Source organism: Mesoplodon mirus (genome assembly GCF_964341445.2).
Source record: "Mesoplodon mirus genome assembly, chromosome: 4".
Taxonomy (NCBI): Eukaryota; Metazoa; Chordata; class Mammalia; order Artiodactyla; family Ziphiidae; genus Mesoplodon; species Mesoplodon mirus.
In genome coordinates, this window is record NC_138979.1 from 144757431 (window position 1) to 144901609 (window position 144179).

Sequence of the window (144179 nt, forward strand, 5' to 3'; positions counted from 1 at the left end):
TTCTGCACATTAGAATCACCTGCTAGCTTTAAAAAATCCTGAGACCTAGGTCAAACCTAGATCAGTGCCCCTAGGGGTGGGAGCCCATGGCATCAATGTGTTAGTTCTAAAAATACCACAGAAATGTGTTGCCAGTGAACTCAGGTTATTTTTTAAAACTGCCCCGGGGTGAGTGCAAAGAAAAGTCAACTTTGTGAACCACTGAACTTTATCTGTTAATCCAATTAGCACATCCACATCAGAGCCCCTTCCTCCTCAGACCTGGCTGGAAATAAATCCTTATTCCCTTTTTGTCTGCCATCCTGCTTAGGAGGGTTCAGGGTAAGGAAAGTTTATATTTATATGTCAAAGTCTTTACATACTTTGTTTCATCAGTTCTGGACATGGGCTGCACATCCCAATCCACAGTGCTGAGCTTCCTAAAAATACATATGTCAACTACAACTCCTTGGGTCTCCTTAATCAGAAACTCTGAGATTGGGTGCTAGGAATCTGAAGACTTTTAAACCTCTTCAAATGCGTTGATTCAAAACTAACTAGGGTTGAGAATCGCTGAGCCATGGAGATCAACCTGGAACTTGTGACATCTTTTGGCACTTTTCATAATAATATCTCTCTTTATACAGAGTCAGATTATGGAGTGGACCAACCAGACCAATGTCTGTGGCACCAATATATTAGAAGTGCTAAAAATACCACAAAATGTGTTGCCAGTGAACTGGGGTCTCTATACATGCCTCCTAACGTAAAGGGCAAAATGTAACATGGTCCCATTTCTACTGAAATACATAAGCTTTTAGAGGAAATTGAAAGGGGGAAAAGGAAGCATTCTTGCCAGTGTTGACCCCTCCCCACTAAACAAATCTTGAACAAGTATATTCGACATCCACGGTGCTCACATATATCAATCCAGCCCTAATTTAAAGTCAGATTTACACTGATGCTATTTGGGTTGTTTGCTTCCACATAGAACATATGAAAAAATAAAGCCAATGGCACTGCCATTTCTTGAGCATTTACTACACACCTGATGCTAAGTCTCACTTCAACTTCTTACTTGCTTCTCACCAAAACTTCTCACATGTAAGGAGAGTACCCATTCATTTATTCATTGATTCATTCGACAAGTATTGACTGCCTGCTGCAGAAAAAGGTAGTATTTGATATTGGTAAGTACACAGGCTTTGGAATGAGACAGCATGAATTTGAGTCCCCTCCCCATGAGATATTGGCTGTATGCCTTTGGATAAGTGATTTATTCCTTCTAAGCCTCAGAGTTTCCTCCTCTGTAGAATAAGGGTAATAATATCACCATAAAAGAGTAATTCATTAAAGGACTGAACACAAAATCTGATAACTATTCAGTAAGAGTCATAGCATCAGAAACTATTATCACTACTATGCATGCTAACTGTGCTGCTAGGCTGGGTGCTAGACACCTTTATCTCATGAGTAAAGTCACTCATCCATTTGTTTATTCATCTATTTAGTAAGTCAATGCATCAACAAATCATTTTTTAATGCTGTGCTAGGCTGTGGGAGCTCACGGGTAAGAAGGAGACAGATAGTAAATAAATGGTGGAAATCGGAGGTGATGAGAGTTGCAGTGGAGGTTTGTGTGTGTGTGAAGGGCCCTGTCAGTGTGGAGGGAGGTGCCAGGAACCTTGCCAGGGACAGGAGACAAAGGTTTCATGGCACAGGAGACATCGGAGCAGCATCTCCAAGGAAGAGTGCAGCCAGTAACGTGAGGGTGTGAGGGAGGGAGGGGAATACCATGCCGGAGAGAGGGAAAACCATGTGACAGGATAGGTTGCTCGCATGATGGCCATCGCTGACTGGAGAGGAAGGTCCTTGACTTTTCCCCAGGTTTGGCATTCTGAGGGGTTGGGATTTAATTTTTGAGCCTGTAGACTTAGGTCTACCCATTATACTTCTCAGGAAATCCTCATTAAGATTTGATGAGTTAACCTATGCAATTCTTATGAATAAATTGAGCAAAGCTGTAGGCAAGTAGTGTTTTCATCTTTGCAATCACTCAATCATTTACTGGCAAGAAACTGAAGGTCCAAAGACAAAAAGGAAATTTGGGTTTAATAACTGTTTGCAATGGATATTCCAGTATGATTTTCATACTATATTTCTATTACTTGGATTTATTTTATTAGCCTTTAAATATCAAACACATGATTCTGCAGCAAAAATGGGCTTTTGAAATGTTAACAGAAAGAAGTATTATCAACATTCACTTATTAGGTTAGAATATATTCTAAACACAAAGGTTCCCATCACTGGGGTTTCTATAGGAAGAAAGCACTGCTATTAGCGCAGCTACAAAACACAGACCAAACCTGTAGCACTTTGTGTCATTTACCCCAGATCCAGAAGCTGCAAGGGACCCTTTCTGAACACTTCTGCACGCTCCCAGCAGCCAGAATGTCTCCTGGGAGGTATATTTTATACTTAAATCTGGATTAAACTAAGATAAGGGGAAAAAACTGACTTTACAAGACAGTGATTGTCTCTGAATATTGGAGTTGAGGGTAATATTTATTTTCTTTTTATACTCTTTTGTATTTTCCAATTTTCTGTAATGAATGTGTTTTACTTCTTAAAAATTTCCCCCAAATTACATAATTAAAAACATCATAATGAGAACACAGGTCAAACACTAAATCACTTGGGCTTCACATATAGCTCTCTCTTCCCTTAAGCCCATTTTGCTTTGTTTAATTCAATTGTGATGGAGACATTAACATTAGTGATTAAGTGCCTGAATAAAAACCACATTTATTGCTACTGTTGTCAAATTCATCTGTTAAATTTCATTTCTGTTCATTTCCTTTTCTTAGCTGTATCATGTTTTGGAATTTATTACTTAATTATATTTTAGTAATGTGTGTTTTTAAATCAATTTATTGTCACAAATGATAAAACAATAGGAATACAATGGCTGAACACTGATCTTTTTCTTACGAAAGCTTCCCTAGAAACCTTGTAATAGGCGCAGTAGACTTGGAGGTAATTCACTAAAATTTCTCCCAAGAACTTATAACAAACCACACAAAGCCAGTAATGACAACATTTTAATCATTTGGAAATAGCAATGGCTAATATTATACTTTAAGAATCAAATCAGGATTATAATATAATCTTATAGACTGCTTCTTTTCTCAAGAAATTAAATTATAGGGAAAAAACGTCATCTCCTGGTCATAGTCTTACACAGCAAGAAACATTTTAATTGTAAATGTGTCGTTTAGAGCCTTTAAATTTCAAAAAGATGATGATGAGGATGGATCCTGTGTACTTACTAATCTGTAAATAGAGTACCAGGCCAGGAATCAATTCTGAAATGCAGCATCAATTGCATAGGCTTCCACTTAGTTTTAGTTGAATAAAAGCCCTACTAGATACGCAAATAACATCAAACTTGCCAGATTAAAGAGAGGCTCCTCATACTCTAAATCATGATTGTCAATCATCACCCAGGATTAAGGGATATATTTTAAAAACCTAAAAGCAAGCGCTTCCTTTTAACTTCTGCCTACTGCGCATTTTGGATTATCGCCCAGAAATAGTATTACTTGAAACAAGACTGCCTCCCTCCTACCATCTATGAGAAGTGCATTGTTACCATCTGCTGTTGTCTATTTGGAATAAAACTCAGCAAGGCATGCAGCTTAATGTTCAGAGCCCTTCAGCAGACTCTGCTGTGTTTAGAACGCAGCTTCACATTTAAATGGAGCTGATTTTCGGTTTAGTCAGTGTTTTCTCCACATTGCTATCCTCCCCACCAGAAAGAAGCAAATTAGTCTAAGGACTAAGACGACCACAACATATCCACATTGTAAAGTGGAAACTTCCTTTAAACCCTGCAGTGACCGGTGAAGCCTTACTTGTAAACTCTCCAGGTTTATTCAGGTGAATAAGTTTTCCCATTTTGTATTTTCTCATTAGCATTATCCTCTCCAGACATATTACTTTCATTATTAGAAAATATTTTCTTTTAAAAGGCATGTGTTCTTAGAAAATAATACCCCAAAGATGTGATCATCAAAGGGCCTTGAATATAAATATAATAGGGAACTTTTTAAAAGAGTTATAATAGGTCTAACAAACAACAGATTTTGTGAATTTGTATGAAAGAGATGTGCAAATAATATCTCTAAAGTATACACAAGAAAGTAATAACAGGTTTCTTTAGTTAGGGGTAGCAGGGAGACAGAGTCTGAAGTGGGAAAGACATTTACTTGTCTATACTATTTTGTGCTTTTTATTTTTAACATAGAAATGTATTAAATATTTTTAGAAATAACCAATAATGCAGTTATTTAAAATTGTGAAAAAGAAAAAATATATACTGGTTCTTTAAATTTAAAACAAAATCACATTCCAGGACTAACCTTATCAAGAAACAACCTTTTAATAAGATTATTAAAACAAAGTGTTAATTTATGGAAAGTTCAACATTCTATTAAATTGCTAACAAAACACTGAATTACAACCCAACAGGTTGCTTCATTGAATTCATTCATCTACTCCTGGCAAAGACATTCCAAATTTGAACTTAATTAATATTCCTTCTTCTGGTTTCCATAGTTTCTTTTTAAACATGAGTACCAGTAGAAACTGGCAGTAACTTCACCCATGTTCTCAATAATAACCCCCTCTGGCTGTCAATATGTATGAAAAGGAAATTTTTTTCCATACCGAGAAGAGCCCGTATTTTCATGTCTATTGTTTAAAAATATGCTGGTAACATTTTTTTCTCCCTCTTTTTTATTTTGTGTATGTAGTTTGACATACTTAACTCTTTCCCTGCCTGTGGTTCTCACAATGCTCAGCTGAAAAATGAATGTTCAAGAGTAGTGTTGCAATACTGGATCCTAATAATAGCCTCCCATTCTGCCTTCCAGGAACCTCAAAAGAGCAGTGGTTGATGAAACTGGGGCCTGACAATTAACTGTTCTGGTAGAAACCAATATCATGGCTTATTGGTTTCTAAATGTAGCTGGGTGTAAAAGATCTTGTTTCTGTTCTAACACCTAAATGAAGATCTCTCTTGGCCACTGTAAATGGCCTTTATCCTAAGGCCAGGTATTTTCCTATAGCCCAAAGCAAACAGAAGCTGTCTCAGACCTAGTCTGGTACCTCTTCTCTCTGCCTCATTTCCTCTTGGGTCCATGCTTGTCCTTGCTGGGCTGATTGCCCTCCATGAGTCACAATGTCTGTGTCCACTTTAGTCTAGAATGTTCACCTCTTTCTGCCATGATGCTGTTGCTACTTTTAAGATTTTGCTCTTATTTTTCATCTAGCTGCTCCATCTCTGTGCATTTGCACATCCTACACTGCTGGTGAAAATATTTCTGCGACTAAATGGGTCTGTTGAGGTTTACAATAACATTTACAGCCTTCTTGATCTGGGATGAGCTTCATTTTCCTTTGTTTGCACAAATCAGACCTGGCCACACATCACATCAGCCCCTGTGGTCCCTGCTTGTGCTGCTCTTTGCATTTAGTCCTCAGTGGCCAGTGGTGTCAAAGGTACATATGTAGACCCCACCCAAGAGGCCATGGGGTCACTGACCTCTCTGGCTACTTCTCTTTGGTCTTGCTGACAGCCATGGTTATCCCAACAAGTAACCACACAGAGCAGTCTGTTCTCATGGCCAGTACAGGCTTTGTCTTATCCACTACTACTCTAACTTTGAGACTCGCTGATCCCTGTATTTTCCCCGCAAAAGGATTATTTATCCAATTTCAATGGGTCTGAAGGAGAAGAATAAACTTGCAAGCAAAGGATGGCCAGAAATACAACATGCCAGGAAACAAAAAGACTATTTTATTCCTAGTTGTGTTTTTCTCCAGAACTTTCTCCCTTCTCCTATGATTTTAAATATGAAAAAAATGTGCCTTGCATCAAAACTGCTGTCCCCCCAGAAAAGGCCCAGGAATAAATTAAAATAGAATTTAAATAAAAAAGAAATGTGCTGGCCCTAAATAGAAAATATCTATATAATATCACCAGAGGACATAAAAACAGATAGAAAAGCATACCATCATCTTCTTGAATGGAAAGAACTTAAAAATCTAAAAATGCCAAATTAATATACCAATGTAATGCAGTTTTCAATTAGAATCTCAACAGACATGGCAGACATGCAAATTGTGCATACCTCCTCTGCTTATACACATACTCCATTGTCCCATCAGACTTCACTTAAAAAACATAAGTTCAGGGGCTTTCCTGGTGACACAGTGGTTAGGAATCTGCCTGCCAATGCAGGGGACACGGGTTTGAGCCCTGGACAGGCAAGATCCCACATGCTGCGAAGAAACTAAGCCCATGCACCACAACTACTAAGCCTGTGCTCTAGAGCCTGTGAGCCACAACTACTGAGCCCGCGTGCCACAACTACTGAAGCCCATGCGCCTGGAGCCTGTGCTCTGCAACAGAGAAGCCACCGCAACGAGAAGCCCGTATACCGCAACAAAGAGTAGCCCCCTCTCACCACAACTAGAGAAAGCCCAAGAGCAGCAAGGAAGATCCAGAGCAGCCAAAACCAAATAAATAAATTTATTTAAAAAACCCAACATATAAGTTCAAAGACAAAATTATTAAGAATTTCAAGATGATGTCAGCAGAGCTTTAAACCAATTGCAATCCCTTCTGAGTATGGGCCTTGTGTAACTGCACAGACTGCACACATATAAAGCTGATCCTACCATATTGAAAAGAGAAGCTCTTCCCTGCCAACTCTTTTTCTTTATACCCTGATCTGTTTTTTTTTCCCCAAAGCACTTATCGCTTTCTAATGTACTGCAGAATTTACTTACTAATTGTATTGTTTCGCTTCTGCTGCTAAAAGGTAAGCTCAACAACGTCTGGGACTTTGTTCACTGATGTATCCCATGTGCCTAGACCAATGCCTAGCACATAGGTGCTCAGTAAATATTGAATTGAGTGAATGATAAACCCTTGAGTGCTGATAGGGCCTTTATCCTAGGCTAATAAGACTCTGTGAGGTAGAGTTGTGCGGTGATTCATTACTGGAAACATGCCACGTTGACTTCTGAACTTTGGGCACCCTTCCATGAAGAGCAAAGGAGACACTGAGGCCTCTCCACTCAACACACTTGTATTGCTGCTCTTTTGCAGGTTTGTAAATTGGGTCAGAGTTATCTTAAAATGAGTTCAAGTCATTTTTATTGCCCATCTTTGAACGTGGATCAGGCTTTGGGTCTGGCCTAGCCCAACACTTAGGCAACATGATTACTAACTGGCCTATGAATTCTCACCCACTGGCTCTAAATAACAAAGGAAAGCCTTGCTCCCTAAACTCTTCATGTTGGTTCAGGTATTTTCATCCTCTGCTAGTGCTATGAAGGGTCACATCAATGTTCAACTTGCTGCATATTTAAATGTGAAAGGTATGGATTTCTTTGAGTAAGAACAAGTTTGAGAAGCTACCCAAATAAAAATTCATAACATGTCTACTAACAGAGTTGAGCACTGAGCAGGATTACAGGGATTTTCCACTTTTTAAATGTACTGGTTTGTTTTGTGAAATGATCTGGCTTTGGGGAGTTGCTGGATAGTTTGGGTTCCTGGTAGTAGATAAATCCATTATATTCTGAGATGTACCCTTTGTTTGGGGAAAATTATTCAGGATAGTCTCTTGTTACATGAAAGTAACAGTTCATCAGTTAACCTTGGAGAAACAGGTGAAGTCGTCAGAAGACCAAAGCCAGATGTTATCATCTGAGCAGCTTATTTTCCAAGAAATGTAACATGGTGGTGGTTAGGAGTACAGGTACCAATTGCTGACTGCCCATGTTCAATCCTGGTTCTAACTTCCCCTACCTGGGTGAACTTGCTTTAGGCTTCTCCACGCCTCCACTCTTTTAACCATAAAATAATGACAATATTAGTATCTACCTCATAGAGTTTTTGTGTAGATTGAATATAAAGTCATTAAAATAACATCTGACATAAAGTAAATGTTCCATTGAGTGTTAGCTATCATCATGAGTTCTGTTTAGCAACCAGATGTGGTGTTGGCCGTGCTGGACTCTTGAAGCACTGGAGAAATGCTTTCCTATATGTATATTTAGATAGGACTCTCAGTGTTCCTCTGTAGTGTTATTAAAATGAACTAACTTGGGTTTTGAGAAATCCACTCTACTGTGACTTACCATCTAGTCCCTCTCTCAATCATTTTAAAGCAGAAAAATGAACGGGCCTTGGAATCAGGAGTGTGGGCGTGGGGCAGACAGAGCCTCTTTGAGTCTGGATTTGGCAAATGAAAGTTCTTGGAGAGTTTTGTTGATGGGTGTTAAATTAGCCTCAACATCTGGGAGCCTGATAGAAAGTCCATGGGGTCCCTGATACTGAATTCAGGGCATGTGAACCTGAGAAAAATCACTGCCAATGGCAGAGTAAATCACTTTTGCTGCTATTCTTTGGTTATCCCCCAAGCATGCAGTAAAGCTTTATTAACCTCTACAACCTTAAGTTTGGGGGAATTCTAGGTGTTGGATTGGAATTCTTAGAATTTTAGTATTTTTAAAAAACTGACCTTTTGTAGACCAAGCCAATAAAGCAGGGGTACACTACCTACCTATTTCTGGTTATACTGCATTGTATACTTCTGTAATGTCTGGAGCATTTAGAGCATGTATATATTACTTTAGAATGAGAAAAAATATTATATATACACACATGGGTTTTAATCCACCTACACAGGAATTACTCTAGTAGGTCTTATCCTCTGAGGTCATATGATCTAAATTATTCAACAAACAGCACAAGCCAGGAGGTGTATTATACCCAGAAAGTTCTAGAAAATGTGCCTCTAGATTTTACATTATTTTTAATAGCACCATTAATGGCTATGAATGCAAAACCAAAGTAGTTCTGTTTCAATTACTTTAAATAACCTCTTAATTAGAATATAACTTAAATTCAGAAAAGTGCCCAAACTGTAAATGTACTTTTCTATGAATTATTACAAAGTGAACACACTCATGTAACCATCCCCTGATCAAGAAATAAAACAATACCCCAGGACCTAAGCTCTTGAGCCACCTCCTCGGACACTACCTCTCCTTCCCTTCAAAGGAAAGAGTGGAATTGCTGGGTATGCATATGCAGTAGAAAATAGCAAAGTTATCCAAATAGCAATATATCTGTTCCTACCAGAAATGTATACAAATCCCATTTGCTTCACATTTGCCAATACATGGAATTGTCAAGGCTTCGTAATTTTTGCCATTCTGTGGAATGTGTAATAGTATCTCATTGTGGTTTTAATTTGGAATTCCCTGATAACCAATGAGGTTGAGAATCTTTATATCTATTGGGTGCTGAATATCCTTTGTGTACTGTGATTCAAATCTTTTTCCAATTTTTCTACTGAAATGTCCTTAATGATTTATAGAAGTTATTCATATGTTTTGGACAATAATCTTTTGTCAATTATGCATATTGCAAATATTTTCCCTACTCTTTGGTCTTTTCAACTTCTTAACTCCCACCAACAAATTTCTTCAAGAATCTTCATGCTTTTAAATCCAGTTCCCCAATCTCTAGCCTCCAGAGATTCAGAGGCTCTTTCTGTCCTGACCCTCTCACTCCTGATTGCAAAGTCTATTCATTTTCTGCCTTAGCATGACTGGGAGTTCCTAATTTATATGTAATTCAAGTTAGAGTTACTTCTGTCACTTTCAAAGATAGTTTTTCCTATTCTATTACAAATATATTTGCCTGTCATTTTTCAGAAGCTTTATTGTTTTATCTTTCACATTTGGGTGCATAAACCACCAAGAATTTGTGTATGGTATTAAGCAGGGAGGAGGGATGGAGATTCATAAATATACTACTCCTCAGCACCAATTTTATCATAAATCAAGTATCCATGTATGTGTCAGTCTATTTCTGGACCTTTTATTCTGCTCTATTGGTCTATTTTTCTATCCTTTTGTCAATATCACAGTCTTAATTACTGTAACTTTTTAATAAGTGTTGGTACCTAGTGGTAAAAGTTCTCCAAATTTTTCTTCTCTAAGAATATCTTGGCTATTGTTGGACCTTTGCATTTCCGTATGAATTTCAGAGTCATTCTGTCAATTTCCACAACAAATGAGCTGGGATTTTGATTAGGATTTTATTAAATCTATAGATCACTTTGTGGAGAACTGATTTATAACGTTGAGTTCTGATCAATAAACATCGCCTTTCACTCCTTTTAATTTCTCTCTATAATGTTTTAGAGAGAGTCTTATGCATAGAGGTCTTACATGTCTTTCACTAGTTTCATTCTTAGGTATTTGATGTTTTTGTAACAGATAACATTTCAAAATTATCTTCAAACTGTTTACTGGTATAAAGAATAATTTCTATAGTTAATCTGTAGTATACAGATTTTGTAACCTTGCTAAATTCACTTATGATAACTTATCTGTACTCTGTGACTTTCTATGTACATAATCACAATATTGGCCAATAATGAGTCTTATTTCTTCCCTTCTGCCTTATACACACACACACACACACACACACACACACACACACACACACACATATATATAATTATTTTTTTGCATTACTGTATTGGCTAAGATCTCCACTGATGTTAAACAGAAGTGGTGATAGCAAGCATTTACTGATCTCAGGAAGATAGCTTTCAAAACTATTTTACCATTACTAATCAAGGAAGTCACCTAAGCCTGCTTTCTTCACAGAAAGTCTTTAGTTAAAGACTAGTTTAGTTAAAGTCTTTAGTTAAAGAATAGCTATTTTTAATAGATATAGAATTGTTAATATTTTCTATTTTATCTTGTATCAGTGTTTTTAAAATTTTTTGAAGGATAACCTTAATCTATTTTTTAAAGTTTATTAGCAAAGAGTTGGTATTATTCTTTTTGTTGTTGTTGTTAAGTTTTTTTGGCTGCGTTGGGTCTTAGTTGCTGCACATGGGATCTTTGTTGCAGTGCGTGGGCTTCTTTCTAGTTGCGGCGTGAGGGTTTTCTCTCTCTAGTTGTGGCATGTGGGCTCCAGGGCGTGTGGGCTCTCTAGTTGTGGCGTGAAAGCTCAGTAGTTGTGGCACACGGGCTTAGTTGCCCTGCGGCATGTGGGATCTTAGTTCCCTGACCAGGGATCGAACCTGCATCCCTTGCATTAGAAGGCGGATTCTTTACCACAGGACCACAGGGGAAGTCCCGCTTTAGTTTTCTTTTTAATGTCTGCAGAAATGTACAGAAGTTTCCCTCTTCTTTCCTGAGATAATATTCGTGCTCTTTTTTAACTTGATCAGTCTTGCAGAGGTTTGTTTCATTAGTCTTTACAATAAAGCCAATTTTTGTTTTTATTGATCCTCTGTTTTATATTTTATTTTCTGTTATTTTCCTTCCTACTTTCCTATGTGTTTGATGCTTTATTCTAACTTTTTGAAATAGATTTAAATAGTTGTTTTCTGCTTTTCTTCTTTTAAATACATTCATATTTAAGGCTTTAAATGTTTCTCTATGCACTGCTTTGGCTGCATCTCACAAGTTTTGATAAGTTGTATTTTTACCAGTCAGTTCAAATATTTTCTAATTTCCAGTGTAATTTTTTTTGACTCCTGAGTTTAGAAATTGTTTATTTTCCAAGTGTATGAAAATTTAGTAAACTTTTATTTCTAACCTTATTCCACTATAGTCACAAAACATACTCTGAATAATTTCAAATTTTTGAAAATTGTTAGGACATTATAGACCTAGCACATAGGTCATTTTGTAAATTTCCATGTGCACTTGAAATGAATATGTATTCTGTGGTTATGTATGACTATCATTTACTTTTTTATAATCTCCTTTACAAAAAAATCAAAACATTACAATCTATTTTAAAAACACATTTCTCTGTACTGATGAAAGTTAAATATGTATTAAAATTATTTACTAAATATAATCACAAAATTTTAATGAAATTTGTACCCACAATTTTCTTAGTTAACAAAAATATTCAATACTTTGTAAATGATCTCTTGATCAAAGCCATTAGTAATCACAATGAAAATAATTTTATTTCATTGTGTTAAAAAATTGCTAAAGCAGAGTAAAAGGCATCGGATAAAAGGATGACAATGTGGGCCTCCCTGGTGGCGCAGTGGTTGAGAGTCCGCCTGCCGATGCAGGGGATACGGGTTCGTGCCCCGGTCTGGGAGGATCCCATATGCCGCGGAGCGGCTGGGCCCGTGAGCCGTGGCCGCTGGGCCTGTGCGTCCGGAGCCTGTGCTCCGCAGGGGGAGAGGCCACAGCAGTGAGAGGCCCGCGTACAGCAAAAAAAAAAAAAAAAAAAAAAAAAAAAAAAAAAAAGGATGACAATGTGTGAGTTTTGGGTTTTCTTAAAATCAGGTTCAGAAATAAATTACCTCTAAAGGATTTTGCTAATCCTTTGGTTAACTATTACCCTGCTTAAGACAACTCAGTTATGTCAAACTTCCAAAAGATCCAAAAATATGCCTTCAAAACATGTCTGAAATCCATCAAATACAATTAATTTGTGGTATATCCATAATTTGTCATTATACTTTCCACATACTATTGCCAAGGAGTCATTTGTGAACCTTAATGAGATAAACATGCTTTCTTTGGGATTACAGTTAAATATGATGGCTGAGAACTGTGTTATAGATCTGCAATGTCTTCCCATAAGAAGATACTTGACATCCTCAAGGTTAAAGGTTAAAATTCTGGTTCAGAATCGGGAAGCATTCTTAGCATATAAACAGTCCAACTATAGGAAGTCATACTTCCCAGCTTAAATTTTCTAGAGGACTGGTGTCATTCCATTTGAGTCTACCCATTATATCCATACACTAAAATGCTAGAAAGCTTTCTTTTTTGCTTTAAGTAAAAAACAAAAACTCAACAACTATACATTATCAAAGTATTATTCAAATTTCAAAATCACTCCTCTGTTTCAAAGCCATAGAGAAAGAAGGGATGTTTTTCTTCTCCCACCATTTCTAGTATTTCTAAAAAGATGGTGATTAAAAAGTTTAAAAAATTTTACATGACCTTAACCAAGTTCTCTTGGTGAGAAAATAGATGTTCTTCCAGCACTCATTGACATTCCCCCTAAACCTACTTTTGCTAATGTATATAATGTAAGTAAGTACTGTTGGTATTCAACAAGATATGTAAGCTAAGAATCTTGGAATCTTCTTTTTTTTTTTGCGGTGTGCGGGCCTCTCACCGTTGTGGCCTCTCTAGTTGTGGAGCACAGGCTCCGGACGTGCAGGCTCAGCGGCCATGGCTCACGGGCCCAGCCGCTCCGCGGCATGTGCGATCTTCCCGGACCGGGGCACAAACCCGTGTCCCCTGCATCGACAGGCAGACTCTCAACCACTGCGCCACCAGGGAAGCCCTCGGAATCATTTTTGATTCCCTCTCTTCCTTGCCCTCCACATCCAATAATCAACGATAAGCCCCATTGGTTTAATCTTCAAAGCGTTTCCTGAGTCCATCACTTCCTCTTCATTCCTGTGCTACTCCCCCAGTTCAGGCCCTCAGCATCCAGATGAATGCAGTAGCCTAGCTTCTGCTCTCTTCTACCCTCTCACCCACGGCACACATTCCTATCAGCCACCTTTTTAAAGAGTTGTTCATGTCATTCACCAAGTTAATCATTAATGGTTGGTTCTCTATTATTTTTATGATAAAGCCTGAACAATTAGCAAATTAGCATAGCAAATATTCCAGGCTTTACTTGCCTTTCTGACAGACCACATACCCTAAGCTCTACTCACATTCAGTGAATACACCAGTGACTCATGCACCACACCTTTCCAAGTGTGAGTCACGTCTACCTGGAATGCCCCTCTACCTGTTCCATTTCTTGAAATGCTCCTTGACTTTTAAAAGTCTAGTGTGAAATCTTCTTGGAGGTAACAGAACGAAGTGGTTAAAGCACTGGCTCTGGAAGCCTGTGGTTATAGTTTGAATTCTGACTCTGTTATTTCTTAGATATTTAACCTCTGTCAAGTTATCTAACTTCTCTGTGCCTCAGTTCCCTCATTTGTAAAATGGGGATAAAGACAGTACCTACCTCCCACTGTATTAAGCACAGTAACAAATGTATTATTAGCAAGGTGTCTGACACATAATAGGTGTTTAATAAAAGGTAACTTTAATAGTTTTAATTACCTACCCCCCCACCAGCCCACAAATTTAGTAACAGCTCCCTGTGGATCCTCACAGTACTTGGTTCCATGCTACTGTTATGGCACTTATTATAGAATACTACTATTGGTGCATACATTAACTTTCTCACTAGGCTACACTCTTGAGGGCAGGAGCTTATTACTTAATCTTAATATCCCTAACTTCTAATACAGTACCGGACAAAGGACATTTCAATAAATGTTGGTCAGATGAAAAATGAGCCAATGAGGTGATCCCACATAGGACTGGAAATACCTTCAAAAAGCTGACAGAAGTGGTGAGGATGAAAACCACAAATGTCTTTTCTCCTCACTTTACAACACTCGCACAAGGTCACATAATTAGCAAGTGACAAAGCCAAGATGCACATCTGCCATTTGTCTGATTCAAGAGCCTTAGCTCTTAATCAAAGTGGTATACGGTCACTGCAAGCTGGCAGCACTGGAGGAGGATCTAGCTCTCAGATACTCTCAGTTGGGCTCAGACATGACTTCTTAAGCTAATCCATTTCTGACATCACTATACACTCTCAACAGAATGCCTGCATTTGGAATTACGGAATTTTAGCCTTAGCAGTGATCATAGAGCACTAACAAGGAAACTGAGGATTAAGTATTTTGCCCATATATAGACTCCTATTTCAAATGAAGTTTAAGATGTATTAAATCCAGTCTAGATACAGACTCCTTTCTCATATAAAGTTGATCTTACTTAAATATATTTTTATTTGCTGGCCTACAAAACAATTTTATGATAATTTTTCCTTTGAATTTTATTAGTAATAAAATACCAATATCCTATTGGTATTTAGTCCTTAATGGTCAGATTTCCTTTCTCAGAAACAGTTTCTCTGATGTACTTTATTAATTAACAACTACTCATAGTAGCAAGGACACATATTATAGAAAAACATATGATATGATTTCAAATTTAATTCCTTAAAATGTAAGCCTCGTGTTTTTGGCATAAACACTTTACCCTTCTCAATTTAGCTTTATTAATTTGACTACAATAAAAGAAAATACACCAAAAATAGTTGTTTCTGAATGATGAAATTATGAGTAATTTTTATTTAGAATTTTTAAATCTTTACATGTTTTCTGTAATGACGGTTTTCATTCCCCCAACCTGTCCTAAAGCCAAAGCCTCAGAGGCTGAGTGGAGTGAGGAAGTCCCTCCTCCTGCATGGGGGAAGAAAGAAATACAGTATGTGGTACTGGAGCTCAAATAAGGTGAAAAGGGTGTCACACAGGAAAGTGTATGTGTATGTAAATTTAAAACATATACACGTATATACACACATAAAGCCCTAGAGCACCATCCACTGAGGAGTGTGGCACCGGTATCTCAATTATAAGCACATCTCATGCACAAATTGTAGTTTCTAAATACCAATGTCCACTAAAAGGCAGAGAAACAGCTGATTCCAAAGATGGGGCAGGCAAGTACAAAGTAAGTTTGGAGAAACCTGTGTGCCCAAATGTAAGAAAGTACTTAAAAAATGATGGCAACTTGTCAAAGGACACAGGAGCCAACTTGAAAGGGCTCCCATTGACCAAATGTGGGATGATTTGAGATTCAAAGTAAGTAACAGATTATAATCCACTGACTAGAAAACTGTGAATTCATACTGATATTAATAACCTGAAATTTTGATTAGGAGCAGGATATATACATAGCTTCAAACTACCTCCTCACAAAATACTTACAAAGGGAGGAAGTAACTTTACAGTGAAGAAGCCTGATAGGTAGTACCTTAAGCAAGTGATCAAAATGAGTATCATCAGAAATAGTGCACTGAAATTGTGCACTACCTCACAGGATGCAATGAGAACACAGAATTGCTTTTGTAATACCCCTGCCAAAAAAGCACAACTGGAATCTATTCACTAGGAAACAGATAAATCAAATTTAGGGACATTTTACATAATAATTGGCTTATAATCTACAAAAGTGCCAAGGGTAGTAGAAGTCAAGGAAAGACCGAGGAACCATTCCAGAGTGAAAGAAACTAGAGACACTATAACCTAAGACAACACATGATTTTGAAGTGGATCCTTATAAAACATTATTGGGACAACTGGTGAAACCTGAATGGGGTCTTAGGATTAGATGGGAGTAATATATCAATGTTAATTTCCTGATTTTGATGGTTGTATTGTGGCTATATAGGAGAATTTCTTCTCTTTGGAAATACAAAAGTATTGCAGGGTGATGGGGCATCACGACAGCAACTTACTCTCAAAGTGGAAAAATTTTATTTGTACCATATTTACAACCTTTCTGTAAGTTAGAGATTGTTTCAAAAATTTTTCTTTAAAAAGCAGAAAGCAAAAAAATGAATCAATAGATTCTTATTAAAGAGCTGATAAAGGAATTCAATGATTAAAAAGACAATTTTAATGACGAAGTCTGTCCAGGTCCTGGGTCCACTGTGCACATATATGTTCTTCAAAACTGTTTTAGTTTTGTGTCATTAATTCACCCAGAAATTCTTCTCACACGACTTTCAGAATCTTAAACATACACACATACTCACACACTCTTCCTGTTAGTTAGGATAGCGACATGTTCATAGGTGCTGTTCAGTAGAGAGAAGCTATGTGAGTTCTATTTTTATCAAACAAAAATGTTTTTAAGTATTACTATAAAAATAACTTCTCCCCCTTGTGGCAAAAATTGAAAATACATTCTACTGAAGAATCCTAATATAGAGGCACTTAGTATTATTCCTTATAAAGTATTTTCACATAATTTTATGTGAATCCTCTAGCACACAGCATTTGCAAACAATATACTTAAGAGGTAGTTTCACAGTTTTCTTTAGTTCAGCATTGTCCAGATTCTATTTGGGTAATATTCTCTATAGCAAAAAGCTGCAGGTTTGATAGACTACCACAACAAGATGCCAGAGTTCAAAGAAACCAAATTTACCCACAGTATAAAGATTAAAATGACAGGCAGGTAAAAAGGGATGGCTCCATTCCAAGGCACCTGCCTATTTAAGATTACAGGGGCATCAAGAAGGCTTCCTACCTCTCAAAGTTTAATCTAAAATATCTGAAAGTCCACCACTGGAGATTAATTCCTTGGAGTTGGTTCCATCCAATCTTCAAACTTAGTTTATTAATATGAAGATACTCTGGAAGAAAGACATTTTCCTTCATTTAAGACTGCCAATGGTGAGAACAAAAGGAAGTCACTCATCTGAGTATAAATGAAACTTAATTTAACTCATTCCAGATTCTTATCCTTATTCTTAACCCTCCATACTTCTTCCTATTAAGTGACCAGTCACTGATAATTCTATGTTTTATTGACCTTCCCGTGATTATAAAGTAATTTAAGTGGTTTTTGAAAGTAAACTTAATTCCAGTTTCAGACTTTTAAATTAAAAGTGGCTCAGTTGGATACTGTCTCTTCAACACAGTAATACAAATATTAGTATCTCGGCTAAAATGAATTATTGACAATTTTAATATATGTTTCACAGTACATATTAATATAGGAAAATACATGTTAGCAGCAGCATAATGTTGACCATGTTCTAATCCATTCCACCTGCTCAAATATTAGTAAAAATAATTATATATTTGTAATGCATCACTGCTGTCTAGTGCAAATCTATGCCTTCTGAATAAATGACTTTCCTCTGAGCTTGTTTGCTGTTTGGAGTATGATTGTTATATATTCATATTTAAATTAGCTTTGTATGGTGAGGCAGACTGCAACCTTCTAAACCACTTAGAAAATGAGCAAGTATGGTTAATTACTTGTCTCTCCCCCACAAAAGTGTTATTAATCACAAGAACTGAAGTTTAGTGTTACCTCCCAGATAACAATGTTAAAGTATACAGGGCCTAGTTTAAAAATATCAATCTTGTTAAGCCCAGGGTTATCAACCCAGCTGCTTCAAATCACCAATTAAAATTCTTACTCTCTAATGTGTCAGGTTTCTCTCCTATATACACTTGAGAGTTGTTTCTCCCCTAAATTTGGAAAGAGAAAGATTGATCAGTGGTAAGAATAAAAGTTAAGAGTTAAGGCAATTTTAAAAAGATTAAATATGCAATATTTGATTACATAAAAATGACTGCCTATTGCTAATACATTGAGTACATTTTTCTCCATGTTTTCCCTCCAGCATTAGCCATTTAAAAACTACCAATGCACTAAATAAACAACAGAATTGGCAAGCTTGTTACATTAAAACAGTCTGTTTTTGAAGGTAGAAATACTGATTTCTTCATATCTTTCAAGGTAGAGTTTTCATTCACTCCCATGTTACAAAATATGGTACAAAATACCTGAAGTCTTTCTGTTGCAAAAATTATTACTCAGTATTATGATTATGCAAAATAACTCACTAAAGAACTTTTTGATGGAAAGATTTCTAGTAGGTACACACTTAATATTCAATTAAAATTTCATGACCACTTATAAAATTTTAAAAACCAAATTTTATAAAAGTATGACCACACACCGGACACATTACGAAAAAGTCTAACAGTAAATTAGATATTAGCCCTGTATCTCAACTTCATAATCTAAACACTACAATGAGAACCAAACATTGGATGAAAAGAAAATTAGACTAAGCAAAACTGAGCCTATCAAACAATATTTTATGTTGCATAAGGAGAATAGTGTATAGAAGATAAAGTGTGAGAAACATTCAGGTTTCTATCTGAGTCTTTTACTTAGCTGTAGACCTTGAGCAGATCTACTTAAAACTTTCTGTGCACGGGGTCTGTCAAATGGAGATAATAGTACCCTACTCCTAGGGCTCCTTTGAAACCAAATGAGATAATGTATGTAAAGGGCTGAGCACAGTGCATGGGTCAATAAATATAGCTATACTTTATTATGCATCAGAATTTTTTAAATGCTATTTTTACTTTATGTAGAATTATTTACAGTAACAATATGGACTGGTCTTTTCCTCCAAAGTACACAACATGTTTCAGGACAGACTTCTTCAAGCAGAGAGAAGTACTACAGGGACTGAAATATAGTTAAGCTAATTGGATGAAAGCTCAGAATGCTTCATATGTCAAATTCTCCACTAGAAATCACTATGCTTCTAGAAAATATGTCATACTTCTGAGTCAATGGGCAATAAATGGTAATACATAGAATATTTTCGTATAAAAAAAAAAGTTAAACTCCCAGATCTGAGCTTTTAAAGTCACTAACAAATTATGCACCCAGGGAACCTTACTTACTCTCATGTGCAGTTCAAGCATGCCTTAAGCACTACTTCATAAACATGACCACCTTAATGGGTTTTGTGGCATTTCAAGAACAAAAATCTCTTTATCTAGATAGGTGTAAATATTTCACCATCATAGATGAGAAAAAGGCATTTTAAGGAAGCAGTAAATTCTCCACTTTGAGTCGATCTACTGGCTAATTATTTTATGGTGAGTGAGAAGGCTGATATTCAACGAGTGATATATTTAAAGTGAAAGGAAAGGGATGGTCTAAGATATACCATGAATTAACTTACTTAGAAGCTCTTTTTAAAACAAGAAAGGTGCTAGGGATTTGCAAACATTGGGATACTCAAAATGAGGCTACTAATAACTGTCTTGAAATAGTTAGATAACCAACTGTCTAAAGATACATCCAGCCATTATTTAACAATTCCTCATAAGAAGTATTCAGCTACTTTGGTTAGCTGTCATTTTCAATATCATAACTTATAGAAGCTAGACTTCCTTCTTAAACCTGTGTTCTGTATTTCACTTTCTGTGTTATGAAAACATAATACACTCAAGCTTTTTATCGAGTGTTTCTGCATTTTCTAAAAATGCAGTGTTTAAGAGTCTATTTTCAATTTCAAAACATTATCTAAACATTGCATGTTAGCTCATGTGAAACTAGGGAAAATTATAAAGATTCTCCTTATTCAAATGTTGACTAAAGTTACTGATATACAAAGTTCCATTATCGCTACCTAAAATTTTACCATGTGCATATGAAAAACATTTTACTTATTGACCATCTCTTTTGAGCCATATATTTTGAGAATTTTGTAGTGTCCATTAATATGAAAAATACTTCCAAAATGAAATCCAACGAATGCAAAGAATGCATACTGCTTTATACATCAAATTTTTTTTCCTTTGAGAAAGACAATCTGTTTCTAATTTTGATTATATAGTCAAGTATTTTTCTGCTTAAAAAGGAAGACCTATGCTATGAAAAATAAGAAACATCTTAAAAAGTTAAATAAAAAATAATTTATAAAATTCAGTATGGATGTCCTCAAAATGTAAAAATGGAGTGAAATAAAAAAAAACAATTGCAGGGAATTTGTTTATTGAGCATTAATGTTAACACTTCTAAATTAAGTAGTCACTTATGAGTTTTCTTTGTTACTGTCCTGTCAATGGACATAATGGAAAATATCGCACAGAACTCAAACATGGAAATAATAATTAACGAAATATCTAAGCAACAAATATATGTTTTACATTTAAAAAATTAATCCAAACAAAATAGTTTGAAGCACTTTTCTGATTTGGAAGTCTTAAAGTGTTCTCTCATGTTTTATTTGATATTTTTTTCCCTTTTTAATTTTTTTACAAATTGACACTGTGTACAAAGAGTTCAAGTGGCCAGTAAAACTACTGCTTTAAAATTGTTGGCTTTAAGTAACAGAGGTATAATTTGAATTCACATCAGAGCTTTCTAAAATGGCAATAGTACAAGCATATGACTTTCTCTAGTATCCAAAACCTGTTCTGGCTTTCCTTTGGCTAAGGAATAGAAAATTAGACAGCCTTCTAAAGCTGCCACAATTTCCTAAAATGCTTTGACAAAAGTTGGCATACTTCATTTCTCTTGCTTACCCTGATAACACTGGGCTAAACAGAAAATGAAGAAAATTCAGTCAATAGTAACTTAAACGGTAGCTAGCTCGCTCTGGACCTGGAAGTTTGGGTAAAGTTGATGAACATTCAGAAACATATTCTTAAAATTAGTTTTCCAAAATTAGGCCAAAAAGCCTACATTAAAGGAAAAAGAAAAGTCAAGAATGAGTTGAACATTAAAGTTTATCTGTTCCTGAAGACTACGAAAAATACAATGAAAGCTGAAACACTACATATAGCTAAGAATGCATTCTCACAGAGCAAGTTTACAGTTTTTAGAGCAAAGATCTTTCTAAATTTCTTCTTGATGTTTAAAATTTTATAAGTGATTTATTATACCACCATATTAAGCCAATTCAATTAACTACATTCAGTAGGAATCGCTTCAGAAATGCCCTGAAAAAGGTAATGACAGAAACTATATATTTAAAAAGCAACTAGTCCTTGCAAAGTTTATCTCGAGACTTAGAATATAATGCTAACTATCAATTTCCAATTCCTCTTAAAATAGAAGACTACCTGCATGTTTAGCCATTCCATCTTATTCCAGTTTTGCATAAAGGTAGAAATCTTATAGGACTGCATTGTTGCTAAACACTGTCAATACTTCTCATATGCACCATTTAGACCATACCTCATTTTTTTACTTCCCTTATAATATTAAAATAATGAATAAATATGGTCCTTTAATTAAGATCCTACACCTTATCTTAAGCGAAATATAAAATAAGGTAATTTTATTAATTTCTTGCTAGCATTGGCTTAAAAATCTGTTTACCAAATAAGAAATTGTAAACATTTAAGTTTTTTTTTTACCCAGAAAGCAGATGTATTCTGATCCACTGCTAATACCTACATAAAACATTTCATCATTTTAGTTTTGTTTATAACATTTTTCTTGGAATAGTATTATTGTTGTACCTCAGAAAAATCCAATCAACCAACTACAAAAATTATGCCCAATTGTTAATTAACCTTCTGAAAGAAGCAAAAAATTCTCTAGGAAAACCTAAAATAACCTGATTCACTATTACCAGTGCTGAAAAGGTCATTGAAAATTGATAAATAACAAATGTAGTTTTGCTGGATTTTACGCATCTTTAGTGCAAAACAGGATGGTGAAATTTCCCAATGGATATGTTAAAGAACATGAACCAGAACACTGGTAACATCTCATTTGCCTTCTGACACTAACATTTTCCAGGATGAAAACAATGACATATAGCTTTACAGAGTTTGAAATTTATAAGTTCAAAAACGGAATTAAAATCCAACTTAAGGGAAAACAGCAAAATATGCTTAGTAGTGTCCAAATTTCAAATAAAATCTCAAGGGTAAGTATGGCTGCTGTTTTTCTAAACAGTCATTTTTCAATAAAATGTTGGCTGTGTCATAAGAAACCGCCTGTGCTTTCTATCAACCAAGGCCCGCTGAAGTACAACACACTGCCCTGTAAATTCAACCTCAGCTGAAATGTCGAGCAAGGCGGGCAGATCTATAGTCAGCACGAAGTTGTACGAAGGAGTGAAGAATGTTCTTGTCCAGATTAGCAAGTTGTTCTCCTGAGCAGACTTGCTTTAAATTATCTGGGTTTACTACCAGAAGATTGCAAAGTGCATGCAGAGTATCAAAAAGCTGTAATACCAGAGGAATCTGAATTGAGATAAGAGAAGGAAAAAAATAACATTGAAACAAAATAATGTTTAGTTTTACAATCAGTTTGTTAATTCTTCTCACTTATGTACTATTATTCAGGACTTAACTAATGTTGGAGAGTTCAATGTTAGAATTTTTTAAAGTTCCTGAAGTGTTAAAACTCAAAATACTTCAGACATTATAAAACTCACTGTAATCTTTTTGAAAAGATTCATATTATGCCAATTTTCTTAAATAGTAATAATAATCATTTATACTTTTGTAAACTAGAATTAGTTATTGTTGATTTAGCAGGTTTCTTAAGTAATTTAAACATTAAGGGAAACTGATTTCAGAGAGATGTACATGAAGAAAGAACATATTTTCCTGATATCTGATATATGCAGCATTAGTCATGGGCATTATTTAATAAGGTCATTCGGACTATGGAACTGAAATATGGCCTTGTCTAAACTAAAGCTCAAAGAAAAATGTGTTAATATTGAAAATATGACTGCAACAATACTTTTTGAGTTAGGAAATGTTAGATCTGTCTCACTACAATGTCAACAAAAGTTATAAACTTTTCACTAATGATTATAAGTCAGTACACATTTTTTATGATCTGACTTATGTTCTTGAACCTATTTACAAGTTTGATATTTGTGAATACATACCTTGAAGTCTTTGGCACACTTCCTATATTCAGCAACATCACAAATTGCTAACATGCCACCCATACAACTATAGGAATATTGTTGAAGATGCTCATAAATAAGTCGATGAAAACGTACTCCAAGTTCCATCAAAACTGTATCCACATTCTTCCCATCCATGGAATTTTTAATCTTCTCCACTTGTTTTCTTACATAAGCACAGACTTTAACACAGGCCTGTAAAAATTTTTTCTATACTTATTACATAGAAATGTGTATCAGCTTAGCTAAGGAGAAAATACATATAGTTTCTCATTAATCTCTAAGTATAAAATAAAAAAACTTGGAGCATAATAAGATACATCAATGAAATGTTAACAAAAGTATAAACAAAGCAAATATTCTTAGTAGCATACTGAATCATTTTACTCACATTAGTATACTGAATCAAAACATTGTTTTCATCTTCTGGCTTAAAATCTGTTTTCTTTTGTTCTGCAGTCAAGATATGCTTCATTTGTCCAATCATACAATTTAATGTCCTAGAGAATTGAGAACACCATGTATTTGATCATTTTAATTTACTTTATATTTACTTTTATTTATATTATTTATAATAAATTAAATTTAAATTATTTAATTTCATGTCACCATTAGACTTTTACTATGGGTATACTTCAGATTTTAAAAAAGTAAATTCTAGGTCATGATATCAAAGACCTCTTAGTTTTATTAGCTTTCTGCTCAAAACACAGGGCAAAGATTCATTTGCCCATTACTCTATTTAAGGAAATCTTAAAGATCTTAGAAGACTGTCACTAATTTGTTTCCTTAACAACTATATTTGGAGAATGCTTAGGAAGGTAGTAAGATAGAGGGGCTTATGAAGGATGGCCAAAGTTTAGAAGAACAGGTGAGAAGAACCCGAGTTTCACAGTCTAAGGACAAGCAGGAGGCTGAACAAGTGATACTGAAGACCCAGTTGAGAAATGAGAGTATGTGTTTGTAATGGCACAAATAATGTTTGAGTAATGTGGTATTCTCCAACAGCAATCAGCCATCCGGTTATGGGAATAAAAGAGTCTGCATTAATCCAGATTTTAGGATCTGTAAGATAATTATGGTTAAAGGAAATAAATTTTAGGGTAATTACAAGGGAGTAATTAAAGAGATGGACCAAGCAATCTAAGCACAACAATGAATGAAATAAAGCTGGGAAAGGATAATAGATTGGCAAAAGACAAAGATATTAAGGGCTAGAGTTCCTGTAACTAACTTATATTCAAATATGTTTTCTTGAATAGAAGAGAAAGGAGAATTACAGTAAATAAAAATATGCCCAAACCTAGTAGCATGGGCTTTAGAATTTGAGTCCCAAATATCCAGCATTATGATCTTGAGCAAACTACCTCATTTCTTTAAGCTTTCATTTCCTCACCTGTAAAATGGGAATAGTATTTCCTACTTAATAAATGAAATTATACAGGTAAAGATCCTTGTACTGTGCCCGGCACATAGCAAATTCTTGATAAATACTGAGTTGGCCAAAAAGTTCGTTCAGGTTTTTCATGGTACAAAAACCCGAACGAACTTTCTGGCCAAGCCAAATAGTAGCTATTATCATCATCGATAAATAAATGCCCACCATCATCTCAAAAGACAGAGATCCACTGCTCCATATTATGAACAGGTAATTAACTACAATAAACATTACAAAATTTTTTTGGGGCTTCCCTGGTGGCGCAGTGGTTGAGAGTCAGCCTGCCGATGCAGGGGACACGGGTTCGTGTCCCGGTCTGGGAAGATCCCCCATGCCACGGAGAGGCTAGGCCCATGAGCCATGGCCGCTGAGCCTGCATGTCTGGAGCCTGTGCTCCGCAATGGGAGAGGCCACAAGAGTGAGAGGCCTGCGTACCGCAAAAAAAAAAAAAAAAAAAAAAAAAAAAATTTTTTTGGAACGTAGAGTCTGCATTCACTTAATGGAAGTTACTTTTAGAAAATCAGTATATTTATTTAAAGCATTTCAGATATTAGCCTGACAGTTCTAACTGAAAATAAAACCCTCTATGTTACATACCATTTTTTTTTTTTTGGCAGTACGCGGGCCTCTCACTGTTGTGGCCCCTCCTGTTGCGGAGCACAGGCTCCGGACGCGCAGGCTCCGTGGCATGTGGGATCTTCCCGGACCGGGGCACGAACCCGTGTCCCCTGCATCGGCAGGCGGACTCTCAAGTGCATGTGTGTGTGTGTGTGTGTGTGTGTGTGTGTGTGTGTGTAGGATCTGCTTTAAAAGTAAGTCTAAACATACTGACTTCCATAAATAATAAACCTGGAAGCCAATAAAAACAACATTCTAATACAGATGAAAGCAATATGTAAAATTAAAATCAAACGTTATAGCAGGATGGTGGAATTAAAATAGACTTTTTTCTTCTCTGAAAATCATTTTCATGTTGTTACAATGGTGTTTTTACAATTGCAAGAGATAGCACAGGGAGATCAGCTCAGTGCTTTGTGACCACCTAGAGGGGTGGGATATGGAGGGTGGGAGGGAGGTACAAGAGGGAGAGGATATGGGGATATATGTATACATATAACTGATTTACTTTGTTATACAGTAGAAACTAACACAACATTGTAAAGCAATTACAGTCCAATAAAGATGTTAAAAAATTTAAAAATAAAAAAATAAACACAACAACAAAAATGCAAGAGAAATAGTAAAACTAACAACTTGCCTATCAATGCCAGTATCTAATTTCATCTCCATCTGTTCAATTATTTCTTTTTTCTTCTGAAGGCATTCAGATAACTTAGGAGAAGAGCTATTGAATGTTTAAAGGGGGAAAAAGATCACATTAGTAGCCTTACAATTCTAACAGTTTTTCATAGGCATATATGTATTGCTATATACCTACACACACACACACACACACACACACATTATTTTAATTTGCTCCCCAATCCAAGAAGCATATAAATAGTAAAGTAATTATTTAGTATTCACTATGCCCAATTCATTACAATAGTCACGCTAGGAAAAACTAACCCGTTAAAAGAGACGGAAGAGGAGGATTTAGATTTATTACTTTCATCTGTGAGGAGACATCCCTTTAGAATATAAACATGTGATTTTGAAATTCTGAAATTATTTGGTTTCCTTTTTAATTAAATTTCTGGTATATCAGTAAGAAAAATCACAAAGTCTTGAGAATATAGCAAATTATATTAATTAAAATTTGCAGACTAAACTAACACCCAATTCAATTGTATTTAGCTTTCTTATATTAAAAAAAATGAAAAAGAAAAGCAACTTGGTAGCCATATTTACCTTCTGAATATTACCTAAATGTCAAAAAACACCCAAAATATTAAAGAATATGCAACCCTAATAATTACATGAATTCTTTGTTATGTGACATTAGAGCTCTTTAAAAAGTAAATTTCCTTTCAAAATGTGATTCAGGGATCACAAGTAATCTTTATCTTTGAGATTGTTTCTAGACTAATTATTTCTTGGCATATCAACATTTATACAAAATGTCTAGAATTTTATTTTCTATATGAATATTCTTCCCCTTTAATTATAGTACTACACATACAATTTTAAAAAGCATGTTCACATATATACTACCTTATTTAATCCTCACATGCTTTAAAAGTTCACATAAATTGATAGGAAGATATAAACAAAACCTTATTTAATGCCTCATCAAAACCTGTCCTATTGATCTCATAAAATTGTTATTGTACATCTTTTTATTATAATAAGTGGGAACAAGCTAGAAGTTGTCTTTCATATCAGATTTAGGTTTATGACACATTCAGTAAACCAAAATTAATACCACAGAAGGAAAATAGGAAGGCAAGGAAGAGGAAAAGGGCTTTTACTTATTCCACACCCTCTTGTTCCTGTTTGATGTCTTAACGAACATCTATTACTTTTAAATTTTAACAAGAAGTAGAATATTATAATATTAATTGAAACACCAATGAAAATCGGACAATTTGACTAACCTTATTAGTGGCATAAGGTGATCATTAAACTGCTTGTCAAAAAGATGAAAAATAGTATTGGCCTGGTGCACAACATCCAAAAAATAGAGATTTGCATTCTTAGAATCTGAAGAAGGAATTCCTAAAGTTGGAAGGCATGTATATGTTAGAATCATATTAAAGAAATTCATGTAAGCAACAGAAAAAAGAATGTGGTTTTATATATACAACATGCATAAAAGTAACTGCTGTTTCATTAAATCAGCAATAATTTTTGTGGACAGAAGAGTAAAATTAAGCTTGTTAATAATTTAATAAAATTCATCCAAAGTTTTTACGTCCAAATTTTCACTATCTACTCAAGTCTTCATTATTTGCGGAGATAAATAATAAATAAATAAATAAATAAATGAATCATCTTGAACTATACCTTCTCCTTCCCTTTCCTGCCCTCCTATGCCCAACGATTCATGAGCCATGAATACACTTCTACCATTTTTCTTATAACCAGGCCTCATTACCACTGATAACAGTTAAAATAATTTTCTTATTAGTATCCTGGTTCAAATCTCCTTATCTTTTATGCTATATATTGTTGCCATAATAATATATTTAACATATTTCACTCACCATGTTCTCTACTATTTCCTCAAAAATAATTCAAAGTCTCCTCACTGTCAACATAATAAATTCCAGATTTTCAGCACTGTATTCAAGCCACTTCACATTCTGACCCCAAAACAGACAGCTAATCTCTCCAGATTTCAGTTTCCTCTTTTGTAAGAGAGTAATAGTTAAACTCTAAGGTCCCTACTAACCACAGACATTTATGTTTCTAGCTAAAGTTCAAAGACATAAGGAGCTAGGAAAAATACTCACAGAAAATGAGAAAACAAAAGTTTAATACCTAGAGTTCTTTACAGGAGGAGGATTTTTTTTCAAAGTTTTAAAAATGGAAAATAAAGGTGTTTTATTTTCCCATAAACGACAAAATCACCAATTGATAAGAAAATTAAAGGCTCCAACACAAATTTACAAGAGAAAAAAATAAAGTCAATACACATGTAGAAAATACTAATCCTTGCTATTAATGAAAGACATGAAAAGGCAATAGTGATGTACGTTTTTAACCATTAAATTATTAAAGTTTTTAAAGAATATTCAGTGTTGTGCAGAAAAGCTGGTATAATCATACATGCCAGCAGCAGTATAGATTAGTGGGAAAAAAACCCTTAGGAAAATAGTTTATACGTATAAAATTTTTTTTAAATTTGCAATACACTTTGATCTGTTAATTTCACTTCCAGAATTTTATCCAAAGAAAATAATTCAAAATAAGGAAAACACTTTAAGCTCTACAATGTTCATTGTAGCATTATTTATACTACTAAATTGCTGAAAAGGGGCTTCCCTGGTGGTGCAGTTTTTGAGAGTCCGCCTGCCAATGCAGGGGACACGGGTTCGTGCCCCGGTCCGGAAAGATCCCGCGTGACGCGGAGCGGCTAGGCCCGTGAGCCATGGCCGCTGAGCCTGCGTGTCCGGAGCCTGTGCTCCACAACGGGAGAGGCCACAACAGTGAGAGGCCCGCGTACCGCAAAAAAAAAATTGCTGAAAAGATCCAAGATGTCTAATAATAGGGGGTGGTTAACTTTATAATATATATGCATGACAGAATTTTATAAAATCATTAGAAATAATAGCAGTATGTACTAACTAAATAGCTGCATGAAAAATGTTTATAAGGGACATTCTCATCCTACCAGAAAATTTTCTAAGCCCTTCCAAATTATGAATACTGCTATTAAAATGAAGAAGCTAGGCTTCCATACTAGCTAAAGAACAACTCCTTCATACCATATAGAATCAAATTCATGTTACTTTTTTATTATCTTCTTTAATCTTCACATCTTTGAGGTGGATATGATTATCCCAATACAAATTACCACATTAGCTTATTTGTAAATGGCAAATGTTAAATACTTGATGTCAAGTTTCTGCTGCATGGGGTGGAGGAGGGGGGGAAGCAGGCTACAAATGCTTATCTACGTCCTGCAGGTTAAAAAAAAAAAAGGGTAAGAATAAACCACAAGGTCACTGAATTATGGGTAATTTTGCTTCAACCTTAGAAACTTTATGGAATGATGTTATATACAGTCAAACATTTTTGAGCACGTGCTATGTGCTTTCTAGGTGCTAGCCTATAATGGCAATTAAGACAGATAAGATTCCTAAGACAGGTAAGATTCCCATGAAGTTCACTATTCAAGAGAACTTACATGCTGTTCTCTCTACTTAAAATACTCTTTCTCCAAATATTCAATTTACTCCTTCACTTCATTCAGCTCTCTGGATCATGTCTCCTCAGAGAGGCCTTTTCTGACCAGCCTTTCTAAAAAAGCCCTCTGCCCCTGAATTCCCCATCCTACCTCCCATTACTATTCTCTATTCCTTACTCAATTTTATTTTTATTCATTGAACTTACTAGTCATTTGTCTATCTTTTCCACAAGAATGTAAGCTGCATGAGTACAAGGGTAAGGACTTAAGCATGTGTTCAATGAATGAATTCTGGTGAGTGAGGCAGATATTAACAAATGAAAATTTCATTGTAACAAGTGTTATGAAAAAAATTAATTCAATGATGAAATAATGCGTAACTAGGCTGGGAAAGGGGTATCACTTTAGCTAGGTCGATCAGCAAAGGCCTCTCTAAGAAGGTAGCACCTTAGCTAAGATCAGAAGGGTGAAAAGCCAGACATGACAAGAGCTGAAGGAAAAGGATTGGGGGGTAGGGAGATACCAAGTGCAAAGAACCTGAGTGAGGAAAATGAATGAAGGCCAAAGGGGCTGGGGTAGTGAGGGGAAATGCAATATGAGATGAAGATGAATATATAAGAGGAGGCCAGATCAAAAGCTATACTTTCTTTTTTTTTTTTTATTAGTTTCTGTTTTATAACAAAGTGAATCAGTCATACATATACATCTGTTCCCACATCCCTTCCCTCATGCATCTCCCTCCCTCCCACCCTCCCCATCCCACCCCTCCAGGCGGTCACAAAGCACTGAGCTGATCTCCCTGTGCTCTGCGGCTGCTTCCCACTATCTATCTACCTTACGTTTGGTAGTGTATATATGTCCATGCCTCTCTTTCGAAAAGCTATACTTTCATAAAGAGTTTCTTCTTGTTTTTCCCCTAAGAGTAACAGGAAACCACTAAAGGGTCTTAAGCAAGAAATTTTAAGACCCTTGAATTTATAACATAAATGTTACATGGAGTCAGTTATTTGGAAAGGTAAGAATGTACACAAAGAGACCAGTTAGGAATGGATAGAGATGATGATCTTTAAATCAGGGTGGCATCAGCGGAAATGGAGAAAAGTAGACGAATTTGAGTTATGTTTGGCAGTATACAGACAGGATTTGCTGACAGATTGGCTCTCAGGTTTGATGAAAAGAAGAATTATGATAACTCCGGGGTCTGGGCCTTGAGCAAACAGTAAATAGTAATGCCTTTTAAAGACATGGAAAAGAAGGGGAAAGGAAAAAGTTTAGGTGGAAGATAAAGAGTTTCATTTGGGATATATTAAATTTGAGATGCACACAGAACAGGTAAGAGAGGTCAAGGAGGCAACTGAATTAATGGGACTGGAATTTAGGGAAGAAGTCATTATTATCCTATTAATACCAGTAAACCCAGAAGACCAAAAATAAAAGAAAAAATTTTATATGAATCTATTCCTCTCCAGGCTTATTTTGAAAAGGCTCACTTTCCTTTCTAAATCTTACTTTACTCAACTGTCTCAACCAGAATTGCTGTCACTTCCATTTCTGCTCCTTTGGCATTTCATAGCTTACAGCATTGTATTACATTCTTCCATTCACTGTAGTGACTCATGTAGCCCTGGTCAATGTAAGCAATATGAGAACTGTGTCTTTCTATAGCTTCTAGCATCTGACAAACCCTTGTTACAGAAGCTCAAAAAGCATTTCATCGCACTGAACTGCTTTTGACAGACAGAGTTGAATATATATAAAACATTATGCATACAGTTTAACCAAATAGGATCAAAGGAATTTAACACGAAGTATAACACAAATAAATATACTTACCAGCAAGTCCTGTTTCCAAGGCATAATCAATATGTTCAATACATAAAAATTCCACAAGAATGGTAAAAATTCTAAAGGCATTCCTTGGTAAATCAGAAGGATCAGAGAGCTTTAAAAACAAAAACCAAATACATCATTCCTCAAGTTTACCTTTAAAAAAAGGCAATTTTTTTTTTTTTAGCAATCAACTTTGTATAAGACATAGTCAGTATTCAGGTATCAAAATGATAACTTAAAACTCTTCCTGCCCACCCAAAATGCCTTTCTCATATACATACAGTTTCAAAGCCCCGTGTCTGTCTACAACTCTCCTGGCTTAGACTAGATCAATGTTTTTCTGACCTGGATTGTAACCCATTAGTGGACTGTGACAAGAAAGAAAGAGAAAAGAAGAGAGAACCAAGAGAAAATAATGTCTAAAGTACACATTAAAACCAAATTATGTTTTAATGAAATAAACACATACAAACATAACATACACACACACATAAATACATATAATAAATGTACACTCAACTGCCATGTAAAGTGCCTTTCTTATTGTGAGTCACAGTAAAAGAATTTTGAGAGCCACCAAATGAACAAATGCTATTCTAGTAAAACTCAGAACAAAAAGGATTCTTTATTTTATTGGAGGGTGGGGATGGGAAATCAATAACAGACACACTATAAAATACGACAGGCTCAAATCCCACTTTCATCACTTCCTGGTTGAGTGAAGCCTTGAGATGTTATTTAACCCCACCAAGCCTCAATTTCTTCATCTGTAAGGTAGGAATAATATTAATAGTACTTATATCCTAGCCTTGAGGTGAAAATAAAGTATGAAAATGCATGTAAGGTATTTTTAGCTCAGTGTTTGGCATATAATAGGTTCACAATAATAAATTTTCATTTTGATGTTGATGTTGCTGCTGCTGATTAACTACTTAGTAAAGGAATTATTAGTAATTATGCTGAGAAAATTAAATCCCTCTTTAAAAGTTAGAAAATTACCTCTCAACTTCTTATAGCTGTTTCCTATATTATTTATCAATTGATTGTTGCCTATTTGTAGTCTCCATTTGTGATCCACTCTCAGAGTAATGGGCACTGAAGTGCATAACCCACTTTAAATTCCCTAAATCTCTACTGATTATAAATACTAATTTGGTATTACTCAATTCCCTTCCTGGTCTTCTTAATACAATCCTAACCTTTACCCTTCATCAGTCTCTCTAGCACAACCCTCACCTCCCTTCTTTGCTCACTGATGCTTAACAAATGCCCTTAGCAAGCCACAAAGAATAAATTTAATTTTTCACATTCCTCCTCTCTACATCCGTACATTCATGCATAACTCATTGAAGAGGTAGACTGAATATGTGTAAGGATATAGAAGACATAAACAACATTGTTAATCAACTGGACCTAACTGACATTCATAGAATACGCTATCCAACAACATCAGGATGTACATTTTCTTTAAGTATTCATAAACACTTTCCAAGATGGATCATATTCTGGGCTAAAAAACAAGTCTCGATAAATTTAAAATGGATTCATATCACACAAAGTATGTCCTCTAACCACAATGGAATCAAATTTAAATCAATAACAGAAAGACATCTAAAAAATCCCCTAATATCTGGAAATGAAATAACACACTTCTAACCCACTCTTGGGCCAAAAGAAATCAAATGGGAAATTTAAAAGTATTTTGAACTGAATGAAAATAAATACAACAAATTAAAATTTGTGGTATGCAGCTAAAGCAGTACCTTAAAGGGAAATTTATAAGACTAAATGCCTATATTAGAAAATAAGAAAGGTCTCTAATCAATGTCTCACTTCCACCTTAAAAAACTAGAAAAAGAAGGGGAAATGAAACCCAAGTAAGCAGAAGGAAAAGAAGTAATAAAGAGTGGAAATCAATGAAATACAAAACAGAAAACAGAAAAATCAATGATACCAAAAACTGATTCTCTGGGGAAACCAATAAAACTGATAAACCTCTAGCCAGAATGATCACACACAAAAAAATACCAATCTTCAAAAATGAATAGGAGACATCGCTAAAGATTCTACAAACGTTAAAAAGATAATAAGCTACTACATATAAAATAAACAACAAGGTCCTACTGTAAAGCAGAGGGAACTATATTCAATATCTTGTAATAACCTATATTGAAAAAGAATATATATATTATGTATATATAACTGAATCACTTTGCTATACACCAGAAACTTAACACAACACTGTAAACAAATTATACTTCAATTAAAAATCACACACACAGACACACACACAAAATCAATTGACCATAAAAAAGATAATAAGGCAATACCATGAACATCTTAATCCCAATAAATTCAACAATTTGTGTGAAATATACAAATCTTAAAAGACACAAACTACCAAAGCTCACTTTAAAAGAAACAGGTAACTAAAATAGCTCCATATCTATTAGAGAAGTTAATTTGTAGTTTAAAACCCTCACAGGGCTTCCCTGGTGGCGCAGTGGTTGAGAGTCCGCCTGCCGATGCAGGGGACACGGGTTCGTGCCCCTATCCCGGAAGATCCCACATGCCGCGCAGCGGCTGGGCCCGCGAGCCATGGCCGCGGAGCCTGTGTGTCCGGAGCCTGTGCTCCGCAACGGGAGAGGCCACAGCAGTGAGAGGCCCGCGTACAGCAAAAAAAAAAAAAAAAAAAAAAAAAAAAAAAACCCTCACAAAGTTAAAAACTGCAGGCCCAAATGACTTCACTGGTGAGTTCTACCAAATATTTAAGGAAAATATAACACCAATTTTACATAAACTCTTCCAGAATATTGAAGAGGAAGGAACATTTTCCAACTTATTCTATGAGACAAACATTACCCTGATACCAAAACTACACAAAGACATTACGAGAAAAAAATATGTATACGTCAATATCCCTCTTGAAGGCAAACACAAAAATTCTTAACAAAAGTTTAGCAAACCTAATCCAACCCTACATAAATAGGATAATAAATGATGACCAATGGGGTTTATCAAAGGAATGCAAGGTTAACATTTGGAAATCAATGTAATCCAACCACATTAACAGAACAACAATAAAAAAAGCATTTGACAAAGTCTAACATCTAATCCTTATAAAAACACCCAGAAAACTAGGAATAAAAGAATTTCATCAATCTGATAAACAGCATCTATGAAAAACAAATGGGACCTAATTAAACTTAAAAGATTTTGCACAGCAAAGGAAACCATAAGCAAAACTAAAAGACAATCTACAGAATTGGAGAAAACATTTACAAATGATGCGACTGACAAGGGATTAATTTCCAAAATATACAAACAGCTCATAAAGCTCAATAACAAAAAAAACAAATAACCTAATCAAAACATGGGCAGATGACCTAAATGGACATTTCTCCAAAGAAGACATACAGATGGCCAAGAGGCACATGAAAAGATGCTCGACACTGTTAATTATTAGAGAAAGGCAAATCAAAACTACAATGAGGTATCACCTCACACCAGTCAGAATGGCCATCATCAAAAAGTCTATACATAATAAATGCTGGAGAGGGTGTGGAGAAAAGGAAACCCTCCTACACTGTTGGTGGGAATGTAAATTGGTAAATGTAAATTGCAGCCACTATGGAGAACAGTATGGAGGTTCCTTAAAAAACTAAAAATAGAATTACCATATGATCCAGCAATCCCACTATTGGGCATATATCCAGATAAAACTATAATTCAAAAAATTACATGCACCCTTATGTACATAGCAGCAATATTTACAATAGCAAGACATGGAAACAACCTAAATGTCCATTGACAGATAAATGGATAAAGATGTGGTGTGTGTATGTATAAATTTATATATATATATATATAATGGAATATTACTTAGCCATAAAAAAGAAGGAAATAATGCCATTTGCAACATGTATGGACCTAGAGACTATCATAGTAAGTGAAGTAAGCCAGACAGAGAAAGACAAATCTCATATGATATACCTTATATGTGGAATCTAAGAGAAAAAGAAATGACACAAATGAACTTATTTCCAAAACAGAAAGAGACTCACAGACACAGAAAACAAACTTATGGTTACCAAAGGGGAAAGCGGGATGTGAGAGGGATAAATTAGGAGGCTGGGATTAACATATACACACTACTATGTATAAAACAGATAACCAACAAGGACCTACTGTATAGCACAGGAAACTATACTCAATATTATGTAATAACCTATAAGGTTACATATTTATATGTATACATATATATATATACATATCGCTGTGCTGTACACCTGAAAGTTACATGATATTGTAAATCAACTATATGTCAATAGGGGCTTCCAAGGTGGTGCAGTGGTCAAGAATCTGCCTGCCAGTGCAAGGGACAGGGTTCAAGCCCTGGTCTGGGAAGATCCCACATGCCACAGAGCAACTAAGCCCATGCACCACAACTACTGAGCCTGAGCTCTAGAGCCCTCGAGCCACAACTACTGAAGCCCACGCACCTAGAGCCCATGCTCCACAACAAGAGAAGCCACCACAATGAGAAGCCTGTGCACCTCAACAAAGAGTAGCCCCTGCTCGCCACAACTAGAGAAAGCCCGTGCGCAGCAACGAAGACCCAACACAGCCATAAATAAATAAATAAATAAATAAATAAATAAATAAATAAAAAATTTAAAAACCTATACATCAATAAAAAGATTTTTTTAAAGAAAAACCTACAGTTAGTATCATATTAATGATAAAGACAAGAATAATGCAGTGTATAGGGAGGGTGGGAGGGAGAAGCAAGAGGGAGGGGATATGTGGATATATGTATACGTATAGCTGATTCACTTTGTTATACGGCAGAAACTAACACACCAGTGTAAAGCAGTTATACTCCAATAAAGATGTTTAAAAAAAGATTAAAAAACAAACAAACAAACAAAAAGAATAATGCAAGGTGTATGCTCTCGCCACTTATAGTCAGCATTGTATTGGAGGTCCTCACCAGGGCAATAAGGCAAGAGACAAAACAACAGGCATCTACATTGGAAGGAATAAGTAAAACTGACTTTATTGGCAGAAAACATTATATTCTATACAGAAAATCCTGTGGAATCTACAAAAAATGCTATTAGAATAAGTGAGTTTAGTCAGGTTGCAGGTACAAAATCAACATATAAAAATCAACTGTATTTGAGAACTCAATATTGCTAAGACGTCAATTCTCCACAAACAGAACTATAGATTCAAAGCAATTCCTGTCAAAACCCCAAACTTTTTTTTCCCCAGAAACTGACAAATTGATTATCAGACTTATACGAAAACGCTTTCTATGGTAATGTTAGAGGACTCACACTACCCGATTCAAGATTTATAGTTACAGTGATCAAAACAGTGTAGTATTAAACTTCCAGAAGAAAACATAGGCAGTACATAGGTCTTAGCGATATTCTTTTGGATCTGTCTCCTCAGGAAAGGGAAACAAAAGCAAAAATAAACAAATGGGACACAGTCAAACTTAAGAGCTTTTGCACAACGAAGGAAACCATCAACAAAACAAAAAGGCAACATATTGAATGGGAAAAGATATTTGCAAATGATATGCAAGGGATTAATATCCAAAATATATAAAAAACTCATACAACTCGATATAAAAAAAACCTGATTAAAAAATGGGCAGAGAATCTGAACAGACATTTTTCCAAAGGAGACAAACAGATGGCCAACAGGCAGATGAAAAGATGCTCAACATCACTGATCATCAGAGAAATGCAAATCAAAACCACAATGAGATACCACGTCACACCTCATACAGAATGGCTATCAAGTCTACAAACAACAAATGTTGGCAAGGATGTGAAGAAAAAGAACCCTGTACAATGTTAGTAGGAATGTAAACATTCCTACTGGCACAGCCACTATGAAAAACAGTATGGAGGTTCCTCAAAAAACTGAAAATAGAACTACCATATGACCCAGCAATTCCATACCTGGGTATATATCCGAAAAAAAACAAAAACATTAATTCCAAAAGATACGTGCACCCCAATATTCAGAGCAGCATTATTTACAATTGCCAAGATACAGAAGCAACCTAAGTGTCCATCAGCAGATGAATGGATAAAGAAGATGTGGTATATATATACAAGGGAATACTACTCAGCCATTAAAAAATGAAATTTTGCCATTTGCAGCAACATGGATGGACTCGGAGGGCATTATGCTAAGTGAAATTAATCATACAGAAAAAGACAAATACTGTATGATATCACTTATATGTGGAATCTAAAAAAATGCAACAAACTAGTGAATACAACAAAAAAGAAGCAGACTCACAGATGCAGAGAACAAACTAGTGGTTACAGAGCAGGGGGGGCAGGGGGCAATGTAAGGGTTGGAGAGTGGCAGGTAGAAACCACTGGGTGTAAGATAGGCTCAAGGTATTGTACAATGTGGGGAATATAGCCAATATTTTGTAGTAACTGTAAATGGAAAGTAACCTTTCAAAATTGTTGAAAAATTTTTAAAAATGTATTTTTTTAAAAAGAAAGAAAACTTAAGGAAACAAACAAAAGAAAGAAAATATAAGAGGAATCTTTGTGACCTTAGGTTAGGCAAAGATTCCTTAAATATGATACCAAAAATACCTCCCATAACAGAAAAGTGTTAAATTGGATATCATCAAAATTAATAACTTCTATTCTTTGAAATACTCTTTAGATATGAAAAAGACAAGCCACAGACTGAAAGAAAACATTTGTAAATCATATATCAAATAAATGAATTTTAACCAGATATACAACTGTCAAAAAATAAGAAAACAGACAACCCAATTTTGAAAAACGCATGCAAAATACACCAAATAATATACATGAATGGCAAATAAATGCAAGAAAAGATGCTCATTTTTAGTCATTAGGAAAATGCAAACTAAAACCATAATAAGGTATCATTATATACCTTATTAGACTCTAAAATAAAGACTGATCATACCAAATGTTGGAAATCATGTAGAACAAATGCAACTCTCTCATATACTGCTGGAAAGAATGTCAAACGAAACAACTTTGAAAAACAGTTTGGCAGTTTCGTAAAAAGAATTACCATATCACATCATATAGCTACTCAGGAGAAATGAAAGCATATGTCTGCATAAAGACATATGCATGAATATTCATAGCAACTTCATTTGTAATAGTCAAACACTGGAGCCAATCTAAACTGCCATTAATAGGTAAATGGATAAACAAATTGTGGCATATTCATTAAATACTACTCAGCAATAGAAGAACATACTAATTAATATGCACAACATGAATGAATTTCAAAACATTTATGCTGAGTTGAAGAATCCAGAAACACATGTATACACTATAATACTATAATCCCATATATTAAAAATTCTAGAAAATTAATCAACTTCTTGAAAAATCCTATTTAGCTTTCAAGACTCAGTACCGAAGCATCCCCTTCTTTTTGAAAACTAATCTACAGTGAAGCAGATCAGCAGTTGCCCAAGGACAGAAATGGAGGCGAAAGGGAGATTTTAAAAGGGCAGAAGAAACTTTTGGAGGTGGTGGATCTGTTCATTATCTTGACTGCGTTATAGTTTCACAAATGTACACATAATTTACCAAAGTTATCAAATTGTACAGTTCAAATACATGCAGTTTATTGAATGTCAATTATATCTCAAAGTTACTAAGTTTTTTAAAAAGAAAGGAAAAAAACACCAATCTGCTCATTACACTGCCCTTTTTAATATCCTTTAAAGCTTCCATCATCACCTAACAAGGTCAAGTCCAAATTTCTAAGTATGGTATACAAAGAGTTTTTGTCTACATTTTCAACCTCCTGACTTATTACTCTCCCCATATCCTTTTTTAGTTCAAGCATTTCATACTGCTTGACTGATATCTGTATGTCTTTGTGTACGTAATTTTCTCTAGTCCTGAAACAGCCTGCCAGAATCATCCTCTTGAAGATATCCTATTTAGCTTTCAAGATCTAGACCCCAAATGTCTCCTCCATTTTAAAATCTTTCCTGATACTCTTTCTCAATTCCTTAACCAGGCAGAGCTCATTGTTTCCTCTTTGGTCCCAGCAGTGTTTACCTACCTTGCACTAATTCTTTATATGTCTACCTCTTTCCTCCACACTATTCAAAAGTAATGTAAATGTCCTGTATTTATAACCTCAATGCCTAACATGGCAGATGGTACAAAGTAAACACAAAATAATGTTTGCTGGATCAGACTGCAATGAATTAAACTGATTTTCAATCTCATGACTTTCCAGACAGAGGTCATGATTTAGACCTAGTTGCTGTGATTCAAATAAATATGTTGACAGCTTCATGTTTGATAATCCAATGCTTTAGAAACATTTTAATATATTTCCAGTATTCAGAAAAGTACAGATATTACTGTACCAAATATGCCCATCACCTGCCCAGATGTGTCATATCTTAACATTTCTCCAAATGTACTTCAGATTTTCTTCCTTTTGGGGGGCAGGAGTTATCCAACATTATACATATAGATAACATCCCTTGGGTATTCCTCCCAAGGCAACCACTACTCTGAAGTTGTTTATCACACCCATGCTTATGTATGCTCCTGAGTAATATAAAGTATTGTTTTACTTTTTAAAATTTTATGTTGTGGTATACTGAATATATATTTTCCCCATTTTGCTCTTTTCACTAAACATTGCATTTTTGAGATTTATTCATGCTGATGATACATATAACTCTAGTTTAGTCATTTAAATTGGTATATAGTTTTCTAGTATATGAACAATGTCAGTTTATCAGTCCTCTTTACAGCACACTTTTGTTTGTTTCTAATTTTTCACCATGACAAACATAGCTTATGATGTTAGACATGTCATGTGCACCTACAAATTTCTCTAAGGAATTAACAAATTACTCTCCAAAGTATACCAATGTTTACTTCCATTGGCAGTGTATGAGAACTTCTATTGCTCCACACCCTTACCAATACTTAGTATCAACAGACTTTTTACTTTTTGCCAACCTATCGAGAATGATATAGTATTTTCCCTGTTTTAAGTTTCATTTCCCCACTAGTGAGACTGAATATCTTATTGATAATTTATATTTTCTGTATTTATGTGTAGCCTTTGACTTGTTTTCTATTGATTTATATTTATATGTATAATTTATATTGATTTACTATCTATCAATATAAGTATATAGACAATATACATCAATGCAAATAAAAAATTAAGACTGCCTGAACTCTCAACTTCATACTTAAGAAGTATGTACCTCAGTTTCTTCCTCTGTAAAACAGGAATAATAACCTCACAGAAATGTTACAATGATTAAATGCGTTAATAACATACCTAAAGTGCTTGGAATAGTGCCTGGAACATAGTACGTGGTATACAATTATTAACCACTACTATTTGTTTTATAAATCTTCTGCTAGTAATATTGGTTACAAATACCTTCTCAGAGGCTGTGACTTACCTGTTACTTTGTTAAAGTATGTTTGTGGAAGAAATTCTAAATTTTTTTTTTTTTTTTTTTGGCGGTATGCAGGCCTCCCGCTGTTGTGGCCTCTCCCGTTGCGGAGCACAGGCTCCGGACACGCAGGCTCAGCGGCCATGGCTCACGGGCCCAGCCGCTCCACGGCATGTGGGATCTTCCTGGACCGGGGCACGAACCCGTGTCCCCTGCATCGGCAGGCGGACTCTCAACCACTGCACCACCAGGGAAGCCCAGAAATTCTAAATTTTAATGGAGTCAACTTTTCCATTCCTTTGATATCTGTGTTCTTAAACATCCTTCTCTCCCTAATGCTCTATTTCTTTATAAGACAGGTCTAACTTTCCCTTTCATATCTTGATTTAATATCTCACTAAAGAAAATTTGACACGCTCAACTTTAAAATTATGTTAAAATATACTTCTAAATAATTTAAAAATAATTCTGTTCCCCAAGCAAAAATCCTTTTTATTACAATAAACAATTGTTCCCAACCAGAGAAAAATTAAAATACACAACTATATACAAATAAAATAAATTTACAATTACTCTTACCCTATGACATCTTTCAAAGGCTTGCTTGGTTTCTTGTAAAAGATTAACCACCACTTCTTGGGATAGGAAAGTCTCTCCATGAGTATCGATACTTGGCCCCAGTGGTAAGTTGGTACGCTGTCTAATTCTCTCTTTCAAATCTTGAATACTAGTACATAATACCAACAAATGAAAAAAGAACACTACTATACATAGATTTCAATTTCAAATACTCTCAAACTTAGTATACATGAACTAAGAAAAAGAAAGAAGAATGAAAAATAGACCAACAGCCAGGAGCCCTAAAACTTTTAATTTCAGTAAGTAGTTCTGTAAAGTGAAGCAAGCATTAATCTCTAAACAGAAGACGTTTGTCTGAAAAATGAGTAGATTTGGAGTTATTATCTCTAAAGTCTCTTTCAACTCTACAATTCTGACTCAGTAGCCCAAAACTCCTTGTCTGGTTTCCTTAGGAAGTGGGCTTTTCCAAATAAGTTAATATTCCAGATAACTAAATGGTCCTGCTTAAAACAAACTCTAAAATTTTAAAGATTTTTAAACATATTAACCATTTAAACATATTGTACATTTCTTCATTATTATTAAACATAATTTAGCTTTTCTCAATGACTGAGGGTCATTAAGAACATTTATTACATGATAGTATCTTTAGAAAATTACTTTTTTTTTGGTCCTAGAATATATAGCTCCAGACTGTGAACTAATTTTTCAAAAAATTCTTATGATTGTTTTTTAGGTTTTCTCTTTTACTTGCTACTGCCTTTGAGATGTCACTTCTTATTCCTAATTATAATCTCTCCATGATCACTATTTAATATATGACAAACTGGGAAACAAGAAAATGATTTGGGTGTGCATTATGTGAACTGTCAACTCTGATTATATGGCTCCACAGAGGTCATTCTGATTCATCCTAAAATCAACTCAATTCCAGATAGTTGAGATCTAGATAACTGATTTGCCACCAATTCTTACAGCAAATCATTTAATTTTATTCTAGTAGGTAAGTACATTCACGTTTTAATGTATCACTTAAATAATTTTATGCCCAAGTCATGAAAAAGCTCAGGGTACAAAACTGTGAACTATCTGCATTTTTTTTTTTAACCACACCTGCAATAGCAGCAATAAAACAATGTGCTTCCTAGTCAATAACCTGGAATAATTTACTCAGTCTAAAAAAAGGAAGGCAGGCAGGAAGGGCGCGAGGGAGGGAGGGAGGGAGGAACTCTTTATGGTACTAGTATTCTGCTTTACATTTTAATAATGTTATGTAGGAACATTTCAACATGTGGCTTGAGAGACAGGATTTGATGAATGGTGTAAACAAACTGAATTAAAAAAATTCTTCACAGAAAATTCTAATGACTATCAATATTTCACAAGTTTGTCCAAATATAATAGCTTTTAATATCTTTAGTTTTAACTATAACATTTAACAAAAACACTTACCCTCCTGTGCCAATCGATCTCTTTTGATGGTTTTTTGAATCATAATAGCGCTGTAGGATCATAGCACTTCTGCTTTTCAAATATCCAGTCTCCACTTCAATATAGTTCTCCAAATAGGAAATGAAAATGGACTTGATAAGCTTAGACAAGAAAGTCTGTTTATCAGTACCTAAGTTAAACTCCATCAACTTGCTGGAAAGATTTGTGGTTCTTTTCATGCAAAAGGGAGAAAAAAGATTAATGTATTTTTTAGGTATAGTAACAATATTTAAGAAATACATATTTTTATAATGTGACTTTTTTTTTTAAAAGAAGATGTTGGGGGTAGGAGTTTATTAATTAATTTATTTATTTTTGCTGTGTTGGGTCTTCGTTTCTGTGCAAGGGCGTTCTCTAGTTGTGGCAAGCGGGGGCCACTCTTCATCGCAGTGCGCGGGTCTCTCACTGTCGCGGCCTCTCTTGTTGCAGAGCTCAGGCTCCAGACGCGCAGGCTCAGTAGTTGTGGCTCACGGGCCTAGTTGCTCCGCAGCATGTGGGATCCTCCCAGACCAGGGCTCAAACCCGTGTTCCCTGCATTAGCAGGCAGATTCTCAAACACTGCGCCACCAGGGAAGCCCTATAATGTGACTTTTTAATAACTTATGTTACACCACCATTTCTTAAACCCTGGGAAGTTACTCAGGATGCAGACAGCGACTGTATAGGGTTATATATGTTAAGTAGAATGAATATTACAAACAACATCATGGTTTTGAAAACTACCATAAACTCCTAGAGATGACTCAGGAGAGGAAACTGAGGCAACCAACCAGACTAGAAATGGCAACAGTGGCAGAACGGCTTCAAGTATGTCATTCATGACATGGTATCCAAGTCAAAATACTGAGAAGTCTATGTGCTGTTCATTCTCTTTAGTCTTTGTCCCTGGACTTTCCTCTAATTTTCTGTTTCTCACTGTTGAAGATAGGCTCACAATAGTGCTGTTGCTGAGATGGACTTCCTGATTATAGTTACTTTCGAAAACCCTCTTCTCAAAGCGATGACAATAAAGAAAAGCAATTGAGTTGGAAAAAAACTCCACATGAAGCTTCTACAAAGTATAACACTGCCATTTACAAAAGCACAAGACAAATTTTCACATCAGACTTAAGTCTGAAATTGTCACATAAGAGTTTGTCACTCTGGGGGCTTCCCTGGTGGCGCAGTGGTTAAGAATCCACCTGCCAATGCAGGGGACACGCGTTTGAGCCCTGGTCCGGAAAGATCCCACATGCCGCAAAGCAACTAAGCCCATGCACTACAACTACTGAGCCTGCGCTCTAGAGCCCGTGCTCCACAACTAGAGAAACCACTGCAACGAGAAGCCTGGGCACTGCAACAAAGAATAGCCCCCGTTCGCCGCAACTAGAGAAAGCCTGCACGCAGCAACAAAGACCCAACACAGCCAAAAATAAATAAAAATTAAATAAATAAATTTTAAAAAGTTTGTCACTCCCTTTCTCAACTTTTAAAGTTTTAACTGCAGATAAATATAATTATACTAGTTCTTAAAGAAAAAAATTAAAGAATAATGAACTAGCTTACAATTAAAATCAGAAACAAAATTCTCAAGTCTTAAACAAGGTTTTTATATTTCATTAAAGTACATTAATATAAAGCATAATATCCAATTCCTTAAGTTAACATGCTAAGAATGCTGCTCTTGTACAATACTAGTCTATACAGCCAAGTATTTAATGTAAAACGTATATTGCTATCTGACAAACTGTTATTCAAAAATACCTGAATACTTCCCCATTTTTTATCTGAAAAAAAGAAAATGTGAGATATTACTATTTTCTAATAATTAAAAATATACCTTGTATATAAATCGTAGAGACTTTTGAGATACTGCTCTGCATCAGACTTCCTACATTCTTCTAACTGGTCTTTCACAAAGCTCTAAAAAAAAAAAGTCAACATTCTGTCAATTAAGTAAATATTAAATTATATAGTCAATTTTTTTTTCTCTAGAATTACTCCATATTCTTGAACTGTTCTGACTTAAAGTCCAGTGGAAAAGGCAATGCACAGAAAAGAGACCAATATAAAAAAAATAGGTTTTTAATTTTTACTGCCTCTCATATTTACTCATACATCTTATCAGTGTTGGGAATAAGCATTAAGAATCTCAAATACCTTGTCTTTTGAAATCTGCCTATCCTGCCTCATGAAGTACATTGGGGAAAAAAAAAAAATCCCAAAAAACAAAACCTGACACTATATCAATATAGTCAATTCCTTACAGCAGCTTTTCCCAAACTGTAGTCTAAGTTAACACCAGTGTCCTTTGAGACATTACTATAAAATTGGGAAATGCTGTACATTACATCTCCACTTCTGGAGAATCACAATACATATTAGTATCTTTAAAGGCTATTAAAAGTCCTGAATTGTGTTTTAAAGACAACACTTATTTAATGTTGTTCAATCCATTGGTAAACATAGTTTAGGAAATGTTGCCTTAAAGTATAGAGCTATGGAAGTCAAGGTTGTGAATGAAATTCCTCTGTTTTCTTTTAATCTTAGTACCATATTATAAAAAATTCTACAGATTGAGCTTGTAATTCTTGTTCAATTTCAAAAATGCCATCTATTGGTCAAGGTAAGCAACCAATAAAAATGAAAACTGAGGCTAACCTACCACAACCTGACACATATGTAATTTCAAACACATGCTCTGATGACACTAAGTGATAGCACCTTTTTTCTTGGTGAACAATAAAACATTTTTTTTTTAAAGCATGACACTGTCATTCCTTTCTCCTACACTTAATAAGTGGATTACTATGCCTAAGGATATTATACAAATAAACTAAATTTTAAAAACTTTTAAAACATAGAGGAAAAAAATCACATATTGCCTTAAGTACTTAGTCATTGTTTAAAATTACCTGTAGTTTGATTTCAAATACATTTTGAATAAGTTTAGCCAGTACTGTTTCTGGATTACTAAAGATATCTCCAACTTGTTTGTTCACCCGTTGACAGAGTATTGCTGCATCTTCAAATATATCGTTTCTCAAGTAAGCACCCTAAACAGCAGAGGAATTTTACACTGAATATATAATTTTAAAATGCTTTTTTAAAACACAAATTAGCATAAAATAAAATAAAATCCAATAAAGTGTACTGTTATGTTACCTCCTGGCACTGCTTTATATAAACATCAACACAATGGGAATAACCCTAGGAAGAAGAAAGAAATATACATCACTGTTTTGGTTCAATTATAACAATAATAACAACAATGTCAATAAAAGAGGTATTATATGTAATAAAGCTATGTCTATGCCTCAATAAATGGCCAACGGTAATAGCTACTCTCTGGTTCCTATATTCCAAACTTAAGGTCAGTCTTTCTTGCTTTTGAATTATTTCGTCAAATGTTTGACTGAAAAAAAAAAAAATTAAACACCCAGAAGGCAGACAATATGATTTGCCATGTCAAACTACATAAAAATTCAGTGATAAAATATTAATATTATTGAATATAAGATCCTTATTTAAATAATATTAACTACCTAAAACTTAATATCATTTCTGGAGAAAGATACAAATGTACATTCAAATTATTCCAAATAATGAAAATTATCACTGACTCATACACCTGGGGAAAAACAGAGACTAAAATATATAGAATTCATATAACCTAGTACTCTTTAAGACTAATCTGCAATTTAAATTTTTACTATTTACCTTAAAATGGAGTAAAACGGCTGCTACTTCTCTCATTCTGGATATTTCACTTCTTCTTTGAGCACCGGTAAACTCCTGTATCAGTTGGCATTCTAAATCATGGTATTTACCTAAAAACAGAAAGTCATTCAGCTACAATGAGACAAAGTATCCAAGTTATTTATGAGTATATGGTTTCTTTATAAATATAATGATTAGGAATCTAGCTTTCTTTTAAAAGAATTGCAAAAACTATATGAGATTATAGGTAGTGGATCAAAACCCTATAATATACTGTGGTATATAAATCTGTATTTTCAAAACCAAAAAAACCTTCCCAACTGGTAAAACAGGTGAGCTCCTATAGTCTGACTGCCATTTATCACTGCTACGTAAAAAAGCAGCTGGCTGGCAAATCGTTCTCAATGGTGAAAAGCTGAAACCATTTCCTCTAAGATCAGGAACAAGACAAGGTTGTCCACACTCACCACTATTATTCAACATAGTTTTGGAAGTTTTAGCCACAGCAATCAGAGAAGAAAAAGAAATAAAAGGAATACAAATCAGAAAAGAAGAAGTAAAGCTGTCACTGTTTTCAGATGACATGATACTATACATAGAGAATCCTAAAGATGTTACCAGAAAACTACTAGAGCTAATCAATGAATTTGGTAAAGTAGCAGGATACAAAATTAATGCACAGAAATCTCTAGCATTCCTATACACTAATGATGAAAAATCTGAAAGAGAAATTAAGGAAACATCCCCATTTACCAATGCAACAAAAAGAATAAAATACCTAGGAATAAACCTACCTAGGGAGACAAAAGATCTATATGCAGAAAACTATAAGACACTGATGAAAGAAATTAAAGATGATACAAACAGCTGGAAAGATATACCATGTTCTTGGATTGGAAGAATCAACAATGTGAAAATGACTATACTACCCAAAGCAATCTACAGATTCAATGCAATCCCTATCAAACTACCAGTGGCCTTTTTCACAGAACTAGAACAAAAAATTTCACAATTTGTATGGAAACACAAAAGACCCCGAATAGCAAAAGCAATCTTGAGAAAGAAAAACAGAGCTGGAGGAATCAGGCTCCCAGGCTTCAGACTATGCTACAAAGCTACAGTAATCAAGGCAGTATGGTACTGGCACAAAAACAGAAATATAGATCAATCGAACAGGACAGAAAGCCCAGAGATAAACCCATGCACATATGGTCACCTTATCTTCGATAAAGGAGGCAGGAATGTACAGTGGAGAAAGGACAGCCTCTTCAATAAGTGGTGCTGGGAAAACTGGAGAGCTACATGTAAAAGAATGAAATTAGAATACTCCCTAACATCATACACAAAAATAAACTCAAAATGGATTAAACACCTAAATGTAAGGCCAGAAACTATCAAACTCTTAGAGGAAAACATAGGCAGAACACTCTATGACATAAATCACAGCAAGATCCTTTTGGACCCACCTCCTAGAGAAATGGAAATAAAAACAAAAATAAACAATGGGACCTAATGAAACTTAAAAGCTTTTGCACAGCAAAGGAAACCATAAACAAGACAAAAAGACAACCCTCAGAATGGGAGAAAATATTTGCAAATGAAGCAACTGACAAAGGATTAATCTCCAAAATTTACAAGCAGCTCATGCAGCTCAATATCAAAAAAACAAACAACCCAATCCAAAAATGGGCAGAAGACCTAAATAGACATTTCTCCAAAGAAGATATACAATTTGCCAACAAACACATGAAAGGATGCTCAACATCACTAATCATTAGAGAAATGCAAATCAAAACTACAATGAGGTATCACCTCACACCAGTCAGAATGGCCATCATCAAAAAATCTACAAACAATAAATGCTGGAGAGGGTGTGGAGAAAGGGAACCCTCTTGCACTGTTTGTGGGAATGTGAATTGGTACAGCCACTATGGATAACAGTATGGAGGTTCCTTAAAAATCTAAAAATAGAACTACCATACAACCCAGCAATCCCACTACTGGGTATATACCCTGAGAAAACCATAATTCAAAGAGTCATGTACCACAATGTTCATTGCAGCTCTGTTTACAATAGCCAGGACATGGAAGCAACCTAAGTGTCCATGGACAGATGAGTGGATAAAGATGTGGCACATATATACAATGGAATATTACTCAGCCATAAAAAGAAACGAAATTGAGTTATTTGTAGTGAGGTGGATGGACCCAGAGTCGGTCATACAGAGTGAAGTAAGTCTGAAAGAGAAAAACAAATACTGTACACTAACACATATCTGTGGAATCTAAAAAAAAAATGGTTCTGATGAACCTAGGGGCAGGACAGGAATAAAGACACAGGCATAGAGAATGGACTTGAGGACATGGGGAGGGGCAAGGGTAAGCTGGGATGAAGTGAGAGAGTAACACTGACATATATACAATACCAAATGTAAAACAGATAGCTAGTGGGAAGCAGCTGCATAACACAGGGAGATCAGCTCAGTCCTCTGTGACCACCTAGAGGGGTGGAATAGGGTGGGTGGGAAGGAGACGCAAGAGGGAGGAGATATAGGGATATGTGTATATGTATAGCTGATTCACTTCGTTATAAAGCAGAAACTTAACACACCATTGTAAAGCAATTATACTCCAATAAAGATCTTTAAAAAACAAGCAGCTGCCTGGGAAAAACCTTCTGGATGTCATTTGTGATATCAAGAGACAGGAAAAATCTTAAACCTGAATTTATGGAAAGGGTGAGCAGAATTATAAAACACTTTACTAGAGTTCAGATGCCTTTACTACAAACAATGGCAGATTCAATACCAAGGTACACCTTAAGACAACGTGGTATTTGATTCACTACATTCTTGAGGCTATTATGGTACACTTTTGGGAAAACAGGTGGTCTTTGAACTTCAATGACTTCCCAAAACAGTGACTTAGACTACCATGGGAGCCTGCAATTATAGCATCTTTTCAAGAAATTCAGAATGATCTGCTTAAAATACAATCCAAAGATCAAGAATCAAGCTATCATGTAAGGAGTTAAATAGGTACTGAAATGGTCATTACGAGCTAGCTTTAAAAAAAGAGAACCTACATTAGAACTGTATGTATGAATATAAAAACAATCCCCAAGATACACTGTTAAATTAAAAACACAAGGTATGGAAGCTATTTGTACAGTATGCCAAGAACACAAGGTATGGAAGCTATTTGTATAGCATGCCACCAATTATTTTAAAATAAATGCGGACAGCAGAATTAAATTCTACACATTACATTCATGATTTATGTCTTATGCTTGTATATCCATACAATATTCTGGAAGAATACTCAAGAAATTGATAACAGTTGTTTCAAGGAAGAGGAATCAAACTCAGGGATGGGGTGGGAGGATGACATTGTTCCCACTCTCTTCTTTTACTATTTTCTTTCTTTTATACAAGTAGTTTGATTACCTATCCAAAACAGTTAAATAAATAGAACCCCACTTACTTGCAATTTTGGATTTAACTTCTGAAAATCTGAAAGATAAAAACCAGTGATGAGGTTCATTATTTGTGACAAATGTACCATAGTAATGTAAGATGTTAATAAAAGGGGAAACTGGTTTTGGGGGTACATAGGAACCCTCTATACTAAATGTCGTCAGAAAAAAGGAAGGAAGGTGGGAAGGGAGGGAGGGGAGGGAAAGACAAAGCCAGAGGGGAGAGAGTACTGATAGTAGGAAGCATGCCATGTAACAAAACTGAATTTGGGCAATCCAGATGGGGTCTCTGGTTCTCACTGAAGAAATTCACATTGAATAACCAATTCCCCCACCCCTTTAAAATTTTTTTTCATTTATTTTTTTGATGTGGACCATTTTTTTTAAGTCTTTATTGAACTTGCTATAATATTGCTTCTGTTTTATGTTTTGGTTTTCTGGCCCAGAGCCATGTGGGATCTTTAGCTCCCCAACCAGGGATCAAACCTGCACCCCCTGCATTAGAAGGTGAAGTCTTAACCACTGGACTACCAGGGAAGTCCCACCAATTCCCTTTTAAAGGGAGGAATTCTGCATGAGGCATTAACAACTCAGAAAGCCCCAACAACTGGGTTATTGTCCCTACTCATATTCACTGGCATTTTAAATTCACTTGATATTTGTCTATTTTCCCCTCAGTTGGGATTTCCTCATATGATGTTCCACTATTGTTACTTAAAGAAAAACAACTATAAAATAAGCATACACAAATGAGTTATTTTAAAACTAGAAAAATAAAATAGAAGCCATAAAAAGGACCCAGCAATGTACCTAGCATTCAACCTCTGGAAATTCAAAGACTAAAATATCATACACTACCACACACTAGAACTTTTTTCAAATCATAAGTATCCAGGGGGAATGCACAACATGGAAAATTAATGTTGAGAGATCTTATGTGATTAGTTTGAAGAGACAGGAAAATGGCTGGCAAAAGAGATGCCAAAGACAGATGAAGAAGCTAATAATTTAAAGATCTATACAAAATTGATATCAAAGTCACAGTGGATCACAAAGTATGATAGGCCATGCTGATCTTTGTGAAAAAATTAAACTTGATTAGGCTATATATTCAATTCTAAGTCTTGATAGGCTAAAACAAAACTGTAAGAGAAGCATGTAATTGAGAAGCAGGAGAAGATGAGTATATGCCTCTGTGTTTGTAGGGGTGGGAGACAGATGAAGCCAACAATTATGATGCACTTATTGTGAGGTACACATTTTACCCATTTAAGTAAATGGTTTAACTCTGAAATAAAGTTAAAGAGAGGTTTTTTGTAGGTGACATTAAAAATCATTGTTCATAATGCTGGACAAGTATGAAATTATTAATAATAGCTAAATGATAGATGATTATTACTGCTAATCCTTTATGATGATACAAAGTTCAGAGTAAAATAAGATATATTTGGGGGTAGGGAATTCACTTTCACTCTATGTTTGGGACATAATGGACAAGCTTTAAGTATAGCAATACATTTACATTCTACCTGTACCTCAGGATTTTCAAGCATTACCAAAAGAATAAAATATGTATATTATCTGTTAAAAGGGAAGACATTTTTTCCAGATATTTAAATGGGAGAACCACTGTTAACAAGATTTTATTAGAGTCTGACATTCCATGAACTAAAGGAAATCATGAAAGAATTTCCTTCTCAGTGAAGTTTCTTTTAGGATGAAACCATTAATACCTAACTTAGCAATGGCCCTAGGGCCTTGCATCTACAACAGGACTTCTTAACCTGAAGTCCCTAGGAAGGAGCCTACAGATAGGCTAAAGGGTCTAAAACTCCATGAAATTGTATACAACAGCCTGTGTATCTGAATTTCTTAAGGAAATTTCATAGCTTTCACCAGCTTTTCAAAGGTGTCCAAGACCCCTAAAAGCTTAAGAATTCTCATGTAGACAGAAGAAAAAGGAGCTCAAGAGCCCCATGTTTAAACTTTCTCTGTCCCCTTCTAGTCTATTTATCGAAGTCCAAAAAAAAGAAAAGTTAAAATCTTACTCCAATTTCAAAATTCTCTATCAATTTTTTCAAAAGAAAAATGTAAGATTGAAATTATTTCAAGATATATCATTAAATTTAGTTGTTAAGATACCACATTTTTTTCAATCAGCTATTACATACTGTACCTGTACAAAGGCAGTCCTCAATAAGTTCTTGTTGAATTAATGAGCAAAATCATACAGGAAAAAGTACAATTTTATTCCATACACTACACCATATACCCAAATTAGCTCTTGAGAAATAAACTTGCCTATCAAAAGGTAACTCTTGGGCAATTAGGTGCAGCTTCTGAATGATGTCTGCTGCCTCCTTTATCTATTAAAAAAAAAAGCAATAATTTAAAAAAATCTTTATACATATCAAAAAATAATTCTATATTTAAAAATAGTAATATTCTTCTATGTATGCCCACAGACCCTCACCCAAACAATTTTCTTTAAAAAACACAACAAATAAAATCTTATGAGCAACAGGAATACATCTGGGGTATCACCAATAATGAGTCAATGAAACATAAACATTTGTCATTATTGTACTGAAATCTTGTGATTTTATAATGCCACAATCCCTTCCCCATGAAACCTGCAGTTCAAGTTTACTCCAAATAAATTCAAATCATTGACTGCTGAAAGCAAGTTTAAGTATCTTCTGAGTTTGTGAAACGATAAACAAGATTTATGAAAATAATTCAGATCATACTGCTGTATAAGTCCCATTTTAAGTGAAGAAAATAACAACAAAATGCCTGTCATTTAATGAACATATAAAGTTATAAAACTTGTTATAAAAGCAAAGATTACATTTAATATGAAGTTTCTAAAATGGAATATGGTACAGAAATGTTTGTACTTATTCAAGTTGTGGAACTGAAGGATTTAGGCAAGGGGTCCAGAATTCTTAAAATGCAGACATTTGTGCTTATAAACACTAATGTATAGGGGAGTTATATAATGTTTACTTTTTTAAACAAATTTTAAATAAGTATTGAGTTTTATTTTGGCACACCTTTAAGTAAATGATTTTATGATCATTCACTTTCTTTTACAATAAAAAAAAAAAGAGAGAGAGAGACTCATACAAACGTGAAGGAAGAGCTGAGAACATTAACACAGATCTTTCTAACCGAGTACTCATGTCAAGTCTGGCAAGCAACTGTGGAAAACAAAAGCAGGACCAAACGATATTGTTGTTTTGCCCAACAATAGTAAATATAGATAGCATTTCTGCTTCAGTTATCTCTTCTCTCCTAGTCAGCACGTCACTGTCACTTTCAGTTACCAGATGCTCACTCTATCCTACTGAACATGGGCACAGATATCACTGCGTTATCTCTTTTCACCATGCCATTTGGTTGTACTAGCAATGTCCACCCTTTTCTCCTCACCGATACTCCCTTCAGAAAGGACCTACATACATGTTTTATGTTCCTATCAGGAGTTTGTTCTTGTTGTTTCAAGAGATGGAAGTCCCCATTACGCAGTGTTTGCAAACTTCACTTAATATAGTAAGAAGTATAGCAGAGTAAATAACACTTGATTTTATGGAATTCCCACATGTAATTATTTTATAAAAATTGTTTCAAGCACAAGTAGCTCTTAAGGTCATCCATCAGTTGAAATATACTATAAAAGTACAGAAGCTTTCAAAACCACAATCTAATAACTTGCTTACATCTGCTACTGATGTTAGGGTAAGGTGAGAGACCACCCATGCTAACAGGTTAAAGATAATCAGGGCCATAAGGCATTATCTACATGAAGAACAGTAAGTTGTGATGCTAAGAAGAGAAACAACTAACATACTTTGTAATGACAGAGGTAAGAGGGAATATATACTATAGTCATAAAATGGGTTTTTTTCCCAGAGAAGAAAATTAGAAGATTCTGAGAAGCAAAGATTAAAAAAAAGCAAAAATGACTTTGAGGCAGGAAGAAAAAGGAAAAAGATGTGTTGTTATCTTTTCGCTTTCTAATTCCTTCCACAATCACACACCCCCTAACTACATGGGTGATTTTCCTTTTCTTTCCATTGGGAAGGTGGCTGGCACACAGTGCAGAAATTGAGATACTTAGAAGTTTATCTAATAATTAGCAATCTAATACCATATATGATGTTCCTAAGTGTAGTTAATTGTGATAGTACCAGGCCGAAAGTAATGATTCAACAGTAACCCAAAACTTATGGGAGATATGAGAGAAAAACAAGACAAAAGAGGACTAGAGTATAAGAAAAAAGGAACAAGATGAAAGAAAATGGGATACGGTAGAGAGTGAAGCAAAGGAGAGAAAATAAGAGGTAGCTTAAGCACTGTTAGCTCTACTTGCTCTTCAAAAATTACAGACAGCTAGTGACCAAGTGAATGACGTAGCAAGAATATGAAGATTTTTTCTTCTTCTTTCAATCAAAATCTTAAAAATTAAGAGACAATAGTAATACCACGAACTACACAATTACTTGAGGATAATTAAAATGTTTAAAGAAAAGTGTAAAAAACATAATTTCATTATGCAAAACATTACAAGCAATACAAATCAGGATAAAAATATGTGTAATCAGTCAATTTTAAAATATCTATTTTTCTCTAGATTCTAAATGGCTGCCTTGAGCTGCATCAAATAAACAGACCAACTCACGTTGGTAAAATATTGGCATTTTATTTATAACAAAACCTAAATATACTCTACAATCCAACAGGTATAATCCAAGGTAACCCAAGGTATAAGACTTGAATTATATAAATTATATATATATATATATATATATATATATATAAATTTTTATATGTATAAATATGTACTTTTATAATACATTAGAAATAATGTATGCTTATATTTAGGAAACATAAAATAAAAGCATTCCATAAGCTATCCTGAAAAACAGTTCAGTGTTCAAGCTGTGTGTGTGTGTGTGTGCATATACACTATTATATATAAAAATCACGTGAATATATAAAAGGTAGATATTGCCAGTATTTTACAAGTGTTTAAGTATGATAATGTTCTTGATGTTAATCTTATGAGTTCTACTTTATATTACAAATATAATTCCTGAAACTCATTATTTAAAATACTGCCTTTTCTTTAGAGGAGTTATCTCTACATATGTAACCATTCCTTTCAAAGATCTCTAAAACTTATAAATTCTATACCCCTATATAGTTCCTACTCACAAAAAAATGTGTTGCTTAATTCAAAGTGAACTTCAGTACTACTTAGTTTTTTAAATTCCACTATCTGAGATATCCCATGGAGTACACTCAGAAAAATTCTGGAAGACTGTATTCAACATATTAGTGGACAATGTCACTATGTGCATATACCATCCATAAGAATGTCTATTTTTTCATGCATTTTGATTTTTTCCCCCGAGGGGAAGAAAGTGAGCTAAATAACCTCTTTCAAGATTGTAGAGCAGCCAACACCATGCAACCTTAGACCAGGATTAAGTGACTAGTGCTATGAAAAAGATTAACATGAACAATTAATTCAGATTTTTCTATTCTCTTTGATCCAAACTATGCTTTAATTCTTTGTAAAAGATCTTTATTCAAGTAACAAAAACTAGAAGCTCTGAATTCCTTGCACAGAAAAATACTTCAGCTTGTCAATGATTTAGGTCAGACCACCCCCTCACCCAATGGAATGTGACTATCAAATTCTGTTAATATTATAAGTCAATTATGAGAAAGAAATATTTATTAAAATAGTTACCTCAACATTTCTAAACCATACAAATTTTATAAACAAAAATGCCAGGCAATCCAACTAAAAATTTGAATATATATAGCTGATCAGCAATCTGTAGACAAGTGTACATTTCAGAATAAAGACTTTTAATAAGTCAGCTACTCAGTGATTTGAAGTCTGACTCTGGAAAGAAATAACTGCAGTTCATAATTAGGGCATTGTTATTAATGCTATAATTTGCTTTTATCCTTCTGACAGTGCTCACCTTTTCAGAATTTGTAAAAACATCAGATTTCAATTCTCCATCTAGAAACTCATTAAAGTATTTCATCAATTTCTGAGCCTCTACTGCCCGTTGTCTGGGTGTGTTTACCCCCTCCAACTGGTCTCCAAGGTGACAGACCTTGGTTGCTACATAGCTGATGTGCTCATCTAGTTCTTGGAAATGTTGGAAGGCAACCTAGGAAAAATGTGAACAAGAATAAAGTACAATCAGAGAACCCAGATTAACTACTAATACTATCATTATTACCAAGGGGAATCTGCATTAGAAGTATTTGGAAGCTATCACCTTAATTACTTAAAAACACATTTTCTATCTTATGTAAATTACTGACTTTATTATTTTCTAACAGTTATACATGCTTAAGTGAAGGAATCTAAATATATGAAATCTGAGCAGAAATCAGCTTTCTAACCCCTAACGCTAAAGAACAAACAGCCCCTGGGAGGCAGCAATGCTAAACATGCTCTTCTTTTTTTTTATAAATTTATTTATTTCATTATTTTATTTTATTTATTTATTGTTTCTGGCTGCGTTGGGTCTTTGTTGCTGCTTCGTTGCTTTTCTCTAGTTGCAGCAAGCGGGGGCTACTCTTCGTTGCAGTGTGTGGGCTTCTCATTGCAGTGGCTTCTCTTGTTGTGGAGCATGGGCTCTAGGCCCGCGGGCTTCAGTAGTTATGGCATGTGGGCTCAGTAGTTGTGGCTCGAGGGCGCTAGAGTGCAGGCTCAGTAGTTGTGGCGCACGGGCTTAGTTGCTCCGCGGCATGTGGGATCTTCCCAGACCAGGGCTCGAACCCGTGTCCCCTGCATTGGCAGGCGGATTCTTAACCACTGCGCCACCAGGGAAGCCCTAAACATGCTCTTCTAACTACATTTACAAAGGGCAATCAAGTCCCACATCAGGTCCAGGCTGTGAAAGAGGCTCAGAGGTTCCAGATTAAGTTTAGGGTCTAAGAATGGCTAAGAAGCTTGGCCTACTTACCCCAGAGATCTAGTTTTACTCCCAAATGGACTGAGGAAGAGTTCTGTACATGCTTTTCCCAATTACACCAGCATTCTCATTAGAGTATATACCTCATGACTTCTGTGAAGCTTCCCAGACAGTTTCCTCTAGGGAAAAACTTCATCCAGGCAATAGTTGGTCTGGTATTATTATTTTGCTTTATGATTAAATGAGAATGCAAATAAATACCTAAATATCCAAGCTAATCATGACCCCCTAAAAATACAGGTCTACTGAATTTTCATTCTTAAAAGTTTGCACTGTTAAAGAGGAAGCAAGGACCACACTGTAATGGATACCACCCCATCCTAAGGGAGTACTGTGATCCCAAACCAACACTCAGTAGGCAAGCAAGTGCACCAAGAGTGCCTGATAACAATTTATTAACATTTTATCCCATGAGATGGGAGCAGTATAAAGAAACCTCAACAATTCTGTTGCATTAGATTTTTTTTAAAAACTGAAAACTGAAAGGAAATAAAGATATTAAAGCCTGTATAAACTATTCATTATTTAACTAACTGTTTACCTGATTGCTTTTCTGGAGCTCTTGTACCTTCCTGGCAAACTCCTTAGCTTCTTTCTGACACTGTTGCTCTAGTTTCTCTACTTTCCTTTGAATCCTTTCATCCATCATCTGGAGTTCTTGAATATGATTTACAAATTCTTCTAATAATCTAACAAAGGAAAATCAGAATATGAATCAATCCATCTATAACTGATCACTAGGAAGTGACCAGTTCACTTATAGTTGTAAATAAAGTATTAGTGAGCATTCCTTGAGGTAAGGATGAACATGTTAATTTTCTCTTCAGCATCCTGTTAGGGATTATCTCTGACATAAATGAAAACCTCATAGGGAATCTCCATTAACCCCCAGAATTGAAACCAATTTTATAGAAATAGTTAAAAAGGTAAATCGTACTATATAAAAATAATACTGTGCATTCCAGGGTATGGTGAATTTTTGTTCCCCCAATTTACAACAATACTTAAAACAACATATTCAACATGTTTTATTTTAGAGGTACAGCCAGACATTTCTAATTTATTACTAATTGGAGAAAATATTAAATTCTCATAATGCAATAAAATCCCTTCCCCCATATCACTTAAAGTCCTTCTCTAAAATAAAAGAAACATAAAAGGAAAAAAATAGATCTCAAACTTCTAATGCTTCTTCCTTTTATTGGCCAGTTGTTAACTCCCTTTACATGAATGTTGAAAGGAATTCCAACAGTCACCTCTATTCCAGATACAAATTTGTACTAGATTGAGTCTATGAAAAAAAAATTTTTACTTCACCTTTTAGGATCAAAAGCTTCAGGTCCCCCTCTAGAGCCTCCTCCTGGGGTTCTCCATACAAGACGTTCAATATACTCATCTGCCACAAAAGGCTCCTAGTTTACAAAATAAATGTTCCTTTAAAAAGTTTCACAGGCCATGATTTAATACTACTTACAAAAATGAAACAGTTTATACCATGTGAGAACTTAAAATTAAATTACTAATTAAATACATCTGTATTATTAAAATGTACAGGCTTTTTCAATTTAAAAAAATCTTCAATAAACAAATTACTTAATGAAAATTAGTATATTAAAATATTAAAGAGTATTATGAGCAGGAACATACCAAAGGAAAAATGAGCAAGGGACACAAACAATTTATAGAAGAAATACAAATGGCCAAGAAACATGAAACATATACAGCTTTACTAGTAATCAAATAAGGTCAAGTTATCACTTTTTTTTTCTACTTTTTGCCTCACAAACTGACAAAGTTTTTCTTTTTCCTTAATTATAATATGCCTACAGGAGACAGTAAGCTGAAACTCACTCTCATTATTGTTAGAAATGTTAAAAGGTACAGTATTTTTGGAGGACAGTAGGTAACATTTTGGTAACATCAAAGTATTACAAATGCTCATACCCTTTAACCCAGTAATTCTACTTTTAAAATTCTAAGGGAAAAAGCAGATATGAACACAAAATTTTTGTATTATATATAACACTGAAAAATTATTACACAAATATTCAACAAAATCATTATTGAAAAATTATAGTAAACTTACAGGATAAAACAATTACGTTCCTATTAAAATCATGTTGTAAAAAAATTTAATGAAATGAGAAAAAAATGCTCATGTATAATATCTGATATTAAAAAAGCAGGATAAGACTTCCCTGGTGGCTCCGTGGTTAAGAATCCGCCTGCCAATGCAGGGGACACAGGTTTGAGCCCTGGTCGGGGAACATCCCACATGCCGCAGAACAACTAAGCCCACGCGCCACAACTACTGAGCCTGTGCTCTAGAGCCCGCGAGCCACAACTACTGAAGCCTGCAAGCCTAGAGCCCATGCTCCGCAACGAGAAGCCACCGCAATGAGAAGCCCGCACACCGCAACGAAGAGTAGCCCCCGCTTGCTGCAACTAGAGAAAACCCGCACGTAACAATGAAGACCCAACGCAGCCATAAATAAATAGATAGATAGACAAATATGGAAATTTAAAAAAGATACATGTACCCCAATGTTCACAGCAGCATTATTTATAATTGCCAAGATATCGAAGCAACCTAAGTGTCCATCGACCGATGAATGGATAAAGAAGGTGTAGTATATAAATATGATGGAACACTACTCAGCCATAGAAAAGAATGAAATTTTGCCATTTGCAGCAACATGGATGGACTTGGAGGGCATTATGCTAAGTGAAATAAGTCAGACAGAGAAAGACAAATACTGTATGAAATCACTTATATGTGGAATATAAAAAATACAAGCTAATGACTATTACAAAAAAGAAGCAGACTCAGAGATATAGAGAACGAACTAGTGGTTACCAGTGGGATGGAAGGGGGGCAATATAAGGGTGGGGGAATGGGAGGCAGAAACTACTGGGTGTAAGATAGGCTACAAGGATGTATTGCACAATGCAGGAAATATATACAATAATTTGTAATAACTGTAAAAAAAAATTAAATATTCAGATTTATCCAGGTGCTGACATGTTTGAAGATTAAATCCTAAGGATGAGTTAGATATCCTGCAAGGTAAAAATTTTGGCTCTCTAATATACAATTAATTCATTTAGCGAACATATCATTTATATAATCATACCTGTAGTCTACCTCACTTCTCTTGAGACAAAGAGTTGACATGTCTAACAATTGTTAATTTACATATATAAATTGAGAAACAATGACTCAAAGAAATTTATGTTTAGAGCTACTTAGAACTTTAGAAAGTCTGATAAGCACATGAAATACTTCAGAATTATGATAAGGTGGTGATGACAGCTGATTTTTTTAAGTGTTTACTATGTGCCAGATATGTGCCTAGCATTTTGCAAACTTAATCTCATTTAATACATACTTAACAAGTCCATGAGGTAGGTTCTATTAATGTTGATTCATTTTATACCTGAGAAATTATGTGATACAAAAAGGCTATTTAATCCAAGATCACATATGCTTATCTGATTTCAAAAGTTCAAGCCTTCACTTCTGGTAAAATAAAGAGTTTTTTCTTTAAAAGAGGGTAAATTTGTTTAGGAAGTAGCAGCTCTTCAAAAGTCCACCGTACTAAGGGTAAGCTGGGACAAAGTGAGAGAGTGGCATCGACATATATACACTACCAAATGTAAAATAGATAGCTAGGGGGAAGCAGCTGCATAGCACAGGGATATTAGCTCGGTGCTTTGTGACCACCTAGAGGGGTGGGATACGGAGGGTGGGAGAGAGGGAGACGCAAGAGGGAAGAGATATGGGGATATATGTATATGTATAGCTGATTTACTTTGTTATAAAGCAGAAACTAACACACCATTGTAAAGCAATTATACTCCAATAAATATGTTAAAAAAAGTCCACATTACTTTCATTAAATTATATAGTAATCGTGCTCCTTTTCCCTGTCATTTTTTACGCATAGATACTTGTGTAAATACAGTACTTAATAATCTTAGTTCTCATGTGTGGGGTTTTTTTGTTGTTTTTTTTGGGGGGGGGCCACACCATGTGGCACGCAGGATCTTAGTTTCCCGACCAGGGATCGAACCCATGCCCCCTGCGGTGAAGCACAGAGTCTTAACCACTGGACCGCCAGGGAAGTCCCAGTTCTCATGTGTTATTAATTTCATTTATTAGTTATTGAGAGTAGTTTCAGCTTTCAATTCAACGTTACACTGTTCATTAATCTCAACAAACCAGTTTTATTAAATTATATGTCAAAAAACTTACAAATCAACAAGTATTATTGACAGTGAAAAAAAGCAAGCATTTTTTCATATGAAATATTTTCAAATTTCTCAAAATACAGTATTCCTTCATTCAACAAATATTAATTGAGAGCCTACTACAGGCTACTCACTATTCTAAATATTCTGGAGGGCAGGAGAAAAATCTCTGCTCCACTGGATTTCAGGGAGGAGAGTAACAGACAAATGAGCAGATATATGAAAACGTAGTAAGAATTATGAAGAAAGCTAAACAGGATATAGACGGATGGATAAGAGTGGAATTATTTTTGGTAGAAGTGATCAGGCAATGCCTCTCTAAGAAAGTAAATTTTGGGCTTCCCTGGTGGCACAGTGGTTAAGAATCCACCTGCTAGTGCAAGGGACGTGGATGGGTTCGAGCCTTGGTCCGGGAAGATCCCACATGCCGCGGAGCAACTAAGCCTGTGTGCCACAACTACTGAGCCTGCATCTAGAGCCCGCGAGCCACAACTACTGAAGCCTGTGTGCCACAACTACTGAAGCGCACACGCCTAGAGACCGTGCTCCACAGGAGAAGCCACTGCAATGAGAAGCCCACGCACCACAACAAAGAGTAGCCCCTGCTCACCGCAACTAGAGAAAGCTCGCATGTAGCAATGAAGACCCAAAGCAGCCACAAATAAATAAATATTAAAAGAAAAAAAAGTAAATTCTGAACAAAGAACTAAATGCAGCTAAGGAATAAGTCATCTGAGGAAGGAATGCTCCAAGTACAGGGAACAAACTTAGTATGCAAGTAATGACAAGAGGCCAGTGTGACTAGAACACAGTGAGTGAAGTGGAGAATAGTTGTAGATGAGATCGAGAGGTGGTGAGAATCCACAGCTTGTACTAAGGTCCTGAAGGATGTACTATAACATATTCCCCGTTATCGACTGAAGAAAAGGCCAGGTTCCCAGGAAGAAGGACTCTGCAATATGCTGGCAAATATATGCAGTAATGATTCTACTATTCCTTCCCCCAAAAGCAGTTACAACAATTTACTTGAGTAACTATATACTAGGGAAAGGGGAATACTCAAACTTTTTGAGGTCTGTTGTATACAGGGTCCTAGCTGACATTCTTGATTGACTCAAAGCACCATGGACTCAAGAGACATATGGGTGAAGGACATACGGGAGCCAAGTAATAAACACATTCCTAGCCAAAGTCAAGCTCACCATCAGTCCAATGGGCCATTAGCCCAACTAGTGGCCATTTCCCCAGTTTGCAAACCTTTAATAGGAACAGACAAACTTGATGGCCAATGCAACTTCCACATTGAGTCCTTGATTTACAGAGTAGGAACTATTATGGTGGGGAAGTCCAAGTAAAAGTCTCTGAAATTGCCCCTCCCTACTCAATGTAGTAACCAAGTGGAATGGCAAAAATTAGTGCCACTCTTAAAGCTCTAAAGCAAGGATCAGCAAATTTTTTCATAAAGGACTAGATAGTATTTTAGGCTTGAGAGCCACAGAGTCTTTGTTACAACCATTCAACTCTGCCTATGTAATACAAATGCAACCATAGGCAACACATAAACAAATGGTCTAGCTATGTATCAATAAAACTTTAAAAACAGGCAGGTATCCCATGGGCTGTAAATTTGCCAACCCCCATCTAAAGGATGCAGGGGTAATGTTACCTATCATTTTCTCATTTAATTCATCAGTCTGGGTTTTGCAGAAACCAGACAAATCCTGGAGGATGACTACCTCAATAATCAACCAAAAAGTAGCCCCAGTTACATCTGCCGTGCCACATGCAGTACCTCCCAGCCTCATGCTATATGGCTAATGATTTAGCTGATACGTTCTTTTCTATCCCTACCAGCAAAGAGGATCAGACAGTTCATGGTCACATAGAACTGACAACAGTCTACATTTACTGTTTTTTGCTTCAAGGCTGTGTGAACTCTTACCCTCTATTAAAACATGATCTGTACTGTATGGACATTCTGCAGAACATCTTACTGATTCCTCATATGAACTGACATCATGCTAATTGGGCCAAATGAGCAAGAACTGGCTAGCACACTGGAGAAGCTTGGTAAGACACACGTGATCTGGAGACTGAGATGTATACTCTATAAAGATTCACAGGCACAGTGTATCAATACAATTTTTAAGGTAGACAGGGGAGGCTGGGACAGCGCATCCAAAGTAAAGGACAAACTATGGCACCTTGCACCTCCACCACAAGGAAGGACACATAACACCTGGTAGGCCTTTTCAGCTTCTGGAGTCAACATATTCCACACCCACTCTGGCACATATATCAGGTAACACAAAAACAGAAAAGGGATCTGTGGAAGAGGGGGTCATACAACCTAGCAGACCCAATAGTATTAAAGAAATCAGCATTTACTAAAGTATTAAAGTAATCAGTGCCAAGAAACAATGTCATGTGGAGTTATAGCAAGCTCCAGTGGGATAATCACAACACAGATCCCTGGATTGTGAAGGAAGATCATGCCATTTGCAGCAGAATTACACATCTTTTGAGGAACAACTCCTGGTACGCTTCTGGACCCTGGCAGAGAAGGTACACCTGACCACAGGACACGAAGTGACCATGCATCCAGAATTATAACATGAGGTGTGTTCTAACAGACTCCCCAAGTGGACCTAGGAACTATCCATCATAAGGTGGAAGTAGTAAACCCAGGATCAAACATGAACAGAACCACAAAGCAAACTGCATAAGCAGGTAGCCGAAACTCCCATGTCTTCCACTACTATTGCACTAGCATCCTTCCCTCATTTCACATGTATGGCCTTATGGGAACCTCTTACAACCAGATGATAGAGAAGGAAATAGCATAAGCTTGGTTTATGAAGAGTTGGCTAAGCATGTGGGTGCCAAATGAAAATGGACAGCAGCTCCAATTACAACCTCCCTCAACAGTGGCCTTGAAACTCAGTGGCAAGAAAAAAAAAAATCCTCCCAAAAGGCAAAGCTTTGGGAAATACACCTGGTCATCCTCTTGGGTGGACAGAAAACTGACCTGCAGTTAGAATATATATGGACTCACAGACAATGACAAAGGGCCTGGCTATCAGAGGAAAAAGACTGGAAGAAAGAGAATGGGAAAGTCTGGGGTACAGGCATGTGAATGGATACATGAGACTGGGCATGAAGTATGAAGATCTTAGTACCACATGTTAACATTCACAAGAAGACACCAACCAAGTAGACAAGATGACTCTGCCAGCTGACACCAGCCAGCCTCTGCCCAGCATTAGCATATTGCACACATGAACAGAGAGAACACAGTTCAGAGATATGGCCCCAACAGCATGAGGTCCTACTTAGCAAGGCTGATCCATCTAGTGTCAAAGCCAAAGATCTAGCTTAAGAGTGACAGAGACCAACTCTGAGCTCCTAAAACAACCCCATCCTTCAAGTAGGCTAATCAGCCATGTGGTAGCAAGTTGACTACACTGGGCTCTTTCCATGCTGGAAGAGTAATTCATTCTAACAGGAATAGAAACATTCCAAATTGAGTTTGCCTTTCCTCAGAGGAAATGTTTGTTCTCCTGGCACAGGATCTCATATATCAGACCATGGGACCCATTTAACAGCAAAGGGGGTGACCATAGAATCAACTGGTCATATCATAAACCATACCACCCAGAAGCTGCCAGTCTGATAGAGCACTGAAAGAGCCTGCTGAAGGTATAACTGAACTACCAGTTCAGAGACAATACTCTATAAAGATGGAGCACTATCTGCCAAAATGCAGTATACATTCTGAATTTAAAACCTTTATACGACGCTGTGTCCCCAACAGGAAAAACACATGAGCCTGGGAACAAGGAATAAAATCGGAAGTGGCCCTGCTCATCATGACTCCCAATCTGTTCTTGCTATTCCTGCAATTCTAAGGTCTACAGGGTTAGAGGTCTTAATCTCCAAAGGGGGAATACTTTTGTATGGGAACATAATTAAGAGTCCCAATAAACTAAAACTGCAAGTGCTGCCTGGGCATTTGGCTGCTTTTATCCAGGGAATAAAAAACAAGAAGAGGAGTGACCATCTTTGGCAGGGCAACTGACATCATCAGAGGGAGGCAGGGTGGCTACTATACAGAGGGGGCAGGGAACAATATGTTTGACACACAGATCTCCTTGTAAGGATCTTGTGATACTCCCTTGACCAATTCTGAAAGTACACGGACATGTGCGCAGCCCCGGCCTAAGAAGAGTATGGTAACCAGTTAAGCCACCAAAAGCAGCAGACGTGCTAGCTGAAGGTGAGGGGGAGTTAGAACGGAGAGTAAAAAATGGAAAGTGATATTGGTTGCAACCTGAGACCACATGCAACAGTAGGGGCCATAGTTCATCCCACTAACCACCTTCTAATTTTCCTCCAGGATAAGAACCCCAACTGGAGTCTAGAGGAGCTACCCCCAAATGTATGTGAAGACATGGAGTCTAGCGGCACAGGGGTGGTCTGCGGTGGACAGGTGTCATCCAGATCTCCCTTCAAGAAGGGTCTTGCTCTAGCTGCCAGCAGTGCTGTCAGCACAGAACCTTCACCTGGCAGTATTTTCAGGGATCCACTCAGCTGCACAGAGCCACTTCACTCAATGTCCTACTTTTCTCAGTGTGGTCTATATCCAATGACTAAATAAGATGGGGATATAAAGGCCTGACCACTTTGGTAAAAAGCAGGACAACTCTGATAGGTAATTTTAGTTCCAGATCTTCCCACAGGGATCATCACCATTGTCACTGGGCCAGCATTGTACTGATACTTCTTCTAAGGCCCAATCTTGCTTCGTTACCCTGTCCTTTCACATGTATTTATCCCAAGTGTACTTTCTAATAAATATTCTGCACACTAAACTCTCTCTCAAAGTCTGCTTCTCTGAGAAAACCTGCAAAACTGTACTAGTCAAGAGATGCTAATGACTCAGATGAAAGTGGCAGTAGAGGGGGTACTGTGATGTGGCCCGGTTCATGACACTTTAAAGACTGTACTCATACAAAGTGCTGATGAATTGGATGTGGGAGAAACTTTAAAAAGGAATCATGATTACTCATAGAGGTCTGCAGCCTGAACAACTGTCTGAATGGTAAGTGGTGCTATTTAGTGAGACTGGGGAAAGAGATGGAAAAGGGAGTAGGGATGTAAGAGTTCTATTCTGCATATGATATGCTGAAGATGCCAGTTAGATATACAAGTGAATATGCAGAGCATAGAGTCAGAAAAATAAGTTTGTATTACTGGGAAGAAACTGGCGTTAGATATAATCTTAGAGTTATTTAAAACCTCAGAACAGGATGAGATCATCTAGGAAGAAGAAGGGCATGCCAACATGTGGAGACAGAAGGAGGAAAGGGATCCAACAAAAGACAAAGTAAGGGGGACCAGTAAAGGAGGAGGAAAACTTAGGAGACAATAACATCCTGGAAACAAAGTTCAGGTGTCATCTTCAGAAGCAATCAAATTATCAACAAGAGTTTAAGATAAATCAACTACTGATTCCAATGGAATGGAAGTTCCAAAAAAGCAAAAAACAAAACAAAACCTTTGCTGCTTACAAAGCCAAATAAATCCCAATAATTTACTTTCTAATACTTAGCATTGCTGCAAAGGCATTTACATTGAGAAAAAGATAGTCAAATTAACAAATTCTCCAAGACCTCCAAATGACCAAGTCCTCCTAAGAGGATTCTCAAAGACACCTGTAAACAATTACCCCCAAAATCTTTTAGAATTTCATGAACCTGACAAAGGTATATCTTAATCTCTATTTTTCTGTAGTAATTAAAAGCAAACGGCCAAAACAAAAACAAAAATCTAAGTGTGTACTACAAAGATACTATGATATTAATTTCAACTTTACATAATTGATTACTGTGTTGATCTATTAAACTGATTTCCTATTCTTTACAAATGCTACCAATTGTAATAAAAACCTGGAGTTTGTGGTCGTTTCTATTAAAAATTAAGACCTTAAGCCCTTGGACAGGAACATAAATCCCTAATTTAACATTGTTTCCTTGAACATTTATATTTTCTTATAGTAGCTTTCCCAAAAATAGATCCAATAAAATGTTACAGCCACCCACAAACTCAAAGAATCTATAATATTTTCGCTTGCTTGGATTAAAAAATAAGGCTCAGAGGATTTCAGAAAGAAGTATTTCTGTGTCCTATTAAACCAACTAACAGGTGGGTTCAAGTACTTCCTATATAAGGTGCTTTTCTTAAATTCATTGTGCAGACCACCGCCAAACTAATCTTTAAAACACTATTCCCCTTTTAGTCAGAAACTTCCCTATGCAATTCCTAAACTATGAAGTTTACACTCTTAAGTCTGCCCTTGAAGTTCTTATATTACACTACCTAACCAAATTTCTTTGCACCCCAAAATGAACAGGTACACTACCAGCAGCCTCCTCTAGTATTCTTTTCAAACCCATGCTACTCCTGCTTCCTTACCTGTGACCAGGTAACTCAACCCACAAGGATACTTATGGGGAAAGGGTTCTTTCCCTAGATGATCTCCACTGATTTCTTCACTCTTAACCCCTATGAGGCTTAAAAATTCAAATGCCAACACAAAACAATGTATTACTGCCATTTTGTCATTTATTGTTTTATAGTAACATTTGTATGTTTTTCTCTTCTCCACAATTAAATTGAAAGCAAAGGCAGGATTTGTCATACACTTCTCTTGCTTTCCAGCTGTGGTCAATAGAACAATGTTGAGCAAACCACGGATACACAATAAATCAAACCACTTGTTATCGGGGCCATGGCCAAATCCCCTGCACAGGATCTTGAAAATCAAGACTTGCTTCAGAGATCCAAAACCAAAAAGGCAGGACCACCACCCTCCACTACAGAAATAAAAAATAGGCATTCTACAGTATTATAAATCTAAGATTCTACCAGAAACCAAATATGAACTTTATGCAATTCTGGCACTGGAACTAAATGAATTTTATCACATTTGGCTCTCCTTTTAACCACATTTGATTTGATTATCATGAGACTATGTGTTTCATGGTGGATTTAAATGAATTACATTTATTGAATATTGATTCTTTTGAAAAGCACTACAAACGTTCCGTTTCAGACTAGCAAAATGGGATTCATCCTACCCATGGAAAGGTAGAAAGCAAGCACACACAAGACAACTAAGGGACTAAGTGATAAGCGTACTAGGAGCATCTTCTGTTCCAGTGGTCGTCAACCCTGGCTCCTCACACAGACCTCCTAAAACTCTTGTAATTTCCTGAGTGACAAAAGTGACAGGAGTGGTTTACACAGAACTTCTAAATCCCCTGGAATCTCCTGGGTAATAGGAGCATCTTTTGTCCTACTGAAGCAACTCTTGGTGGGCTCCTGTATGGGGACTGGTCACCAGAAAGATAAGCATGATTAGAAGCCTGAAACTTTCAGCCTCACCCCTTATACTCTGGGAAGGGGAGAAGGGCCAGAGATTGAGTTAATGATTATCCCTACATGATGAGACCTCCATAAAAATCCCTAAAGTGTGGGGTTCAGAGAGCTTCCAGGTTGCTGAACACATCAAGGTGCTGGAAGGGTGGCAGCACCCAAGAGAATGGAAGCGCTGCACTCCTTCCCCATATCTTGTCTTATGTACCTCTTCCATCTGGTTGTTCCTGAGTTTTATCTTTTTATAATAAACCAGTAATCTAGTTAGTAAACTGTTTTCCTGAGTTCTGTGAGCCGTTCTAGCAAATTACTGAATCTCTAAGAGGGGGTCATGAGACCCTCCAATTTATAGCTGTCAGTCAGAAACACACGTGACAACCTGGACTGCAATTGGTATCTGAAGTGGGGGCATTTTTGTGGGACTGAGCCCTTAACTTGTGGGATCTGATGCTAACTCCAGGTAGACAGTATCAGAAATAGAGTGAATTGTAGGACACCCAGTCAGTGTCGACTGGAAAACTGAACTGAATTGTTGTGGAAGAAAATCCCCACACATCTGGTGTCAGAAGTGAAGTAATATTCAGAGTAGTGGTAGAATGTTGAGAGAAGAAAGAGTTCTTTTTTTTTTTTTTGACTCCCCCAACTAGATTTTTAACTCAAACCATCTTTTAACTCCAGTACCTGGAAGGATTTCTGGCCTAGGGTAGGTAAGGTAAGGTAAGCTAAATGTTTACTGAATGAATACATTTTCTCATATACATGATACTGTAATTGGTGGCGAAGTTCCACAAACCCTTGTTTAATAGCTAATATGTCTAAAACAAGTAGCATTTCAGCACCCTGAAGGTAAAGGAGTGGTCCTTACTTGTATATCTCATGTTCATTAAACATATTTAACTAGTTAATTGAACAAGAGAATAAGTCTTTTTCAAGAAGTCTGTTTAAATAGCTTTTGTTACTTAGTTTGTAAATCTAAGAGACATAAATATGTTTTTACACAAACGTGTTCTTAGCTATTCAAATTCTAATCTGGAAGTCAAATAGCCATTGTCACCACAGTCAAATTACATGACCTCAAACACTATTATCAAGGCATTTACGTTTACAAGAAAGAAAAAAACAACCAAATTCCTAATCCTGGCATTTAGGACCTCTACAATTAAACCCCAATTACCTTACATAGCACTCCTTTTCTTCATGCATGCTATTTTTCAGCTAAAATGAACTCTTCCCTTGTCTCTGGGGTCTACAGTTACCTCCCTTTATATCTTGACTTTTATAGTCTTGTCTGCTTTATACATATATATAGTTATACATCTATCTTCTCTCCCCTTATTTAACAGTAAGGGTGAGTCCTATATATAATTCAACATTTTCCAAAGTATGTTCCATAAAATTCACAAAATTAACAGTAGAAAGTAAAACAGTCTCATGGTCAAAAAAGTCTGAGAAATGAACTTCTTAGAATATTTAACATACTACGGTATATTGTAAATCTCTAATGAAACAAAGCATGCCCATACCCAAAATTTCCTTGGGCTCTGAACCATTTGGGTTTTTTGCAGCACATCTCATAGGATTAATATGTATACAGCACACCCTCTGAGACATGCAGCCTCATTAACTTAGTAGGTACTCAACAAATATTTGTTGAATGAATGGGTAACGGACCCTACTTAACAAAGAACTTTCCCATAAAGGTAGCTTGCCCAAGCAGAAGAATAGCCATTGTCTCCAGAAGAATGACAGGAGAGAAAAACAGCAAGTGAGAAGGGAGTACAATATTCTCAGTAGTGCAGTGAAAAGAGAGGAATACTTATGATAACTGAGAAAAAATTTACTATCCCCGCCACTTTTTATATATAGAGGACATAATCCAAACCACATAGGAATTCCTGTTTAGAATGTCCAACCTGAGGTGATCACTTAGAAACACTGCAGACAGAACTTTTAAACCATTTCTGTCAACTGAGGAAATATCCTGGAGTTTGATTTTGTTGTATGAAGGTGTTTATGTTAAAAAAGAAGTCTCACAGGACCAATAAGATTTTAAAAGAAATAGGATTAACACTTATGAAATTTCATGGATTCAAAACATAATTTTGTATTGATTTAACTTGTTTTTCAATGTGAAAAAATTAAAACACAATTCAGTTTATTGGTGCATTAAAGCCAGGATGCAAAAACTAAATATCCTTGACTACATCCTGATCTCTGTTTTCCACAGTTCTCCAGCTGTGACTAAGAAAGGGAAGCAAGAGAAAAAGCACTCCCTGACTTGTCCTACAACCTAGGTCCTAAGGCAAAAGCAACAGGAAATGGCAGTGACAAATGAAGTTTGGTTTTTGTTTTCTTTTTTTCCTTCTCCCTCTAAAGCAAAGAGACCAACTTTTCACTTAGGGATGAAAACTTATTCAAGAGTAGAATCCACTGTAGGGATGAAAAGATAAATACACTTCTTAATCATGACGATTAACCTTTAATTGTAACTATTAAGGTAACATGCTTTAAAATTTTATTTATTTATTTATTTATTTATTTATTTTTGGCTGCCTTGGGTCTTCGTTGCTGCGCGCGGGCTTTCTCTAACTGCGGCGAGCGGGGGCTACTCTTCGTTGCAGTGCAAGGGCTTCTCACTGCGGTGGCTTCTCTTGTTGCGGAGCACAGGCTCTAGGCACGCAGGCTTCAGTAGCTGCGGCGCGCAGGCTCAGTAGTTGTGGCTTGCGGGCTCTAGAGCGCGGGCTCTAGAGCGCAGGCTCAGTAGCTGTGGTGCACGGGCTTAGTTGCTCCACAGCATGTGGGATCTTCCCGGACCAGGGCTTGAACCGGTGTCCCTTGCACTGGCAGGCAGATTCTCAACCACTGCACCACCAGGGAAGTCCCTAAGGTAATATGCTTTTAATTTTGATGAAACAACAAACTACATATGGTCAGGAAAGAGAAAGTCACATGAGTTAAGATCCATAAGCATGTTCAAGGTCGTTCTATGAACACTGTGGACAAAGGACTAGTCTGTCTCTATCATCACTGGTAAGTGAATATTACCTGCTATCATAACTGGAGTCACTGAGTTAACTTAAACCCTAATTTAGTTTAACTACTTTACTAAATGGCAAGACCCTAGAAAGCTAAATATACTACAGATATTTCTCTACCTCCTCTCCTTCCCCCATGGTGGGGGCGGGGGGAACAGAAATCAAATATATTTTCAAGAAAGTATATGTGGACTCATGGGATCAAACATTCAAAGGAAAAAAGACAACTGGGAACGTCTAGCAGGATCCATAAGCCCAAAGGTTAATACCTTCTGAACTGTATGACAAAATAACAGTTTTCTATTAATAGCTGGCTGGTCCCATATTTCATTATATTAAAGGCTTCAAGTTCATAAATTGTTTTCTATCTTTACAAAAATGTGAAAATAAAACAAGGAACTACAGAACTACTTAGTATCTTGCTCAGGAACACACAGTAAAAGCTTGTAGCAAAAAGAATGTCTCCCTGCTCCTGTGTCAATCAATAAACATATGGCACAATTTTGGAGTTAGAGAAATTAATGTAATAATATATCCCTACACTTAAATCTGAGGAAATGTAATTAATATTTCCCAATTCTTTCTTACACTTATATTCCTTCACTCATAAACTACTATTTTATTACAACTTATAAAAATGGCATATACTATTCCTCAATAAATGCATTATCTATCCAAAAGCTGACAGAAACCCAAAACATAGTTAGCTAACAAATGAAAAGTTCCCAGTTGTTGTAGAAACTGTGGCATTCAAATTTTAAGCCAAAAAAAAACAAACAAAAAAACAAAACCTTCTGAATCTCACGCAGAAAAAAGGATCCAATTTTCACTTATGGAGAAATTATCTATTGTCAACTGTAGTCTTCTTAATTATTTCTTACACTTTTATTATTCAATATGAAACACAAGCACACATCAAAAAGGTTCTTCCTTTCCCTTCCTTCACATCTCAGTTTTCATTTCTGTCACAAAAGAAGATCCCCTACACGTTGTTAGGTGGTCTAATTGGAATTTTCCTATTCTATTATCTCAAGCATCACAGCTTCTCACACTGGATTCCCCTAAACTGAATTTTAAGTTTTAGAGACTGAAAACGGTCCAAGAAACACATTAGAATCTCACTGTCTCACGCGTTAAGGATTCTTTTTTTTTTTTTTACATCTTTACTGGAGTATAATTGCTTTACAACGGTGTGTTAGTTGCTGCTGTATAACAAAGTGAATCAGCTATACATATACATATATCCCCATATCCCCTCCCTCTTGCGTCTCCCTCCCACCCTCCCTATCCCACCCCTCTAGGTGGTCACAAAGCATCGAGCTGAGGGGGGTTATAATAGACTTCAATTCCTCAAGACCCGAACACAAATGTTAATTTTAACTTCCTTCAGTCGGAAGGGCTTAGTAGGCCTTTATTGTCGTAAAAAATACTACAGCCTTTTCAAATGGAAGGGTAAACTGGTAGGCAAGTGAGCGCCGCTTCCAACACTGGCTAACGGAGTCATCACTCAACCACGAGAAGCGCCTAGTCGTCCCAATCTCAAGGGAGGGCCCTAGAATATCACGCGGGGATCCAGGCCACAAGACGGGGCTCGCCAGACCTGGGTCAGGCTCCTCTTTCCGCGCCCCAAGTCAGCCCTTCCCACTCTCATCCCGAGTTCATCTTCCAACGCCCAAACCCCGAGGCTCCCTTCCAGCCGTGCGGACAAAACCAACGCTCCTCCGCTGGGACTCCGGGCTTGCTCCCCTGCCCACCTCCCCACCCCGGTCCCCAAGCCACCCCTCCCCCCTTTTACGCTCCGCCCGCGCCTACACGGGAGCCACCACCCCACCCCTTCCCCTTCTCACCTTCCTTCCCCAGGGCTGCTCCCGCAGCCGCGAACGCCCGCTCCTCTGCCCGCCCACCTCGCGGCTCGTACCCCGGGCCCGCCACTCCCTGAAGAGCTGCGGGGACCCACCTCGAAGAGCTCGGCCGTCGTGGCCATCCCGGCCGGCTGAGAGGCTCGCCTCGCACTGGATGCCGTCTCTTCTTCACATGCTGCGCCTCAGCGGCGCCGCGCACAGATCTCCGCTCGGCTCGCCAGCTCCGGCTCCCGGCCGCCGCGGGCCGCCCCGCTTCCCACAGAGCCCAGGCGGGGCGGGAAAGCGGCCATGAAGCGAAGCCGCAGACGCCTGTCAGCTGCCTCCCGGCGCCGCCCGCGCCGCTCCCATTGTCACCGCCTCGTACGCCGGAAGTGGAGCTGCGCGCGCCCGGGTGGCTGTTGGGAGGGGCCGGCGAGGGGGAGAGCAGCAGGCGAACCGCGAAGAGGCTCCCCGCGCGGGCGAGTGAGGAATCATGATCCTTGCGGGCTACCGTCCCGGAAGTGGGCTCGAGAGGAAGAAAGTAGAAGGGTTGGTGGGGATAAATAGATTTCCGGAGGTTTTAAGGGCGGATTCACGGAACTTTTTGTGGCGTGTGTTGTCCAGCGCGGGCTCAGAGGTTTTAGTGACTTCACCTGAAGGAGTTAGTTTCTCTGCTGAGCCCGACCTGTCTGTGGTGGGGCAGAAGGTGGCTCTAGATGCGTGAGCCTCGGGGCTTCTGGTAAAAGAAAACGCCTGAGAAAGCCGGTCTGCGCTCTTCGGTGGCCACCTTAGAGAAGAGCTGATGCCTTAGTGGCTTATCATGGCCCAGCGGGCAGTGTGGCTCATAAGCCACGAACCGGGAACTCCGCTTTGTGGCACCGTCAGATTCTCCAGGTAAACGCAAATCTAAATCCTCAGGCGTGATGGATCGGACAGATGGATGGTGTAGCGTAGTTTTGTGATGCTGTGTATCCCTGGTCCGACACCTGGGCAAGTTACTTAACATTTGTTTCATCTGTTAAGTGGAGATTGTAATAATACTACCTCATAGTATTGTGAGAATTATGAGTTGATGCCTGGCACATTTTAAGTATTATGTATTTTCTTATATTAATGTTACTATATCGTAACTCCACCTACGTAAGATTGATGTGGAGATGACGAAAGGAAAGGAAACTTCCTGAGCAATAATAAACATGTTTCACATTTTTCTACTTTAATAAAAATCATTCAAGGATATCTTAACTTATTTTTATGGAAAGTCCTTGCTGAGCAGTATCAGGCTGTTACTTTCATCTTATAATTATTTTTTGTTCCCAGAAATTCTCAGATAGTTTACTTTAAAGTTCCTAATTGTTGAAGAAAATTGAAAAACTACAAAAAATTAAATTGAATTCACTTTTTAAAAATGGTGTGAGCTGATCTGGTTCCACTTTTAGAATTTGCCACGTTTTATCAAACTAGCTCTGTGAAGAGAATATACAGTAACTCACTGTAAAATATGGGTGGCAATTGAGTGATCTGTTTCTCCTTTTGTTCTCAGTGGCGGACAGTTCTTTCTTGCAAACATTCATTCTTCCCTGAGAAAAGCTCTGTAGTGAAGTAGCTAGTTCTGAATCCAGATTGAGGCTGACAAAGATGAGTGTAATTTTAAGTGAAAAGTGGTAGGCAACGTGGATATGAAAAATTCCCTCTTTCCTACCTTAACAATTTTTGTTACTGAAGGCATCGAGCCTTGGAGTTTACCATTTTCTCTGGGATACCTGGCTTACATTTGTTCTTTTTGTTGTACCTCAGGAGGTTAATAATAATCTTCAATATGGTTCATCAGCCTTATTGGTCCATCCATCCTAGGTACTCCTGCTTTACTTATATATTCCCTTTGGTATCTTTATCCTTTTGTTTGTGTGTTTGTATTTTTCAAATTATACAGTTAAGTGTGCTATAGATGTCATTCCCTTTTCTTACGTTTGTCAGATTTCTCAGCACTATTTTTAGGAAACATCCAGGTTACTTTGTGTTCATCTAGGGCATCACTGTCCAGTAGAATTTTCTTCAGTGATGGAAATGGGAGATGTTCTAAATCTATACTGTCTAATATTGCAGCTACTGGCCACATTTAGTTGTTGAGTTTTTGAAACGTGGTTATTGTAACTCAGGAACTCAGTTTTTAATTTTGTTTCATTTTAAGTTTAAATAGTATGGCTAGCACCTACCATGGTGGATGGTGCAGATCTAGGCCATTGCATCTACTTGCTCTGTAGTACTCCATGGTTTACATCTGCCACATTTTACATCTCCCCTTCCCCTGGTGGTGATCTCCCAGATTGCCCCCAACTCAGCTATCAAAACGGTGCTGCAGTAGATAACCTCAGACAGTTACATGGGGGCATATCTATACTGATTTTGACTAAATATTACCAAGTAATTAGCTCCTCAGAATACTTTGACCAGTCTACACTCTCATCAGCAGTATCTCTATTCTTTCCTAACATTCCACTTTTTGCCAGTACTGGTATAAAGAATATCTTACTTTCATTTGTATTTCTCTGTGTAGCAACAGCCTTTGGGTTTCCTCTTCTGTGAATTGCCTGTATATATCCTTTGTCTGTTTTTTTCTTCAAGAGTTGCTGGTTTTTTCCTGTTAACTTGCGGGAGTTCATTGTGTAATCTTGATATTAGTCCTATGTCATTTTTAGCTATTATAGATATTTTATCTTAACTTATTGTCATTGTCAATTAACTTTTCATTACCCTTGGTTAAACAGAAATCCCTAGTTTTGTTGCAGTCAAAGTAGTTAGCCCTTTGGGGGAATTTGTTGAAGTCTTTTCCTACCTTTATTTCCCAAAGATATCTTACTACATTATTTCCTCTTGACTTTATCATTTTCTCTATTATATTTAGGCCTTTAATCCGTCTGTAGTCCATCTTTGGATGTGGTGTTAAGTAGTATTCTCATTTTGTTTTTCTCTGTGCTGTGGGCCAGTTTTCCTAACATCATCTTCCAAACAGTATGTATTTTCTTCATTGAATTCTGGGGCTGTTGATAGTAGTTTATTATGTCTCCCATATAAACATTAGTCTGTCTTAGTTCTATTACTTTGTTCTTTGCCAGTACCATAGTGTATTTATGTATGTGGCTTTGTAGCTTATTTTAATATCTCGTAGAGGTAAGATTTTTGTACTGTGTACAATAATAAGTTTCTTGAAGAAGTTGTGCTTGTTTTCAGAGTTCTTTCCCACTGTGCTCAGAATATTTCAAAAGAAAAATTCTTTTTTGTTTGGATGGACTTTTCAACATCTCTATGAAGGCAGCAAGTTGGGTTCAGATAATTAACCTGCCACTTATTTATCCTGTATCATTGAATGAATTAGTTAGGTTTTTGGGGGTTTTTTTCTGTTTTCTGACCTCCTGGGGCCAGAGTTAGAGCTAAACAGAATGCACTGGCCTGTTATCCACATATTTGCCAAAGGATAATGGCCATCACTTAAGATTTAAGAATGCAAATGATCTTTCCTCTATCTAGCTACTTTTTCCCCACAACAGAACTTGATTTAGATTCTGGTTTAGAGATTTGCTGTCTGGATAGATAGTAACAGTACCAGCTTAAGTCTAGCTTAGGTTGGTATTGTTCCCTATAGTTGCAGGGCCATTTAAAGTTCAAGTCCTGTTTTAGAAAAGGCCTAGAATAACTCTGAAATGACAGGTTGAGTCATCTGGCAAAGTATTTATTGAACATATATTGAGACATTCTATAAGGTCCCAGATAAACTTATTTTTACAATTTCAATCATGAAATTCTTACACTTAAGAGAACTTTAATTATCCTCTAGAGGATAATAGTCTGGACTAGAGTTCAGTCCAGAGTTTTTAACTATCCTTATCCAAAGACTAAGAGAAAGAAGTGGCATTCACCTGCTAGGCCATTACTGGAGGGCTAGCTAATTCTTCCCTTTCCTCAATCAAGAAAATGCATCAGAATGTAAATGAGTGAGGTTCACTAATACATGGATAACTTTGAATACATTCTTATTTTTCTTTTTTACAATTATTAGTAAACCCCAATATTTTATTAGTAGTATTAGTGAATTAGTAGAAAAACATTATTTGGCTAGGTCTGTTCTTGATTCTTGATGAGAATTGCTTATATGTTCTTTAGCCACTCCCTTATTTTACAAATAAGAAGACAGACTTAGGGAAGTTAGGCAATTTACACAGAAGTTAATAGCAAATAAATGACTTTGTTGTGGACTTTGGAGTGGAGAGATAAGGAATCGGGTAAGTACTTTTTTTTTTTTAATTAAGAAGGTGTGATCTAACATTTTTGTAAATTTGTTTCCCCCCAAAAAAGGATGAATTAGTAACTTACTGTTCAGGATAGAGCATTCAAACCATAAAAGATTATTCATTTTATTCTTTTTGTTACCTCATAGTATCTTCCAGGGCCATAGAGATAAACCACTATTACTAAAATGCTCTTACATGTTTTTGTAGGGGTTAGCAAGAAGACTCAGGGCACCAAGTGTACTCAGGATACTAGTGAATCCACAATGTGGAGGATTAAATTGAACCACTTTTTTCCATCCTACTCTACTAAGATGGAATCAGAAAAAAAGTCCTGTGGTGGGGTGGGAGAAATTTATGAAGAGGGTCAGAAGGTATACTCTTTCAGTTATAAAATAAATAAGTCATAGGGATGTAATGTACAGCATGGTGACTATAGTTGAATTATACTGTATTGCATATTTGGAATTTGCTAAGACAAGAAGCCTTTTTTTAAATTAATTTAATTTACTTATTTTTGGCTGTGTTGGGTCTTCGTTGCTGTGCGCACTTCATTGAGGCTACTCTTCATTGCGGTGCGCGGACTTCTCGTTGTGGTGGCTTCTCTTATTGTGGAGCACGGGCTCTAGGCACGCGGGCGTCAGTATTGTGGCACGTAGGCTCAGTAGTTTTGGCTTGCGGGCTCTAGAGCGCAGGCTCAGTAATTGTGGCACATGGGCTTAGTTGCTCCGCGGCATGTGGGCTCTTCCCAGACCAGGGCTCAAATCTGTGTCCCCTGTATTGGCAGGCAGGTTCTTAACCACTGCGCCACCAAGGAAGCCCCGACAGGAAGTCTTAAAAGTTTTCATCACACACACAAAAAAATTTTGTAACTATGTAAGGTGATAGATGTTAACTAGACTTACTGTGGTGATCATTTTGCAATGTATACAAATATCAAATCATTATGTTACATACCTGAAACTATTGGGTTGGCCAAAAAGTTCCTTAGGTTTTTAAGTAAAAATAAAAGACACATTTTTCATTTTCACCAAGAACTTTATTGAACAAGGTATTCACTGTTTTGTTCCACTACCTTCTGCCATTTTTCAAGCAGCTTCATAATTCCATCTTCCCAAAACTTTTTATCTTTTTGAGCAAAGAACTGTTCCAGGTGCCTTTTACAGTCTTCCAGGGAATTTAAATTTTTTCCATTAAGAGAATTTTGTGAAGACGGAAATAAATGGAAATCCTGGAAATGTCTGGTGAATACGGCGGATGAATCAGAACATCCCAGCCAAGCTGTATCAGTTTTTGCCTTAGTCATCAAAGAAACACGCGGTCTTGTGTTATCCTGATGGAAGATGATGCGTTTTCTGTTGACTAATTCTGGACGCTTTTTGTCGAGTGCTGCTTTCAGTTGGTCTAATTGGGAGCAGTACTTGTTGGAATTAATTGTTTGGTTTTCCGGAAGGAGCTCATAATAGAGGACTCCCTTCCAATCCCACTATATACACCATCACCTTCTTTGCATGAAGACCGGCCTTTGGTGTGGTTGGTGGTGGTTCATTTCAGTTGCCCCATGATCTCTTCCATTCCACATTATTGTACAGTATCCACTTTTCATCACCCATCACAATTTGTTTCAAATACAGAACGTTTTCGATATGTTTCAGTAGAGAATCGCATGCGGAAATACGGTCAAGAAGGTTTTTTTCGCTTAACTTACATGGAACCCAGACACCAAAGCGATTAACATTACCAAGCTGGTACAAATGATTTTCAACACTTGATTTGGATATTTTGAGTATGTTGGCTGTCTCCAGTGTGCTATAACGTTGACTGTTCTCAGTTAATGTCTCGATTTGATTGCTATCCACTTCAACTGGTCTACCCAATGGTGGAGCATCGTCAAGCAGGAAATCTCTAGCATGAAACTTTGCAAACCACTTTTGACACGTTCTGTCAGTCACAGCACCTTCTCCATACACTGCACAAATCTTGTTTTTTTGTGTTTTAATTGTGTTTTTACCTTTCGTGAAATAATAAAGCATAATATGCTGAAAATGTTGCTTTTTCTTTCTTTTTCAGTATTAAAATGGCCACACAAATTCACCAATTTTGATTTTTTTTTAAACAAACACTGATATGACAGCTGTCACAATACAGTCTAACAAAATTGTTTCGAATGAAGTTAAAGACAACTAAGCACTACTAGAGCCACCTTATGGAAAAAAATGAATGAACTTTTGGACCAACCTAATGATATAATGTTATATCTAAATTATACCTCAGTTAGAAAGCGGGGGGGGGGGAGGAAGGGGAAAGGAAAGACAAGACAAGAAAATCTTCTTTGCAGCCTTATCTGTAACAATAAAAGAAGTGATGTTTCTACCAATGGGGGTCCAGGTAGATTGCAGGTCCTTAACCCAATGGAATACCATGCAGCTGTAGCTTTATGTGACCTAACTTGGAAAGTGAAAAAAGTAAGTTTCACTGCAAAATGTATCATTCTGTTTTTTAAAAATGACAGTGTGTTTATGTTTATGCTTTAAAAGCATTGAAAACCCTCTAGAAGGATGAAACAGTAAACCCTTGGCAGTGGTTACTCCTGGAGGTAGGATTGAGTGGGGAGAAAGATGCTCCCTGTGATTAAAAAACAAAGGAAAGGAGGAAATAAAAAGTAAAATTTTTTTTTAAAAATAAGAAAGAAAAAAAAGTCCTTATAGATGCCTAAAATGTATACAGGTATACACGCCTTGCTTAAGTGCGAATCTGAGCAGCCAAAGACTAGGATTTTGAATTAGAACCAGGTACACTACCCATTTAAAAAATCAACTAAATTGAATTTTTTAAAATAATAGATAATGATACTTTATCATTTGAGATATATCAAGTACACAACAGGTAGTTGTTTTAGTTAGAATTTAACATGTAATATTTTTTTTGGTTGTGATTTTTGTTTGTTGGTGTATTTGTTATTGTGTGTTTTGTTGTTATTAGTGTTTGCCTTATGTTTTGTGTTTGTTTTTAAGTTTTGAACTTCCAGTTTTATTTTACTTGCAGGAATTAATTTTGTTTTTGTTTCCATTAATACAGACGGTATCCAACTGTTGAAAAAAGAGCCAAAGTCTTCAATGGAGCAAGTTATGTGCCTGTTCCTGAAGATGGTCCCTTCCTTAAATCACTGCTTTTTGAACTGAGATTATTGGATGATGATAAGGACTTTTCGGAGAGTCGTGATAGCTGTTCACACATCAATAAAACATCCATTTATGCACTCCCGATAGGAGGTGAAGAACTCTGGCCAGTTGTTGCTTTCATGAAGAATGGCATGATATACGCTTGTGTTCCACTGGTTGAACAAACTTTATCCCCTCGTCCACCATTAATTAGCATTAGTGGAATTTCACAAGGCTTTGAACTTCTTTTTGGGGTACAGGGTTTTCTTTATTCAGGTCAAAAAAATGACAGTGAGCTAAATACAAAATTGAGCCAGTTGCCCGACTTGCTTCTACAGGCTTGTCCCTTTGGCACTTTGTTAGATGCCAACTTACAGAATTCATTGGATAGTATTAATTTTGCTTCTGTTACTCATCCACAAAAACAGCCAACCTGGAAAGCTGGAACATACAAAGGAAAACCACAGGTTTCTATTTCTATCACTGAAAAGGTAAAATCCATGCAATATGATAAACAGGATATAGCAGATACATGGCAAGTCATTGGAGTTGTCACTTGCAAGGTGAGATTTTCTCTGGTACTTGTTTTATCATAGCACTTAACATTTATGGAGAAAAGTAAAATTTGCCGACTTTATTTTACATTCATAATGTGACATTCTTGATTCTTATAAACAGCAGTCATTAAATGTTATGTTCACATGAAATTTTATAATGTTATCTTTTTGCATTTCTTACTAATTATACTGGCTATATGCATTTGACCCTTGAACAATACGGATTTGAACTACATGGGTCTACTTATACATGGCTTTTTTTCACTAAATACATACTGCATTCAGTACTATAGTATCTGCAGTTGGCTGAATCTACAGTTGGTTAAATCCACAGATGCAGAACCTTGGACACGGAGTGCTGACTCTAAAGTTATACATAGATTTTGACTGAACAGAGGGTCAGTGCCCCTAACCCTTGCATTGTTCAATGGTCAACTGCATTGCTGTGTAATGAATTGACCTGTTACCACAACCAATAAACATTTATTATACTCATAGTTTCTGTAGGTCAGGACTTCAAGAGCAACTTAGCTGGGAACTTCTAGTGTGGAAGTCTGTCACACTCAAGAGTTCAGCTGGGGCTATAGTCACCTGAAGTTATGACTGGAGCTGGAAGTTCTACTTGCAAGGTGACTCAGTCACATGGCTGGCAAGTTGGTGCTGATTATTGGTAGGAGACCTCAGTTCCTTTCCATGTGGACTTCTGAACAGGCTGCTTAAGAATATTCTCACAACTTGGTGACTGCCTTCCCTTTGATCAAATGATCATACAGACAGACAGCCACATGAGGCACAAGTGAAAGCTATTCTTTTTATTACCTAGGCTGAAAGGTCACATAGTATCACTTCTACCACTTTCTGTTCATCAGAAGCAGGTCACTTTGTCTGGTCCACGTTCAAGGGGAGTGGTATTAGCCTCCATCTTTTGAAAAGAGTAGTGTTAAAAGAATTTGTGAAAATATTTTAAAGTCACCATACCTATTTTCCATTTTTCCTGGAGGGGGGTGAAATTGACAAATCTCTGACTTAATATCTGAAGCCATTTTCAAGGGCTCACGTTTTATTTAAACAAGTCACTAGGTTAATATAGGGGTCTGTGGTTTAAGGTTAGGTAATAGGAAAAGGCAATGAAAATAACAATACAGTTAACAGTGATCAGTGCCACATTCAATAATGATCAAAAACAGAGCCCCTCCAAGAGAATGTCTACAAGTACCTATTCTCAGGTGTCTGTTTTTCTGTTTTCTTCCTTTATTCTCTGCACTTATTAATATAAACTTTTAATACATCATATTAATGTTGAGTAGTTAAGTGCAAATCCAATAGATAAAAGTAGATTTCAAGAACAAAGAATTAGAAGAGTCCTGGCAGACAAATTGGGTCTTTTTTTTTTCCTTTTTAACCTTAAAGTGACCTAAAAATTTATGTGCCTGTTTTAAACTCACTTCTATTATGATCAAAAATACATTCCAGTTACTACTTTTAATAGAAATAATTATCATAAATGTCTCCAAAATTAAGGTGTTCACGGATTATGTCATTCATACCTCTTAAAGCTGTTGAATCTACGTTTCTTGTAAGTTCTGTAAAATATAAGTAGGAAAATTCACCATCTCTGTTTTTCATTCTGTAGTAATGAACAGGGAATATGTTTATATAATTTAATACTAATTAATATTATGCTATTTAAATATCTCAGCTCATTGATAGGCTGACCCTAGTTTATTGCTTCTGGGAATTTTAGATTGGCTCCTATTCTTGGTCTAATACAAATGATTATTATGGGAAACTTTCATCTTTAAAAAACTTTTTTCTAAAAATAAAAATAGTGAGGGTGTACTGAAACTCATGAACTAAATGTTTCTTTAGGGTTGTATGTAAATAGTATAACTGTTAGCCAAACCATTTTTTAAGTATTTAAAGGAGTTTTGTTATGCAGCCTATTGTAAATGGAAATAATCTTCATTTTATCTCAATCCTAGTAGGAGACCTGGTGAACCAAAAGCCAGTGGACTAAAGTTCTAGTCCTCATTCCACCACTAATTTCTCTGTCTCTTTGGAAGAGTTACACAATTTTTTCAATCTTTTCTCATTTTTAAAATTAGATAATTTTATAATTATAAATTTTATAATTTTAAATTAAATTTTAAATTTTAAATTAAATTAAATTTTATAATTAGGAATTTTATAATTCCTAATTAAAAGTCCAGATCTACATATGCCAGATTGGTTTAAAGGGTAGTATACAGATTTCTTCTAGAATGGATGTCTTCATCCCGTAGTGAAGGGCTAGTGCTCTGGTATTTCAGATGCCTAGATAGCAGATAATTTGTTGGTTATTTCCATAATGGTTGCTGTTTCTCTGATTCCTTTAATTATGTTAAAGTGTTAGTGGATAATAAGTATAAACAGAATATTTAAAAATTTTGATACTATTTGCTACTAATATTTGTTCATATATTATCTCCATAAATATCTGCCAAAAAATAAAACTTTTTTCTTTAATTCTTGCTATCCACATATAGAGAGTGAAGTAGCAGATGATTTAAAGTTGAAAATACTAAAATGTTCTTAAGTTTTGTAGTAGTTATTTGGCATTTTTATTATCAAGTGGGATTGACGTTATTCTAACTATCGCTGAAAGACCTTTATAAGTCACTATACATGGTACTGTTCATAATGCTTGCCTGCTCTCTAAATGCTTGCATTATACAGCAGATATATTCATGAATTCACACATATGTCAAGTGGTAGATAAAAAAATAAAACATTTCCTATTAAAATTGCGAACCAAAGGTACGGTTCATAATTATCAAAAGATATCCATTCAGCAAACATTATTGGAGCATCTCTCGCTGCGTTGGGTCTTTGTTGCTGCACATGGGCTTTCTCTTGTTGCAGAGGGCGGGGCCTACTCTTCGTTGCGGTGCGGGGGCTTCTCGTCACGGTGGCTTCTCTTGTTGTGGAGCACGGGCTCTAGGCGTGCAGGCTTCAATAGTTGTGGCACGTGGGCTTCAGTAGTCATGGCTTGTGGGCTTCAGTAGTTGCGTCTCACGAGCTCTAGGGTGCAGGCTCAGTAGTTGTGCCACATGGGCTTAGTTGCTCTGCGGCATGTGGGACCTTCTCAGACCAGGGCTCAAACCCATGTCCCCTGCATTGGCAGGTGGATTCTTAACCCCTCCGCCACCAGGGAAGTCCCTGGAGTATCTCTTATAATTAGCAATGTACTGGGCACTCGAGATACAAAGAAAAATATAATAATTCTTGCTTTCAAGAACTTAAAGCTTAAAGAAGGAAACAAACAGGAGCACAGACATTTGCTCTCACCTCTAGAGAGTGGGCAGTTAATGCATAATGCAGACTATGTATATGATAGTGGAACTAGCTGCTTGCATTTGGAGCTAAGCATTATACCTACTGAGTTCCACCAACTCTTAAAATATTGTACAAGTCTAGCCAAACAAAACTTATCAGTAAGCCTTATATGCCTCAATTGGACAGTTGTAACTGGGTGCTTTAATAGAGGTAAATGTCAAGGTTGAGTTATAAAGGAAGAGCCTGACCGCCCCCCCCCCCCAGCACACACACAAGGGAGGTGTATCAGTCTGGCTGGGTCAGAAAAAGAGCCACTACAGATTTATGGGAGTAAAGGTGTTTAGTATAGGAATGAGGGCTTACTCACGGATAAGAGGAGCTGGGAGAATAAGTCTCTGATCCTCTGACAGTCCCCAATGTGTCTCCAGCATTACTTGCAGGGTAGAAAATGATTAAAGAGATAGATGGGAACCAAACAGCAAAAGGCTTTAAAAGTAATACAAAACTGAGGGGGAACTATTGAGAGGTTTTGATATGGATACAATATAATTAGATTTATGTTTTATTAAGATAGCTCTAGCATTCATGAAGGATGGATTGATTAGAGGAAAGCGAGTCTAGGTACACTTAGAGGGCTATGACAGAAATTGTAAGGGCCTGTACCAGTGTAACAGGAATGAAGAAAAGTTGCTTCTTAGGGGTTTTAAATGTAAGCAGACGGCTCTAGGAAGGCTCTCCTGGTCTCTGGCTTGGTTGTCTGAGAGCATGATAGAATCGTTAACCAGAACACAGAAAGCAATGAGAATAATACCTTGAGAGAAAAGTGAATTAAGTTGTGGAAAGTGACTCAGATAAATTAAGAAAGGCCTCATTCAGAAGATGTATGCTTCAAAGATCTTGGTAATATCTGTTTGTTTGTGTTGCAGTGTGATTTAGAAGGAAGTATGCCAAATGTTACCATCAGCTTGAGTCTCCCCACCAATGGATCTCCACTTCAGGATATTCTGGTTCATCCTTGTGTGACCTCTCTCGACTCTGCCATTCTGACTTCTAGTAGCATTGATGCAGCAGATGATTCTGCATTTAGTGGGCCTTACAAATTTCCACTCACTCCACCTTTAGAGTCTTTCAACTTATGCTACTACACTTCTCAGGTAAACAACCTTGGAGAAGTTGGGACTTTGCTAATCTTCATATTTATGAACTCTGTTGTAAGCAAATCATCCATACTTTTGGTCCAAACAAGAACTTTTCATGAGTTATTTACCAGAAGATTCAGATTGTTTCTCTTCAAACAGTTATTGATGACCCATTAAGCTACTGCTGATCTGGGAGGGTTGAGGAGTCAAGATACAAGCAGGGCAGCAGAAACTGTGGGCGGGTGTCAGTGATCAGTATGTCTAGTGCATGTTCTGTGTTGCAGGTCATAGAGAACCTGGAGGAAGGGAATCTGAACAAGCAGGAGTAGGAAAAAGAATGTATCACACACCTCTGTAAGGCACCTTTCTCACCTCTGGAAATAGGAAGAGATGCAAGAATCCCTGACCTTAGAAGGAATGTAGCTTCATCATCTATTATCAAAATAACGTGAAGTAACCCATTAGTCATTAAAGTCATATCTGTATATAATGACTATATTACTGCAAGGCTCTTTTCTCCATCACCACTGATATTTTAGACCCATTAACCTGAGAATTAGATAAAAATGTGTTTATGTTTGTTTCCAGGTCCCTGTGCCACCAATTTTGGGTTTTTATCAAGTAAAAGAGGAAGAAGTACAACTAAAAATAACAGTTAATTTAAAACTTCATGAAAGTGTGAAAAATAGTTTTGAATTCTGTGAAGCTCGTATACCTTTTTACAACAGGTAGGAATAAAATAACATAATGCCACGATCTCTGCCTTCTTTAGTACATTCCCACTGCCCTATAATAAATTATCTTGGTTTTTACCTTACTTTTAAGGTCTAAAAATTTTATGTTATTTAAATGTATGCTGATTCTTAACCAAAACATTGTCATAAAAATAATCTCTTTATTTTTAAATATCGTCATTTTTCTGGTTAAACTACCAGCTAGTAAATTATAAACTTCAGCCAGTGTAGCTTCTTTTACTACTGGCTTTATTTCTAACAACTTCTCTGTACTCAACATACAGATCAAGCCCAACTAAAAAACCTGGTGAATTAATATCATAAGATTACTTCCTTATCAGTTCTACTTTTAAGTTTGTCCTACAGAATAGTTCTTTTCAAAGGATACATAAATATATAGTAAAATCACAGTTTTAATGTTACGTCAATCTAGGTGCCTGTATTAATACATTCTGCATGACTTTGTAGTTATCTTTAGAATTAATAATGAAATGTATAACATCACCAAAAAAATGTTTATTGTGTTTCAGTGTTTTCTGAGATATAATATTCATTATTTATTCTACTCTATTCTGCAAACTTGAATCAGATCTGCTTTTATGTTGTCCTTGTATTAAGTAACAGTGGCAAGATTTGACTTACATCTCTTAAAACTGTTCTATCTATGATTATTTTTTTCTTTCCATTTTGTCCATTTCTTTTTTAAAGAGGTCCAGTCACACATGTGGAATACAAAGTTAGTTTTGGCCAGCTTGAAGTATTTCGAGAGAAAAGCTTATTGATCTGGATTATTGGTAAACCAGGTTTTGTTTGTTTTTTTTCATTCATTTGCTGTAGAATCTATTTAATTTATAATAGTTGATTGATGTATTCCTGTTTTTAGGACAGAAGTTCCCAAAATCAATGGAAATTAGTCTTTCTGGAACTGTAACTTTTGGAGCCAAGAGCCATGAAAAGGAGCCATTTGACCAGATTTGCATTGGAGGGACAGCATATTTAAAGGTAAATATATTTATATGGCTCACTACATTAGAAACCTTTCCTTTTGTTCCAAATTGCATATAATTGATTTTTAATGTTTCCTAACTTTTTTTTTTTTTTGGAGTTCTGTTCTTTTTGTCTAAGTCCTCTGCTAGATTTTAGTAAGATTCTTTTTGTTTAGTAATCACTTTCTATTTCACTTAATACTTTAAAATTTTTAAGGTGAAAGAATTATGTAAAACCTAAATACCTCAACTTAACCTAGTTCTACACAGCTCTTAGATATCACATTTGAGATTTGGATACAAAGAATGTAAGATATAGTCTTTGCCCTCTAGGGACTTTTCAATGATGCATGTCAGTAACTGATCAGGACTAACTGCTTTTGGTCTTTCAAAAAAAAGACTGAGCACTTCCAACCAAAGTGGTCAAGGAAAGCTTTGTAGTAGAGATGGAGTTTAGGCAAAACTCTGAGGCTCAGGTAAGCATCGATATGAAGCCTTGAATGTTGACTCTCGTTTGTATAGGTGAAGAAATGACTTAATCACAGGAATGAAGGATAACAAGGCATGTTTAGGAACCAGTGCTAGAAACAGTCACACAGAAGTCTGAATAAGTGATTTAGGTCTGGATTGTAGAGGATTTGAATCTGGCTTTCATTGCTTTGTTAGAAAATGTTATACATTTTTTGAGTACGGGAGTGGTCCTTCAGAAAGCGATACTTTATGAGGATCAATCTGAAATGGATGTGAGGAAGGTGAATGAAGAAAAAAACTAGAGACAAAGAAACTATTTTTTAGCTATACTAGTATTCCAGATGAAAGGTAATAATAATGCTGAACTAGTGTAGTGTCACAGAAAGAGAAAGGAAGGGAGAAAAAGGAATAGAGCTGTGATAAAAGTATAGCCTCTAATCTCACTAATTAAGTAGAAAGATAAGAAATAGTTTTAAGTCAAAGATGATGTCATTAAAAAATTGTGACTTAAACCAGACTTGAAGCTCCAGGAGGGCAAAGACCATGTGAATCTCATTCATTCATTGTTTTATTCCCAACATCTAGTTCAGTACCTAGCACATAAATATTTGATGAATGGATGTACATACTTAGAAGAAAGTTCTGTATCTTAGAAGAAATGTGGAGAAAGTTGGGAGGGAGTGGGCTTCATATCACGTATGTTGCTGGTAATAGCAACTTACCCCAGTATAAGTGTCCAGTAGGTGGCTAAAAACCTAAAGCTTGATTCTCAAGAGAAAGCTCAACTGTTTTTAGGATCTAGGAGTTATCCATGGAGAAGAAATAGTTGAGGCAGTAGAAATAAATAAGGTCAGAAAAAGATAAGAGAAAATAGGAGGAAGGTTCAAAAGAATCAATGAGGGAAAGTGGAATGTGATCAGAAAGGTAGCAGGAAAACCTAAATAGAGTAGTATCAAAGAAATCAAAGAGAGATTGAAATCTATATGTAAAAGCAACTAGGGGAAATGGTAATGAAGTCAGAAGTACACTAGTGATATTCATTTCTTCTGTATTGGCTTCAACTATGTCCATGAGCTTTGTTTCAATAATTATTATAGAAATTCCCTCTTCCAGATGTTTTTCAGAAAAAAATGTGAGATGTTACTATACTATATGTTTTTCAAAGGTAGGAATTATGACTCTTCTATTTATTTTCATCACCTAACCAGTTATAGTCGCATCAAAAGTGTGTAGTACGTATTTGTGTTCAATGAATAGATTTATTTTTATAATATCTAGTTGTGTGGGAATCAACCTTGTCATAACTTCCAGCATCCAGAATTATACCAAACAAGCAAGCAAAAGCTCTTTACTATTAGACAATTTGAGTTGCAATAGGGAAGAAATTGCTGAGAAGATCTGAAAATTACATCTATGCCTATGATCAGTTAGTTTGGCAATCAAAAAGAGAAAGATAGGAAAAGAGAGAAATTTGCAGGGAAGGGAGAAGGAAGAAAAAAAGTATAGAAAAGCTATCAGGATATTGCCAAATCAAAAGCTTTTAGCAGCAAAGATGAGAATCACAGCAAAAGGAGGCAGGAGTTCTGTAAGAATAGACCTTTCGTGGTTCATGTGAATATCATTGTGGCTCAGAGACAGCCCAGCACTGTGCCTTCAGAGAAGGTACTAATGGCCCTCTCTATTATAGCCCGATATATTAATTGGCATTTATACTGATATCACCATATTATCAATTAAATCTAGGAACTTACATTCATTCATTACATTTTAGAAAGGTTACTTATGTAAAAGTTAAATTTTAGTTTTCTGAAAAATTAAGTAGAGCATTCCATTCCCTCCAAACACCAGATAAACTGGTGTTTCTGTTTTAGTAATTACTTTATTGTGTTCTGCTAAAAGGTGTATAAAAGAATTATGATCTGAAATCTATCACAGCCACATAGCCTTAGAGATAGAAGAGAAAATACAGAACACCAAACACCATAGGGGAAGGAGCACCAGCTTTTGTAGTCAGTCAAGTCTGAGTTCAAATGCCAGCTCTACTACTTACCTACTGGGATGCTAAGTGTTTCCATCTCTGAACCTCAGTTCCCTCATTTGTAAAATAGGGATACCTTGCAGTGCAGATTAGAGTTTATATTAGTGAAGGGCCTGGTATGTGTTAAGCACTTCATAATGGCAGGCTTACAAAGAAACGACCCTAATGCAAAAGGGAAAGGTGAGTGTATATGTGTGAATGTGTGCACTCGCACACAAATACACACAGTATTATTTGTGATTTTTATTTTGTGAACTCTGTGAAATAAATTCCTAAACTTGTGTCAAGAGAAAAAAATTTGACCATCATTTTTACCAAATAATCACCTTAATTTGGTACATTTCTCTTCTTGTTCTAGCTTCATTTTAGGATCTTAGATTACACACTCACTGGGTGTTATGCGGATCAGCATTCAGTTCAAGTTTTTGCATCAGGAAAACCAAAAATAAGTACATGTAAGTTGTACAGATTCAAACTAACTTAAGGTAATTAAAGTGGTGTTATGTTATTGTTAACTAAGATAAAATTAAAATGTGACAGAAAAAGATCAGAGAATAATACCGATTTATAAAAATTCAGGGGCTTCCCTGGTGGCGCAGTGGTTGAGAGTCCGCCTGCCGATGCAGGGGACACAGGTTCATGTCCCGGTCCGGGAAGATCCCACATGCCGCGGAGCGGCTGGGCCCGTGAGCCATGGCCGCTGAGCCTGCGCGTCCGGAGCCTGTGCTGCGCAACAGGAGAGGCCACAACAGTGAGAGGCCCACGTAACGCAAAAAAAAAAAAAAAAAATTCTGGCCTAATCCATCCTGTGTAACAGTTTATGTATATTGCCCTCTGCCTTCTCCTATTTGTAAAGTGGTCTGGATGAGCAAGGATTGACATAGAGGTGGGCTCTAGTCTAAAGTTGGATTTGCTTTGCTCTGCTTATAATTTACTCTTTTACTCTTGGGCAAGTTAGTGAACTTCTTATTTAGTTTCCTCATATATAAAACAGAATTAGTAGTATTATTTACCTCAGGGTGGTTAGGAGGTTTAAATAAAATCATATCAACCACGCACTTAGCATAATGCTTAGCATGTGGGATGGATTCAATAAATGGATTATTACTTAAAATTTTAAATATTTTTAGCAAATGTTGTAGTCAATGAGCATTATTTAGTACCCTGTTTTACCAAAAGGAGGGCAAGAGAAATGTGTGTGTGTGTGTGTGTGTGTGTATACACACACACACACGCACATAGTACAAATGGAAATATAGGGAGGGGAAACAGCAATTTGTAGATGAATTCAAAATTATCTAATTCAGATCAAATATAGATACGTGGCATAGAACAAAAAAGTAGCTAGAATGAGGTAGAGTTAGCTAAACATAAGCAGCAACATTTTTGCCTCATATATTAAGGGGAATAAAGCTATTTAGGTAAGTATTTCTTAAACTAAGGATTAGGGTCCCTAGGAAGGATAAGACAAGACTTCGTACTTGAAAGTTTCTAAAGAATTACAGAACTCAGAACTACTGAATTCTAAGCAATTACCTGTGAATGGCAATAATAAATTCTATGTAATATAACCAGAATAAGCCATATTCTTTACCTCCATACATCCCGGTGCTTTCTCCTACATCATTTTTTGCTTGCTTTTTAGAGAAATTCATGGATATGGAAGAGTCTTCATAATGCTTTTTTTTTTTTTTTTTTAATGAAGGTACAATACAGTTGCTAGTTTGGACAAACCAGCAGTTTTGTCTAAATGCACACAGAGCAGTATTTTAGGTTGTCTATGGGAAATATGTTGTCTCTTTAGATAATGTTTAAAATATTGTATCTTATTAATATTAACTAAACATGTTTTAGTAATATTCAGAGATTATAATACAGAATGGGATGTTTCAGTAATTCACCTGCTTCTTAATATATGAATGAAAGAGGTCACTTTAAATGCATAATTATGACCAATCTTTTATTTCCTTCTTCTGTTAGTTTCAGAGCATAACTATCACTTTGTGCAACTATGTAAAAGCCTTTATTTTGCCATCATCTTGACAATAAAATCTATATTCATAATATACAACTTAGTTCTGAAAATAGTTTAATAATGCTAATAATGTTAATTTAAATAATAATAGCTGATGTTTATTGCTTACTATGTGCCAGGCACAGTTCTGAGTATGTAATGTGTGCTAACTCATTAATCCTTACAGCGCCCTACGTAAGTGTTGTTATCTCCATTTTACAGATGAGGATGCTGACGGAACAGAGAGAATAGGGTCACATAGCTAGTAAATGGCAGAACTGGACTCAAATCCAAGCAGTCTGTCTCTAGACCCTGACCACTTCACCAGTTATTGCTATGTTGCCTCTCAATGTCTTAACCAATATGCTATGTTGCCTCTCAGTGTTACTAGGTTCTCAAACTGAACAAACAACCAAAAAAAGGCAATGAGGTAATACATCCTACCTCTATCCTTTTCATTATGAAGAAGGTAGAAAAGGCAGAATTGGATACATAGAGATGTATGGAATAAGAACTTACACATGTGTAGCTCCAAATGAGCATTATCGTCTCAGTTTTACATATCAGAAAACTTTAAAGAGGTTTTCATTTGTCCAAAGCTCTTAAAACAGAAACCTTAAATTTGATCAGAACTATAAGAAACCACTGAAGCAACCTTTTTAAAACGTTACTAGAAAGTTGGGTGTGTATTTCCATCTCTGAAATTTTGAATGCATAAAGAATAGCAAGATCAGAATCAGAACTGTGGTGAAGAGGTTACAGAAGGGAAACAATAAAACTATTTTTAATGTTTTTGTAGCTGAAGTAATGGTCTGTAAGAAAATTTAGGGAAGATGTGAGAAAAAAATTAGCAGATTTGGCATGAGGGATTTTGGCATATATAAGCTAAAAGATGGATTATTCATGTACTTAATGAAGCCATATTTTTAAAGTGGTGAAAGTTATAATAATGCCTTGATAAAAATTGAATTGAAATGGATATCTCAAAGTATTGCCTTTCTTGAAATAATTGTGTTCCACAATTTTAAATATCATGACTTTTCTTTCTCATTGAATTTTTAAGATAATATAATCTTACCTTTTTTTTTTTTTAGACCGGAAACTAATTTCTTCTGACTATTACATCTGGAATTCTAAAGCTCCTGCTCCAGTAACATATGGATCATTATTACTGTAATTGTCTCATGTTTAAATGGGATTTATACAATAGTAACATAAATTAAACCACAGTCTTTTATTTTTAAAGTGTATACATATAGCCTATGAGTGAAAATCATTGATTTAATTACAAAATGCTCTTGTTCAATGTTTTTAGTCTGATCTAGTTTGAAAGAACATTTTAAAGACTAATGTATCCAATTTCGTTACCCTTTGATTTTACTCAAGTATGATTTCAGAGCATAAAATGTAGTGATTCACTTTCAGCTTATTGTAGACTAGTCTTGGGTTACCCTGCCATACATGTTTCTTCCTGCCCCTGTGGCAGACATGGCTAATCAGTCACAGCCCTCTTTCTCCACTGAGCCTTCCTGGATATGGGCTTAGGCTCCTCAGTGCAGAGCTGCAGGCAGCTACTCCCAATGGACTGTAGATGACGTGCAAGATAAAAAACTATTTGCTCTTCCAAACCTAAGTGCTAAGTGCTAGTACAATGTGTTGTTACAGAATACCAGAGACCACATTAGAAGCAACTTTGTAGATCTCTTGAGAAAACAGCTGATGAAAATGAAAGAAAATTGTTTAAATAGTAACCTGTTTTTAATCAGAACTATCCTACTGACTAATAAAGAATCTGCATAATTCTATTTTGTTTTTCTCTGTTCTGGAGTTACTTTTCAGGCAAGCTTATTAATCTGCCACAATAACATTTTGTTTAGTAAGCATATTAAGAGGGGTGGGATACCTTCAGAAGATGAGCACAGTGTTTTGTGATTACTGAATATCTGCAGCCAAATTTTTAAATATAAATTTAGATATAATATTGGTCTTTTCCTGTTTTATTATAATTCATTAATGAATGAATTCAGGTAAAAATTCAAAAGCTATTTTATGGGTAGAGTGTATCACTTAAATCTTATTTCAGTTTCATGTAGCACATTTTCTTTAAATTTGTCACCCTTGCTTCCTTATTGGCATGCTCTGGGTTTCTTCAGGAACCATCCAGTCATACTCTTTATTCTCTACCTATCTTTACAATTATTTGTCACGTTCTGTTTTCAAAGTAGTTCATTGTCAAGTTGGACTTTAAATGACCATTCAAGAAAAGATGAAATCTCAAGAACCTCAAAACTTATTCCATGTCAAGTTTCTTTTTACAGAACAGAATTAGAAGAGTTATAAAAAAATACACATTACAGATTAATATTCAATTAAATTATATCTTGGTTTCTTTTTTTTATGAGTCTCTTAAGGAAAAGCTTAGAAAAAGCTGCTAACTTCTTGAAAGAGAGCTATGGTAGTTTGAAAGGAGATGGCATAGAAATTTAGGATTTGAAATGTAATTTTAAAAATTAAGGTCAATCCTACTCATTATAAACTCATTTTCTGCAAGACATTATCGTGGCATAATGTTCTATGTTCAAAATTATCCCAAGTAATGAAGAAAATAGAGTAACTTCCAGACCAGGACTTTAGCTTGTTATTCTAGGTTAATCATAGATAATCAGTAGTAAAAACTTTCCTTTTGAAAAAAGAAAAAAATCATTCCCTTTAAGTTTTTTGATCTCTCTTAAACTCAAGGAAAGCTTAACATTTCACTTATATTAATGGAGCCATTTGTACATCTTGATTGTATAAGTGTTCAGCAAAGTATACTAAAATAGGGAAGAGGCATTTATCTAGTGAGTAGGCTGAGATTCAGTATAATAATCCCCTAGGCAAAACTTTATAAGCAATCATAAAAACCAATGAATCTTTGATCTGACATTTCTAGAAACCTGAGGAAAATCTAAGGAGTACTGGAAAAGTGTAGGGACAATGGGGAACCTGATGCCATCTGTTGCCATTCCATTCTAACATAACGCTACAGAACTAAAACTAACTCATGTTTTCATCCTGTTGAGATCAGCTGGGCACACTGTGATGCTTTGATTTTGTCTAGAAACCTGTCACTTCAGGATAATTTCTGAAGACAAAGTCTGTTTCCCGTTTGGTAGGTGACCTGTTTAATGTTTTCTCTGTGTCTGGGAACTCCTTAGTGTAATTAGCGACCTTTGAACTCCACAACTAATCCTGAGCTATTTTGTATTCCTTACTCATCTTTAAGGCTGGACCTTTCTTTTCTTCAGAGTCCGCTGCCACAATTAAAGAAGAAACAGCTGCATTTCAAAGGGATTCCGATTCCAGAAGCTTAATCGTGATTGACATGTTCTTATTCTAAGCTATAAGACACTCTAAGAGTCCTTTCTTGGGTTAAAACTTCAATCATTTTCTAAAATATTATCTCGCTATGGATTTTATTCATTTTCTTTGATAACTATTCTTTGCATTTTTTAACTTGAAAGATGCTGTGTGTTTGCACTGAATATGAGCACCTACTTCCAGTTAAAGGTTTGGATGGTGTCAGACCGCTAGATGCAAAATTACTAAATTCCCTTTAGTGCCAAAATATGATTATGAAATCTGATGTCTATCATATGGGTAATTATTCTTCAGTAGATCCAAAATGTACAAAAAGTGTTACATTTCTGAAAATGTACTCAAACTTTTTAAAGTCAGCACTACCCTTAACAGTGTAAGACGATCCCCTTATAGTGGTGGGCATTTTTTACCTTTTACTTTTTAAATAATTGATTCAAATGTCAGGTTTGAAGTAAATAACCTTCTCAGGAATTCTTAAATTATTTCTTTTTAATTTTAAATTAAGCATTGGTCTTACAAAATTAATTTTTTCACACCAACTCAATATTTTCAGTAAGTTAAAATTGGTTTTATATATACATTGTATGATTTAAGATATTTCAAAGCACAATTTAACACATAGAAGAACTACTAGTATTTTTCTTCTAGTTTTTATTATAGTATTTCAGAATCCTTTATAGATATTCATGGACTCCTGCACCACCCCTGGGAGGAAGGTAGGTCGAGTTATCATCCAGAGTCTGCAGGGACCGCTGCCACAGCAGAATGGTTGTTTCTAAGACAAAGGTCAGAAAAGGGATGTTAATAAACAGTTCTCAGGTTTAAGGGACTTTTTTAGGATTACATCTTAAATTCCAACAAATCAGATTTAGGAGTTACTGAAAGTGAAATTGATCCATCCCTCATCCAAACTTTGCAATACTTTCCTGTTCTGACATCATTTAGATAGTTAGCTGTATTATCAGATTAGAAACCATTGTACCAGGCTGCTGAAAGGAAAAGGAGGCAAAAAGCTAAACATGGGATGAATTCTGAACCTTTTAACCTGGCTGAAGTACGTAGGTCCCTGTTATGCAAATACCTTCAATCCTCTGCTAAGTTCAGTGGAAATAATTTTCTTGAATGACAGGTTTATTCAGCGAGGATTCAGTTGGTGATTAATCCCCCTTTGATCTAGGGTATTTCACTTAACTACCAGTTACCTCGTTCTGACAAAGTGCAACTGAGATTAGGGAGATCACTAGAACACTACCAGGGTGTGCGTTTATTCTCTATAACCTTTTAAAGCAAGGGCCAAGAATGCAATTTATTTTCAGTATTTGAAGATGTAAAAGTCCTGTCTGCTAAGTTAGAAAGTCAATTGAATACCAAATGAAGTTTAGTTCTTATGTAATAGAACAAACATTTCTTTTTACTTTGCCTAACAATGATTTTAGAAAACATAGGCTTTGAAGAAACAAAGACTACAGTTTAAGTATATCTTCTAGTTTTGTTTCATATACTAGAGTGTATATTTATTGGCCCTGAGATAACCCAAAAATCAAAGCTACAACTTACACTGAGAAAATGCTTCTATTTTATTCAACTGCACAGTTTCTCCCCATCCGCCTCCATTAAAAAATGTCATGGTATGTGGTAAAGAAATCCAATTTGGGAAAACATGTCGCAGTACACAATTATTCATCTTAAGACTTCTGATTTCAAAGCTTTATTTAGCTTTGTCCTTTCTTGAAAAAGAGCTTGTTTCGTTCCCATGATGAATCAAGATTTTTTTCCTAAAAGTACCATTACAAAAATACTTCAACCTGATTATTTTAAGTTATCAAAATAACCATTTTTGACAGTACTGTTTACGATTTTACTGTTTTTTTCTGCCTTTTTCTCATTTAACTGGGTACCCTTCCTCCATAACTTTAAACTTTGAAACATTCTATGAAATTTTGCACAATATTTGAAGAATAAAATGGTAAGATGTGTTTCTTGACTAGTTTTATTATTATACATAGCATTTTTAAAATGCTTTGTAATTGTTCATTCTAGTATCAGTTTGCAAGTTATGTATTTGGATAATTTTCTTATACCTTTTTTTGGCTCAAACTTTTTGTGATCCAATTTCTAAATTGAAACAGTGACTCAAATAAATGCATATCTAACTTATGTTTGTGCCAAACGAACATCTCTAGTTTGAATTTAGTAACCAAAATGTTTCTAAATATCTTTTGATAGCGAGTTACTTAACCATGGTAAAATTGAGGATCAGAAAAAATATAAGATGGAAGGCAGGATCTCCTGGCCATGTTGCTAAGAAACTAGTATTTTTAATAATTAACTTACTCTATGCAGTAAATTCTTAGTTAATAAAATGTTGCAATATATTTTGATATATGCTGTCAGAGAAAGAATATATTTATGTAAAACATAGATGTATGTGTGTACGTATTTATATAATGTTTTATGTTAGTGTGTACAACTTGGTGGGTTTCCCTATGAAATATTTCATTATGTCAGAGGAAGAAGAATATTTAAAGTTAAATATTCAAATGTCTTCTTGCAAACACAATGTTAGTCAGTAGTAATGAAGAGGTGCATAAAATGAATATTACCAAAGAACTCTTGAGATTACTCTTATAAAATGGTTAAAACTCTTATGAGTTGAAAGCTTTTCAACTAGCTTCTAGTTTTTTATTTTCAACAACTGTTTTATGGATATGATAACATTATTGTCTATATATAGCCTGGAGCAATGCAATGCCTTATCTGTATTACTAATTTACTGCTTTGTAAGCAGGTTACTTTGAGGTCCAGGTTGACTCTTCTCAGGCCTTGGCCAATCTGTGTAATTGATGGTAGTGTGGTGTTAATATATGATGCACAGCATTTACATATTGACGGATGCCCTGGGGTGGAAACCACCTGCTGAATTGTTTTTCCAGTAGGACATGAAAATTTGTATATCTTAATAATCCATTAAACATTTAAAATCAAACTATGTTTCCTTTAAATGTCTTCTCTTTAAATGATAGTTTCTGTGAAAAAAAAGTTATTTAGTTAACACACTGCTAATAGATAAAAATGAAAAATTATTATCCCTCTTAAATTTTTTACTTTTTCTTTCAAGTGACTTGAGTGCCCTCTGCAGGTTATATAAAGAGATAACTAATGACTATATTTTTAAACCCTGTGATTTTTCCCTTTTAGAATCAAAGCCTGGTAAGTGTGATCCATTTTATTTATTTTGTTAATTTGCCAGTGATTGAAGTAAGAGTTTCTTTTCTTTGCAGTTTTATAGTTTTGTTTAGTGTGAAGAATGTAATACCATTGAATTTCCCAAATCACTTAGCTGGCACTCTTTAAATGTTAGAACTATAGTAATACACATTCCCTCACAGAAAGCAGATTGGGAAAACATTCAGCTATTTTGAAATTTATTGAAAATGTGGAGAATAACTTGATTATTTCCCATTACATTTTTAGAATATTATACATTGAAATAAAATACACCTTTTCCAGTATGCATCATGTAAATTTTAAAAATTACATGAGTTTTATTTCTTAATCTTGTTGATGAGTGATGATTGTGTTCAAGCTCAAAACACGAGGCTACTTAGAATTTCTTTGAACAAAGTTAAGATTGAACAGATAATGCTTTGGTATTATTGTTGCATAGGTCCACTAACCAGAAAGAGTATTTCTATTTGAAGAACAAAAGGCAAAGGTTTTGTATCTGAGTCACTCATTTCAAAGAACCCATACTTTCTCAATGAGTATAACAGATTTGTTTCTAAAGGATACAGGAATTCATTTTGTATATGAAACTATAGAACTGGAGCACCAGTGGCACTTCTGATTCACTTAAAGCTGCCAGGGAAACTAAATATGACGAGAACAAGAGGAATGACTAGATCAAGTTAATAGAAATAGTTCTGCAAGCCACATAATGATCCTGATCATCAACCTTGAAAAGTAAATTAGAACAAGCAAATTGCTGTTGAAAAATTCTTTCAGCGCTCTGCTGTTGCTACTCAGCTAGTCATGACTCAACCAGAGACAAGGAAAAAATGCACTCAGTTTTGCATTAACAAAGGAAACATTATTAAAGTGAATGTTTACATTCTGTTTATTGAAGTGTTCAAAGAATATTTGTTGCATCTTCAAGCAACCTGCTGTTGTCCCAACTATTACAGTGCATGAGTGATAATAAAAATGAGTCATTTGTACATTTTAGAAAAGTAAATAAATAGCATTTAACTTGTGTTTCTGAGCTATCTTCAAAATATTTAAGTATTAATACTTTTAAAGATTCTTGTCACTAAGAAAATTATCCTATTAAAAAAAAACCCTCATTCATTTGAATACACCTTTGAATTATTTTCAAATGCGTTATGTAACTTTCCTCCCAGAATCTACAATGCATAAGAAATAATCAACTGAAAATAATTTTTTAAATGAAAACAATTGTGAAATTACTTGAGTGTGTAATTGAATATATAATATGTGCATTGGAAAAATACCTTGATAATTATGAGAGCTTTTTTGAGCTACATTTATCTCGAGCTACTTCATAAGAAAAAGTTGAGAATTAAACAAGACAGCAATTAGAAGCAGGCATACCAATCTGACGTTTAAAAATTTAATAAGTATTATATGTACTGCTAAGATTGGGGGAAAGTCAATAATTAAAAATTCAGAATTTTAGCTTTCATCTGTGGAAAATGAACAATCTAAATCACTTTTATATTTTAGAAGTGTAGTGTTTAATAGGGATTTAAATACCATATTTTACTTGGTCCCTTGCAGGTGTTATTGAATACAATTCAGTATTCTGTAATCTCTTATGGACTGAGTAATTTTTGAAGAATTGTCTTCTTAGATTCACCAAGATGACCAGTTGTCAGTCTTCTGTATTTCAGCCTAAAAATCTTTCTATCACACTTAGCAAAGATTATTAGCTTATGCTACAGGCTCTTGAGAACCTCTTTGCCAGATATTTTATTACTTACCATTTCTGTAGTATTTACAGAGCATCATATAAAGTATAGAAATAATTGATAAACATTTAATTTGAGTTAACCTGGATATTTTATATTTAAAATGAATATCTTATTTAACATTTTTCTAAGGAACTTCAGTCTTTGTTCATAATTCTTAAAGTTTTTTTGAATCTAAAATAAAGCAAATGCCAAGCTTCTAACTCCGCTTTTGCTAAGGAAATCACCGGGAGAAGTGGTTAATAATGCTTACAGCTTGTTAACTGGTAGCAGCAAGAGGACTTTTTAACTAATGTGAATATAAGTGGCTTCAGGCCCATAATTAAAGTATTTCCCTCATACTAAAATGGTAAGTCATTTAATTTAATGTTAAAGGCCTAAACAAAGTTGAACATAACATATGATTTGGATTTAAAAACTGCTGAGTAATCCAGTTGAAACTGAGAACGTAGTTTAGTCAATAAAAACTCATAATACTAAACTTTTACTGTGCTCCTATTATATACCATTCCAGAACTAGACAAAAAATAGTACCTGATTTTGAATGGTACATTATAACTCCTGCAATGTGTTAGCACTGTAATATGGAAGACTACTTCTATACATTGTACAGAAATTGTCCAAAGAGGTGTGATGGTTGAAGTTCACCAGGCAGACAAAGGGAAGAAGGGCATCCCAGGGACAATGTCATATCCCTGGAGGTCTATCTCTCCAAAAAGAGAATCCCAGAAACCCAGAAACATCTAATATAGTAAGTATATACATTGCAAGGGAATATTTTTTGCTTCTAGATGTTTGATATTTGGATATTTAGATAAATATAAACTTTAAAGGATTACTATATTTAATTTCCTCCTTAATATACAGGCATACCTAACGCATTCCTAAAGACTCAAATATACACTCACACACTCTGTCTCCCCTCTCTGCCTCCCTTCCTTGCTAATTTTGAATGCATGTTCACATGTGCTCGTATGAGACTTACCTCTGCATTATCAATGAAGAAAATGTAATGATGTATAAATAGGATTATACAGAAAATATGTCAGTGAAGAGCTGTTATATAATTTGTTGATATGCTAATACACGTTATACTCAGTCAGTTGATAAACTAAATTTGATAAACTAAATTTTTTTTAGTACACCCAGATATAATATAACTTCTGTATTTTTGTCATTACCCACTGCAAGTGGGTAATGCAAGAAGTCATGAAACAGAGTTAATGCCAATCTAAAATGCCATGGTCTAAAAAGTCATAGCTTTTTAGCATTTTTATTTTTTATTTTTTAATAGATCTTTATTGGAGTATACTTGCTTCACAATACTGTGTTAGTTTCTGCTGTACAACAGAGTGAATCAGCCATATGCATACAATTATCCCCATATCCCCTTCCTCTTGAGCCTCCCTTCCACCCTCCCTTCCACCCTTCCACCCCTCTAGGTCCTTGGCAAAGCACCAAGCTGATCTCCCTGTGCTATGCTGCTGCTTCCCACTAGCTATCTGTTTTACATTTGGTAGTGTATACATGTGGATGCTACTCTCACTTCACCCCAGCTTCCCCCTCCCACCATGTCCTCAAGTCCATCTATGTCTATGTCTTTATTCCTGCCCTGCCACTAGGTTCATCAGTACCGTTGTTTTTTTTTTAGATTCCATGTATATGTGTTAGCATACGGAATTTGTTTTTCTCTTTCTGACTTACTTCACCCTGTATGACAGACTCTAGGTCCGTCCACCTCACTACAAATAACTCAATTTTATTTCTTTTTATGGCTGAGTAATATTCCATTGTATATATGTGCCACATCTCCTTTATCCATTCATCTGTCAATGGACAGATAAATTAAAAAACTAAAAATTTCAGTTCACATCCAGTAGAACTGTGGAACACATTCTTAGCCTTGTTTCATTTGAGTATATATATACATACATATATACATGACTGTGCATATGCGTGTAAGTAAAGCAAAAATGCAAGCTCTAGAGCACTGCTCTTAAATATTAGTTTGCAAACTTTACCCACCTTCCTCACCAATATTTTGAACTCCTTGAGGACAATGACATTCATCTTTGCATCTTTGTATTCCCAGTGCCACTAGAAACAGAAGCTTGGTCTTGATTCACTAACACAGTGAAATGTTAAATATGAAATAAAGCAGATTGTCCTCCCACCTGAGACAAATCAATGATGTCGAGTGATTATGGTTTTGCATGTGTGTATAAAAAGTCCCTTGGGCAAACAGTAGTTCCATTCACATTCAGCACAGGTGATTTCTACCCTGTGATTGCCATCTCTAACACTATTTGGAGGGTTTGTCACCGTCTGTGACACTGCTCTTCAGACACAGTGTGCAGCGTTTTGGCTCAACCTGTTAGACCAGCAACAGCGGAGGCCTGCAGTTGCTGCCCACCACAGGACACATTCTTTGCAGTTATGCTTCCGTAAACCCTAAAGCATTTGGCACTCTCATCTTAGAAATTCCCTTCTGGAACTCACTCTACAGTGGCTTTGTGAGCTCCCCACTATTCACCGGAGTCAATCCTGGTTTTGTTCAATATAATATGACCTGGTATGCTATGACTCCCCTCACCTCATAAAGTCACAGCTTTCGGTGAGTCTCATATACTGATGAAGTAGAGTTGCCAGTATCCAAGAATTCCAAGTGATTATTTTGAAGATTTCCATTTATCATAAAGGCAGAATGATGTAGAGGAAATATATAATCTTTGAAGTCATAGAGGCCTGATTTCAAATCCCAGCTCTGCCATTTACAAGCTGGATGGTCTTGGATAAATTACTTAATGTCTGTGGTCTTCACTTTCCTCCAAGCTTCATAGGGTATTGTGAGCATTGAATGATACAGAGTTCTAAGTACATAGGTATTTGATTAGCGTTCATTCCCTTCTACATCAAAGATTAAAAATGGCCTTTTCATGCAACTAGTTATTAGACAGTTATGCCTTCAGACTATCAAAATTATATGAATTGTCCATTTGGCCTTGGTTTTGAATGTTCAGCTGTATATTGTATTGCAGGAATGCCTACTCCATTGCTTGAATGGGTCTTTGGGAGTTAATAAAGTGGCCGTAGAACTCAGTGGGTTTAAGTGTTTATATAAAGTTTGCTAAAGTTTAACAATTCATCGTTATTCATGGAAAGGCATTTACGTAAAACTCACATATTATAAGGTGACCTAACAGTCATATTCTGCCAAAAGTGGGATTGAACGAAAATAAAATTCATCCACGGGAACATTGAACAAATGCAGTAATAACCCACAAACTATTAACAGAGCTCAATTAACTTCTGGAAGGCTTTTCTTTATAATGTCCAAGATACAATCTGTACCATTCATAACTAATTGCTATGTGTGGAAGTCATTTCTTCATAAGTTGAACAACTGATTAAACCTGGTAAGGAAATAAATACATTCAGAATATTCTGACACACATTATTTATTATGTAATATACGGTACTAGACTCTAGGGGAAAAAAAAATGTAAAGATTAAACAAAGTGCTTGCTTTCCCAGAATTTACAATCTGAAAGAAAGAAATGCTTTAAGTACCAACTCTTATCTCTCGAATTTTCTTGAAATTTTTTTCCTAAAAATAATAGAAAAAAACCTTTAATTGACAACATAATTTTTTTAAATGGCGATTGCTTGATTTGTTGATTTAATGAAACATTTGAATCGTCAAATTTAGCTTCCTAGAAGTCTGAAGTTTTGGATCAGGGCACTTAAATCTTAGTAATGCTAAAAAGGGTTGAAAATAATTTGTTCTCTTTTAACAGAATAGGAACATTTTGTTTTCTTTTATTCTACCAGCCCTTTTGCCCAAATTAGCTCTATTGAATAAAGTACTCTGAGCTGCAGCTACAGATTTCTAATAGCAGTGGACATATTCCTTCATCTTCTCTAGGCCTGAGTCCCTACCACAACGCGAAGACTGTCTGATATCTGAAAGTGGAAAAGTGAATGGCATGATAAAACCATCGAGGCCTGTATGTGACCCTCAGGAAACTCGTGTTGAGAACCACTCCCCACACCCAGGGAGGGAGGAGCTTCCTAACTTCCCAGTCCTGCACCGGAGGCTTCCCTTGGGATGCCCAGTTGATGGTGCCTGAGAGCTTCCTAGAGGCCACATAAACTCACAGCTATTAATAGTTATTTCTCTTTATGTTTCTATTTCTAGCAAACATGCTGGTTGTACGTTTTTAATAGTAATATAAAGTTTCCTCAAATATATTGATAAATTTTAAATAAATACATATAAAGTAAAATATAGAGTAAATAATAGTTCAGGTAGTATTTGGCAACAGAAAAGTTGAAGCTCAAATGGGTACACAAAAGTTACCTTGAGCCTTTTTGAAAATGAAAGATTGATGCTAAGGGAATCTGAAATCAGGATGAGTCTTCATTGTGCTACTTACATAGTTTTCCAGTAAAGCCCTTGGAGGGGTTAGTAAGCAGTGTGGTCAGTGGAGAATATAGTGTGACTTTCAGGTTAGGCAGACACAGTTCAAATGCCATCTCTGTTTAAGGAAACCTCGGATCCAGCGTCCTCATTTGTAAAATAGGAATCTTACTTCATAAGATTGGTGTAGGAATGAAATGACACAGCACATATAAAGTGAATGGTACACAGGTGCTGGCACACATTCCCCTTGACTCGCCCTCAAATAATGATAGCAGCTGTTTCTATTTTCTTAACGACTTATGAACTGGAAGTAGGTCACTATTATTTACATCCCAAGTATTTTCTTTTTTGTAATGTGCTAGCAAAATAGGGAAAAGCAAAATATTAAATCCTCACATTTACTGCAGGACAAATTTGAAGTTTGTGTTAATGGCAAAGTTAGATTTAGATTTCCATCTAGTTAAAACTAACCAGCCCCACTGCTTCTCCTTACACACACACACATACACACACACACACACGGGTGGGAACAGGGTGGGGAGAGAGAAGAGAAAGAGAATGAACTCATTCACACACATATATATTATTCTTGTAACAGATCATTTTCCTCTGGTCACGAGGAAGCTGAGAGCTTAAATTTTTACCTTTTTTAAAGATGTGCAGAGTTTTTCATATATATTTTTTGTCATCTTTGTATTGAATCATTTTACTATTCTAACTTTCCTTTGCCTCAATTTCTCTATCTTTTTATCCTACTGTATCCCATTGTACTACCCTATCCTATTACATTGAACTTTATTAATATTATACTATTATATCCTTTATTTTTAATTTCCTCAAATCATTTTTGGAATGAGGTTGAGAATAATTACATATGCAAAAGGGTGTCATTGATCCACTACTGATAATGTTCTAAGCAAAATTTAAGAGAAAAAGATCGGAGAAAATTTAATATGATTCTGAAACTGATTATGTCAGTTTCCTGGTGACTTCTAACTTGAAGTATTTCACTCTTGTTCAAACACAGCTAACTTAGTTATGCCACCATCACTGCTTTACATCAAAAACCATTAGAATCCATTTGCCTCTCTTTTAAAAACGGGACTCACATCATCAACAACTCCACCAGTTTCAGGTATTCAAATACATGTTGTCTTTCAGATTAATCTCCTCTAGAGGTGATTCTAGTGAAGCTATCATAGCAAGAAAGATATTTCGGGGACTTCTCTTTGCAAAAGCCTTCAAAGCTAATTTAGAAGCTGCAGAAGGAAAATGAATCTTAAGATTGCCTCATTGTATTAAATAAAAACCATTTTATCTAGCTTAATCAACCATCTTATAGTCATGGGGCTTAAATTTAAGAGATCAAATATTTGGAAGAATATGCCACATGGTTTAAAGGCTATTCACAAAGAAAAAGGAATTCCCAGAAAGATTTGGCACAAAGACAGAATCATGGAATAAGTGTGTAGTTAACCAAAGACTACTTTGAAGCTCAGTTGCAAATTCTGGTGTGTTTGTTTTTAAATGAATCTCAATAATAAGCACACGCCGTATAGCATAATCCTACGTGTTTCTAGCAAGCCAAAATATTTTCAATATCAGGATTTATTTGGGTTCTGTTTGTATAAAGCATAAAGATAAATTTTTAAAATAATCATTTGGGGGTCTTTTATAGCAAAGATCTATTTTGACAGGAAAATTATAGCAATTGTACCTGTAGTATATAGGATTGGGACTGCTTAAAATGAAGGGGAAATAAAAGAGTATTTGCATGTGTTTTCATATTCTAATGTGGGTACTCTCTCAAGAGAAACTAAAAATTGTGTTTTATAGGTCATTCTCATTTTTATGACAATCTTGTGATTCCTTGTATTTAATGTTAAATATTTCCTGACATTTTTACTTCAATTATTTTTAGTTATTCACCCACAAATGCAGTAAGGCTGACATAATTACCCTCTTTAATTCACAAAAGACGTGTATTTACCTCTTTGTTATAAGGCTTTTCAAGCTAGCGTGTTGTTACTGTGACAAGACTACTTTGAACAAACAGTAGGTAAAATCATATTGCACAGCAACCCCAAGAGCTGAATGTTAATTTAACCAGTAAAGACAAAGTAATTACAATAATAAGAATCCTTATCTTTTGATGGAGTTAAAAATGTAACTCAAATTGTTATATAACCCATTGGCTTAGTAATCACTAGAAAAAACAACCAACATGCAAAGTATTATTTGCAAAGTTACAACTAGCTACTAGAGACGCTAGTAGAAGATCTCAGTGTAGTGTCAGTGTGCATATTGGTGGCATACCTGGAGTATTTGACATATGGAGTGGATTATTTTTAACACCTGTCACCTCCATATGACAAAATTATTTTCAGCATACGAAAGGAACAAGAATGATGGCCAGAAAAGGGGTGCAGATAGTAAAAATTGTATTTTATTGAATATATATGTACATATGTGTGTATCTCATATATGTATATATATGCCATATATATAATAATCATGCCAGTAAAAAATACAAAATAAAATATCACAGAACAAACTAAAATGTACTTACTTTTAAATTACATTGATGTATTTTTAAAGGGGGATGAATTTATACCTACATAACAGTTTGTTACAGTAACACAAAACAACATTGCAGTAACTGACTGATAAGTGAGTTTTAATAAAACCAAAACATATGCAAAAGGTACAATTTAGACAACTAAAACATACCACTGATGTAACATTCTATTTTCTTGTTATTTTTTAGTTTAAAACAAGTGATTAACGATGAAAGTATTATTCTAATTGAGTAAAAGATTAGATGGTTGAAACAAAATTTACACTTCCCAAACAGAAACATTATACCTCAGTGCTAGTAGGCTGTTTCACTATTATAATAAAAACTGCCCAGAAAGACCAAATCGAAGCAACCCAAGTTCTATTTCTTCATCCTTCCAATCACTCTGCTAAATTGTTAATTTCAAAAAAAAAAAAAAAGCTGTTTAAACACAGGACTATGTAGTGCCCCAAAGTTTAGAGAGAGAAACTGCTTTCAAAGCAAGCTTTAACAATCTTCAATTGTTATTACTCTGGAAAGGAATGGGTGTAGCTGGGTCCACGTGTGGGGCAAACAGTATAATTGGGAATTCTCCAAATCAATCTACATGTAGGATACAGTGTTTATTAAAGGATAAGTTATCAAAATGTGCTCATTTTATATATTTTAACTCAACAATAACCACAGCAATTGTTTAGAATTTAGACTAAAAGAGAGTTTGGGGGAGGATTATTTCATCACTAACATTATTTAGAATTGTTGGCACATGGCCATGAAAAGCAGACCAACTTTTGATCAGTTTTGTTATTGTGTTTAGCTTCTCTACAGACAATGCATCCCCTTCTTGTGTACATGGAAAGAGGACCACCCTGCCCTCGACACATCACTGCCTACTCTCCTCTCTACCCGCAAAACATGCTTTGTTTTGTGCCACGTACACCAACTGCAGAAAACATCCAGAGATGTATGGTACCCACTGAAGTATTAGGAACCTGTGTGTTCCACCATTCAGAAGATTTGCTTTTCAAATAGGACTGCAGAGTGAGTAAAGCTTGGCACAAAGGCCAGTGGTGCAATTTCTGACCTTGGGGGTGTTCTGTATTTGGAGTTACAGGACCTCCATCCTACCTCTCAAATTACACCACGTCAACCATTCCCTACTCATCCTATTCACGTGGTCCACCCTGATAAATCATTACCTCCAGATTCCAAACGGGGAATTAGGGCTTGCAAGTTTAAGGGGGGGATCTTCTATTCTGATGAGGACAGGTTTTCAAATCCCTTTGGAAAGTCACATGACTTTTCTATCCTAAAACTAAAACAAAAGCCCCCAGATCCAGGCAGTGCTGGTAGCTATGCAATCATGACTACATCATTTACTGTCTGTTTCCTCATCTGAAAAATGTGGGAGCAAGGCAAGATGACTGGGTGATCTCTAAGTCTCTGTCACCTGCTATGCTTCTATTATGCATATAAGACACATTTTATGTAAACCAAATATTGTCGTTTGTAGCCACGTAATTTGGGGAAAATAATTTGGACGACACAAATTATTAGCAATAGGAAACAGTGATGATGAAAATGATGGTAGGGCTCATAGTTAGGAAGGCAAGTTGTGGAGGTATAAAAATCTTTCCCTTACAGAATTTTCTTGGTTGGGTCGCAAACACACACCCATATACAAAGACTTTGGTAAGTTCTACCTACAGTTTTTTCTTTAATTCAACAACTATTTATTGAGCATCTACTATGTTCAGGCATATTAGGCACTGGGAATTCAGCAATGAATAAAACAAACCCCTGCCCTCATGGAGCTTATAGTATATTAAGGAGAGATGGGAAATAAAGACATAAATAAGTGTTGAGGGTTTAGACTACCCTATAACACACATTCCTGCCTTGGCATTCATTTTATGTGGCCTCACTGCCTGCAGGGGCCTTGAACTGACACCATACCTGCAGAGTCACAAGATCCTGATATGACTCCCCCAACTGTGATAAGCACTCTCCCCCATCTCCCAGGGCCTCTCCTTGTGCACCCCTTAGATTACACCAAAACTGTACTCTTTTTGGTTTGAATTGACCAATTCAGCCTTCACCTGGGAATCCCAAAACATGCCACCCGAGGACCCTATTAAGGCATGTGCCCTGGGTCCTGCCACATTCTCTCTACCTGCACCCTGACTCGACCTCTCCTCATGGCTCCTCTCGGTGTGTCATGTACCTCCTCCAGGACCTATGAGTAATAAGTTTCTCTATTTCACTTTCCCTGGTGGTTTTCGTTGAACACCTCGTGGCTCACCAGGGCTCTACTTAACAAATGTTAACAACGTCACAACAATAAGTAAAATATGGAGTATGTCAGTAGTGACAAATTCTCTGGAGTTAAAAAAGGAGGGGGAGGGGGAGGAAGAAAGGTCCAGAGGGTGGTGTAATTTCTACAACATAATGCACAATGGCCACAGAACCTGAGGGTGGAGGTGGCAGGGGGCAAGAGTGAGCCTTCTGGTAATCAGGGAAAGAGCAGCAAGTGCTGTGAAAAGTAGCTACCACACGATTCAGGAAGGGGAGGTGACCACGCTTGTCACAAGGACTGGTGAGGGTGTAATTGGGAAGTACTCTACTTCTCCAACTCAGTATCTTGTTACGAATTAATGATTTTAAAACAACTGGTTATTTCACCAAACACCTAAAGCCTAATTGTAGTCGCAGACTATCTCCTGAAACATGGGCAAAACCCACAGACATTAAGGATAATCACGCTTGAAAGACTGTCTCCTAGGCAATACTGTTTCTCAGTAAGACATAGTCTGCTCTTCAACTTAACATTTTTCTTTTCAGCTTTCTCTCAGTCACTATTATTGGAAGTCAGAGGTTGGAAATTTTTAATCCAGGAAACCCCTCTGAGGGTGTTTCGAGGGTTTAAACTGAGAAGTTGCCCAATTCCTGGAGGTGTCAAATTCAGGGAAGGGTGGGGAGAGAGGGCTCTGGGTTGAACCAGTCCTGACCCAGAGTTACTGAGGCTGACCAGGACGTGGGGTATAAAACAGAAAAAGGCATACTCTGGCCAAAGCTAGCTCCTAGGAAGAGGAATTAGCCTTCATCTAAGATCGGTTTTGTCCTGCTGAGAGAGGCCTCCTTGCAACATGGGTGGGGGCTGTTGGACATTCTTCAGCAGCGACCCTGTGGGGCAATAAGAAGCAATAGCAGTAGTGGACCGGTGTGATGGAGGTCAGTGTCCTGCTTCGTTGATTGGAGCAGTTTTTCCCCTCCTGTGGTCATCTTAGCAGGGGTAACAAGGAAGCTACATTATCACATTGAACAAATCCATATTTTCTCTAATTAGGTTGGTGTAAACATTTCCTGGCTTTAAGCTCTCTTAACCGTCCCTTTTACAAACCACGCCATTCAGCTGATGTGTGTTCTCCAGCAAGCCTGCCAACAATACTTTGCAGTCAACTCTGAAATAAACTTTCATCCTGACTCCCTCTGTTTCCACAAGCAAATGACTCACTCAAATTACATAGGTAAGAGGTGAGAAAAATGTAAATGTGATTCTTTAAATGTCTCCTTTGGGTTCAGGGAATGCACTTTGTAGGGGCTAATTGTCAGAAAGTTTAATTGTTACCCTGCATCTCGTGTAGCTCCATAGGTGCTAATAGTGAGAAAATGTGTGCCTCTGCTGTGCTCTCTTCATTAAGCTAATGGAACATTTTCCTCTCATTTTCTCCCTAGGGTGGCTGTAGGAGTACAACCTTATAATTGTTGCTCTTACTGTAATTGGAAGTAGTAGGAGTATATATAATCATACTGTCTTTCCTATGTGGTGGTCATTTATTTATGACCTATTGATAATAGGTCCCAGCCAGCAGCAGAAGACTGTATTACATTAGCATTTCCTCATAGGAGAGTGACTACTAAACAAAGACTATTGTTAATCAGAAAGAACACATACTAGGGATGGCCCATCATACCAAATACTGCAAATACTTGCATACCAAATACTTGCATCATTACTGCAAAGATTGGCCCCTCTGGGTATCATGGGTGTTTTTTCACTAAAATTAGTGGAGACTTCATCTTACCTTTCTTTAGATATGTGAACTAAGCTTCATGAGTCTTTTGGGGAGGCTCTCGAAGGCCATTGCATACCTTCTTCAAAGTGATGGGGAGTCTTGTTTGGCCACTGAAGTCTTTGGAGTATAATGGGCCTAGAAAAAAACTCACAATTTAGCATCCACCACCCTGATTCAGGGCCGCTGGGCTGCACTGAGTACAGTTTGGGGCCAGCAGGACCCTCCCCAAAAGAGGGAGGCTGAGATGCCCTGGGAACCTGTTAACCCAAATACAGATGAGGAGATCTGCTGAGGCACCAATATCTGTATTGTTACATCTTGACCTCTTACAACATACTTTGATGAAATAACCCTTTTACTATCTTTTACAAGATGTAACATTCTTCAGGACATTGAGTATTCTCTGAAAATTCTCCACAATTTGTGTGCTGCATTTGGTCTTCGGTTAAAGAGTAACTGAAGAGAACTTGCATGTTTACCATTTACTGTTTAAAATAGTTCCATTCAAGGACTGCCCTTTACTTTTGGACAGAAAGTGTCTTCTAAGGTCAGTACACAGAGCTCATAAATGTATAAAATTAGGTTGGCATCCACGAGAACATAGCATTGTGTATTCTGCCCCCACAAAGATACTGATCATCTAAGAATTTAATGCTGGACAGGATGCACAGTTAAATATCTAAATTGCTAAAACTTACAAACTGCAAAGAGGTATTGGTCAAATATCTGCTATGTGGCAAGCACAATGCTAAGAATAGTCACAGATATTGTTTCATTATATACTCCTGTAGCAGGCAGAATAATGACCTCCAAAGATGTCTGTGTTCTAGTCCCTGAATCCTGTAAGTATGTTATCCTATATGGCAAAAAGGACCTTACAGATGTGACTGAGCTAAGGATCATGATATGGGAAGATTACCCTGGATTATCTGGGTGGGCCAGTGTAATCACAAGGATCGTTGTAAGAGGGAGGCAGGAGGGTCAGCATTGGAAAAGAAGATATGACCACAGAAGCAGAAGTTGGAGTGATGTGGCCATGAGCTAAGGAATGTGGGTAGCCTCTAGAACCTAGAAAAGGCAAAAAAAAAAAAAAAAAAAAAAAAACTAGAGACTCCAGAAAGAATACAACCCTGCTGACCCATTTAGGACTCTGACTGCCAGAACTATAGATAATAAGTTTGTGTTGTTTTAAGCCACTAAGTTTGTAGTAATTTGTTATAGCAGCAATAGGGCACAAATACAACTCCCAACAGCTTTGCAAAACAAATTTATCTCCATCTTGCAGATGAGGAAACTGATGTTTAAAGGGATTCGAGAGGCTTAGTTCACCCTGCTTCCTCTCACAATGCATAGTGTGTAGATATTTTTGAGTGTAGCAGCTTTCTCTCTTGAAGCAGGTGGGTTCTCCCAAGGTTCTGAAAAAGCTGCAAGATGCATGAGCTGGTATCCACCCTTTTGTCTTCAATCATCATGTTAGATGATTTCTTAATGAGCTTAGCTGAGTATTTTTTCTTTCTAAAAATTTGGCAGCGTTATGAAGATTAATTCAGCATTTCTGAAATCAGAGCTTCTTGCATTACTCTTTCTTTTGGCAAACATCTTCCTTTGTCTCATCATTTAAGTTTAGACTCTAAAACTATTTATTTCAGGAGTGAATAAACAGTGTGTGAGGGGAAGGGGCTTGATGTGTTTTCCAGTTTGTTATAGCAACTTTAATCAGATAGTGTCTTAGAGAAGGATGTCAACTTCACGCCCACATAAATGGAGAGCAAACTTTTATATGGTGAATGGTCATTTTCCAGGTCCCTAGCATCTTGTGGATCCCTGAGTTCTGCAGTAAGTCTAGATATAAATGCCTGAGCCACAGGGATTTGGATTTGTTCTGGTTTTAAGTACATTTGGCTCTATAGTAGATATGTGTTCACTGCCCATCATGCCAGCCTTGGGGGAATATTCCTCCCCTTTCTGTGTGGTGCAAGTGAGGGCATCCTCACCATTCCCATATGACCTAGGCCTGGCCAATCAGAGTATTCTACCTCCTGACCATAATGATTGGTTCAGGGGTCAAGAAGGATATGTGACCCAATATGGTCTAGACTTAACTGTCAGAGAAGGAAAGATATTTTCTCTTCCTCTTTAGCAAGGTCTCAGGATAATATAAGCCTATGACTCATGCATCTTGTGGCCATTTTTCCTGAACTTTGAGGGTCAGCCATCTGCTGCAAGAGAGAATACAGCCAACACCCAGGAGCTGAGAGTTGAGAGTTAGAGAACAAAAACAAGAAAGTTCTGATTTATCCAGCCATCCCTTACTCTGCCCCCGGACTCTTCCGGTACATAAACCAACAAAACATATTTTTCAAACTTAAGTTAGTTGAATATGGATTTGTGATTAAAATAGAATATATTTTTAAATTTAAATTTTCAGAAAGGTGATAACATAACTAAAGAAAAGGTATATAACAAAAGCCTCCTCTTCAGACTGTCCCATCAGCCCAGTTCCCACCCCATAGGTTCACAGTGGTTATGAAATTTTTACATAACCTATGGATTTATTTCATGTTTATACAATCAACTATAAAAATATATCTCTATTTTCCCCTACTTTACCACAAAAAATGTTATATTAGACATACTGTTCTCCACCTTGGCTTTTCACCTTACGATGTATCTTATCAATCTTTTCCTATCAATGGTGAGGGAGCTTCTCCACTCCTTTATGAGGCTAGATAATATTACAGGATCCATTTTGATCAGAAGGACCTTGGAAAAGCAGGTTGGTTTTGAGGAGTTGGGTCAACTCTATATGAGAAAACTGTGTAGCTCCTTGGCAAGGATTTCTAGGCCCATTTTTTCACATTTCCTTTTTCATATCTTAAGCTTACTATTCCCCAAAGATCAACATCAAACTTTAGGGTTACATTTGCTGTGAAAATTATGAATGACCCTATATAACCTTGAAAAGTGAACCCAGGGCAAATAGAAGACTGTGGCTTAGATTGTAAATTGGAGACCTGCAACTCAATTTGGTTCACAAATATGTTTTCTTTGAACAGTATTTTAAAAAGATTTTTAACTACTTGCTAATGTTTAAAACTTTTTAATTGGGCTATTTCATATTGATATTTTAGTATTTTTTATATTTCATTTTTTGTTCAATTATGGATTCATGGCTATTTATTTTATACTGTGGGTCATACGTCCAATACTACCTTATTTATTTTGTTGCCCACATTGTTCCAGGTTTGTCTGTTAGTAGTTTTTTCAGGTTGCTTTTTATTTCCCTTTGACATGCCTCATTTTTTTTGTTTGTTTCTTTTTGTTTTTTGAGCACTTCCTCACTCTCTGGCACTACAGGATGCTCCAGATTCATGCTGAATATTCTCTGCCTCAGTCCTATAATCAGCCATTTTTCCAAGGAGCCTGGTTCCTTTTATTAGAGAATGTCACATACCCCTAGTTTACTGCTGTGATTCTTCTTTTTTTTTATGACTCCACCCCCCTGTCAACTTAAGAGCTATTTGAAATATCAGGGAAAGAGAAAGATACTGTGAATTTTCCTCAGGATTAATGTAAACTTTATTTTAACATCTGACTCCAGCTTCCTATAAGACAAAGACTGTATTAGTTGTCCCTTATCTTGGAAAAACAGTACTAGAAATTGGAATTTTCAGTCTTCACCTTGTACCCTTAGAAATATTATTTAACATTTTATAATCCATCTGAAGAATGCTAAACAGGTATTCCAAGAATTAGATTAAGTGATATTAAGTATTTTAAGAGCAGGAGCCTCACAAATATATAAGATCGTTAGCATTCTTAGTCTTTGCATTTTTATTAGGAATAGCTAACAGATTTTATAAATCCCATACCCTGAGTTATTCAGTATGTGCATAGCTAGTGTCATTTTTTTTTAACTTATCTTAACGTGGAAAAAAAGATGTTTTTACTCTACACATAAAGTGAATAACCAACACTACAACTAAAAAATTACTTCAGAAAGGGGCAGTTAACTTAGTCTGAAATCTATACTATATAAATGTGAATGCAAAGTTAATTGTATTTTTTTCCAAAAAACTACATTTGTATTCACAGATACAAGGCTCAACTCAACTGTCTGTGTCAAATGACATAATCTGGTTATTAGACTTATGATGGGATTTAAACATTTTAATGAAAGGGAAAAAATAAAATATTCTTTTGTGTAAGTTAAGTTTTGCAATTCAAAGGATTTGTTCATTTGGGTCTCCAAGTTCTTCTTTTCAACATTTGAGAGTCTTGAAGGTAGTATCTTGGCTTCAAAGCCTTTTGCTTTGAATCTAACTTTTACTTTGAAACTAACCAAAAAGAAACTAAGTATATCAGAACCATACCTAATCCCGTAGGAGTCAGCATTGCATCAAGTTTATTAAAATTAAAGACTTCTTTTTTTTTTTTTCTCCTCCCCAAATAGGCATCTGGTAATAAAAGGCAAATCAGCTGGGTTAGGATAAAACAGGCGATGTTTTTCCTTCACTAGTTCATTTGGAAAAGTCGGTTTGCTAACTGAGAAAAATTAATGAATTTTACTTGTATTAAAATAAAGGTGATTGCTTCATGGCAACAGTGTGCTCATTTGAGAAAGTCATTACATTTACTTATTTTGTTTTCATGTAAATACTTTTGCCAAAATGTATTAGCAAGGAATATAATATTATGGTTCATGGTTCATGTAGTATCTGAAAAGAATAATTGTATAACTAATCAGTGAAAACAAAGTAAATGTTCCTCTTGGGTTTGTATAATAAAAATGGAATTAAAATTATTCAGGCTCAAAAATGCAAATATAATGCATCTCTACCAGCAGGAAAATAAAATTTTAAAGGCAAAACTTATATGTGAAGACCAGTGTTTCAACTCTTCTGAACGTCTTAGTTTGATTCTAGAAGTGATCTCATCAAAATTTACTTCATGCATTTTATAAAGTAATCAAATATTTCACTGTTTTAAAAACAATAAAATTATCATTCCTTCTCCTGAACAAGTTCACTGATATTCAGAACACATTCTGGGGAAAATTAATGCTAATCAGTGTAGTGGTAGCAACCAAAATATCACTTTAATGTATTAAACAGTAATATAAGATTAAATTCAGAGTAAACTCAAGAGCAAATAACCAATATCAATTTAAACAGATTAAATCCTGGGAAAGGGCAAAGGTTAGCAATGATTTGAAGTGATAACCAAATTCTATTGAGAACAATAGGCCTTGTATTAGACAACAGCAACCCCTACCGGAAGCTTGACGCTGCCTGGGCAGGCATTCTTGGAGGCTGCAAGGAAGGATGGGTAGGGAGAATGGATTTGTGACGATGCTCAGACCTCCACCTGGCAGGTGGAGCCGCCATGGAATTCATGTGCATCAATCCCAAAATCATTTCTTCTCTAGTACTGCGTAATTACAGCCCTCATGTTCATCACCTAGAATTTTTAAAGAGGAAGAAATTGATTCAGAATGTTTTATTAGTAAATATTTAGAGTGCCCTTTTTTAAAAGAAAGCTAAAATTCTGTGATAAATACCTGACATGAAAAAGCAGTATCTGCTCCGGCAAGGATTTTAATTAGGCTTCCTTGGAATTTCCCCCACAGTGCTCAAAATTGTTCCTGTCCTTAGTAGAGAATGTTTTGGAGGGTGCTTTGATCTGACACCCCAACAAGTATGCATGGTGGCTAAATTTATACATCTGTATACATAAACATACATACACACACACACACACACACACACACACACACACACACCCATATATACAAACAGCATGTTATCTAAGGTTCAAAGTGGAACCGAGAGAAGCCTGGGTAAGATGAAAGGTCTTCACCATCCGTTTGGCCCTTCCTGTTCAGGTTTATGGCTTTTTTTTTTCTTCTCATTATTCTTTGGGTGAGTAACCATCCTTAACAAACACTTCCAAGAAGAAATATGAAAACTTTTAAGAAACGGTAAAAGGCAATAGTTTGACAAACAGACTAGTCATCTATAAGGCATCCTCTTTTTAAAATTAATGTGAAATGCCCAACAGTATTTTGAATTCAGCAATTCAAATAAATCAAATATTTAAACTGGCTTATGTTACATAACTAAAGGAAACCTCCATCAAGCTGACTTGCTAAAACATGTTTAAATGTCACAAGCAATAAGTATAGTGATCAGAGAAGTAAGCTGAAGAAAAATCAGGAGTGATCATTTTAACATGGGGGCAGAGTCATAGAATGGAAGAAAGAAGGAAACAGAAGCAAGGACTCAAAACTAGGCTTGGCTTGAATAGAAGCCTAAATTACTGTGGGAAACGATCATAGAAACAACTCACAGCTTTGCTTTACTTTCTGAACACCCATCCCACCACCTCTAGCACCACATACTTTAGTTTCCTGACTAACTTGTAAATGGTTTTTATAAAAACCTACCAGGGGGGCGCATTACACTACCAAGTGGATCCTGTCTCAGAGACCATGTTCACGTTTCCAGTCAGAGAGGAGAAGCAGACTTTCCTTCCTTAGAATTTTTGAAGTGCTTGGAGGAGGCCAGGGGCAGCTGAATTGGAAGCACTTTGTTTAAACCTCCTACCTGAAATACAGAGTAACATCATTTCAGAAAGGAGTCAGATATCTTCTGGGAGCTGTCTGCAGGTGGGAGCGTTTATTTCCTGAGGCTAGAAGCACTCAACACATTCCTTAAAGAAACAAGATCAAAAGTATTTGAAATTACAAGTGCTTGAGGGAGGCAGCTTAGTAGCTGTAAAAAAAAAACACTGAGTCAGGACAGAGGAGCCCAGGATCCTACCCTAGCTGTGTGCCCTTGAGTGTCATTCAACCTCTCTGTGCCTTAGTTTCCTCATCTGTAAAAACAAAGACATCTGACTATTTTTCCAGCTTTAATGGCAAAAGAAATTTTAATGAGGATATAGGGTTCAGAGACATGATCTAGCAGTGTTTCATAAAACCATCATTGTTCAAGAAGAGAATGGGTCCACAGAATCAAAGAACTAGAATTAGTGATGCATCTTCCCTGCATTCACTCATTTATCTATTCTTCAATAGGTGTTTATTAAGGATAAATTTATTATGTGTCAGACTCCAAACAGGAAATGGAATACAAATTTGCCTAAGACTCAATCTCTTCCCTCAGAGAACTTGCAGCTTAGTGGGGAAGAAAGACAAATTTGTTTTCACAACACAGGGCAGCGAATCCTCTGCTCGCATATGCCACAGTGGTGTAAGAGCATGTCTGGAAGATCTCAACCAGGGAGCCAAGGTTGAAAACTGTCGCCGAAGGATGCCTGGAGCAGCAACACCCAAGTCCCCCCTTAAATCATGAACAGGAGTTAACCACGAAGAAAGGAAAAAGGGACATTTTTGGCAAAGTGAGCAGCCTTTGAACTAAATTCCGGAGCAGGGAGAGAATGTGGTAGGTTCAGGGAACTGCAAGCTGTTCAGTGTGGCTGCAGAGAAGGGGTGTGGCCAGAGAAGGGGCTGCAGAGAGAGCAGGAGTGAGCTGCTGAAGCGCATTCTAGCCAGGGTGAGAGTAGGGGTGGGAATAGGACAGAATAGACAGGGGTTTGTTAAGACTGGTGGCCAGAAGACTAGTTAAGAGCCTGTAATAAAGATCTGTACTAAGGCCACAGCAGTGGAAAGACAGAGAAGGGAAGAAATTTGCAAATCTTTATAAAGTAGAATTAGCAGGGTTTGGGGGTTGCTTGCGTTTGGGCATGAAGAAGAGGAAGATGTTGAGGATGACTTCCAGATGTCTGGCTTGGATGGCTGGTGCCACTGACAGCAATGCAGGATGGAGAACAGTTTGGGTGGGGGGAAATGAAGAATTCTATCGGGGCTCTGGGTTAATGAGGAATTCAGATGGAGATGTTTTTAGGGATTCTAGAGGGTAAAGGAGAGATTAGAGCCAGAGATATCGATTTGGGAGTCACCTGGAGCACTGTTCCAGAATCATATCCTCACAGCTCAGTGCCCAGAGAGGAACTCTCTTCTCCCGTCTTCCACCCACTTCCCCAACCAAGTACTGAAAAGTCCTGTGGAAGAATTCTGCTGGGCTTTCATGATACACCCAACCCTGTGGTCAAGAGAGTAGGTTTCCATGATTGGCAGCCTCTACTAGGACCATTTACTTGGATGGATTATTTCCCAAAGGATATAAGAGTGCTGTGCAAAGCAGCAAACGTCCCCAACACCCCTCTTTCCATCAATCATTATCTTCTGGTAAGAACTCATTCTCATGACCACATCCTGAAAATTTATAATTCTGGAACTCGTCCACACCAGAAATTCCATTCCCCATCATAGCCTTTTCTCATCTCACATCTGTCTCCATCAGCCCCAGTCTCATACTCACACTTTACCTAATCTTCAAGTTCGTCAAGGACTCCAGTCTGCAGTCCTTGCCCATCTCCCCATTATATCATCCTCCTCCCAGCTTTACTTCCTTCCCTATCCAGTTTGGACCACACAGGTCATCATTTTTGGTCTGATTGTAGGTTCATACAGGATCACAAGAAACTCATAGAAGGCACTGACCAGCTTGAGGATGGACCATGACCATCCTGAATTGTCTTTTGGACTCAGACCTGAATGTTCACATACTCCGTGATATGTCCTCCCCCAAACCCCTAGTTCAGATGATGCTCAGCTTATCGGCCCACAACTACCTCTGCATAGCCCCAAACTAAGTTGTTTTAAAGTGTTGTAAAGTGAGGTTGAGTTCTTGGCCAAATCCTCTCCTCTTAGGAAATTCGGAAGCGCCAGTGAAAGTTACCACAATTATAAAATGGCAGCTTCACTGTGCCATTAGAGAAATCCACAGTTCCTGGACTCAATGAGTTACTCGATTTATTTTCTTTTTCATTAAGTAATCAATAAATATCTGTCAAGCAAATATTTCAAGATATATCCATAGCCTTTAAATTTTTTATTCTGTAAGCATTTTAATAAATAGAGGGCCTCCCTGGTGGCGCAGTGGTTGAGAGTCCGCCTGCCGATGCAGGGGATACGGGTTCGTGCCCCGGTCTGGGAGGATCCCATATGCCGCGGAGCGGCTGGGCCCGTGAGCCATGGCCGCTGAGCCTGCGCATCCGGAGCCTGTGGTCCGCAACGGGAGAGGCCACAACAGTGAGAGGCCCGCGTACGGGAAAAAAAAAAAAAAAAAAAAAAATAAATAAATAAATAAATAGACTAAAACCTTTTTATTCTCTCTGCCAAAGTACCCAACCAACAGGGACCATTGATGAATATGGTGATAAAGAAAAATAAGGTTACCCAGTTACCTAGAGTTAAATAGTGATATCCACATAAAATGAACAGCCATCTGAAGAAGTAAACCAAGACTTTGTCTATAAGTGTGTGACTTAAACCCCACAATTAGAAATCCCCACAATTCCAATCAAGGTGATCTGGAAATTGTGTTTACAAAGGGTAAACTTATATAGTGAATTATATGGTACTAAAACTGGAGATAGGCTGTATGAAATGTCCAGGAAAGAGAGTGACCTCTCTGAATAACAAGGCTACATACATCTCATCTGATTCTGTTTGTTAGTAAACTTGTGATTTTCTGTGGGCAGTTGTTGTTTGACTATAAAAGGAGAAAATACTGGTTGTGCAGATGGAAATGCACCATCTCCCTAGCAGTTATATTTCTCATTGCCAATTAAAATTTTGGTATTAATTTAGCCATCTCTACCGTGAGTTTAGTTATGTGAGTTGGCATGTCCAGATGCTGACTGCATAGGTTGTTGCAGATTCTGCAAAGCATCAGGTTTGAAAGTCATGGAGAAGTAAATGCCACCTTGTGGGACCCTCCGGCAGAAGGCTTGCTAATCCCTCCAGTCATACACTTGAACAGGATCCCTACAGGGCACCTTCTGTAGTATTCGAAGAGGAACCCCAGTTGATAAGTCAACAAATAATTATTGACCACACTAAACTTAGGTGTGGTTGTTAGTGAAAATGATAATTCCTATTTGTTGAATGTCTACAATATGCCACAAGTAGCTGTAGGTAATTTATGGAGGTACACAAAAAAAGTATGTAAAATTTTTCCCTTGAAACCTTATTTATAACAGTGTGCTATGGACTGAATATCTGTACTCCTCCAAACTTCAAATGTTGAAGCCCTAACCCCCGGCATTTGGAAGTGGGGCCTTTGGGAGGTGATTAGGTCAGGAGAATGGGGCTCTCATGAATAGGAGTAGTGCCCTTATAAGAAGAGGCAAGAGAGCTTGCCCTCTCTTTCTCTCTACTCTGTGTCACGTAAGGATACAATCAGAAGGTGGCTGTCTGCAAACCAAGGAGACACTGCCTGCTCTCACCAGACACTGAATTTGCTGACACTTTGACCTTGGACTTCCTAACCTCCAGAACTGTGAGAAATAATAAATATTTGTCATATAAGCCACCCACCCTATGGTAATTTGTTATAGAAGCCCAAGCTAAGACAGTGAAAAACTAGAATTAACCTAAATATTCAACATACAAAAATAAAGTACAATCTCAATTGGTAAAAACATATAAATGAAAAGACTGAAAAGCTACACATGAAAACATTAACAGCCCGGATCAGGTGCCCTTTTTTCTTTATCATCTGCTATTTTCGTTTATTTATTTAATTTTTTTTCTGCAGCAAACATGTATTTTATAATTGAGAAGTTTTCATTCACTGTTAAATCACAAAAAGAAACTTTAATATTACTGTGTAAGTCTTCAGAATCTTTTTAGATTTTATTATTTCAAAGGAACGTAGGAGTTCTTATAAAGTTTACATTGAAATTTTAGATGAAATACAGTTGTCTTTTAGGCTTACTGAAGACTTAATTTGTCATTCTGCTTGCTCAGAGTTGGTTTCTCATTCAAAACAAAACCAGTAGAGCAGCATCAGCCCAATTTTGCTTCATTACCATAGCAACATAATAGTGACAAAAGCACGCAGCTCCTTCCCTCCCTCTCACATATGTGCACTGTTACTGTCTCTCTTCCACCTTTCATTCATTGCCATTTTCTTCCATACAGTTTTCTTCATCTTTTTTCATATGTTGGCTTCCTTCCTCACCCCAAAATTTATGTGTGGCAAAGAGTCTATGTGGCTAATCAAAATGCCCTAAATTCTAAATGCCAATTTGTTTGCTCTGTTTTTACTCTTCAGGGATCCTCCTGGTCAACCATGAGTAAGGAATAGTTATAGTTTCCCTGGGAAGCTCGTCTAATTCATACTTCTGAACACTAGTAATTTCAATATTCAGACTTAATTCAAATGAGCCCTTAGGCAGAGGAGAGAATGCATATTGGGGGAGCTACTAACAGTAACTGAGTTTAATTGGACTTTGTTCCATTCCCCTGCTCTCAACTCCCCCCACAGAAATACACAATAAATTCACTATTGATTTTGGTAGTTGAGAAGAGATGGGACTATATAACAGGGGCCATCACAGACAGACATTTCAATTGCACTTAAAATATAATCAAGGACATGGACACTGTTATGCTCTATGCATAGTGTGTACAGGAGACCTTGCCTACCAACTTTACTCTGGGCCCCCCTTTTCCTACACCCCTTCTTCCTTCCTATGAATTCTGACTTCTCTCAGGTGTCTGCCCTCTTCCTGGAAGCCATGTCCTTCAGGAGGAGCTAGCACCACCTCCAAGCCTAGTTGGTGAGTCTTGATTGATATAAGTTAATTATCATGGCACCATTCTTTTGTCAGGTTTGGCCTAGGCATGGGCAAGCAATGCTCTTTTGGCCAATAAAACATAAGGTGAAGTCTGGGACTTCCCTGGCGATCCTGTAGTTAAGACTCCGGGCTTCCACTGCAGGGGGGGGCACGTAGGTTGGATCCCTGGTCAGGGAATCCTGCATACGGCGCGGTGTGATCAAAAGAAAAAAAAAGACATAAGGGGAAGTCTGCTGGTGGCTCTGAGAAAGGTTGCTGAAAGGTACAAGAACATGGCGGTGAAAGCTCCACTCAGTCCATAGGCAAAACATTTTGTAGACACTAAGTACAATTTTTTTAATGTAATTGTTTTTGAAGATATCTCTCTGAACAATTCTTAAACTGGGTATGCATAATATAGCAATGTGTATTCATATATCTGAACTATTTATAAACTTCAAGCATAGTAAACTGAAAATTACCAAAGTTTAAAAAAAATTTATCTTTGGCCTGACACAGTTTGCAAGGTGATAGCTTTTTGCCTAACGTAAATGTAATGGAAAGACCAGAAGCTGTTCACAAATGAATAATAATAAAGGAGAATTTCAGGCACAAATAAAAAGAATGGAATTGTTAAAAACCTTTAACACATTCATGCTGACAGCACCATCATAAAGTGGTTGAAATATTTGTTGTCATCAAGAAATTGTGAATCAATGAAAAGCCAGATAGGCACATAGAAAGAGCTTAGCTGCACTGCACTAAGAAGACAGTCTAGGGTCCTGTGGGGAGAGGCAGCGTGCTGGGCAGAAGGTCAGGGAGCCCAGGGGAGTCTGCTCTCAGGAATACCAGGTTGTCACCTAGAGAAACAGCATCTCCCTTATTACCCCACCGTGCTTTTCTGCCACACATCAAACACCAGATGGACAGCCAGCTGTCAGAAAACACTGTAACAATGTCTGCTTGCCTCCTAAATGGGCGTATAGTGTGTGGAAGGTACTGTTTTAAAGTCTTGTACTTTCATGTGAGAAGTGCTTGTAAGGCAGCAGGAGCTCGGGGTAGGGGTTACGTGTTGCAGAAATGTCCAGAAACATCAAACATTACGCTCTCTGCAGAAAGGTAGGCTCCAGCTTTAGCTGCTGATTCTTTGGCTCAAGCTGAGTCAAGCAGTACACAAAGAATAGACAAAAGCCGGCAAACAACTGGCAGTCACCATGGGGTATGACAAACCAGTGTCGGCTAACTCCGGACATTGTTCCTTCTCTGTGGAAGAGTGGCTGCACCTGCGTCCAGCTGAAGCTTGGCCACATCTCCTCCTCTGGACATATGGAAAACTCTCCACAGCAAGAAGACAGGACCCTGGTCACTGAAGGTCCTTGTTTCTCGACAAGAAACATATTTGAATGTTTATTCGTATGGAGATTTTATTCCTCAGGCTTCACCGATTTTAAGCTAAGCATTTTTTTTTTCTAATGAACTACAAAATGAGGCATGACACAACTGTTTAAAATAATTTCTTCTTCAATAAGCAAACCCAAGTGCAGTCTCCTTTTTCTGGAGGCATATGGAATTAGCCATGTGCCTCTAATATTAGCACTTACATCTCTCACATAACCCTTTGACAACCCAAACAAGTCACTCTTGCAATTACCCATTTACTGTTTACTGTAATGCTAATCCTCACAGACCACACTTTTGAGTGTCTTCTGCCAGCTGTCACGGTATATCAACTTTTTAAAAATATCATTGTTTTCTTCAATAAGAAAGTAAAAAGAAAAAGCATTTTCTTTCATCTAGTATTACAGATGTCAAGCATAATAAGATATTTATGGATCTTAAGAACTGTCTGCCCATAGGATTCATTTCTCCAATGAACATTTCTTTTTTTTCTTTTTATAATTTATTTATTTTTGGCTGCATTTGGTCTTCGTTGCTGTGGGCGGGCTCTCTCTAGTTGCAGCGAGCGTGGGCTACTCTTCATTGCAGTGCGTGGGTTTCTCATTGCGGTGGCTTCTCTTGTTGTAGAGCAGGGGCTCTAGGCACGCAGGCTCAGTAGTTGTGGCACACGGACTTATTTGCTCCGCAGCATGTGGGACCTTCCCGGACCAGGGATTGAACCCGTGTCCCCTGCATTGGCAGGCGGATTCTTAACCACTGTGCCACCAGGGAAGTCCCCAATGAACATTTCTTAAATGTGTATAAAACATCCTATTACATAAGAAGGAGTTACCCATTATGCTTTCCATTTTATGGAAAAGGAAATAAAGGCCAGTTGCATGATTTCTGCAGATCCTTACCATCCTTTCTGCATTGGGGACATGAGAAATTCCAGGAATACCACCCATTAAATGATTTAATTGCTATTATATTGTCATTTATCAGTGTAGAAACAGTATTGAGAAACCTGCACATTTCAAGCCTTTATAGAATGCAAAATTGTGGAAAGAAAAATCACTTCTTTCACCACTTCTTTTGGATTTTCTCCTGTGTCAATTGTAGGATAGGAGTGCTGACCACTGTTCACAGCTTCAATGTGATCCTGGGCATCTCTAAGACAGGCGCTCCCCGGGCGGGAGATGTCTAGGGGTGGGTGAAGCCCTCAGCATGCTGAAAAAGCAGACACAAAGAAAACTGTCATGTTAGGCTTTCTTTCCTATTTATAGTTATATGGTTGGAAGATCCTCCTTTGGGTCAAGTGTCTGTCCATTTCTACACAAGAACATGGCTGTTTTTAGGTTCACAAAACACTCTCTTCAGAAGTTGACCTTCAAATATCCTTGAAGGTAGAAAGACAAACAAATGTGCTATTGTTCGCTTAGATGACACAGGGCACCTCCCAATGTTTGGTCTAATCTGCTAATACCCTGTAGCAGGTGGAAACAGTCAAAGAATTCCCACAGGAACCATTTTCTCATTTGAACAAGATGGAAATGGCACTGGATTAAGTTCAAATATCACCTGTGACTATAACATGTAAAGACAGTAAAGAAGTTTATAGTACTGTGGCGACCACCCTTGCAACAATTACTATCTCTTAAAATCCACCCTTATAGCCTATTCCCACAACTTGTTAAGAAAATACAGTGTGAAAGGGCTAACAACATAGATATTTCATAGTAGATCTAGTAATCCACATATGTTTTAGCAAGTCATTCACAGAGTCCAATTTAAAAAGATAAAACAAGTCAAAATGACACTGTGTTTTTTCATGGTCAATCACACATTTCCTCAGCATGAACTATAACAGTCATCGTGAGACACGCAAGGGGCACCAATGGCAGTGGTGGAAGCAAAAGGCTCTGGCCGATACAAGTCAACATTTGCCACAAATAATTTCCATGGAAATTCATGGTTGGGTAATTTGTACACAAGATGACATCAAGAATAAAGTAGTAGATAATCTGGTTTCTGAGTACAACTAAACAACTGAACATATAGAGAAAGCACAAATCTTGAACAAATATAGTACTGATGAGATTATAAGTTCTTCTAACTTGTACAATCATACCAGCCAATAGACTCAACACAGATGTTCTAAGATTTTATAAACCAATAAATCTGGAGAAGTAACTGATACCACTGTCCCAGTAAAAACATCACAAAAATAAATAAGATGTTAGTTTGGGCAGAGGAAATGTTAAATGAAGAAGTGTAAAAATAAGACAAGTAATCATCTTGGTAGGTCTGGTTTCATGTAGACTGGTGACCCATTTTAATGACAATTCAGCAGATAGTATCTTAAGGATATTTCTATGCTAACAACAACTTATTAAGTACATACTGTTATATGTACTTTACAGCTGTTTCAACCAAGGAAGAGTTGTAATAAAAACATGAAAGTGTAGAATATAGTGTTTCTGATGTCTTAAAAGAAATCAGAGCAAATAGATACAGCCTTTATCATATAGCAAACACAATTGATTTTAAACTTGATTCCTTACTGAATCTTTATTGTCTCTGCTCCATGTTATGTTCTGAGTGAAAGGTACAAATTAGGGAAATACAGGAAATAGCCTGAGTAGTATCGATACAATACATCTGGTGGCAAAACAATGTGATCCGTGTAATAATACAAAGAAGAATATGCCATAGTTACCAAGGAAGACTTTAAGTGGTCCTTTTCAATGGGAGAAGGAAAGAAAACATGAAAGAATTATGATCATGAGGATAAAGATTTTACTGAAGCAGCATATTTCCTAGAGGATAAAACAAGGGAAAGCAGAGACAGTGAGACAGGAGTTAATCAAAGGAGCAACATTTGAAAAACAACTTAGGTTAAAAAAAACTGGCAGAAGAGTTTTTGGATATTTGGTTAGTTTTTCTTCAGTGGAAAGAAATTTTTAATTATGTGCAAATGCGTGAGGTATAAAAAAATTCATTATTTAAAAATTGAGAATAAAATAATATAGCAAATGTGAAAACACTTTGATAAACAAAAAGAACTAGACAACTGCAAAGTGTTATTTTGCATTCTGTGACATTTTCCATGATATTTTGTATTCATGAAAATGCTTGTCTTGCTATGACTAATAATTGTCAATAACAATGTGATGTAGGTAATTGGCAATAATGTTTGAACATATGTTTGTCATTGATGTTAAAGTCAATATAAATTTAATTGTTCTATTACAATTATTGAATAAGGTTTTTTCTTTGTATATGCTTAATTATGCACTTATTTTCAGTTTTCCCTCAGAAGGAGTATTAATTTCAATCAGTCATTTTTAAAAATTGCTTTTACTTGCTCCAGAAGAATGAAACTCAATGACCATAATTTTAGTAATTTTTATAGTATTATAGGGATGTTATCTAGCCTAATTATATCCCTTCTTTATCTTAGGATAGTGAATATGGGGTAATTGTTCACTATAAATAATCTATGCCTATGAATGGTACTCTAGCTGAAGCAAAGGAACTAGTTGGTGGAGGTGGTCATCTGGAAATTCAGAATTTAAAAAATTCAGTCAACCAATTAAATAAACCCCACCTCTTAGGTTTACTTGATAGAGACACAGGTATTGTTCTGCTTTCAAAGTTAGCCTTAATATCATAACATATTTTTACCTCTATGGGACTCTATGATTTCTTCACCTTACCATTGTATCAATAAATTAAAAATATAAGAAGGATCTTATATATTAATATATCTTTTCTTACTTTGACTCCCAACTAAGCTCCCATCTTCTAATTTTTTTTAATTTATGAAAATGTAGAGACTGTACTACCAAAATATACAATTTCAACATATTTACACATGTTTTTACTTCCAGGTGAGAAATGAAACTGTATTGCTGAGAAAATTATTAGAAATTTGAACTATATCTCAGTTGTGATTGCCTTAAAATCAATATCGTTTTATTTGAACAAACAGCAGCAATATTCATTAAGATAGTACCCTAGCAATTCAGGATGCATTATAACTCAATTGTGAATTTGTTAGATCATTTGGACAAATTGTTTCAACAATTTCCACTTCTGCCTCGTGTAAGTATAATAAGCATAATCATCCTCGTTGGATGCTATGACTTTGAAGAACATGTTTTTAGAAAAACTTTCCAGATCCTTAAGTATCTAATACAAGAGAGGAAAGATATAATTTACAAAAGTAGTATTTGTCAAGAGGCAAGCTTTTATCTCATGTGTTTGAAACCACGCCCTTATCCCTATAAGGGTAGCATTCACATACAACTTCAGAGGAACACAGTACTTTATGAAATAAAATCCAGAATAGGCTTTTAAAAATAATAAAGAGATTGGGGGTGCTTCCCTGGTGGCGCAGTGGTTGAGAGTCCGCCTGCCGATGCAGGGGACACTGTTTCGTGCCCCGGTCCGGGAAGATCCCACATGCCGCTGAGAGGCTGGGCCCGTGAGCCATGGCCGCTGAGCCTGCGCATCCGGAGCCTGTGCTCCGCAACGGGAGAGGCCACAGCAGTGAGAGGCCCGCGTACCGCAAAAAAAAAAAAAGAGAGAGATTGGGGAATAAGGCAGATGAACCGATTTAATTGCCTGAATCCTGAGAACTCTTTTATTCATTCCACCTAGTGTCTAAAACATGCCAATGCCATGGATTCCTTTGTTGACCTTGTTTTGAATTTCCCAAGTGAAAAACATACCCGAGAAGCAAAATTCAATTTAGAACTAACTACTGCGAGAGCCGTGGACATGACTGGTCATGTTAAAACAATGGCCTGCTTCTGCCCATGTGTGCGGGCCACCCTGCCACTGCACCCAGTTGTCCCAGGGATGATGTTTCCATGGCTATCATCTACCACCTCTCTGCACCTGCAGCCTTATTAGACAAAAACTGCTGTTTCTGAGTAAAAGAGTGCTTGCAAAGCCATATAATTATCTTTTGTGGCTTCAATTTCTACGAATTTGATCCCTAGGTAAAAACAGCCGTTTACCTGTCTTCATAGGTCTTTGTTTTTTCAGTTTCATTTCTAATGATTTTTTACATTATTGGATATGCTACCCTCTCCTCCACAATGTATACCTTCTTTCCAATAGCTTTTGTCTAATTCTGCCATAAACCTCTAACACGATCACCTGTTTGTAACTAGCCATTCCTTTTTTCTGAATGTTCTTTAAGAGAGACAACACCCAAGAATACACACAGCTGGCTAAAATTACACCATCAGGTGATCATACCACAGGCAGAAACTGCTAATAAATACCAGAGGTTAAAAGGAAATTCTGCTTTTCAGACCCAGTAAGGTAAGAACTGTCTTAGAGTAGCACAGAATTAGTAGATGTTAAGCCTCGGGTCATTGCTAGAAGATGTATTCCAAATCATTGACCTTGGGGAGCTCATCAAATTTACCAGAATAACTTGGTCTTTCAGCTGCCTGGTGTTTCCTGAAGAAAAGAAATTAACTACAGATTAGGTTTGGAACTAAAAGAGATTTGTAGATTCACAATGCTTGCCTGTGTCTAGTAGCTTTAAGAGGTAAGTTTCCTTTTGTTTCAAAGATTATTATTCAGCAATTTAAAATACTTCTTTTATCAAAATCAGATCTTCTTTTAAAAAGTGCAACACAGGGCTTCCCTGGTGGCACAGTGGTTGAGAGTCCGCCTGCCAATGCAGGGCATATGGGTTCGTGCCCCGGACCGGGAAGATCCCACATGCCGCGGATAGGCTAGGCCCGTGAGCCATGGCCGCTGAGCCTGCACGTCCAGAGCCTGTGCTCCGCAACGGGAGAGGCCACAACACTGAGAAGCCCGCGTACCGCAAAAAAAAAAAAAAAAAAAAAAAAGTGCAACATAAAGTTTGTTGATTAACAGAGTACTTTTTAAAAATTAAAATATTTCTTTTTTATATTTTAAGTATAAAAAACTAATGATTTTTAATTTGTGCCTTCAGCTATTCGTGTTGTGTTAATTTAAACTGTATAGACTTAAACTGTATAACTGCCATGCTCCTAACAGGCAATTTTATATCACAGAGAATGACATTTCCAGTTTGCAATAAGTAGATTCCCTTCTCAGGTCCAGAGTCACATACTGCTTATAAAGATGTGTACAAAGGATTTTTTAGTTGTGTTGGGCTGTGTGCATTGACATTAATAATATTAGAAGGTGGGAAATAAATTTTCCTGATTTATGCAATATCCTCTTAATATTTCTGGAGGATAAAACTAGTTATATGGGGGCTGGGGGATAATGAGACAGATTCCTGAAATTGCAATTATCAATCAAAATATCAATTATAGGGCCTCCCTGGTGGCGCAGTGGTTGAGAGTCCGCCTGCCGATGCAGGGGATACGGGTTCGTGCCCCGGTCTGGGAGGATCCCATATGCCGCGGAGCGGCTGGGCCCGTGAGCCATGGCCGATGGGCCTGCGCATCCGGAGCCTGTGCTCCGCAACGGGAGAGGCCACAACAGTGAGAGGCCCACATACCGCAAAAAGAAAAAAAAAAAAAATCAATTATAAAATATCAGTTATGACAGTACCCCTGAAACCACTTCCAGAAAACAAACAATATCTCTGTCTTCAAGCCACCTCAGTGTCTTAAGAGACCTCGCATGCTAGCTTTTCCATTCTCCATTTAAGGCGCCATGATGATGGGCACTTCCTCACTGAGTGTCTAATTCACTGACACTCAGAACATCAAGTCAGGAAGTTTGTTGCCAAGTGACTCAATGTCACAAAGTTAGGAACACTGTAGCCTATGGGGACCTTTTTAACTTTCCAAACCCAAACATTCTCCAACATATTCATTTTTCATTGAAGATTGGTAGAGTTCCACATTCACATCTTTTAAACCTCTCGGCTCCATAAATCTCATAGTATTTAAGTGGCAAGCGACTCAACTCATATTGTACCACAATCTAAATAGTTCAAGGGGCTCTTCTAGTGTGGTTATTCTTTCCTCCTTCAAGTTTCCTGAAGAGGAAACTGATGTGCTTGTGGGACTCTGCTAGGTACTTGCAAATTCGTTCTGTTTTTGAGTGCTTATTATATACGATACACTATATGAAGCTCTAGGGATACAGTGGTGAACTAAATGAAATAAGCCAGACACCAAAGGCCACATATTGTATGATTCCATTTATATTCCATTTAGTTCTTACAACAGTCCTGTAAGGTAGATATTGTTAGTTCATATATTACAAATAAAATTGAACTATCTAAATATTTTAACTCATAAAAATATTAAAAATTAAGTCATTTTACTGTGTGTTTAAAAGAAAACCTAGTAAGTATATCTTTTTCTACGTTGAAAGAAAAGGAAATCTGGCTTTTTTTTCCCCCTATTGAGATCTAACAGTTTCTTTTATTCTTAAATATTGATTATGTGTGGGTCTGGCTCTTGACAAGCACACAAAATGAAATCATAACAATAAAAAGACAAGTAACCCAAGTAAAAAGTGGGCAAAGGATCTGGATAGACATCTCTGCAAAGAAGATATACAAAGGGTCAAGAAGCACATGAAAAGATGCTCAACATCATTAGTCATCAGGAATATGAAAAGCAGCACCACAAAGAGATGTTACTTTCCACCAACTAGGAGAGCTTTAATCAAAAAGACAGACAGGGCTTCCTTGGTGGCACAGTGGTTGAGAGTCCACCTGCCGATGCAGGGGACACGGGTTCGTGTCCCGGTCCGGGAAGATCCCGCATGCCACGGAGCAGCTGGGCCTGTGAGCCATGGCCGCTGAGCCTGCGCGTCTGGTGCCTGTGCTCCTCAATGGGAGAGGCCACAACAGTGAGAGGCCCGCGTACCGCAAAAAAAAAAAAAAGACAGACAATTAACAAGTGTTGGCAAGAATGTGGAGAACTTGGAATCCCCATACATTGCTAGTATGAATGTAAAATGGTGCAGCTGCTGTGGAAAACAGTTTAGCAGTTTCTCAAAAAGTTAAGCATAAAATTACCATACCACTTCTAGGGATAGTCTCAAAAGAACTGAAAACAGATACTCAAAAAAAATGCTTGTATTTTATTCATAGCAGCGCTATTCACATAGCCAAGAGGTGGAAACAATCCAAATGTCCATCAGTTGATGAATAGATAAACAAAATATGGTATATCCATCCATACAATGAAATTTAGCTATAAAAGTGATGCAGTGCTGATATTCCTACAACATGGATAAACCTTGAAAACATTAAGCTAAGTGAAATAAGCCAAATACCAAAGGCCATATATTATATGATTCCATTTATATGAAATGTCCAAAATAGGCAAATCTATAGAGATAGAAAGCAGATTAGTGGTTGCCAGGGGCTGGGGGAGAGGGAGAGCGACTGCCAGTGGTATGGGATTTCTTTGGAGGGGGATAAAAATGTTTTAGAATTAGATAGTGGTAATGGTTGTATGGTACATGAATTATATGTTATTATTTTTTTATAAATTAAAGTGAGCTGGACCATTGTCTAATATAAATCTTAAAAATACAGTTCCTGCTCCTCTTTACCCCAGAACATATCTAACACCACTGGCCTCAGTGTATCAAGTGTGACAGCACACGTAGCCTCACATTTCCTCAGCTTGTTTTAGAAATTATTTCAGTGAAGTTTTGAGTTGGGAGTTTTGAAGAAAGGCAGCAAAATGCAGGAATTTGACTGTGTATCAACCTTGTGGTTTGAGCTTTAGATTCTCTGGAAACAGCAACTCATGATTTACAACATCTCAGGTCTAGGTACTTTATATTTTGTACTCCAATTCCTACAGACATAAATGGGATTAGCTTTTTGAAAAAGGACTTCCTTTGGAGATGTGTAAAAATATTAAGGATAATTTTACTCAAGTCAGATGAGAAATGCCTTGCAATTTCAGTTTTAGTAAAAAAAAAATTGTGTGTATGTATTTGTGTGTGTGTGCAACAGAGAGAATTCAAATATCTTCAGGTTCCATTGGGCTTACAGTGAGATTTAAGCAAAATATTAGATGAATGTCCCCAATTCTTAGCATATTTGGCATTTTATAGAATCTGGTCCTGTGTGAAAAGAATTAAAGGGGGTGATATTTTCACATTTCTTCATTAGAAGATATCAAGTTATCTTTGACTTCGGACTTCCCTGGCGGTCCAGTGGTTGAGACTACAAGTTCCAAATACAGGGGAAACTAAGATCCTGCATGCCGCCTGGAGCAGCCATAAACAAACAAACAAACAAATAAATAAATGAATAAAATCTTTGATTTATAAGAGGTTTTCTGGTCCCTGGGAGTGAGGAATTGAGTTGGAATGGGTTAATTAATTAGAAATTAAATAGGCTAGGAATTGATTGGTTAGGATCTGATAAACTTACCAGTTCTTTAAACTAGCAGCACTTTGGTGTTTTTGTTTTCTTTTGTTTTGTTTTCTTGTTAGATGTGGTTTATTTGTGACTTTTTCCATCTATTATTTTTTTAACATCTTTATTGGAGTATAATTGCTTTACAATGGTGTGTTAGTTTCTGCTTTAAAACATAGTGAATCAGCTATACATATACATACATCCCCAGATCTCCTCCCTCTTGCGTCTCCCTCCCACCCTCCCTATCCCACCCCTCTAGGTGGTCACAAAGCACCATGTTGATCTCCCTGTACCATGTGGCTGCTTCCCACTAGCTATCTATTTTACCTTTGTTAGTGTATATATGTCCATGCCACTCTCTCACTTTGTCCCAGCTTACACTTGCCCCTCCCCGTGTCCTCAAGTCCATTCTCTATGTCTGCATCTTTATTCCTCTCCAGCTCCTAGGTTCTTCATAACCATTTATTTTTCAGATTCCATATATATGTGTTAGCACACGGTATTTGTTTTTCTCTTTCTGACTTACTTCACTCTGTATGACAGACTCTAGGTCCATCCACCTCACTACAAATAACTCAGTTTCATTTCTTTTTATGGCTGAGTAATATTCCATTGTATATATGTGCCACATTTTCTTTATCCACTCATCTGTTGATGGACACTTAGGTTGCTCCCATGTCCTGGCTATTGTAAATAGAGCTGCAATGAACATTGTGGTACATGACTCTTTTTGAATTATGGCTTTCTCAGGGTATATGCCCAGTAGTGGGATTGCTGGGTTGTATGGTAGTTCTATTTTTAGTTTCTTAAGGAACCTCCATACTGTTCTCCATAGTGGCTGTATCAATTTACGTTCGCACCAACGGTGCAAGAGGGTTCCCTTTTATCCACACCCTCTCCAGCATTTATTGTTTTTAGATTTTTTGATGATGGCCATTCTGACTGATGTGAGGTGATACCTCATTGTAGTTTTGATTTGCATTTCTCCAATGATTAGTGATGTTGAGCATCCTTTCATGTGTTGGTTCGCATCTGTATATCTTCTTTGGAGAAATGTCTATTTAGGTCTTCTGCCCATTTTAGGATTGGGTTGTTTGTTTTTCTGATATTGAGCTCCATGAGCTGCTTGTATATTTTGGAGATTAATGCTTTGTCAGTTGCTTCATTTGCAAATATTTTCTCCCATTCTGAGAGTTGTCCTTTTGTCTTGTTTATAGTTTCCTTTGCTGTGCAAAAGCTTTTAAGTTTCATTAGGTCCCATTTGTTTATTTTTGTTTTTATTTCCATTTCTCTAGGAAGTGGTTCAAGAAGGATCTTGCTGGGCTTCCCTGGTGGCTCAGTGGTTGAGAGTTCCCCTGCCAATGCAGGGGACACGGGTTCGTGCCCTGGTACGGGAAGATCCCACATGCCACAGAGCAGCTAGGCCCGTAAGTCATGGCCACTGAGCCTGCACGTCCGGAGCCTGTGCTCCGCAACGGGAGAGGCCACAACAGTGAGAGGCTTGCGTACTGCCAAAAAAAGAAAAGATCTTGCTGTGGTTTATGTCATACAGTGTTCTGCCTATGTTTTCCTCTAAGAGTTTGATAGTGTCTGGCCTTACATTTAGGTCTCTAATCCATTTTGAGTTTATTTTTGTGTATAGTGTTAGGGGAGTGTTCTAATTTCATTCTTTTACATGTAGCTGTCCAGTTTTCCCTGCACCACTTATTGAAGAGGCTGTCTTTTCTCCACTGTATATTCTTGCCTCCTTTATCAAGGTGACCATATGTGTGTGGGTTTATCTCTGGGCTTTCTATCCTATTTCATTGATCTATATTTCTGTTTTTCTGCCAGTACCATAATGTCTTGATTACTGTAGCTTTGTAGTATAGTCTGAAGTCTGGGAGCCTGATTACTCTAGCTCCGCTTTTCTTTCTCAAGATTGCTTTGGCCATTCGGGGTCTTTTGTGTTTCCATACAAATTGTGAAATTTTTTGTTCTAGGTCTGTGAAAAATGCCACTGGTAGTTTGATAGAGATTGCATTGAATCTGTAGATTGCTTTGGATAGTATAGTCATTTTCACAATGTTGACTTTTCCAATCCAAGAACATAGTATATCTCTCCATCTGTTTGTGTCATCTTTAATTTCTTTCATCAGTGTCTTAGAGTTTTCACATACAGGTCTTTTGTCTCATTAGGTAGGTTTATTCCTAGGAATTTTATTCTTTTTGTTGCCATGGTAAATGGGAGTGTTTCCTTAATTTCTCTTTCAGATTTTTCATCATTAGTTTATAGGAATGCAAGAGAATTCTGTGCATTAATTTAGTATCCTGCAACTTTACCAAATTCATTGATTAGCTCTAGCAATTTTCTGGTAGCATCTTTAGGATTCTCTATGTATAGTATCATGTCATCTGCAAACAGTGACAGCTTTACTTCTTCTTTTCCAGTTTGGATTCCTTTTATTTCTTTTTCTTCTCTGATTGCTGTGGCTAAAACTTCTATAATTATGTTGAATAATAGTGGTGAAAGTACACAACCTTGTCTTGTTCCTGATCTTAGAGGAAATGGTTTCAGTTTTTCACCATTGAGAATGATGTTGGCTGTGGTTTTGTCATATATGGACTTTATTATGTTGAGGTAAGTTCCCTCTATGCCTACTTTCTGGAGGGTTTTTTTTTTTATCATAAATGGGTGTTGAATTTTGTCAAAAGCTTTTCTGCATCTACTGAGATGATCATATGGTTTTTCTCCTTCAGTTTGTTAATACGGTGTATCACATTGATTGATTTGTGAATATTGAAGAATCCTTGCACTCCTGGGATAAACACCACTTGATCATGGTGTATGATACTGTTAATGTGCCATTGGATTTTGTTTGCTAGTATTTCGTTGAGGAGTTTTGCATCTATGTTCATCAGTGATATTGGCCTGTACTTTTCATTCCTTATGACATCTTTGTGTGGTTTTGGTATCAGGGTGATGGTGGCCTCATAGAATGAGTTTGGGAGTGTTCCTCCCTCTGCTATATTTTAAAGAATTTGAGAAGGATAGGTGTTAGCTCTTCTCTAAATGTTTGATAGAATTCACCTGTGAAGCCATCTGGTCCTGGGCTTTTGTTTGTTGGAAGATTTTTAATCACAGTCTCAATTTCAGTGCTTGTGATTGGTCTCTTTATATTTTCTATTTCTTCATGGTTCTGTCTCAGAAGGTTGTGTTTTTCTAAGAATTTGTCCATTTCTTCCAGGTTGTCCAATATATTGGCATATAGTTGCTTGTAATAATCTCTCATGATCCTTTGTATTTCTGCAGTGTCAGTTGTTACTTCTTTTTCATTTCTAATCTATTGATTTGAGTCTTCTCCCTTTTTTTCTTAATGAGTCTGACTAATGGATTATCAATTTTGTTTATCTTCTCAAGGAACCAGCTTTTAGTTTTACTGATCTTTGCTATTGTTTCCTTCATTTCTATTGTTTCTTTTTCATTTACTTCTGATCTGATCTTTATGACTTCTTGCCTTCAGCTAACTTTGGGATTTTTTGTTCTTCTTTCTCTAATTGCTTTAGGTGTAAGGTTAAGTTGTTTATTTGAGATGTTTCTTGTTTCTTGAGGTAGGATTGTATTGCTATACACTTCCCTCTTAGAACTGCTTTTGCTGCATCTCATAGGTTTTGGGTCATCATGTTTTCATTGTCATATGTTTCTAGGTATTTTTTGATTTCCCCTTTGATTTCTTCAGTGATCTCTTGGTTATTTAGTAGTGTATTGTTTAGCATCCATGTGTTTCTATTTTTTACAAATTTTTTCCCTGAATTGATATCTAGTCTCATAGCATTGTGGTCAGAAAGGATACTTGATATGATTTCAATTTTCTTAAATTTACCAAGGCTTGATTTGTGACCCAAAATATGATCTATCCTGGAGAATATTCCATGAGCACTGAGAAGAAAGTGCATTCTGGGACTTCCGGGTAAGATGTCGGAAGAGTAAGACGCGGAGATCACCTTCCTCCCCATGGATACACCAGAAATACAGCTACACGTGGAACAACTCCTACAGAACACCTACTGAACGCTGGCAGAAGACCCCAGACCTCCCAAAAGGCAAGAAACTCCCCACATACCTGGGTAGGGCAAAGCGGAGAGATTCCCGCACAGAGGATTGGTGCTGAGCGGCACTCACCAGCCCGAGAGGCTTGTCTGCTCGCCCGCCGGGGCAGGCGGCGCTGGAAGCTGAGGCTCGGGCTTCGGTCAGAGCGCAGGGAGAGGACTGGGGCTGGCGGCGAGAACTCAGCCTGAAGGGGGCTGATGTGCCACAGCTAGCTGGCAGGGAGTCCGGGAAAACTCTGGAGCTGCCGAAGAGGCAAGAGACTTTTTCTTCCCTCTTGGTTTCCTGGTGCGCGAGGAGAGGGGATTAAGAGCGCTGCTTAAAGGGGCTCCACAGACGGGCGTGAGTCACGACTGAAAGCGCGAAGCCTAGTGACGGGCGTGGGACGCTGGGGCTGCTGCTGCCGCCGCCAAGAAGCCTGTGTGCGAGCGCAGGTCACTGTCCACACCGCCCTTCCAGGAGCCCGTGCAGCCCGCCACTGCCGGGGTCCCGGGATCCAGGGGCGGCTTCCCTGGGAGAACGCACGGCGCGCCTCGGGCTGGTGCAACGTCTCGCCGACCTCTGCCGCTGCAGGCTCGCCCCGCACTCCGTGCCCCTCCCTCCCTACTGGCCTGAGTGAGCCAGAGTCCCCGAAGACGCTGCTCCTTTAACCCTGTCCTGTCTGAGCGAAGAACAGACGCCCTCCGGTGACCTACACGCAGAGGCGGGGCCAAATCCAAAGCTGAGACCCAGGAGCTGTGAGAACAAAGGAGAGAAAGGGAAACCTCTCCCAGCAGCCTCAGAAGCAGCGGATTAAAGCTCCACAATCAACTTGATGTACCCTGCATCTGTGGAATACATGAATAGACAACACATCATCCCAAATTGAGGAGCCAGGAGTCAGTGCTGTGCCTCTGAGGTGGAAGAGCCAACTTCAGGACACTGGTCCACAAGAGACCTCCCAGCTCCACATAATATCAAAGGGCGAAAATCTTCCAGAGATCTCCATCTCAACACCAGCACCCAGCTTCACTCAACGACCAGCAAGCTACAGTGCTGGACACCCTATGCCAAACAACTAGCAAGACAGGAACACAACGCCACCCATTAGCAGAGAGGTGGCCTAAAATCATAAAAAGTCCGCAGACACCCCAAAACACACCACCAGACGTGGACCTGCCCACCAGAAAGACAAGATCCAGCCTCATCCACCAGAACACAGGCACTAGTCCCCTCCACCAGGAAGCCTACACAACCCACTAAACCAACCTTAGCCACTGGGGACAGACACCAAAAACAACGGGAACTACGAACCTGCAGCCTGCAAAAAGGAGACCCCAAACACAGTAAGATAAGCAAAATGAGAAGACAGAAAAACACACAGCAGGTGAAGGAGCAAGATAAAAACCTACCAGACCTAACAAATGAAGAGGTAATAGGCAGTCTACCTGAAAAAGAATTCAGAATAATGATGGTAAAGATGATCCAAGATTCTATTTCCCAGATCCAAAATCTTGGAAATAGAACAGACAAAATGCAAGAAACAGTTAACAAGGACCTAGAAGAACTAAAGATGAATCAAGCATCAATTAAAAACACAATAAATGAAATAAAAAATACTCTAGATGGGATCAATAGCAGAATAACTGAGGCAGAAGAACGGATAAGTGAGGTGGAAGATAAAATAGTGGAAATAACTGCTGCAGAGCAAAATAAAGAAAAAAGAATGAAAAGAACAGAGGACAGTCTCAGAGACCTCTGGAAGAACATTAAACACACCAACATTCGAATTATAGGGGTTCCAGAAGAAGAAGAGAAAAAGAAAGGGACTGAGAAAATATTTGAAGAGATTATAGTTGAAAACTTCCCTAATATGGGAAAGGAAATAGTTAATCAAGTCCAAGAGGCGCAGAGAGTCCCATACAGAATAAATCCAAGGAGAAATACTCCAAGACACATATTAATCAAACTGTCAAAAATTAAACACAAAGAAATCATATTAAAAGCAGCAAGGCAAAAACAACAAATAACACACAAGGGAATCCCCATCAGGATAACAGCTGATCTCTCAGCAGAAACTCTACAAGCCAGAAGGGAGTGGCAGGACATAATTAAAGTGATGAAGGAGAAAAACCTGCAACCAAGATTACTCTACCCAGAAAGGATCTCATTCAGATTTGATGGAGAAATTAAAACGTTTACAGACAAGCAAAAGCTGAGAGAGTTCAGCACCACCAAACCAGCTTTACAACAAATGCTAAAGGAACTTCTCTAGGCAAGAAACACAACAGAAGGAAAAGACCTACAATAACGAACCCAAAACAATTAAGAAAATGGGAATAGGAACATACATATCGATAATTACCTTAAATGTAAATGGACTAAATGCTCCAACCAAAAGACAAAGATTGGCTGAATGGATACAAAAACAAGACCCATATATATGCTGTCTACAAGAGACCCACTTCAGACCTAGAGACACATACAGACTGAAAGTAAGGGGATGGAAAAAGATATTCCATGCAAATGGAAACCAAAAGAAAGCTGGAGTAGCAATTCTCATATCAGACAAAATAGACTTTAAAATAAAGACTACTAGAAGAGACAAAGAAGGACACTACATAATGATCAAGGGATCGATCCAAGAAGAAGATATAACAATTGTAAATATTTATGCACCCAACATAGGAGCACCTCAATACATAAGGCAAATACTAACAGCCAAAAAAGGAGAAATCGACAGTAACACAATCATAGTAGGGGACTTTAACACCCCACTTTCACCAATGGACAGATCATCCAAAATGAAAATAAATAAGGAAACACAAGCTTTAAATGATACATTAAACAAGATGGACTTAATTGATATTTATAGGACATTCCATCCAAAAACAACAGAATACACATTTTTCTCAAGTGCTCATGGAACATTCTCCAGGATAGATCATATCTTGGGCCACAAATCAAGCCTTGGTAAATTTAAGAAAATTGAAATTGTATCAAGTATCTTTTCCGACCACAATGCTATGAGACTAGATATCAATTACAGGAAAAGAGCTGTAAAAAATACAAACACATGGAGGCTAAACAATACACTACTTAATAACAAAGTGATCACTGAAGAAATCAAAGAGGAAATTAAAAAATACCTAGAAACAAATGACAATGGAGACACGACGACCCAAAACCTATGGGATGCAGCAAAAGCAGTTCTAAGAGGGAAATTTATAGCAATACAATCCCACCTTAAGAAACAGGAAACATCTCAAATAAACAACCTAACCTTGCACCTAAAGCAATTAGAGAAAGAAGAACAAAAACATCCCAAAGTTAGCAGAAGGAAAGAAATCATAAAGATCAGATCAGAAATAAATGAAAAAGAAAAGAAGGAAACAATAGCAAAGATCAATAAAACTAAAAGCTGGTTCTTTGAGAAGATAAACAAAATTGATAAACCATTAGCCAGACTCATCAAGAAAAAAAGGGAGAAGACTCAAATCCATAGAATTAGAAATGAAAAAGGAGAAGTAACAACTGACACTGCAGAAATACAAAAGATCATGAGAGATTACTACAAGCAACTCTATGCCAATAAAATGGACAACCTGGAAGAAATGGACAAATTCTGAGAAATGCACAACCTGCCAAGACTGAACCAGAAAGAAATAGAAAATATGAACAGACCAATCACAAGCACTGAAATTGAAACTGTGATAAAAAATCTTCCAACAAACAAAAGCCCAGGACCAGATGGCTTCACAGGTGAATTCTATCAAGCATTTAGAGAAGAGCTAACACCTATCCTTCTCAAACTCTTCCAAAATATAGCAGAGGGAGGAACACTCCCAAACTCATTCTACGAGGCCACCATCACCTTGATACCAAAACCAGACAAGGATGTCACAAAGAAAGAAAACTACAGGCCAATATCACTGATGAACATAGATGCAAAAATCCTCAACAAAATACTAGCAAACAGAATCCAACAGCACATTAAAAGGATCATACACCACGATCAAGTGGGGTTTATTCCAGGAATGCAAGGATTCTTCAATATACGCAAATCAATCAACGTGATACACCATATTAACAAATTGAAGGAGAAAAACCATATGATCATCTCAATAGATGCAGAGAAAGCTTTCGACAAAATTCAACACCCATTTATGATAAAAACCCTGCAGAAAGTAGGCATAGAGGGAACTTTCCTCAACATAATAAAGGCCATATATGACAAACCCACAGCCAGCATCGTCCTCAGTGGTGAAAAACTGAAACCATTTCCACTAAGATCAGGAACAAGACAAGGTTGCCCACTCTCACCACTCTTATTCAACATAGTTTTGGAAGTTTTAGCCACAGCAATCAGAGAAGAAAAGGAAATAAAAGGAATCCAAATCGGAAAAGAAGAAGTAAAGCTGTCACTGTTTGCAGATGACATGATACTATACATAGAGAATCCTAAAGATGCTACCAGAAAACTACTAGAGCTAATCAATGAATTTGGTAAAGTTGCAGGATACAAAATTAATGCACAGAAATCTCTGGCATTCCTATATACTAATGATGAAAAATCTGAAAGTGAAATCAAGGAAACACTCCCATTTACCATTGCAACAAAAAGAATAAAATATCTAGGAATAAACCTACCTAAGGAGACAAAAGACCTGTATGCAGAAAATTATAAGACACTGATGAAAGAAATTAAAGATGATACAAATAAATGGAGAGATGTACCATGTTCTTGGATTGGAAGAATCAACATTGTGAAAATGACTCTACTACCCAAAGCAATCTACAGATTCAATGCAATCCTCATCAAACTACCACTGGCATTTTTCACAGAACTAGAGCAAAAAATTTCACAATTTGTATGAAAACACAAAAAACCCCGAATAGCCAAAGCAATCTTGAGAATGAAAAATGGAGCTGGAGGAATCAGGCTCCCTGACTTCAGACTATACTACAAAGCTACAGTAATCAAGACATTATGGTACTGGCACAAAAACAGAAAGATAGATCAATGGAACAGGATAGAAAGCCCAGAGATAAACCCACGGACATATGGTCACCTTATCTTTGATAAAGGAAGCAGGAATGTACAGTGGAGAAAGGACAGTCTCTTCAATAAGTGGTGCTGGGAAAACTGGATAGGGACATGTAAAAGTATGAGATTAGATCACTCCCTAACACCATACACAAAAATAAGCTCAAAATGGATTAAAGACCTAAATGTAAGGCCAGACACTATCAAACTCTTAGAGGAAAACATAGGCAGAACACTCTATGACATAAATCACAGCAAGATCCTTTTTGACCCACCTCCTAGAGAAATGGAAATAAAGACAAAAATAAACACATGGGACCTAATGAAACTTAAAAGCTTTTGCACAGCAAAGGAAACCATAAACAAGACCAAAAGACAACCCTCAGAATGGGAGAAAATATTTGCCAATGAAGCAACTGACAAAGGATTAATCTCCAAAATTTATAAGCAGCTCATGCAGCTCAATAACAAAAAAACAAACAACCCAATCCAAAAATGGGCAGAAGACCTAAATAGACATTTTTCCAAAGAAGATATACAGACTGCCAACAAACACATGAAAGGATGCTCAACATCTTTACTCATTAGAGAAATGCAAATCAAAACTACAATGAGATATCATCTCACACCAGTCAGAATGGCCATCATCAAAAAATCTAGAAACAATAAATGCTGGAGAGGGTGTGGAAAAAAGGGAACACTCTTGCACTGCTGGTGGGAATGTGAATTGGTACAGCCGCTATGGAGAACG

The 144179-nt window shown here is 36.7% G+C and overlaps 2 protein-coding genes across 3 annotated transcripts; one reads left to right on the forward strand and one right to left on the reverse strand.

Moving 5' to 3' along the window:
• Positions 1–17665: 17665 nt before the first annotated feature.
• On the reverse strand, positions 17666–74150 carry EXOC5 (exocyst complex component 5). Its single transcript, XM_082616747.1, has 18 exons — positions 73895–74150; positions 58532–58626; positions 57756–57903; positions 56207–56401; positions 52506–52570; positions 50213–50241; positions 46730–46839; positions 46175–46219; positions 45925–46065; positions 44850–44932; positions 42992–43201; positions 41540–41687; positions 31486–31594; positions 27398–27518; positions 26119–26205; positions 23814–23922; positions 23402–23617; positions 17666–22742 (listed from the first exon to the last, which is right to left on the reverse strand). Exons 1-18 carry the CDS (start codon positions 73919–73921, stop codon positions 22554–22556), a joined length of 2127 nt encoding a protein of 708 aa, XP_082472873.1. The 5' UTR covers positions 73922–74150; the 3' UTR covers positions 17666–22553.
• A 168-nt stretch (positions 74151–74318) lies between these two features.
• Positions 74319–98825, forward strand: AP5M1 (adaptor related protein complex 5 subunit mu 1). Of its 2 annotated transcripts, XM_082616748.1 has the most exons (9): positions 74319–74672; positions 81143–81788; positions 86024–86251; positions 86825–86964; positions 87679–87764; positions 87854–87972; positions 90824–90920; positions 93574–93652; positions 95767–98825. In XM_082616748.1, the coding sequence occupies exons 1-9, from the start codon at positions 74599–74601 to the stop codon at positions 95783–95785; spliced, it is 1488 nt and encodes a 495-aa protein (XP_082472874.1). In that variant the 5' UTR covers positions 74319–74598; the 3' UTR covers positions 95786–98825. The 2 variants fall into 2 exon arrangements, with proteins under 2 accessions (XP_082472874.1, XP_082472875.1); XM_082616749.1 differs by lacking the exon at positions 95767–98825 and having other exon boundaries at positions 90824–90950; positions 93574–93656.
• The last annotated feature ends 45354 nt before the right edge of the window (positions 98826–144179 follow it).

Excerpts from the sequence above, each read along its gene's own strand:
- EXOC5 (XM_082616747.1), bottom strand. The coding sequence starts at position 73,921 with ATGGCCACGACGGCCGAGCTCTTCGAG. Across the intron at positions 46,220-46,729 it reads CCGTTTTACTCCATTTTAAG|GGTTATTCCCATTGTGTTGA; the intron begins GTAAATAGTAAA and ends TCTTCTTCCTAG. Across the intron at positions 26,206-27,397 it reads CACCTTATGCCACTAATAAG|CTCTTCTCCTAAGTTATCTG; the intron begins GTTAGTCAAATT and ends AACATTCAATAG.
- AP5M1 (XM_082616748.1), top strand. The coding sequence starts at position 74,599 with ATGGCCCAGCGGGCAGTGTGGCTCATAAGCCACGAACCGGGAACTCCG. Across the intron at positions 74,673-81,142 it reads GGCACCGTCAGATTCTCCAG|ACGGTATCCAACTGTTGAAA; the intron begins GTAAACGCAAAT and ends CCATTAATACAG. Across the intron at positions 87,973-90,823 it reads GAGGGACAGCATATTTAAAG|CTTCATTTTAGGATCTTAGA; the intron begins GTAAATATATTT and ends TTCTTGTTCTAG.